Source organism: Macaca mulatta, chromosome 3, assembly GCF_049350105.2.
Source record: "Macaca mulatta isolate MMU2019108-1 chromosome 3, T2T-MMU8v2.0, whole genome shotgun sequence".
In the NCBI taxonomy this organism is placed as follows: domain Eukaryota; kingdom Metazoa; phylum Chordata; class Mammalia; order Primates; family Cercopithecidae; genus Macaca; species Macaca mulatta.
Window position 1 is genome coordinate 10,993,201 of NC_133408.1, and position 121,896 is coordinate 11,115,096.

Consider the following 121,896-nt stretch of genomic DNA (forward strand, 5'->3'; position numbering starts at 1 on the left):
ACCATGAGGCAACAGACATGAAGTAGTTTATGTTTACGTTTAAATCTTTCGACTATCTGGTATTCACATACACACACACACACACACACACAGTGGGGTGCCATTTTTAAGCCACAACTTAAAGTTTACTTGATCAATTATTATTTGTCTAGGAGACCAATATTAGCTGTCTTCACATTACTGCATTCTAGGTCTAGCTTCTGGCTCCTTCTAATTTTTTTTTTTTTTTTTTTTTTTTTTTTTTGGTGACAGAGTCTCATTCTGTTGCCTAGGCTGGAGGGCAGTGGGGTGATCTCGGCTCACTGCAATCTCCACCTCCCTGGTTGTGCCACCATACCCAGCTAATTTTTTTTGTATTTTTAGTAGAACAGGGTTTCATTGTGTTGGCCAGGCTGGTCTTGAACTCCTGACCTCAGGTGATCTGCTGGCCTTGACTTCCCAAAGTGCCGGGAAAATTAGCAGCAAACAGATTTATAGATGTCCCCAAAGCTCAGCAAGCTGTGAGATCCTCTCCTGTTCCTGTAACCTGCCTAAATTGCTGGTCTGGCAAAGAATGATTTTTTTTTTTTTTTTTTGAGACGGAGTCTTGTTCTGTTGCCCAGGCTGGAGTACAGTGGTGCCATCTTGGATCTCGGCTCGTTGCAACCTCCATCTCCCGGGTTCAGGCGATTCTTATGCCTCAGCCTCTCAAGTAGCTGGGACTACAGGTGTGCACCATCATGCCTAGATAATTTTTGTATTTTAGTAGAGATGGGGTTTCACCATGTTGGCCAGGCTGGTCTTGAACTCCTGACCTCTCATGTGATCCACCCACCTTGGCCTCCCAAAGTGTTGGGATAACAGGCGTGAGCCACCACACCTGCCAAGAATGACTTTTAAAAGAAAAATCTTTTTTTTTTTTTTTTTTTTTTTGAGATGGATTCCTGCTCTGTCACACAGGCTGGGGTGCAGTGGCACAATCTCGGCTCACTGCAACCTCTGCCTCCCAGGTTCAAGCGATTCTCGTGTCTCAGCCTCCCGAGTAGCTGGGAATACAGGCGCCTGCCACCTCGCCTAATTTTTGTATTTTTAGTAGAGACAGGGTTTTACCATGTTGGCCAGGCTGGTCTGGAACTCCTGACCTCAGGTGATCCACCCGCCTCGGCCTCCCAAAGTGCTGGGATTACAGGTACGAGCCACAGTGCCCGGCTGAAAATTCATAATTCTGAGTTGCCCTAATCCTCCAACAGTTGATACCACCTCTGATCCCCAGGCTAGAAAACGGGGGGCCAGCAGCAGATGCATGCAGAAGCCTCAGCTGCAGCTGGCCGGGAAACACAGACACACACACCCAGGCCGGGGCGTCTGCCTTCGGAAAATCATTGCAGATGGGGCTGCTTGAAAAGACACTTCTCCCTTTGAGCATTAGCACTGCGGAGAGGGGAGTCTCAGTCAATCCATTACGAGAGAACCAAAGAAGAACCCTTTCAAATAGGCATTTTATTGGCTTTTTTTTTTTTTTCTTCCTTGAGACAGAGTCTCGCTCTGTTGCCCAGGCTGGAGTGCAATGGTGTGATTTCGGCTCACTGTAACCTCTGCCTTCCAGGTTCAAGCAATTCTCCCACCTGTCTCCAGAGTAACTGGGATTACAGGCGCCCCCCACCACGCCTGGCTGATTTTTGTATTTTTAGTGGAGACCGGGTTTCACCATGTTGGCCAGGCTGGTCTTGAACTCCTGACCTCAAGTGTTCCACCTGCCTCAGCCTCCCAAAGTGCTGGGATTGCAGGCATGAGTCACTGCGCCTGGCTGCATTTTATTGACTTTTAACACATGCCAGCCACTGCCTTTTGTTTTTTTCTGTATTCCCACTGTTATTTCCTCTCTTTACCCCACCTTTTGTCTCCAAAGGTACAGTTTTTCTAAATGGACTAAATAAATAAGTCCGTCAAAAGCCGAATCCATAGCAGAATATGGGGGACTTGGCAGGGTGGTGGGGGCGGAAAATGTACTTGCAGGGCTTTGATAGAGTCATCTCTCTTTTGAGGTGTGCTTTTGAATTTGGGAAAGTCTGGATTTGTCAGGTGGGAGAAATAACATTCAGAGGCCCCAGCGCTCTGCAGGATGCTTTGGTGCAGGCACAAGTCTCAACAGGACAGCCTAGAAGGTGTGAGTGATACGCGGAGAGGCTGCAGGGAGAGCCCAGGGTTATACATCACGCTTAATTACTGAGGCTGGCCGGGCCCTTAAACCACCTGGCTGATTCTCAGCAACCTCCCTCCCTTGAACTAGGGCTCTGGCTTCCGTCTGACTGCAGACTTTTCCAGAAGGGGCTCTCCAGGGATAAGATAAGCAGTGCAGATTATAACCCCAGACAGCACTGGCGTGACTTCTTCAATAGATGTTAGCACCCTTGTGTTTAAGACACAAAGAATTCCCTAGTCTGTAGTAAGCGTTTAAAATTTAAAAGACACAAAGACAGTAACCCTGTTTACTACAGCTAAATGGCATGCAGGCATGGTGATCTCCCAAAGACTATGGAGTCAGAGAAGGGGACATCCCATAAAGCAACACAATCGCATCCTGAGGTTGTGCTTGGCCTGGCAGGTCCCCCAGAGACTCTGGCTGGACACTGGTAACAGTAGCCCCTGGCCCAGGCTTCCTCCTCTGCAAAGGAGGGATTGGCTGCAGCTGAAGGCCCTGGCAACACTCAACATTCTATGACTCCAAACACTTTCTTTTTCATCTACTGGTGGCAAGAAAGCAGCAAGGGCTGGCCGGGCATGGTGGCTCATGCCTGTAATCCCGGCACTTTGGGAGGCCGAGGCAGGCAGATCATGAGGTCAGGAGTTTGAGACCAGCCTGACCAACATGACAAAACCCCTACTAAAAATAAAAAAATTAGCCGGGCATGGTGTCGCGTGCCTATAATACCAGCTACTCAGGAGGCTGAGGCGGGAGAATCGCTTGAACACCGGAGGCGGAGGTTACAGTGAGCTAAGATCATGCCACGGCACTCCAGCCTGGGTGACAGATTGAGACTCCATCTCAAAAAAAAAAAAAAGCAGCAGTAAGGGCTGCGTGTGAGAGCAGCGGCGGCCTCGAGGCCCTTTCTGACACCCTACGACTCTCCCCTTGGGCGGGAGATTGTCAAGCACAAACCTCTGGGTCCAAGCAGATACATGCACCGGCTGATGTTTGCAATAACCAAGACTGCCTCTGTGGCTGGGACTTCCTGTGTCCCCAAATCACCAGGTCTGGACGGAAATCTCAGGTATCTTTCCTCATTGTTTTATTCACATATAACCTTCATCTTTGGACACTTTGAAAGGGAGCTCCCCTAAGTCAACCACTCCCCCCACTGGTAATACTCAGCCTCCCGTGGGGCCACGCAACCATGGCCAAGCGCCAGGGATGGGTGGGTGTGTGCTGGCTTCGTGGGTGCTGGAGGGGATGCAAGGTTAAATGGTAGGCAGATGGTGCATGGACGTTGGTTGGAATGGTGGCTGGGTGGGTGGATGCATAGGTGTTAGGTGGATTGTAGAGGTGGCAGTGAATGGTGGGGGGGAGTTGGGGAGATAAGTAACTACAAGCTCCCCCCACTGGTAATACTCAGCCTCCCGTGGGGCCACGCAACCATGGCCAAGCGCCAGGGATGGGTGGGTGTGTGCTGGCTTCGTGGGTGCTGGAGGGGATGCAAGGTTAAATGGTAGGCAGATGGTGCATGGACGTTGGTTGGAATGGTGGCTGGGTGGGTGGATGCATAGGTGTTAGGTGGATTGTAGAGGTGGCAGTGAATGGTGGGGGGGAGTTGGGGAGATAAGTAACTACAAGAAAGAAGGCAGGAGCTGCAAAAACCCATTCTCACAACAGCTTATTGACACCATTGACAATGATTCCAACCCATCCTCTGGTTGAAGTACAATTTGAGAGCCAAGCATTCCTCATTGGTTTAATATTTTCCAGCTTGCAAGTTTGCTCTTCACAGAATGTGGATCTTCAGACAAGTTTTATCAGTTCCCGGCTGTCATCTGTATAGCCACACAACAGTGCCTTTCTTACCATTATGAATAGCTCATTCCTTCAACAGCTATTGATTTGTCATCTAACTTTTGTCAGGCACTGGGCAACATGCTGGTTCCATTCCGTTTCAAACAAAAAACAAATACAGTCTAGAGTAAGCAAACAGAAAGTAGGTAAGCAATGAATTGATCATCTTGAACTCTGATCCATGTGATGAAAAAAATAGGCAAGGAGTGGTGAGAGGGTGACAGGGTAGGTCTCCCCTAGACAGGCATGTTGGCAGAGGCAGCCTGAGAAGGAGACACTGGAGGTGAAACCCGCAGGCCAGGAAAGAGCCAGAAGGGAGAAAAGCAAGAGAACAGCCATCCGGGCTCTGGGGCAGCCTGTGCAAAGGCCGCACACGGGGAAGAGCTGAGACGCTCAAGAACACACTAGGGCCAGTGTGGCTGAGAGCAATGGCCAGGCTGACCTCCCCTCCTGGTGTGCTGAAGACAGTCCCAGTGGATGTCTGTTGTCCTCGTTTATCTTTCAAAAACATCCCGTGTGCACGCTGCATCTCATGATCTCCCTTGGTCATGAGAGGGAAGAAGTGAAGTGGGTGGGGAGTCGGGGAGCCACCGTGAGGACTGTGTGAGGAATTCAGGTTTATTCTAAGCCCTCTGAGAATCGACGGGATGGGGCTGCTGTAACGTTCCTACTGAACCGGCTACACTGAATGAAAGCAGTGGGGAAGCCCAAGGCCAGGGCTTCCCACCCACTCATACATCCAAACAGAGTGACTAAGCAAACCAGACAGGGCACTGTACAATGGGGAGTTAAATACAAATGAGAGGAAGAGGGGCCGGATGCGGTGGCTCACGCCTGTAATCCCAGCACTCTGAGAGGCCGAGGCGGGCGGATCAAGACGTCGGAAGATCGAGACCATCCTGGCTAACACAGTGAACCCCCATCTCTACTAAAAATACAAAAAATTAGCCGGGTGTAGTGGCAGGTTCCTGTAGTCCCAGCTACTCGGGAGGCTGAGGCAGGAGAATCACTTGAACCCAGGAGGCGGAGGTTGCATTGAGCTGAGATCACACCACTGCACTCCAGCCTGGGTGACTGAGACTGTCTCAAAAAATAATAATAATAATAAAAAACAAGAGAAGATGTACAGATGGCCAGTGAAGATGCTGAGCACCCCACTCACGAGGGAAATGCAAGACAAGACACAGTGAGATCCTACTCCATGCCTACTAGGATGGCGATAATTTTTTTTTGTTGTTAAGGAAGGCTGGGCGCGGTGGCTTACGTCTGTAATCCCAGCACTTGGGAGGCTGAGGCAGGTGGATCACTTCAGGTCAGGAGTTTGAGATCAGCCTGGCCAACACGGCAAAATCCCAATTCTACTAAATATACAAAAATTAGCCGGGCGTGGTGGCACGTGCCTATAATCCCAGCTACTCAGGAGGATGAAGCAGGAGAATCACTTGAACCTGGGAGGCGGAGGATGCAATGAGCCAAGATCGCACCACTGCACTCCAGGCTGGGTGACAGAGCAAGACTCCGACTCAAACTATAAATGAATGAATGAATGAACGAATGAATGAATGAATGAATGGAAAATAGCAGGTTTTGACGAGGATATGGAGAAATTGGCCGCCTCTTACATTGTTGGTGGGAATGAAAGTGGTGCAGCTGTGGAGGGAAGTGATTTGGCAGTTCTTCAAAAACCTAAACAGAATTACAATATGTATTAGTTTCTTAGGACCGCCGTAACAAAGCACCACAAATTTAGTGGCTTAGACAAAGAAATATGTTGTCTCCCAGTTCTGCAGGTGGGAAGTCCAAAATCAAGGTCTTGGCAGGCACAATGGATCATGCCTGTAATCCCATCACTTTGGGAGGCCGAGGTAGGTGGATTATTTGAGGTCAGGAGTTAGAGATGAGCCTGGCCAACATAGTGAAACTGTCTCTTCTAAAATTACAAAAAACTACCCAGGTGTGCTAGCAGGTGCCTGTAATCCCAGCTACTCAGAAGGCTGAGGCAGGAGAATCGCTTGAACCTGGGAGGTGGAGGTTGCAGTGAGCCGAGATCACGCCACTGCACTCCAGCCTGGGCAACAGAGCCAGACTCTGTCTTGAGAAACAAAACAAAACTTAAATCAAGGTTTTGGCCGAGTTGGCTCCTTCCACAAAGGAAGGATCTGTTCCAGGCTCTCCCAGCTTTTGGTGTCCCTAGCTTGTTGGTGCCACCTTCTCCCTGTGTGTCCACAATGTCCTCCCTCCATACACGTCTACGTGTGTCCAAATCTCCCTGGTTTAGAAGGACACCAGTCAGATTGCTTTAGGGTGTACCATTTTCAGTTGATTACATCTGTAAAGACCCTCCTTATTTCCAAATAACATTACATGCTGAGGTACTGGTGGTTAGGACTTCAACGTATCTTTTTGGGAGTACATAATTCAACCCTTTACATCATTTGATCCAGTAACATAGCGAAACCCCGTCTCTACAAAAAATACAAAAATTAGCCGGGTGTAGTGGCACATGCCTGTAGTCCCAGCTATTTTTGGGGCTGAGGTGGGAGGATTGCTTGAGTCCGGGCTGTCGAGGCTGCAGTGAGCTGAGATCGCGCCACTGCACTCCAGCCTGGGTGACAGAGTGAGACTGTCTCAAAAAAAAAAAAAAAAAAAAAAAGAAAGTACACACCCAGAGAAACCGACTCCCCCGCAGGCTTGTGTTACATATTGTGGGCATCTCGACCCAGGCTCCATTTCCCGTTCTCTCATTTAGCACAGTATAAAAATCCCACGTTACCTTGGAAAATGAAACTCCGGCTGCACAATTCCCTGCCTCTGAGCAGGGAAGCCCGAGGGCCAGCCTGAAGGCGGAGGCGAAGGCTCCTGTGCCTGTGACTTAGGAGTGCCCAGAGGTGGTTTCTGGTCCCACCCAGCTGCGCTCGCTCGGGTAGTCACTCCGCAGGGTCATGAGCTTCACGCAGCTTCCGGGCGGCCAGATTGTGTTTCTTCCACCTGCTTCATCAGCCAGGAAACAGGAGCCCCTGACTAATCTGAAGCCCTGGCCTCAGAAGAAAAAAAACGCTAATGACTGAGAGGCCACAGCTGAGACCAGACAGACCCTGTGCAGCCCCTCGGGCCAGGCTGCTCTGTGAAGCTGTTGTTTCCTCTGCTGCCGAAGCGATTTCTTCCACCCAGGGCAGTGCGGTGATTTGGCAACTTAGAGGTTTGGAGGTCCCCCTCTTCCTGAGAGTTAACTGTCCTGAAAAAGAAAGCTGAAAACAAGAGCGGTATGATCTTAAATCCTGGGGGAGAGGACGCAGGCTGCCCAGAGGGGCCGAGGGCACACCTAGAGCTGGGGTTTTGTTTGTTGGAACCAAGGTCTCGCTCTATTGCCCAGGTTTCAGCACAGTGGTGCGATCTCGGCTCACTGCAGCCTCGATCTCCCTGGGCTCACATGATCCTCCCACCTCAGCCTCCTGAGAAGCTGGGACTACAGGCACACGCCACCACACCCAGCTAATATTTTGTAATTTGTAGAGACAGGGTTTTGCCATGTTGTCTGGTCTTGAACTCCTGGGCTCAAGCAGTCTGCCTGTCTTGGGCTCCCAAAGTGCTGGGATTACAGGCGTGAGCCACCGTGCCTGACCACAGAGCTGAGTTTTGATTCCGTATGTGGAGAAGCTGCCTGCCTAGGGCTGAGTGGGAAAAGTGTCTAGGGCTGAGCTCACAAAGTGGTGAGCTCCCCATTGCCAGAGGGCTTCCAGCTGAGGCTGAGTGAGACGAAGCACGATGGAGTGAACGGTATCCCTGTGTTGGAAAGAGGGTGGATTATGTGGATACTGTCCCTTGTGGAAAACAGCCCAGCCCTGGGCTCCACTTTCTTGAAAGCGAATTTGGCATCTGCTCCTTGGACAGACCAACACAAGCACCTACCCTTCCCGGGTCTCAGTCCCTTCTTCACCCAGAAGTGAAGTTCAGGAAAATTGGGCAGACATAGGCAATGCCACTGGGTTGGCTGCTTCTGGCTGTAAAATTCAAATCTCTAAGGCCCCCCCAGTAACAGAGTCCTAGAATTTCACATCATCAGCAAAGTCATGATTGCCAGAACACCCCTCCAGTGCACCTATTGTTCCACCCCGCAAGCCAGCATCTGGCCCAGGCCCGTCCCCGCTGCCTGGACTATTGCAGTAACTGCCTGGCTAGGATTCTGTCCACAGTTCATTGCCCGCCCAGCATCCAGACAGCTCTGTGTAAAATGCAGATAGGGAGTCCCCTGTGTGCTGTGAATATACTCAGACTCCCCTCTGTCCTCGGCACGCATCCTCCGCCTGCTGCTGCCCAAAGCTCCAGCCACACGCGTGTCTGTCTGTCTGTCCCTCAAATAGGCCAGGCCTTCCCATTTCAGGGCCTGCTGGCTATTTCCTGTGCCTGAAATGCCCACCTCCACTTCTCGTTGTATTTCAAGCCTCTACTGGCTCAGATGTCATCCCTCAAGTCAGCCTTACATAAACGTGCTTTTAAAAATACGTACAGCCGGGCACAGTGGCTCACACCTGTAACCCGAACACTTTGGAAGGCCAAGGTGGGCAGATCACCTGAAGTCAGGAGTTTAAGACCAGCCTGGCCAACATGGTGATCTCTACTAAAAATACAAAAATTAGCTGGGTGTGGTGGCACGTGCCTGTAATCCCAGGTATTTGGGGGGCTGAGGTATGAGAATCGCTTGAACCCAGGAGGCAGAGGTTGCAGTGAGCTGAGATTGTGCCATTGCACTCCAGCCTGGGCAACAGAGCAAGACTCCATCTCAAAACATTAAAAAATAAAAATAGGTCCACTCTCCTGTGATCCCCTACCCCTATTGTCCATTGCGGCCTTCTGGGACCACCTGCTGCATGGGGTGGGGACCACAGTCAAGCCCAGAAATCCTTTTCTCTTTCACTGAAGCCTCCACCTCAAAATCCCTCATCTTCCCTTTCACTCTAGGGCTCTCTCACGAGCTACCTCCATGGTCGGAGTGACCCAGTCTGACCTGTCATGGTAGAGCTGAGCTCAGAAAAGCTAAGCCAGATGCCTGCCACCTTCACTGGACCACCAGGTGGCAAGTCTTTTCATTCTTTTTTCTTTTTCTTTTTGAGATGATGTCTTTCTGTGTTGCCCAGGCTGATCTCGAACACCTGGGCCCAAGCAATCCTCCCACCTCACCCCATCAAAGTGCATCTTTTCACTCTTTTACTAGTGAAAGGAAAATCCGTCCTCGAGGAGGGATGGAGTGAGTTTGGTCCAGCTTCACTTGAGCTCTTGGAGCTTCTCCTACACCCAGGGAAACCCAGGTTCTGGCTCATTATATGCCCACATTCCCCAGGTAAAGATAGGATTCCAGTCAGGTATCAGAGTGGGTGGGACCACAGGCTTTGGAGCCAGCTAGCTCCCAGCCAGTTACTAACTGCAAGTTTCAGACTATGAGCAAGTTTCTTATGCTCCCTGTGCCTCGGTTTCCTCATACCTCCAAGAACTGTGTGAGGATCTGGGAGCTAACACCGGTGCCATGAGGCTTAACTTCAGCAGCCCCTCTGGCTACCGAAATACCATCGCCTCCTCTCCTCCAGCCGGCACCAGCCAAGGCAAAGGAACCTTCAGAAGGGCCATGCCTAGCCAGCTGAGGACAGTTCCAAGGACATGTTGCATTTCTGCAATTATGGTGGTTTCTTCCTGGCTTGGGTTTACCCGCCACGTGCTGTGAAACTGCTGTTCATCTTCCAGCCAGCCCTCCTCACAGGCCCATCTCATGGTATAGTGTAGATCCTGTCCCTCCAAATTTTGTGTCCACCCGAAACCTAAGAATGTGACCTAATTTGGAAATCACGTCTTTGCAAATATAATTAGTGTATTCATCCATTTTCATACTGCTATGAAGAAATACCTAAGACTGGGTAGTTTATAAAGAAAAAGAGGTTTAATGAACTCACAGTTCCACATGGCTGGGGAGGCCTCATAATCATGGCAGAAGGCAAAGGAGAAGCAAAGTCATGTCTTACATTGCAGCGGGTAAGAGGTCATGTGCAGGGGAACGGCCCTTTATAAAACCATCAGATCTCATGAGATCTATTCACTATCACGAGAACAGTGGGGAAAAACCTGCCCCCATGATTCAATTACCTCCCACCAGGCCCCTCCCATGAATTATCTTGAGGCCGGGTGCAGTGGCTCACGCCTGTAATCCCAGCAATTTGGGGAGGCCAGGCAGGCGGATCACCTGAGGTCAGGAGTTTGAGACCAGCCTGGCCAACATGGTGCAACCCCATCTCTACCAAAAATATAAAAAATTAGCCAGGTGTGGTGGCGAATGCCTATAATCCCAGCTACTCGGGAGGCTGAGGCAGGAGAAACACTCGAACCCAGGAGGCGGAGGTTGCAGTGAGCCCAGATCGTGCCCTGCACTCCAGGCTGGGCGACAGAGCGAGGCTCCATCTCAAAAAAAAATAAAAAAGAATCTTGAGATACCATCCTGAATTAGGGTGGACTCTAAAGCCAATGGCAGGTGTCCTTAGAAGAGAAGGGAAGGAAGAAGACGGGAAGACAGGAGAAGGCCATGTGAAGACGGAGGCAGAGGTTGGAGTGATGTGGCTGCAAGCCGGCAGGAGCTGGCGGAGGCAAGGGAGGATTCTCCCCTGCAGCCTTTGGGAGGTGTGGGGCCCTGCCGACCCCCCGACTTAGGACTTCTGGCCTCCAGAACGGACAGAATACATTTCTGTTGTTTCAAGCCACTCTTGACGAAGTATTATGGTGGCCCCAGAAACGAATACAAATGAACTCCAGTATTCTGTTTCACGCTGGCTTGGTGGATAGAATCTTGTTCTGTTTTTTGTTTGTTTTTGAGACACAGTCTCACTCTGTTGCCCAGGCTGGATTGCAGTGGCACGATCTCGGCTCACTGCAACCTCTGCCTCCCGGGTTCAAGTGATTCTCCTGCCTCAGCCTCCCAAGTAGCTGGGATTACAGGTGGGCGTCACCACACCTGGCTAACTTTTTTGTATTTTTAGTAGAGATGGGGTTTCACCAGGCTGGTCTCGAACTCCTGACCTCGAATGACCCACCCACCCGCCTCGGCCTCCCAAAGTGCTGGGATTATAGGCATGAGCCACTGTGCCCAGCCTTGCTCTGTTTTTTAAATGCTTGTTTCTCATATTGGCTGTTTTAAATTCCTTTTTGCAAACGTGTGCGTGAGAGCCTCACTCAGGATTGTCAGCTGTAGAAGCCTTGCCACACATAGGAGCCTCGTCTGCCTCACATCACCGGACGTTTCTGCAGCTGCCTCTGGTTCACGGCTCCCACCCTGCCTGAGTCAGCTCCCCTGGAGGCTGCTCTGGCCTGGGCTTCTCTGGTGGGTGTCAAAGCCAGCCGTGGAGGGCGAGAGGATGGTGTTATGACTGCAGCTTGAGAATGTGCATCTCACTCATCCCTCAGGGTGGTCCAGGGCCACCAGCCCGCCATGCGTAGCTGCTCCTTTGTTGGTGAACAGTACGAATCCCACCGTCCCCCAAAGGGAACTTTCTGCCCAACATCTGCTTCTCAATAGCAAGAAACCCAATGGTAAAGGGTTTTTGGTTTTTTTTAGAAATGGAGTCTTGCTATGTTGCCCAAGTTTGAGTACAGTGGCATGACCATAGCTCACTGCAGCCTTGAACTCCTGGGCTCAGCCTCCTGAGTAGCTGGGACTACAGGCTCTAGCCCCTGCCTCCATGTAGGGCTTTTGAGATGTTAATTTGATAGCTTTCGACAGGGCAAGGGTCCACTAGGAAGAGCAATATGAGCTGGGGCCCAAAAGCATTGGTTTGGACCGAAACCCCTGTAGCACATGTGCCCATGAGGCGGTCAGTGGCGACAGTGATGGGGTCCAGAGAGAAGCAACCCTGGCTGACGGGTTCTGAGACTCACCACAGGGGACACCAACACCAGACACTCCACACAGGGTCTCTCATTTAATCTGCACTGCAAGACCCCGAGCCCAGGGCTCTCTGTCATGTCACTTTACAGATGAAAAAAGCAAGGCTCAGAGAGGTTAAACAACACAGCCTTGGTCACACAGCAATTGGCAGAGCCAGGATCCAAGCACGGGCACACTGGCTGGGAGTCTGTAGCCTTTAAACCATGTGATGGCTGAGAACCTGTGTCATGCTGGGTTCAGCTATGTATTAACTCACAAATGCTTTGGGTTGTTCCTGCTCACAGGGAAGGAACCAGCTTAACCCTGTTTGAATAGTTCCTGAATTGTCATGAGAGGTTCTGAGAGTATGGTATTTTATTGCTATTCTCAGAGTATTCTCATTTTGTCGATGAGAAAATTCGGAGGGAGAGAGGGTATTGTACTAAATGTCTGGGAGGCCAGGTGAGCCATGGATTAAGGATCCAGACCCACGGCTGTTTGGAGTCTAGACTGTTGGTCAGCCCACCAGGCCACACACATTCTCAATTCCCAATTCCTAGTGCTGGCCTGGGTGCGGGCTGATTTTGTGTGTCAACTTGGAGGGTGTTTTGGAGAAATTAACACTTAGATTCATGAACTCTGAGGAATCGGATTGCCCTTTATAATGTGGGTGGGCCTCACTCAATCTGTTGAAGGCCTGACTAGAACAAAAGTTGACCTTCCCTGAGCAAGAGGGGACTCTCCAGCAGACGGCCTTGGCCCTCCTCTGCATTGCTGGCTCTCGGGGGTCTCTAGGCTGCCAGTCCACACTGTTGATTTGGACTTGCCAGCCCCAACAATCGCATGGGCCCGTTCCTTACAGTGAATCTCTCTACACACGTCCTGTAGAACCGTGACTGACAGTGGTTGAGTATCCCTCCAGAAGTCTACATTTCTCCTGTGAGAAAAATGGAACTCTCAACTTAAGAGGAAGCTACACGGGGCGCGGTGGCTCACGCCTGTAATCCCAGCACTTTGGGAGGCCGAGGTGGGCGGATCATGAGGTCAGGAGTTCTAGACTAGCCTGGCCAATGTGGTGAAACCCTGTCTCTACTAAAAACACAAAAATTAGCCAGGAGTGGTGACATGTGTCTGTAATCCCAGCTGCTCGGGAGGCTGAGGCAGGAGAATCGCTTGAACCTGGTAGGTGGAGGTTACAGTGAGCTACGATCGAGCCACTGCACTCCAGCCTGGGCAACAGAGTGAGACTCTGTCTCAAAAAAAAAGAGGAAGCTACCTGTCTCAGGTAATCCCTTCAAACACCGTCAGGCATATGTTGCATCCCCATTTTACAGAGAGGAAAATGGAGGCCGAGGTCGGTGAAGTGCAAAGACCCACGGCAATGTATCGCTTAAGACAGAATTAAGCCCCTCTTCTAGCTCGAAAGTGCATGGCTTTCCACTCTCACCTCCCACACCCCCTTTCGCAGCATCCCACACACTCCAGCAGCCCACCTTGGGGGAGAAGCCAACAGTCACTTGGCTCGCTGGCCTAAGGTCCCCTGCCACCATCAAGGACAACTCCCTTGTCAGCCTTCCACCCACCCGCTTGGTTTAAGGTCTAATGCTAATATTAGGTGCTGCCTGGCCTCTAAAACTGGAAGGGCCTTGAATGACTTAACTGCAAGCTCCCCTCCCCACTCCCCTCCCACGGATAAGGTCCCCACAGCCAGGCCTTATCATGGCCCCAGACACATCTCCTGTTTATCCCCGAGCAGCGGGCTTCATTCCCTGACCAGCCCAGGAGTTAGTCACATGAGCCATCGCATCTCCTGTGGGAACCAGGGGAACCCCGTCCTCTTGTTACTGCAAAGCCCGCTGCCCACCACCCCTGCTGTTCACCCTGCCCTCGAGTGCTGCCCCGTGTGGCCCTGCCTGGCCTGCAGTGCTCCTGCTCCCAAGCTGTGAGTGATGCAACTAGCACACAGCTGTGCACCTCAGGTGTCCTGTGTTGGGTGCTAGGTTTGACCATCCTGAAACCCCAGTGTGGGAATCCCTCCCTCACCAACAGGGTGGAAAGGAGGCGATCAAAATGCACCTCTGGTGCAGGGGCCGTGGAGAGAGGGCCGCTGCTAGAGGGCGGGCAGGCCACCTGGCCAGCCAGGCAATGTGGCAGAGCAGTGGCCCAGCGACATCAAGGATTAGGGGACAGGCCACGTCTAAGACGGCCTTGAATGTCGAGGATTCTGTAGAAATCAAAAGGACAAACACTCAAATGCCTCTGGTGTCGACAACCCGCAGACACGTCAGTCCTGGAGGAATGGTTGGGCTCTGGATGGGACAGTCACGGGGACAGCTGCCTGTCTGATGAGGAGCCACCAGGGAACTCACAGCAGTTTCCAACAGCAGAGCCCCACGGAGCAGGGACAACAGACCTGGGCCTGGGAAGGAGACCCGGACAGGGCTCTTCGGGGCAAGCAGGAGAGAAGGATTAACAATACCGCCCCCTAGTGGCGTCCGCAAGTGCCCGGCCTGTTAGGAACCCGAGTTCTTTGCTTTGGGGGTGGCTGCAGTCACAAGGCATTTACTCCTTCCTGTAACTGTCACGTGAAAGCAGAATGACGCCAGCGTGGGGGGTGACTTTACTCCAACACTCAGCCCCTTGGGTTGTGGAATATGGACGCTCGTCATGAAATGGCTGAGCTCAAAGTATTCCATTCCCCTTCAAATTTTCCAGACTTCGCAATTCCCCCGTGGGGGGTTCCCTACGCTGAGGGCCTGGAGTCTCCTGAGCTTTGGAAATTGCATGTGCCCGGCTCACCTGCAGAGGCCAACTCGGGATCTGAACAAAGGCCAGGCTTGAGGTGATGTTCTTTTGTTTTGTTTTTGAGCTTAGCCAGCTCCACAGACTCGGGGTGGGCGGCGGGGGCCGGAAGAGACCAGGAGGAAGTCGCGGGAAGAGAAGAGCTGGAGCAGGAGGGGCTGACGCCAGCCCTCACTTCATCCCAAACTCGCATTTCTCCACAGACCCGCCAAGGGCTCCGACCAGGAACAGAGAGACCAGTGATTTCAAAGAAATAACCTGTGATGACACTTGAAATGGCTTTTATAGATAATATTCTATGACAGAAGGAGACATCAGGTTGTTCTGGGTATTAGGAAAACAGGGGCTGGCTGGGCGCAGTGGCTCACGCCTGTAATCCCAGCACTTTGGGAGGCCAAGGCGGGTGGATCACAAGGTCAGGAGTTCAAGACCAGTCTGGCCAACATGGTGAAACCCCGTCTCTACTGAAAATACAAAAATTAGCTGGGCGCGGTGGCAGGCAACTGTAATCCCAGCTACTTGGGAGGCTGAGGCAGAAGAATCGCCTGAACTCGGAGGGCAGAGGTTGCAGTAAGCCGAGATCAAGCCACTGCACTCCAGCCTGGGTAACAGAGCAAGACTCCGTCTCAAAAAAAAAGAAAAATCCCAGCACTTGGGAGGCTGAGGTAGGTGATCACTTGAAGCCAGGAGTTCAAAACCAGCCTGGGTAACATAGTGAGACCCCAGGAGTGAGATCTACAAAAGAAAAAATTTTAAAATGAGCATGGTGGCACATGGCTATAGTCCCAGATACTCGGGAGGCTGAGGCAGGAGGATTGTTTGACCCTGGAGGCTGCAGTGAGCCGAGATGGTACCACTGCACTTCAGCCTGGGCAACAGTGAACCCCTATCTGAAAAAAAAAAAAAAAGAAAGAAAAAAAGAAAAAAGGACCAGTCTATTACCCAGTCCATATAATCATTGCTACAAATTTGTTAGACTCTTTTAAAGGGGCAACACCTGTTGCTTCACGCCATCTCTCAGAGCTGAAACTTGAGGGAAAACAGCCCTCTACAGGGGGCCCACATCAGTGGAAATATTTTCCTCTCCATGCTGACCTTGTCTGCACTAAGGCAGGACATAAGGTACAGGCCAGTGGAAGAAAGCACCCTCCACAACCACCACCTCTCGCAACTGAGAGGTTAAAACCACCACAGAATTTGCTAAAAGCAGAACATGGAAGGTAACAGCTAGATGTCACGTAGCTCTGCCTTCGATCTGGGACAGAAGATCTCTGACCAGAGACGGAGGGCCACCCAACCGCATCCCCAGAGGCTGCACACAAGCAGGCATGGGGTCGACTCCCGAGGCGAGGATAACAGGGAGGCCGGGTGATGGACAGGGCAACTCCAGCCAATCTGGGGATTCATGCCAAGTGGGGAAGCAATAGGGGACCCCAAAACACCCAGGCTGCCCAGAGAACACACCGGTTACCCTAGATGACAAGGATATCCTGCTCCTAGAAAAATCTATAACACCCCATCCAATCACTTTCCCTTCTCTCTTGTGTTGCCTCTTGACCTTCTCAATTCGGCCCTCCTCACTCCAGGCTGCAACCCAGCCTCCAACCCAGCTCTCCCAGGGCACCTCACCGTTCTGTTTTCCCTGTATTTACTTATGTTGGTCTCCCTGAGCCAGGAGGTAGGCCACATGACGGTGGTGGCTTTTGTCTGGTTTGTTCCTGAGGTGTGTACCAAAGGATATTTGATAGACATTTCTCGAATGAATGAATGAATGAATGAATGAACGAACGAACAAAGGCATGGCCATGCACATACTGCTTTCACCATCCTCTCCCACCCGTGTCTGCTCAACAATGCTCCACTCCGGGTCTGGCCAGCAGGGGCGGAAGCCGGCGTCTAAGGCCACTCTGTTCCCAAGACCGGACAGGGACACGGATCACTTAGAGGAGGTAGGGCGGAGAGATGGGGCCTTCAGGCCTAGGAGGCACAACTGCTGAGTGGATTCAGTGGGGACAGTGACCCCCAGTGGCCACTGAGAATTTGTGCACGAAAACAAGTGTCTGTTACTTCCGCATGCCAGGGAAGGGAAGTGCGATCTGGCTCAACTTCCAGTCGCGTTATTTCAGTTTCTCGTTTCTGCTTGGGTGACTCCCCTGCCTTTTCTCTTACCCCTCTCCCCGACCGAAGCAAGCAAATCCAAGGTTTTCTAGCTGTAGAGATTTTTCTGGTGAAGAAACAGGCACAGACTCATGAAGTAATTTGTTCAAGGTCTGTCTGTCCTACACATACACCCAAGGTTGAACTGTAGCCAAATAACCAGGGAAGCTGCAGGAGTCCTGGGAGACCCCAGGCCAGGGAAGAAGGGGCTGGAGCAGCTCATCCTCCACCTCCTCCCTCTCCCTACTTGATGTTTCCAGAGCCAGGGACTCAGACCTATGTTGTTTAAGTGAACGCTGACAACTATTTAGGTAACAAGGGCCAAGGGCATCGTTACACAGATGTGCTTTCAGCAAAGACGACGGAAGTGGATGTAAGGGAGGAAATTGGAGTAAACAAGGACCCCAGGAGACTTTCTCCCCTGCCCCGTGGCACATCCTCCTGCCTCTCCCTGCTGGAGGACCCTGGCCCTGCGGGCACCTGCCAAGGATGGCTGGGCCCGTTATCCACGATCACCCGAGGCCACCGTACGTGCCTCTGCATGAAATGGAGGCCTCACCCTCTGCTGCCCACACCGCGCCTCCAGCTTTCTTCCTTCAAACGCCCGACCTATCGTCACAGTCCCAGATTCCAGGGAACGCAGGTCAAATTCTCCCAAGCAGTCTCCCCAAGCCTGAGCCTGATTTTCTTCTAGGCACCCCCAGCAGCAGGAACTAATATTCAACAGTAGTGTTACTGGAGACATCTGGAAACACTGCTCAAAACAGAAACAAAGACCCCTCCAAGTACAGATCCAGAACGGTGGGAAGCATCTTCAGCACAGCACCCACTGTCAGGCGGAACCCTGCCAGCCTTCAGGCTGGGCTCCCTTTGCAAAGGCTTTCCCAGTGCACTGCCCAGATGGTCGCAGGCAGTTTTACACTATGACACTGAGGTGACTTCACTTGGTCTTTTATTGCCAATTTTGATTTATATTTAAGGATGATGGCTGAGAACAGGCGGGCCATCATTCCAATAAATGCGCACTTCAGGCTGAAGGCGCACCCTGCCCCCAACCCGAACCCCCACTATCAATGCATAAGAAACAGATTTGTAAAACCTAATATTGTTCTTTTCTTTTTTTTTTCAGACAGTCTCAAAAAAGGCTGGAGTGCACTGGTGCCATCTCAGCGCACTGCAACCTGTGCCTCCCGGGTTCAAGCGATTCTCGTGCCTCAGTCTCCCCAGTAGCTGGGATTACAAGTGCATGCCACCGCGTCTGGCTAAGTTTTGTATTTTTAGTAGAGACGGGGTTCCACCATGTTGGCCAGGCTGGTCTCGAACTCCTGACCTCAAGTGATCCGTGTACCTTGGCCTCCCAAAGTGCAAGGATTACAGGCGTGAGCCACCGCGCCCAGCAAACCTAACACTGTTCCTCCCCAGGTGTGGCCAGGAAGCGGGCTGCTCACTAAGGACAGGGGACCCATGGTCACTCATCTGTCTGCACAAGATCAACAACTGCACATCCCACCTCACAGCAGCCGCATGACACTGAAAGCTATCTCTTTTCAGAAGAGCTGACAGCACCTCCTACATACTCTCCTTCAGTCCAGCGGCCCCAGTAAAGGAGGATGTCAATCAGTGACGGGGCAGAGGTCAGGTGTGGGAGACCAGCCTGACTTAACATGATGAAACCCCGTCTCTACTAAAAATACAAAATTTAGCCGGGCGTGGTGGCGTGCACCTGTAATCCCAGCTACTCGAGAGGCTGAGGCAGGAGAATCACTTGAACCCGGGAGGTGGAGGTTGCAGTGAGCCGAGATGGCACCACTGCACTCCAGCCTGGGTGTCTCAAAAAAATAAAATAAAATGCTTTCAGTGGAAATGCATTTAACCAGAACAGACCGTATCCAGGGAAAGTTTTTTCCCTTAGATTTCTCAACCTTGGCTGTGCATCAGAATTACTCCCGGAGCTTTAAGAAATCCTAATGTTCAGACCATGCCCCAGACCAATGAGGCCAGATCCTCCGGAGCGGTAACCCAGGCACTGGTATGTCAACTCTTGGGTGGTTTCAATATGCAGCTACAGTTGAGAACCACCCGTCAAAACAGATACCATTTGACCAGGCGTGGTGTCTCACGCCTGTAATCCCAACACTTTGGGAGGCTGGGGAGGGAGGATTACTTGAGCCCCAGGAGTTTGAGACCAGCCTGGGCAACATGACAAGAGCCCCATCCCTAGAAAAAAGGTTTGAAAAATTAGCCGTGTGCAGTTGTGTGCACCTGTGGTCTCAGGAGGCTGAAGCAGGAGAATCTCTTAAGCCCAGGAAATCAAGGCTGCAGTGAGCCACGTTCAGGCCACTGCATGCCAGCCTGGGCGACAGAGCAAGACAGCATCTCCAAAAACAAACAAACAGATATCATTTGACATTTTAATACCTTTTCATCTTGAATGTGAGCCACACCTGCATCACAAGTATACATGTGTTCCCCTTTCCATTCTCTACAGTGTAAATTATCTCTAGGTTACCACCTTCCATCTAAAACGGAGGCAGACTCTCTGGTTTACTAGGCTGTGGATTAAGCAATAAAGTGATACTTCTTTCCAACTAATTTCTTTGTCGCTGGTGACCTACGTTAAAAAGGTGCCTCCTCGCCAGGCACGGTGACTCATGCCTGTAATCCCAGCACTTTGGGAGGCCAAGGCGGGCGGATCACCTGAGGTCAGGAGTTCGAGACCAGCCTGACCAATATGATGAAACCCCGTCTCTACTAAAAATACAAAAGTTAGCCAGGTGTGGTGGCATGCACCTGTAGTCTCAGCTACTCAGGTGGCTGAGGCAGGAGAATTGCTTAAACCCGGGAGGCAGAGGTTGCAGTGAGCCAAGATCGCACCACTGCGCTCCAGCCTGGGCAACAAGAGCAAAACTCTGTCTCAAAAAAAAAAAAAAAACAAAAAAACCAAAAGTGCCTCCTCAAGTCCTCAGCGCAATTTCCATCAGATTGAACTGCAGGTACTGAACTCTCTGGCCAGCTTCAGACTGTGAAGATGGCCCTGAGGTTAGTGCCTTCCTATGTCACAGCAACAGCATCGCACATTAGGAAATTCAACTGTGACAACATCTCTCAAGGGGAGGTAGCAACACTAGCTTCTAGAGGCCTCAACCCTCTCATCCAGGCAGCCAGGGGTCTCCTGAGCTAAGACAAGACTCCAATGTATGTGACTGCCACCTTCGGTCGACAGCATCACTTTGTACATTGAGCCCACAACTCTCATGCTTACTTCTAACAAAGAGAACACATGATCATCCCGGCCTAGAGAAAGCAAAGGCAGACATAAATTGCTAAGTAAAGATACTTTGGTCCGGGTACAGTGGCTCATACCTGTAATCCCAGCACTTTGTGAGGCTAAGGTGAGAGGATCGCTTGAGCCCAGGAGTTCGAGACCAGCCTGGTCAACATGACAAAACCCTGTCTCCCCTAAAAATAGGCCAGGTGCAGTAGCTCACACTTGTAATCCCAGCACTTTGGGAGACCAAGGCAGGCAGATCACCGGAGGTCAGGAGTTAAGATACCAGCCTGGCCAACATGGCAAAACCCCATCTCTACTAAAAATACAAAAATTAGCTGGATATGGTGGCGCACGCCTGTAATCCTAGCTACTTGAGAGGCAGAGGCAGGAGAAACGTTTGAACCCAGGAGGCGGAGGTTATAGCGAGCCGAGATCATGCCACTGCATTCCAGCCTGGAAGACAGAGCGAGACTGCATCTCAAAAAATGAAAAAAATATACATATATAATATGTGTATGTGTTTGTGTACATATATATATATGATATATATATATCGTGTGTGTGTGTGTGTGTGTGTGTGTGTGTGTGTGAAATTAGCACGGCATGGTGGCACATGCCTGTGGTCCCAGCTACTCAGGAAACTGAGGTTGAAGGATCGCCTGAGCCCAGGAGGTCGAGGCTACAGTGAGCCGAGACAGCGTCACTGCACTCCAGCATGGGCAACAGAGCAAGACCCTGTCTCAAAAAACAAAAAAGATACTTTTTTTGCTTTGAAAAACCAATGTAAAAAACTAACCTATTTAGATACCAAATTGTATATGAAATAAAATCTCAACTCTCTCTTTAGAATAAATAGATCCACAAAAATGCTAAGGAAATATACTACAACATTAACGAGGGTTACTTCTGGTGGGAAGATGATGGGTGATTCCCATCTTTTTCACTTCACTTCGTTACTAATAGAATAAGCACCGTTACCTTTAAAATCAGAAAACAAACACAACTACCTTCCAAAGTTTAATCAATAAACTCCTTAGAAGTGAAATCTAACAATCACTTCAAATACTCTAAAATTCAACAGAGTAAAATCTCGAATTACTTTCTCCTCTTCCTAATTCTTATTTAAAAGGAGTCCCTTGGCCGAGCGCGGTGGCTCAAAGCCTGTAATCCCAGCACTTTGGGAGGCTGAGGCGGGTGGATCATGAGGTCAGGAGATCGAGACTATCCTGGCTAACATGGTGAAACCCCGTCTCTACTAAAAATACAAAAAATTAGCCGGGCGTGGTGGCGGGCGCCTGTAGTCTCAGCTACTTGGGAGGCTGAGGCGGGAGAATGGCGTGAACCCGGGAGGCGGAGCTTGCAGTGAGCCAAGATCACACTACTGCACTCCAGCCTGGGAGACACAGCGAGACTCCGTCTCAAAAAAAAATAAAAATAAAAATAAAAAAAAAATAAAAAAAAAGGAGTCCCTCCATGAAGTGTGTGCGCTTTCACGAGGATGCCAGGGGGGACTCACTGATTTTCACACAGGATAACGGTGAACCACTCCAGTTTCAGAAACTCATCAAAAAGAGGATTTACAATGTTAAGATGTTCATGTCCCCAAGTTAAAAATGGATACTGAATACAACGGCACCCATATTTCTGGAGAAAAATCAGTACACGTGTCACTTCTGTTACAGAAATCCATTTACAGTGTCTGTCCCACTCCACGGAAGCCCTGGTCTCAGGCACCTCCAGCTTCACCGTCTCCCTGCACACACCGGGGGCCTGGTAAGTGTCAAGCAGAAGCCGGGGTCCCATCAAGGGTCCAGACTCTCCGTGCCTCCTTTGTTTTCATCGAGTCTGGGCCGCTTTAGCTCTGGGGGACTGCCCTGAGCATCTCCAGGCGTCTCTGCAACATTAACAAACATAAGGTTGGCAAGTAAATGAAGAATTCTGGAAGTCAAGGGCTGACATTTACAGAATACAGAGCCAAGACATGGAACTGAGCTGCCTGGCAAGATCCTATACTGATATAAGGGAAGGGTCTATAGAGTGGTTCTCAACCAGGGGTGATTTTGCCTCTCAAGGGACAGTGGGCAATGCCTAGTGGCATTTTAGAATGTCATGGGCAAGCCGGGCACGGTGGCTCACGCCTGTAATCCCAGCACTTTGGGAGGCTGAGGCGGGTGGATCATTTGAGGTCAGGAGTTGAAGACCAGCCTGGCCAATATGGTGAAACTCTGTCTCTACTACAAATACAAAAATTACCCGGGTGTGGTGGTGCATGCCTGTAGTCCCAGCTACTCGGGAGGCCAAGGCAGGAGAATTGCTTGAACCCGGGAGGTGGAGGTTGCAGTGAGCCGAAATCGTGTCACTGCATTCCAGCCTGGGCAACAGAGCGAGACTCCATCTCAAAAAAAAAGGAAAAAAAAAAAAAAAAAAAGAATGTCATGGCCAAGAAGTAGCACCCAGGGATGCTGCTAAACATCCTGTAATACACAGGACAGTCCCCTACAACTGAGAATTACCTGGCCCAAAAGGTCAATAGCCATCAGGTGGAGACACTTGAGCTAAACGATCTCCTACTGAACCCACTCCATGGCTCACCAGGATGCTCTCACTGGCCAGGTGCCTCCCTGCTGAGGGGTCAACACGCAGCCAGTGGGTTTAAACAATGGTTCCAATAAGGTGCATCCTTGCTGTCTCAGAACTGACTTAAAATTAAATGGCATTAATTTCCAAAAGAACAAAAGAAAAGATATTGCACCTTTAATTATATTAAACCAGTAACAATATTACGTACCTGACTGAATTTCTTCTGTAGAAGGGGTGGAAATCACACTGGTTGGTACAGAATTTGGTGGAGTGTCTGTCTTTAAGGGTGTTAAGTTTATTCTCCTTCATTTAAAAAAAAAAAAAAAGTAGAGGGGTGCATGGTTCATTAGTATCACAGGAATTATTTATGTACCATACCAACCTTCAAAACTACCAAAAGAAATACTTAGATTTTCAGCTGAACATATGGTTCAAGGCATTAAATAGTAAGATGTGACCACTTGTTTAACAACTGAGGGTTACATTCATGTATTAAGTTAAACCATCACATTTATAATAGTCAACTTAAACCATAACCAGTCATGTAAAAGTTTCAAAACCTGTGTTCTGTTCATTATCCATGGTTTTGTGACCACTCTGCTGGCTGCTGTAAAAGGCAGTCAGATATGGCTTCTACACATAGAAAGTGCCAAAACACAGATAATACTTTTTAAAAATCCACAGTGTTGGGCTGGGCGAGGTGGCTCATGCTTGTAATCCCAGCAGTTTGGGAGGCCGAGGCGGGCAGATCACTTGAGCTCAGGAGTTTTTGACCAGCCTGACCAACATGGCGAAACCCCATCTCTACTAAAAATACAAAAAGTCAGCCAGGCATGGTGGCACATACCTGTAATCCCAGCTACCTGAGAGGCTGAGGTAGGACAATCACTTGAACCCAGAAGGCGGAGGTTGCAGTGAGCAGAGAGCGTGCCATTGCACTCCAGCCTGGGCAACAGAGCGAGACCCTGTCTCACATGAATAAATAAATAAATAAAAACCCAGAGTCTTAATTTTCAACAACTATTGTTGTTTGTAGAAGATTACACCTTCAAGAAGCTTGGTAAATAATTCAGAAGAAATCAAGAGGGGGAAAATAATTTAATACCAAAAATAGTTCAAGGAATACCTTCCGTCACATAAAAACAAATAGAAAAATTGTAAAATACGTTGCTAATCTGTAGAAAGAAATGAGAGATTTTAAGAGGGCAGTAAAGCCAGCAACCCACACACATATTATGAACTTGCCAAAGAAGACCTGTGGGCACAGGAGAGGCTGAGAGGCACAGGGCGCTCTGTCCAGCTCGGCGTCCCCACCACTCCCCTCTGCATGCCACTCCCCAGCCCTCCTCCTGACTCAGTTTATGGGCAGGCTGGGAGGCAGAGGGCCTGGTGGAGAAGGAACTACACAGGATCAGAGGAGTAACTGGATATCAGCCGCAGGGAAGGATGGAAACGGGAGGCTGTGCTGCCTGACGGCGAGGGATGTGCTAAGCGGCTCTGTCCAGTAGGAGTGGCAGACACAGGCGTGCGTGCCAGACACAGACGTAAGCAGGGAAGAAATAACTCTGCACCTCCCTGGGGATTATTTATGAGATCAGGACCCCCGTTTCTCACGGACCAGACTGCTGGAGACATCAAACGGAGTCTCAGGAAGACACTCCTGGAATTGCCTACATCCTGGGCAGGACAGCATAAATAAAACACAGGCTCTGCTTCCTGTCCTTGGGGGCTCATAACCAGCAGGGAAACTGAAGCATCAAAGCACCTGCTACAGAATCTGATGTGTGGTGACAAGGGAAAGGCTGAAGGGCCACAGAGCCTGCAAACAGAGAGGCTACATTCACATGGGTCTTTCAGAAGACTCCTGGTGTCACCAAGAGGAAGAGAGGTACAGGGTTTCCCCAGAGAAGGGAAGGACAGAAGCCTCAAAGGGCAGAGTGTGCTCTGGGAAGATGACATTCAGGACTGGGCTAGAGATGAAGGCCATGGACTCAGGAGAGAGAGTGGCCACAGTCCTGGATGACAGGCTGCAGCCAAATCACAAGCCTGGGCTTTATCTGACAGGCAGGAACTGAAGGAACAAACAGGCCTATATGCAAGAAATGACACTCTCGGATTTGAAGTTAAGAATCTCTCTGGCAACCTACTGGCATGAAGTATTCGCCGCCTGGAATTTCACCTGCGGCAGGGTGGGAGCGTTCTGTTTGCATTTCACGTTTCATTTTGCAATGACAACTTGTTCCAACAAGGTCTTACCGGGGCGTTGTCTTGCTCCAGGCTTGCAGTGTGTTCAGAGTGACCCTCCGGGATGGGTGGCCTTTTGTGTTTTGACTACTGGGCTGCAGGGTCTTCTCCTCTGAAGGCCCCGGCAAGGGGCTTTTGACAGCAGGAGTGATGGAGGGAGGGTCTCTGATGGCTGTTGGGGCTGGGGCCTGTCTGGCTTGAGGAGGGGTTGTGCCGGGGCTGCTGGGGTCTTGGCTTCTGCTGGCAGGGGCTCCCTCTACTGGTCTGGGTCCTGGCGAAGACCCTCGATGTGTCTGACTCTTGGTTTTCTTTGCTGTATCAGGAGTTCTCATGCTCAAAACTGGCTTCTCTTTCAAAGGAATTCCAAGTTCATCTTTCTCAAATGTCACAAACGAGCAGTAACCGTCCGTGGAAGAAATGGCCAAGAAGGCGCCATCGCTGGACCTTCATCCCCAAAATAGGGAAAAGTTACAGACCTTACCAACACTCTCACATCTAGTTAGAAGAGGGAAGTTCAAGCAAAATCACAAGCTTGTCTGAAGGCAAAGACCAGGGAAAAGATACGACTGGAAAAGAGTGTGTGATAGCAACTCACTCATGCAGTTTCATCACGATTTGCTAAGTCACTGCAACCTATCTGTGCTACTAGCAACTTGCACTTGAATAGGCCGGGCACAGTGGCTCACACCTGTAATCCCAGCACTTTGGGAGGCCAAGGCAGGTGGATCATTTGAGGTCAGGAGTTCAAGACCAGCCTGGCCAACCTGGTGAAACCCTGTCTCTACTACAAATACAAAGAAATTAGCCAGGCATGGTGGCAGGCGCCTATAATCCCACCTACTCGGGAGGCTGAGGCAGGAGAATCGCTTGAACCCAGGAAGCAGAGGTTGTAGTGAGCTGAGACTGTGCCACTGCACTCCAGCCTGGGTGACAGACTGAGACTCCATTTCAAAAAAAAAACTCACACTGAGCCAAGCAAGCCGCGGGGGCTGAATTGGGGACCCAAAGGTGGTGGAAGGGCAGGGGTGAGTGACATTCTCTAGACAGGCCCAGCTCGGGGCACTTCCCTGTCCTGGGCAGCAGGGACATGCAGGGGAGGGCTTCTTCCCAGAGGGCCTCAGGAATCCCCAGATGGCCAGGGAGTCTACAGGGCCTCCGCTCAGTTTATCAGAGTCCAGTTAACCCCACAAGGCAATCTGAATGCCATCAAAACCCACCAGTGTGAAAATAGGAAGCAAGTATTATGGCAAACTAGAAATGGCTTTTCCTTTTAATGTTGATTCCTTTAAAAAATAAAATTGGGCCAGGTGCAGTAGCTCATGCCTGTAATCCCAGCACTTTGGGAGGCTGAGGCAGGAGGATCGCTTGAGCCCAGGAGCTTGAGACCAGCCTGGCCGACGTGGCGAAGCCCCATCTCTACTAAACCACAAGAATTAGCCAGGCGTAGTGGTGCACACCTGTAATCCCAGCTACTTGGGAAGCTGAGGCATGAAAATCACTTGAACCTGGGAGGTGGAGGTTGCAGTGAAACGAGATCACACCACTGCACTCCAGCCTGGGCGCCAAGAGTGATACTTGGTCTCAAAAAAGCAAATAAGAAACAAAATTGGTGAATATGTCCCCCAAAGCCATCTTTAGTAACGAAATGCTCCCTAACCCCAGGGTCTCTTCCAGGGTATGGCCATGGGCTCCTTCACTCACTCTCCCTCCTTAGCAGCCACTCACCATGAAATGTCACTGAGCGTGTGGTAATGTATATTAGACACGTAACCGAAAGGGAAGGACTGCTGGGTGTCATACAGAAGCACGGAGTCCTCCGAGGCCACAGCAAACACGAGGCGGTAGGGCAGAGTCATCAGCTCCACACCTGGGGGTCGGGGACAGAGACAAAGTAAAACCACAGAAACAAGGCTTCTGACCGGGCGCAATGGCTCACGCCTAGAATCCCAGCACTTTGGGAGGCCGAGCTGGGTGGATCACTTGAGCTCAGGAGTTTGAGACCAGCCTAAGCAACATGGCAAAACCCCGTCTCTATCAAAAATACAAAAGTTAGCCAGGCATGCGGGTGTGTGCCTGTAGTCCCAACTACTCAGGAGGCTGAGACAGGAGAATCGCTTGAACCCAGGAGGCGGAGGTTGCAGTGAGCTGAGATTGTGCCACTGCACTCCAGCCTTGGCGGCAGAGGAAGACTCTATCTCAAATAAAAAAAAGAGAATATTTATAGGAATAAAATACATCCAGCATCCACTAAGGTCAAATTCAGTGTCTGGTATCTAATCAAAAAGTACCAGGCAAACAAAGAAACAGGGAGATATGACCCACAAGGAGGAGAAAAAAAATCAAAACCAACCTGTATACAAGGACATTAAAGGAGCTATTATAACTGTATTCTATAGGCTTAAGAAGCAAGAGGAAACTGAGGTGGGCAGATCACCTGAGGTCAGGAGTTCGAAACCAGCCTGGCCAACATGGCAAAACCTTATCTCTACCAAAAATAAAAACATTAGCTGGGTGTGGTGGCACACACCTGTAATCCCAGCTACTCGGGAGGCTGAGGTGGGAGATTCACTTGAACCTGGGAGGTGGAGGCTGCAGTGAGCCGAGATTATACCACTGCACTCCAGCCTGGGCAACAGAGAAAGACTCCTTCTCAAAAAAAAAAAAAAAAAAAAAAAAAAAAAAAAAAAAAAGAAAGCAGCAAGAGGAAAGATGGAGCGTGGAGAGGCACAAATATATAAGGAAGACCCAAAGTGAACCTCTAGAGATGAGAACCACAACAACGAAAAACACGCCAGATGGGACCAAGGGCAGGGCATGCAGAAGAAAGTGTTAGCAAACTCAAAACACAGCTATACAGACTTCCAAAATCAAACACTGGAAGAAGAAAAAAACAAAAAAAGTAAGCAGTATCAAAGGCCAGGAATGAATTTCAAAGGACCTAATATAACACATGTGCAATGGGGAGTATTTGAATAAGAGAAGGGGATGACAGAAATAATATTTGAAGGAAAAATGGCTGAAACTCCCAAATGTAATAAAAACTATAAACTGATAGGTCTATGAAGTTCAGTGAACCCCAAGCACAAGAAAACATAACGAAAATGGCTGGGCGTGGTGGCTCACACCTATAATCCCAGTACTTTGGGAGACCGAGGTGGGTAGATCACCTGAGGTCAGGAGTTCGAGACCAGCCTGGCCAACATGGCAAAACCCCGTCTCTACTAAAAATACAAAAATTAGCTGGGTGTGGTGGCGTGTGCGTATAATCCCAGCTACTCTGGAGGACAGGTTGGGAGGCAGAGGTTGCAATGAGCTGAGATTGCACCACTGCACTCCAGCCTGGGCGACAGAGCAAGATTCCATCTCAAAAAAAAAAAAAAAGAGAAAAGAAAAGTGATAATGAGAGACATAGACAAACAAAAGGAGTACGGCTATTCCTTTTAAAGTGCCTTAAGAAAATAAATCCTGAAAAAAGAAAAAAAAAAAAAACTGACATGTATTTTGATAACCTCAGTCTTTGCTCCAGCTTTTAAGAATAACTAAACCGGGCCAGGCACGGGGGCTCACACCTGTAATCCCAGCACTTTGGGAGGCCGAGGCAGGTGGATCACTTGAGTCCAGGAGCTCAAGACCAGCCTTGGTAACATGCTGAAACTCTGTCGCTACCAAAAATACAAAAATTAACCAGTCTCATAACCTGGTCTCAAAATAAATAAATAAATAGATTTAAATGTAAAAATAAAATATTTTAAAAATAACTGAACTGAACCAAACCCACATACACACCTTTCCCTGTAAGACAGAATCCAAATCTCCACCCCACTCTGGTGACCCGTTTCGGAGAGAAAACATAATGCACCCTGAGGCACTGAGGATACCTGTTTCCACCACTGGCCTCAGTTCAAAGTAGACCGGACAGCAGCGAACAGCAAGAGTGGCTTTTCCAGGACACGGAAGATGAGCGATGGGCCTAATGGATTAATTGCAGTGTTAGGAAAAGGCACTGTGACTCAGCGAAAGCAAAAATAAAAGGTAAACATTTCGGCAGGGCACGGTGGCTCACGCCTATAATCCCAGCACTTTGGGAGGAGGAGGCAGGCAGATCACCTGAGGTCAGGAGTTTGAGACCAGCCTGACCAACATGACAAAACCCCATCTCTACTAAAAAAAAAATACAGGCCGGGTGCAGTGACTCATGCTTGTATTCCCAGCACTTTGAGAGGCTGAGGCAAGCGAATCACTTGAGGTCAGGAGTTTGAAACCAGCCTGGCCAACATGGTGAAACTTCATCTCTACTAAAAACAGAAAAATTAGCTGGGGGTGGTGGCGGGCACCTGTAGTCCCAGCTACTCGGGAGGCTGAGGCAGGAGAACCACTTGAACCCGGGAGGCAGAGGTTGCAGCGAGCAGAGATCGCACCATTGCACTCCAGCATGTGCAACAAGAGCAAAACTCCGACTAAAATAAAGGTAAATATTTCAAACATTTCCTTGACTGCATACCTTTTAAGATTCTTCCTGGAGAAAACATAAGTGGTATTCATTACATTTTCACCAGATTCCACACATCCAGCTGGGGAGCAGGGAAGGGAGGGAGAGGAAAGAAAAGTCACTGTTTCAGCAAACTGTTCTATTCTGTTCACCAACGGAAACTCAAGAGCCTTCAGTTCCGGTTTGCAAAATAGCTCCCCCTGAAGTTATATTCTCTAGACAATGTTGTGACTGAGCACAAAAACAAATATTCCAGCACTGTCTGGTCTCGGCCTTTACTCCAGTTCTACCTACTTGTCATCTCCACCTACCTGTGGGCAGTCCCTGGGGACCCGGTTCTGATCTTGGGCCGGGAGAACATAGTGAGCCTTTGCCACAGGGCACCTTTGAGCCTCCAGGCAATTCCTCGATTGATGCACCGTGACTAGATTCAGCTGCCCAGGCTCCTTTCTCCCTAAGACCCTCATCTCTATTCCCTGGATTCCAGCCTTGGATGCTATCCAAAGGCTGAGACTAGCCTTTCCCCAACTTCCCTATCCAGCCATGAGGCTGCCAGGAGACCTTGCCCTCTGCTGAAACCTCCAGCCTCCTTCAGAACCTGACTTTGCTCTGGGGAACAGTCTCCATCTGAGAGCTCTTCTCCACTCACCCCGTGCTGTACTTAAAACAGTTCAGGCCTGTCAGAGTGACCATCATACACTGCTGCTCTTACACTAACATCTCCCTGTTTTATATTATTTCTTGATACATATACACACACATAACTTTACATATGACCGTTTCATATCTACCAGGGAGGGCAGTAGACAGTATCAATAGTCTTTTTTTTTTTTTTTAATTAATACATTCTACATAGCTGCCCTCTTTTCTTTTGAGACAGAGTCTTGCTCTGTCACCCAGGCAAGACTGGGTTTTGGCTCACTGCAACCTCCACCTCCAGGGTTCAAGCAATTCTCCTGCCTCAGCCTCCTGACTAGCTGGGATTACAGGCGCCTGCCACGATGTCCGGCTAATTTTTGTATTTTTAGTAGAGATGGGGCTTCACCATGTCGGCCAGAGGGATCTCAAACTCCTGACCTCAAGTGATCTGCCCTTCTCGGCCTCCCAAAGTTCTGGGATTACAGGCATGAGCCACTGCACCCAGGCCCCTCTTTTCATCCCACTCCATTCTTCCATCCCCAAGAAATCCATTTTAACATTCAACAAACCATTATGTCATCTGTATATTTCCCCCATGCTCACAAAATCATTACAATCAGTTATAACTCAATCACATATATACCTCTATGATTTTTTTTTTTTGAGACAGAGTCTAGCTCTGTCGCCCAGGCTGGAGTGCAGTGGCACGATCTCGGCTCACTGCAAGCTCCGCCTCCCAGGTTCACGCCATTCTTCTGCCTCAGCCTCCCGAGTAGCTGGGACTACAGGCGCCCACCACCACACCTGGCGAATCTTTTTGTATTTTTAGTAGAGATGGGATTTCACCGTGTTTGCCAGGATGGTCTCGATCTCCTGAACTCATGATCCACCCACCTTGGCCTCCCAAAGTGCTGGGATTACAGGTGTGAGCCACCGCGCCTGGCGGAGGATTTTTTTTTATTTAGTCCATTTGTTTTACAAAGCAGGGTATTATTGACACTTCTCCTTATTTTGCTAGTTTCAATCCACTACTCATGAAAATTAACTTGCATAGCACTGATGCATTATTTTTTTGTAGCTGCATAATATTTACTGCAAGATTCATTCACCCAACCTCTGTTAATGAGTATTTATTTGCTTTTGGTTTTTTACCACTATAAACAATGCTTGCAATAAGCATACTTGAACATACACTTTTTTTTTTTTTTTTTTTTTTTTTTGAGACAGAGTCTCACTCTGTTGCCCAGGCTGGAGTGCATTAGCGTGATCTTGGCTCACTGCAACCTCTGCCTCCTGGGTTGGAGCAATTCTCCTGCCTCAGCCTCCTGAGTAGCTGGGACTACAGGTGTGCATCACCACGCCTGGCTAATTTTTGTATTTTTAGTAGAGACAGGGTTTTGCCATGTTGGCCAGGCTGGTCTTGAACTCCAGACCTCAGGTGATTCACCCACCTTGGCCTACCAGAGTGCTGGGATCACAGGCTTGAGCCACCACGCCCGGCCAGTTTCCAGTCTTAATTGGGTCTTCTCCATTCGTAGAATGTCCTTCTATATTTCCTTATAAGAGTTTTCTATTTTTACCTTTTGTGTTTAAGTACTGAATTCACCTGGAATTTATTTTTTATATCTAGGGAAGGGGTCCAATTTTATCTTCTTCCACATATCTAGCTACCCCAGCACTACTCATTCAATAACAGAGTCCTCCCTTTGCAAGATCCATCTCTTGTACAACATGGTGATTATGGTTCATAACAATGTACTATATTCCTGAAAAATGCTAAGAGAGTAGATATAAAGTGTTCAAACCACAGAAATCCTAATTATGTGAGATCATGCTATGCTAATTAGCTAGATTTAGTCATTCCACAACATATATATACTTCAAAACATGTCATACACAACTACATACAATTTCATCTGTCAATTAAAAAAAAAGAGAGGAGGCTGGGTGTGGTGGCTCATGCCTGTAATCCCAGCACTTTGGGAGGCTGAGGCAGGTGGATCGCCTGAGGTCAGGAGTTCGAGACCACCCTGGCCAACACGGTGAAACCTTGTCTCTACTGAAAATACACAAATTAGCTGGGCATGGTGGCAGGCGCCTGTAATCCCAGCTACTCGGGAGGCTGAGGCAGAAGAATCGCTTGAACCTGGGAGATGGAGGTTGCAGTGAGCCAAGATCACGCCAATGCACTCAAGCCTGGGCGACAAGGGTGAAACTCTGTCTCAAAAAAAAGAGGAATAGGTCTTTGTCCAATCTCAACACTTCCCAGCCTTCTTAATGACAAATTCTTGTCCTATTTGCCTTCAGTGTCTAATTCTCTTGAGAATTATTTAAGTAACATACAATTAATTACAAATAAATAACAGATTTTTTTTCCACTGGAACAGTACCTGAGGTCATATATTAAATTGCCTTATATCCTGAGATCTTCTTCTGAACTCTGTGTTCTGGTCCACTAATCTATTTGTTTGGTCCTCTAGCAACACCATACTGATTGGATAAAAGTAGTGTTATAGTATCTTCTGACATGTGGCGAGGCAAATGCCCTCCCAACCAAGTATCACTGGGTTTTTTTCATACTTCCTTGGCTATTCTTCAGCATTTATTCTACTAAACAAAGCTGAAATTTCATCCAATTAAAAAAAAAAAAAAACTTTAATGCAATTCTAATTGGAAATGAAATTGGTATGTTAATTGTTAGAACATGATATATCTTTCCATTTGTTCAGAACTTGTTTTATAACCTTCAATAAGACCTTCTAGGCTTCTCCATAAAGGTCCTGCCCCTTCCTTATTAAATTTACTTCTGCCGGGGTGTGGTGGCTCACACCTGTAATCCCAGCTCTTTGGAAGGCTGAGATGGGAAGGCTGCTTGAGCCCAGGAGTTTAAGACCAGCCTGGGCAACACAGCAAGACCCTGTCTCTACAAAAAAATAAGAAAATTAGCCGGGCATGGTGCTACATGCCCATGGTCTCAGCTACTAGGGAGGCTGAGATGGGAGGATTCCCTGAACTCAGGAGATCAGGGCTGCAGTGATGCAGTGGGCCATGATCACACCACCATACTCCAGCCTGGGTGACAGAGTGAGACCCTGTCTCAAAATAAATAAATAAATAAATACATTTACTCCATGTGTTTTGCAGGCTTTGCACTACAATGAATAAAATATTTCTCCTCCTTCCATTTCTAAGTACTCACTGCCAATATAGACGAAAGATCACAGATTTTTATATATTTTACACTATCCAGCCATCTTATCAAATTATTTTAAAAATTCTAATAGTATTTTTTTTTTTTTTTTTTGAGACGGAGTCTCGCTCTGTCACCCAGGCTGGAGTGCAGTGGCCGGATCTCAGCTCACTGCAAGCTCTGTTCTAATAGTATTTTTTAAATCTCTTGGATTTTCTAGAAACACAATCGTATTACAGATTTTTATCTCTTCTTTTCCGATCTTTGTAATTTCATTTTCCTGTTTTTCCCACACTAACACCACAAAGAACAATAATGTTGATAACAGACATCCACCCTGCTTGATTTTAATTGAAAATATTTTTAGAGTGGCCACTTAGTAAAGGATTTGAAACTGGGGCCCGGCACGGTGGCTCACACACCTGTAACCTGTAATCCCAGCACTTTGGGAAGCCAAGGTGGGCAAATCAACTGAGATAAGGAGTTTGGGACCAGTCTGGCCAACATGGCGAAACCCCGTCTCTACTAAAAACACAAAAATCATCTAGTCATGGTGGCAGGCACCTGTAATCTCAGCTACTCAGGAGGCTGAGGCAGGAGAATCGCTTGAACCCAGGAGGTGGAGGCTACAGTGAGCCAAGATGGTGTCACTGCACTCCAGCTGGGGTGACCAAGCGAGAGATTCTTTTAAAAAAAAAAAAAAAAAAGGCCGGGCGCGGTGGCTCAAGCCTGTAATCCCAGCACTTTGGGAGGCCGAGACGGGCGGATCACGAGGTCAGGAGATTGAGACCATCCTGGCTAACACGGTGAAACTCCGTCTCTACTAAAAAAATACAAAAAAACTAGCCGGGCGCGGTGGCGGGCGCCTGTAGTCCCAACTACTCGGGAGGCTGAGGCAGGAGAATGGCGTGAACCCGGGAGGCGGAGCTTGCAGTGAGCTGAGATCCGGCCACTGCACTCCAGCTTGGGCGGCAGAGCGAGACTCCGTCTCAAAAAAAAAAAAAAAAAAAAAAAAAAAAAAAAAAAAAAAGGCCAGGCGCGGTGGCTCACGCCTGTAATCCCAGCACTTTGGGAGGCTGAGGCAGGTGGATCATAAGGTCAGCAGTTTGAGACCAGCCTAAGCAACATGGTAAAACCCTGTCTCTACTAAAAACACAAAAAAATTAGTGGGGAGTGGTAGCGCACGCCTGTAATCCCAGCTACTCAGGAGGCTGAAGTAGGAGAATCGCTTGAACCCAGGAGGCGGAGGTTGCAGTGGTGAGCGGAGATCGCACCACTGCACTCCAGCCTGGGCAACAGAGCGAGATTCTGTCTCGAAAGGAAAAATGATTTATTACTGGGTTTAGTGAATAACTTCTAATAAATGTTTAGTAACTAACTTTAGTAAATATAACCTAAACAATTATTCTTGGGCCTGAGACTTCTTGAGCCACAGTGTCGTTCCCACATGTTCTGCAGTGTTCTTTAAAGCCCTACCCACACAGCTGCATGTGTGATTCACACCCTTCTCAGGCACTCCCTGGCTCAGCTGGGATGGGACTCAGTGGCAAAGCTGGCCGGTGCCCTCCCGTTTGGCCCAACCCTGGGCTCTGTTGTCATCTTTGTGCACAGGATGGTCCTGGAGCCATGGCAATGAGCAGACATTCTCCTCTGAGAACACTGTGGCCACAACACTGCCTAGCCTTACTTGCTGGGCTGAGCTCCTTTCCTTCCTAGGGACAATAAACCTATCTTGTCCTTGCTACTTGGCTGACCTTTTGATTTTGACCAGTGCTGCTTTACAAGTTTGTCCATGTGTCTAATGCTGTCACAAATGCGCTTCTTTATTGCGGAGAATAAAAACAATAAAGGAGCTTTATTTTTGGCTTTAGCACTATGACTTCCATATACATGTTAATGAATGGAAAAGCATTCATTAAAAGGTTTACATAGTAAAGTTTATTTTATTTTATTTTATTTTTTTGAGATAAGTTATCACTCTGTTTCCCAGGATGGAGTACCATGGTGCGACCTCAGCTCATTGCACTGTCCGCCTCCCGGGTTCAAGCGATTCTCCTGCCTCAGTCTCCCAAGTAGCTGGGATTACAGGTATGCGCCACCAAACCCAGTTAATTTTTGTATTTTTAGTAGAGAGGGGGTTTCACCAAGTTGGCCAGGCTGGTCATGAACTCTTGACCTCAAGTGATCCACCCACCTCAGCCTCCCAAAGTGCTGGGATTAGAGGTGTGAACCACTATGCCCGGCCAAAAGTTAAATTTATCTAAGAGAAAATGCCTATCATTTTAATCTCATAACTCCCAAAGTTTTCTGCACGTTAGAATCACTTGGAAATCTTTTTAAAATTCCAAAAGCCATGCCACCCAGACCAATTACACTATAATCTCTGGCGGTGGGACATAGGAGCCAGCGTTTTTTTTTTTTAAGCTCTCCTGGAGGTTCCAATGGGCAGGTAAGTCGGGGACCCTCATTCTAACCAGCATTCACTGAACTGATAAGCAGCAGCGTAAAACGGGAGCAGACATCCCCGCTCGGCCCTCATTCCCTTAAGTCCAAAACTACAAAACACACCTGGCGTGAGGAGCAAAGATCCATCGGGAGTGAAACTCAGTCTACGGAAGAAAGACTTCATGCTGTCGTCGTGGAACATCCGGTAGCTTCTTGCCTGTCGCACACAACATTTATTTTTATTATTTTTTTTATTATTTTGTTTTCTTTCTTTTCTACACACAAAGTTTAAACATTTTTCCAAATCTTTACACTCACAATAAAGGCTTCCCAACTGCTGTATGTGCCTATGGTTTTCTTTACATAGTGTCATTTATTGTTGACATAATCATAAATGAAACTGAAACATTACAAATCAGACAATTGTACAATACCGCAAGGGTAAACGTTCATGAAAACTGACCACACGTTTTTGTTAGGTAAAGCTATATGTATATATGTGTGTTTTATGTGTTCTAAAATTATTTTTAAAAACTCTTAAGAACACAAACCACAGGGTCAACAGTGGCACGTCTGGGGCTTGAGACTGGGAGATACTGGGAAGATGACCGGGAGGCCTCTGCTTTCTATCTGTGCGGATTCATTTAGAATTTCCAACTGAACGCACTCTTTAGAGACAGTCTCATTCTGTCACCCAGGCTCAAATGCAGTGGCGCAATCATAGGTCAATGCAACCTAGAACTTCTGGGCTCAAAGCAATCCTCCCTTCTCAGCCTCCTGAGTAGCTAGGACTATAGGCACATGTCACCACATCCAGCTATTAATAAATGCACCCTTTAAAAAAAGAAAATTGTGGATTATTAAACTGGTAACCATTAATCTTTTAAAACAACATTTCTTGAACACCTGTGTGGGACAGTTTTTACTACTATTTATTGACATTTTATAAACATCAAGCATTTGCCAGACATGGTGGCTCACACCTGTAATCCCAGCACTTTGGGAGGCCAACGCAGGCGGATCACTTGAGTCCAGGAGTTCGAGACCAGCCTGGCCTACATAGCAAAACCCCATCTCTACTAAAATACAAAAATTACCCAAGTGTGGTGGCGCACACCTGTAATCCCAGCTACTCGGGAGGCTGAAGCAGGAGAACCGCTTGAACCCAGGAATTGAAGGTTGCAGTGAGCCAAGATCGTGTCACTGCAGTCCAGCCTGGGTGACAGAGCCAGACACTGTCTCAACAAACAAGCATTTAATTCTTAAGACTACAAGGAAGCAGGCATTACTATTCATATATATTGAATTTATATATTCAAATATATGTAATATATATTTATATGTAATATAAAATATGTAAATATATGTAATATATAAATACAAAAATATAAAAAATCATATATAATATATAAAATATATAATATACAGAAATATATATTTTATATATATATTTTTTTTGAGACAGAGCTTCACTCTTGTTGCCCAGGCTGGAGTGCAATGGCGTAATCTCGGCTCACTGCAAACTCTACCTCCCAGGTTCAGGTGATTCTCCTGTCTTAGCCTCCAGAGTAGCTGGGACTACAGGCATGCGCCACTATGCCCAGCTAATTTCTGTATTTTTAGTAGAGACAGGGTTTCACCATGTCAGCCAGGCTAGTCTCGAACTCCTGACCTCAGGTGATCTGCCCACCTCTGCCTCCCAAAGTGCTGAGATTACAGGTATGAGCCACCACACCTGGCCAGCATTACTATTCTTACTTCACAGGTGTGACCTCTCAGTGCCTGTCAGCGCCCAGCCCACACTGCCTTACCCTGGTTCCTTGGGTGCATTTGCACCTTGTCCCCGTGTGGAGCCAATAACCGTGGAGCCAATAACCAGCTTGCTCGCCTGCACCTCGCTGCCTGCCTCAGTAGCCTTGATTCCTTTAGAAATAGGGTCTTATTTTCATTTGCCAATTCTTTCAAAGTCAAAATCCTTCCTATTCCTAAATACCAGTGTTTTGGCTGGGTCTCTGCTGTCTGCTAGCAAAGCTCTCTACCTACCTGCCAAGACAGTAAACTGCCTGCTGCCAGACAGATCCAACGCTCGACCTGCCTGTCTTCTGTTGCCTCGTGTAGGGATCTTCCCAGACCAGTAGTGACCAGCCCTTGCTACACCTGAGAATCACGGAGGCCCTGCTTAGCTCCAGCCAAGTGAATCACGCCACTGAGGCTGGGGCCATGGCATCCATATTTTTATTTTTATTTTATTTTTATTTATTTATTTATTTAGAGACTGAGTTTTGCTCTTGTCACCCAGGCTGGAGTGCAATGGCGCGATCTCAGCTCACTGCAACCTCTACCTCCCAGGTTCAAGCAATTATCCTGCCTCAGCCTCCTGGGTAGCTGGGATTACAGGCATGTGCCCGGCTAATTTTATATTTTTTGTAGAGATGGGGTTTCACCATGTTGGCCAGGTTGGTCCCAAACTCCTGACCTCAGGTGATCTGCCCGCCTCAGCCTCCCAAAGTGCTGGGATTATAGGCGTGAGCCATCATGCCCAGCCTTATTTCATTTTATTTTTGAAATAGAGTCTCGCTCTGTCGCCCAGGCCAGAGTGCAGTGGCATGATCTCGGCTCACTGCTGAGACCTCCACCTCCCAGGTTCAAGTGATTCTCATGCCTCGGCCTCCCTAGTAGCTGGGATTACAGGCCTGCACTACCATACCTGGCTAATTTTTGTAATTCATTGAGATGGGGTTTGGCCATGTTGGCCAGGTTGGTCTCAAACTCCTGACCTCAAGTGATCCACCCGCCTCAGTCTCCCAAAGTGCTGGGATTCCAGTCATGAGCCACCGCACCCGGCCAGCAACCATATTTGTAATTCTTCCCAGGTGATTCCATGGTGCAGCCAGGGTGGAAAATCACTGTCCTATCCTCCATCAGTGGCTCTCCCCTGGGCTCCAGATGTCCCCATTTCCATACAGACTAGCCCACCACAGTAACTGAGCCTTGACTGTCCAAAAGGAAACCTTATTGTAGTTCAGGAATCGGCTCCTTGAGACCAGTGATTTGGCCGCAAGGGTATGGGAGGAGCTCAAGACTTCTTAAGTCTCAGTTAAAGCGCTGCTGAAAAAGAATAGCAAAATATTTTATACCTCTCCTTCAGCACCTATTCCAGACAGCATCTTCGAAACATTAAAAGCCACACGCTTCTTCTGCATACTGTACACTCGCAGCACCCTGAAGAAGGAACATGTCTGATTTACCACTTGTAGTAAATGAATTATGCTTCACACAGAAACAACTTATTACCAACAGTCTATCACCACCTCAGCAACTTTCAGTCTGCAAAAGCCTTTACCCATGATATTCACAACTGGGTAATGAAGAAGGAAGCAAGCATTAACAACCTAAAGGATATCACAGGCTGGGCGCAGCGGCTCACGCCTATAATCCCTACACTTTGGGAGGCAGAGGCGGGTGGATCACTTGAGGTCAGGAGTTTGAGACCAGCCTGGCCAATATGGTGAAACCCCATCTCTACCAAAAATACAAAAAAGTAGCCGGGTGTGGTGGTGGGCGCCTGTAATCCCCGCTACTGGGGAGGCTGAGGCAGGAGAATCACTTGAACCCAGGAGGCAGAGGTTGCAGTGAGCCGAGATCATGCCACTGCACTCCAGCCTGGGCAACAGAGCGAGCCTCTGTCTCAAAAAAAAAAAAAAAAAAAAAAAAAATTTTGGTAAGTCACATTACTCCCACTAGCTAATCAGATTGTTTTACTGATGACTGTCTGAATAAAACACACTTATCAGAAAATAAATGGTATTTAGAATACAACAGGAAATTCTATGAAAAATAAACACTAACTCCTCCCTACCACTTTTATTACAAGGCCATCTTATATTCAATTTGTTTTAATTAAAAGTAGTTAGATAAATATTCAAAAGGACTATTAAGTAATATAGGAGGCACTCCTCATTTTTAAAATATTTATTCCAACAATACAATTAAATGCAATTATGCCAGTAAACACAGCAACAAGACTTCTTTTCAGAAAGGACAAAAATAGTTTATTTTTATATCGATTTAAATGGAGTCATTAAAATCACTGGGCTTGGCGAGGTGGCTCACGCCTGTAATTCCAGCACTTTGGGAGGCCGAAGCGGGCAGGTCACCCGAGGTCAGGAGTTTCAGACCATCATGGTCAATATGGTGAAACTCTGTCTCTACTAAAAATACAAAAATTAGCCAGGCATGGTGGCACATGCTTGTAATCCAGCTACTCAGGAGGCTGAGGCAGGAGAATCGCTTGAATCTCAGAGGTGGAGGTTACAGTGAGCTGAGATCGCACTCCTGCACTCCAGCCTGAGGGACAGAGTGATACTCTGTCTCAAAAAACAATTAAAAAATAAAAATAAAAATAAAAATCACTGTAGCACACCTGTAATCTTAGCACTTTGGGTGGCCAAGGCAGACAGATGGCTTGAGCTCAACAGTTCAGGAACAGCCTCGGCAACATGGCAAAATCCCATCTTTACAAAAAATACAAAAAGTAGCTGGGTGTGGTGGTGCACAACTGTAGTCCCAGTTACTTGGGGGGCTGAAGTACGAGGATTGCTTGAGCCCAGGAGGTCAAGGCTGCAATGAGCTGTGATTGCGCCACTGCACTCCAGCCTGGGTGACACAGTGAGCCTCTCTCTCAAAAAAAAAATAGTAATAATAATAAAGATTTACTAAGTTCAGGGCCAGGTGTGATGGCTCATGCCTATAATCCCAGCATATTGGCAAAGGCGGGCAGATCATTTGAGGTTAGGGGTTTGAGAACAGCCTGACCAACATGGTGAAACCCTGTCTCTACTAAAAATACAAAAATTAACTGGGCATGGTGGCATGTGCCTGTAATCCCAGCTACTAGGGAAGCTGAGACAGGAGAATCGCTTGAAACCAGGAGGCAGAGGTTGCAGTGAGCTGAGATTATGAGACTGTGCCACAACACCTGCCTGGGTGACAGAGTGGGACTCTGTCTAAAGAAAAAAAAAAAAAAAGATTTACTAAGTACAAACTTCGTGGAAGGCACTTGTCCTAATTAATTTCCAATTTCTGATTATGTTGTAAGAATGAGTATGAAAACAAGAACAAAAGAATCAAAGCTAGACTATGATAAATCTTGGTTAAGTGGCAATAAATACCTCTCTTCAGAAAATTACAAGTAAATACAAAGAAATTCCAAGTAAATGCTAAAGCTAAATTTACCTGTCACAGCTCAGAGTAGCCACATATTGACCCAAAGGGTCCCAGGTTACTCCTTGGACATAACTTTTATGTTCATTAAAAATTGATATCTTTTGTCCTACAAAAAAACACACATACCGAAACAGCATTATCAAAACCTATTTGAGCCCAAATAGTATAAACTATGACTTAAATATTATTCCCTTTACCATGCATCACTCAGCAGGCAGTAAGTGAGGGACTCCGTACTGAACCCCGTGTCAGGCTCTGGGGCCACAAAGATGACTTCATGCAGTCCCCACCCTCAGGGAGCTCACAGATCAGACAGACCCATCAACAGGCAAGCATCACACACGTGGACCCGGGGAGGGGAGCTGACAGCACAGGGCAGAGGGTCTGAGAAGATCTAAGTTCAGTTCCCCAGGTCAGGCAGGATGAAGAGGAGATGAAGGGTGGAAGAAGGTATCGTCAGGGAATCCCCGGGTTAAGACACCTTAGTGAAGAGAATATGGAGCAGTGAGAGGCAGCTGAGAACTGCTAATGGGCACACAGGAGGGCCAAGAACAGAAGATAAGGAGGAAACGAGAAGTGTTACAGAGACCTTGTGTGTAAGGAAAAGGCTGTGGGCATTCCAGCTGAGGAGTCACCTGCATTTTAAAGGTGAAACAGGTTTAGAAGATGACAAAGAGGGTTGCTAGTTAGGAGGTGACAGAGTAGACCAAGAGAGAGATGAGGGCCCTCCTCATCACAGAGCAGACAGTGTGAGCAGGGATGAACAAGGGGCTCTGGGGAAAATATTTAGCACACAGAGATTGCCTGCATAAAAAGACAAGGGAGTTACGAAAAGACAAGGGAGTTATGAAGCTTTGGCGATTCCTTTTTGTTTTTTGTTTTTTTTTTGAAACAGGGTCTGGTTCTGTTGCTCAGGCTGGAGTGCAGTGGTGCCATCAGAGTTCACTGCAGCCTCAACTTCCCAGGCTCAAGAGACTCAGCAGCCCTAGTAGCCGGGACTATAGGCATGTACTACCACATCCAGCTTATTTTTGCATTTTTTTTGGTAGAGAGAGGTTTTTGCCATGTTGCCCATGCTGGTCTTAACTCCTAGGCTTCCACAGTCCTCCCAAAGTGCTGGGATTATAGGTGTGAGCCACTGTGCCTGACAAGTCATTCTTTTTTTTTGAGGTTTTTGGTGAGGTTCAGTAACAACCCATCACACTTATGGTAAAACCTAAAATCCTGGCTCACGCCTGTAATCCCAGCACTTTGGAAGGCTGACGCAGGCAAATCACTTGAAGTCAGGAGTTCAAGACCAGCCTGGCCAACATAGGGAAACCCCATTTCTACTAAAAATACAAAAATTAGCTGGGGTGGGGGGGCGCCTGTAATCCCAGCTACTTTGAGGGCTGAGGCAGAATTGTTGAACCTGGGAGGCGGAGGTTGCAGTGAGCAGAGATCGCACCACTGCACTCCAGCCTGGGCGACTGAAGGAGACTCCATCCCAAAAAAAAAAAAAAAAAACATGAAACAAGACAGAATGGAGGATGGAGGATGGCTTGGCTGGACAGCACGGAACTAAAAAGAGCAACAATTTTTATAGGCTGAATGAGAACTGGGCTGACACAGTGCTGCAGGGGCAGCCAATAACAACTCCTTACCCAGGTACTTGAGTTGTAGAATTGGCAGGAAGAGGTTTGGGAGAAAACAAAGTTTGAGTAAAGGATGGCGGGAGATAAAAATGGTTAGGAGTTAGCCACTACTTGCTTTTGGCATTTCACAGCTATTTTTACACCACTATAACTTTTCACATGTCCACTGTCTCCCCAGCTGGAGAACAGAATGTCCCTGGCTTTCCTTGATCTTCTAAAATGGAAACCTGATCCCACCTACTCCATCAACTAGCATGCAATGCCCTATAAATTATAAGTGACTTGTTAATCTTTCCGAGATCCTAACCTCCATAAAGGCAGGGCTCAGGCCTGTCATCTTATCTGCTGGCCCCACCATGTGGGATTTGCCTGGCCTCAGTATCAGTAACTTGCAGCACCACTACTAAGCCTCTTACCCTCTGACAATCCATGGCATATGGGACTAAACCCTATCCTGTTGAGCCAACCACCTGCTCTAGTTCACTAAAACAATTTTTTGTGTTGCTTTTAAAGTTAAAGCAAGTAGGCCGGGTGTGGTGGCTCATGACTGTAATCCCAGCACTTTGGGAGGCCGAGGCAGGTAGATCACCTGAGGTCAGGAGATTGAGACCAGACTGGCCAATGGTGAAACCCCGTCTCTATTAATGATACAAAAATTAGCCGGGCCTGGGGACAGACACCTGTAGTCCCAGCTACTCGGGATGCTGAGGCAGGAGAATTGCTTGAACCCAGGAGGTGGAGGTTTCAGTGAGCCAAGATTGTGCCACTGCACTCCAGCCTGGACAACAAGAGCAAAACTCTGTTTTCAAAAAAACAAAAATAAAAAATAAAGTTAAGGCAAGTTAGGCCCAGGAGCGGTGGGTCATGCCTGTAATCCCAGCACTTTGGGAGGCCGACGTGGGCAGATCACCTGAGGTTAGGAGTTTGAGACCAGCCTGGCCAACATGATGAAACCCTGTCTCTACTAAAAATACAAAAATTAGCTGGGTGTGGTGGTACATGCCTGTAGTCCCAGCTACTTAGGAGACTGAGGCAGGAGGATCGCTTGAACCTAGTAAGTGGAGGTTGCAGTGAACCGAGATCTTACCACTGCACTCCAGCCTGGGCGGCAAAGCGAGACCCTGTCTCAAAAAAAAAAAAAAAAAGTTAAAGCAAGTTAGGCTTTTAGGCTTTTATAGATGCTTAGAATATTTCTTCCTGCTAATAACAAAAACATATAGTTTACCTTTATTGACATCCCATATGATGGCTGTGTTATCCACAGAGGCAGAAGCCATTAAATTCCCATCAGTTGCCCAGCAAATATCATACACATCTTCTAAGTGGCCCCTAGAATCCAAAAACAAAGAGGAAAAAAGCAATTACTCCCCAGGTATAGCAGCTTACAACTGTAATCCCAGCACTTTGGGAGGCCGAGGTAGGCAGACTGCCTGTGGTCAGGAGTTCAGGGCCAGCCTGGCTAACACGGTAAAACCCCATCTCTACTCCAAATACAAAAATCAGCCAGGTGCGGTGGCTCACGCCTGTAATCCCAGCACTTTGGGAGGCCAAGGCAGACAGATCACGAGGTCAGGAGATCGAGACCATCCTGGCCAACATGGTGAAACTCCATCTCTACTAAAATACAAAAAATTAGCTGGGTGCAGTGGTACACACCTGTAGACACAGCTACTCGGGAGGCTGAGGCAGGGGAATCACTTGAACCTCGGAGGCGGAGATTGCAGTGAGCTGAGATTGTGCCACTACACTCCAGCCTGGCGACAGAGTGAGACTCTGTCTCAAAAAAAAAAAAAAAAAAAATTAGCCAAAAAAAAAGCCAGGCATGGTGGCGCACACCTGTAGAAGTCCCTGCTACTTGGGGGCTAAGGCAGGAGAATCCCCTGAAACCAGGAGGTGGAAATTGCAGTGAGCTGAGATCATGCCACTGCACTCCAGCCCACACGACAGAGTGAGACTCCATCTAAAAAACAAAACAAAACAAAAAACAATTATTAACTCAAAAAAGGACAAGTTATCAAAAATATAAGGGCAAGCTCCAGAACTATGCATAAAATGAGATTCCAAAATTTCCACTGGCACTATATTAGCTATAAAAAACTACTTTCAAGGATCACTGTATCTCGCCAGGCGTGGTGGCTCACGCCTGTAATCCCAGCACTTTGGGAGGCTGAGGTGGGTGGATCACCTGAGGTCAGGAGTTTGAGACCAGCCTGAGCAACAAGAGCGAAACTCCATCTTAAAAAAAAAAAAAAAAGGATAGCTGTATCTTTAAAATTGAATCCTTTTTACTGAGAAAAATTCATAGGAGAAACTAAGAAAATCCATTTTAATTATGCTTTCATCCTTTAAAACTATTGTCTTAGGACTGTTTCACATAAATAAAACTTCTAAATTAGACCAGCCTGGGCAACACAGTCAGACCCCGTCTCTACAAAATATGTAAAAATTAGCAGGGTGTGGTGGCATGTGCCTGTAGTCCCAGCTATTTGGGAGGTGAGAGGATCACTTGAGCCCGGGAAGTCAAGGCTGCAGGGTACTGTGATCACAGTACAGCACTCCAGCCTGGGTGACAATGAGACCCTATCTCAAAAGAAACACACCCAAAAAAAGTCAAAATGTATATTCCATTTAATGCGCTCAGAGTAAAGAGAGATCACTGCCAGGGTCCCTCCCAAGTTACCGCAGAGTCTTCACAACTGTCCAGTTCTCCTTGTTCAGCTGGGCCTCGTCCTCATCCTGAAAAGCGATCTGCTCCGGCTCCTTGTTATCATTCACCTTCCACAACAGGATGACGGCATCTGCGGGGCGATTCAATTACAGTGATCCACGCCTCACCCACACTCCTTCATGTCAGGATTTTTATTTATGTATGTATTTATTTTTGAGACGGAGTCTCGCTCTGTCGCCCAGGCTGGAGTGCAGTGGCGCGATCTTGGCTCACTGCAACCTCCGCCTCCCGGGACCATCCTGGATAACTGTCTCTACTAAAAATACAAAAGAATGAGCCGCACATCAGGATTTTTAGGGCATTAAAACAACATTTATGTTGTTCAGTGGACACCATGGCCACGATGATTTACTTCCAAGCATTTCAACAGGGAAAGTAGGTTTGCCTTCTCAGCTAAAACTCCAAAATCAAATTCATAATAGATCAGAGCTATACAAAATCACCTTAAACAGAAGGGTCCTAGGCCAGCAAAATGCCACTGCAAAATGCCACTGGCTACATTAACAAAACTGAAGGCATAATCTATAAATAGCCGAACAGAAAAACAAAACAGCAAAGAACCCCTAGTGCAGGGGTTGGCAAATGTTCCTGCTGAGAAACCTTCAGCAAGTCACTGAGCATCTTGATGTCTCAGTTTCCTCACCTGTAAATGGGGACAATAGGCAGGGTGGGGTGGCTCACGCCTGTAATGCCAGCACTTTGGGAGGCTGAGACGGAAGGGTTGTTTTAGCCCAGGAGCTCAAGACCAGCCTGGGCAAGACAGCAAGACCTTGTCTCTACTAAAAACCAAAAACATTAGCCAGGTGTGGCGGCACACACCTGTGGTCCCACTACACAGGAGGCTGAGGTGGGAGGATCACTTGAGTCCGGGAGGTAGAGGCTGCAGTGAGTCCTGATCTTGCCACTGTGCTCTAGCCTGAGTGACAGAGCAAGACCCTGTCTCAAAAATGGGGAAAACAATTTATCTACCTCACAGGCTGTTGTGAGGATTAAATTGGTCAATGTGTATAACACACTTACAACACAACGGCTGGCAAATAGTAAGCCCCATGGAAGTGTCAGCTATTAATCATTATAGACATATCAGGTACTTTAGCCTGAGGTCACCCATTGTCTGAGTCCGATGACTCTCCACATTCTGACTCCACGATTACCACATAACCTTCTGACCATCCCTTGGCTTCCTTTAGAAATGTGCACAGCAGGAGAGTGAATGAATGAGGTTGTGAGGACATGCGCATTCCCATTCCTTTTTTTTTTTTTTTGAGATGGAGTTTCACACTTGTTGCCCAGGCTGGAGTGCAATGGCACAATCTCAGCTCACCGCCACCTTCGCCTCCCAGGTTCAAGCGATTCTCCTGTCTCAGCCTCCTGAATAGCTGGGACTACAGGCATGCACCACCACACCCAGCTAATTTTGTATTTTTAGTGGAGACGAGGTTCCTCCATGTTAGTCAGGCTGGTCTCGAACTTCTGACCTCAGGTGATCTGCCCACCTCAGCCTCCCAAAGTGCTGGGATTATAGGCGTGAGCCACCGCACCCAGCCTGCATTCCCATGCTAAGTTAACCGGAATCCTGGTTGCACACATTAGTCTGGGAGCTTGGTTAAGATGCCATTGGCCCTGATGGATGAACACTCTCTGTGTGCTGACAACAGCAGGTTTCTGGGCCTCCAAGGCCAAGGGACTCTGGAAAATGGGGGCTGCCATGTGCAACCTCAGGGCAAATAGCAGGCAGCCACCCCTAGGTGACGCTCCTGCTCCCCACCTTTCCCTCTACAAATCAGCATGCGTGCATGCGTGCACACACACACACACACACACACACACACACACACACACCCCCGTCATGTGCTCTGGGCATCATGGCACTGAACTCAACCAGGTCTCTTTTCCTCCTTCTGCAAAAATAAAACTTTAGATTTCTGTTTTATTTTGTAATAGTTTCTAGATTGTTTCAAAGTATGGTAAAAAGGAAGGTTTACTTTTTGTTTTTTTTTTTGAGACAGAGTCTCATTCTGTTGCCCAGGCTGGAGTGCAATAATCCTATCTTGGCTCAGTGCAAACTCCACCTCCCAGGTTCCAGCGATTCTCTGCCTCAGCCTCCCGGGTAGCTAAGATTATAGGAGTGCACCACCATGCCCAGCTAATTTTTGTATTTTTAGTACAGACAAGGTCTCACTATATTGGCCAGGCTGGTCTCCAACTCCTGACCCCAGTGATCCACCTGCCTCGGTCTCCCAAAGTGCTGGGATTATAACAAGTGTGAGCGACCGCACCCAGCCTGGTTTACTTTTTCCATATAGTTTTATCCCATTTAAGCACAGGCAGAAAACAAGAATCAATCTATTCCCACCAAACAAGTAAGCACAAATCACAAGACCATTCATTAACGACACTCCCGGTATGCTCCCTCCCCAGCACCCTCCAGCAGCCCGGCACTGCAGACACCAGGACTCCAAAGCAGCATCAGGCACAGCAGGGAATGGGAGAAAACGCATGGATGTCAGACCAGAGGAGCTGCCAAGCTGGGTACCGATGTGGGATCTTACCCCGACGGGCACTGCTGGAGCGTTTCAGAGGCTACTATGGGTATTACAACAAGTATGTCACTGTGGGGAAGGGGAGCATCGCGGGGCTTTCCACAGTGCTGGCAGCTTATGTGCTTTTCAGCTACTAGTTTTCTTACAGGGAGATCAAACACCAGCAGCTACTCAGAGCCCATTGAAGAGGGGCCAGTGGGAGGCATGCTGCGCTTCTGAGCATGGCACCCCTCCATGAGGAACTTGGCCATTGCTGAATTCTTTCATATCCCACTTTAGAATTCATGCCCAAATACCCCAGGCACGGTGGCTCATGCCTGTAATCCTAGCACTTTGGGAGGCCGAGGCAGGCAGATTGCCTGAGCTCAGGAGTTCAAGACCAGCCTGGCCGACATGGCAAAACCCCATCTCTACTAAAAATACAAAAATTAGCCCGGGGTGGTGGCAGGTGCCTGTAATCCCAGCTACTTGGGAGGCTGAGGCAGGAGAATGGCTTGAACCCGGGAGGCGGAGGTTTCAGTAAGCCAAGATCGTGGCACTGCACTCTATCCTGGGTGACAGAGTGAGACTCTCTCAAAAAAAAAAAAAAAAACCCAAATAAAAGATGACTGGTTTAAAAAAAAAAAAACTCCCAAAGCCAGTTAATTAATAATGCAGTCCTAAAGCCAATTAATTAATTATACAGAGACACTGAACTGACTCTGATCACCACAGATATTAAACTAACAATCAAACAAAACCAGAACAGCCGCCTTACTTGGGATGTGATGGAAAGGTAAGTGCCTCTCCATCTTGTCTCGGAAGAGCCCAGTGGGAGCTAGCAGGAAAGCAGCTGTTTTCAAACAGGTGTTCCCAGTGTCATCTTGCTGTCCTCCCTCTCCGATTCTACCGCACTCCCTAGAACATTATTTTACTGAACTACCTAAATGACAGATTGAGAAGGTCGGCCATATCTGAAATAAAAAGCATATCCAGGCCAGGCCCGGTGGCTCATGCCTGTAATCCCAGCAATTTGGGAGGCCGAGGCAGGTGGATCACCTGAGGTCAGGAGTTCGAGATCAGCCTGGCCAACATGATGAAACCCCATCTCTACTAAAAATACAAAAAAAAAAAAAAAAAAAAATTAGCCGGGCGTGGTGGCAGGTGCCTATAATCCCAGCTACTCGGGAGGCTGAGGCAGGAGAATCGCCCGAACCCGGGAGGCGGAGGTTGCAGTGAGTCGAGATTGCACCACTGCACTCCAGCCTGGGGAATAAGAGCAACACTCTATCCCACCCCTCCTAAAAAAGCATATTCAGCTCAAATCTCACTATCTGACACGAGACACACAGGTATCTATCTGGTTCCTAAAGAATCTCTGAAGAACAGCAATACTCACCATCTCCTCCCGATGCTAAAATTTCCCCAGTTGGAGAAAAACGCACGACATTGACAGCTTTGGTATGACGAGCAAGATTGGACAAAAATTCCACAATGGCTTTTCCATCTGGTCCCTTTTCTACCTTCCAGATCTGTCAATACCAAAACATTCATTTGAAAAACATAGAATAGGCACATATTATACTGTTTGTATTAAAACAATACTATGGGCTGGGTGTGGTGGCTCACAACTGTAATCCTAGCAGTTTAGGAGGCCAAGGTGGGTAAATCACTTGAGGCCAGGAGTTCAAGACCAGCCTGGAAACATAGTGAGACCTGGTCTCTACAGAAAATTTTAAAAATTAGCCAAGTGTGATGACACATGCCTGTAGTTCCAGTTACCCGGGAGGCTGAGGTGGGAGGATCACTTGAGCCCTGGAGGTCAGGGCTGCAGTGAGCCGAGATCAGGCCACTGCATTCCAGCCTGGGCGACACAGTAAGACCCTGTCTCAAAAAAAAAAAAAAAAAAAAAAACTATGCTTATTTTCAGAAAGAAATCCCCATCTAAAACATAAATGTCTACTGTTCCCCTCCGCCTTCTTTCTAGAGCAACTTGTTACCCAATAGGAACCAGGATCAGAATCCCAAAACAATGAACGTCCAGTTACAATAATCTAGGGAAAATGAATCAAATAAGAAAGCAGAGCCAGGGCATGGTGGCTCAGGCCTGTAATCCCAGCACTTTGGGAGGCCAAGGTGGGTGGATTACCTGAGGTCAGGAGTTCGAGCCCAGCCTGGCCAACATGGTGAAACCCCATCTCTACTTTATACAAAAATTAGCCGGGTGTGGTAATGAGTGGCTGTAGTACCAGTTACTTGGGAGGCTGAGGCAAGAGAATAGCTTGAACCTGGGAGGCAGAGGTTGCAGTAAGTCGAGATTGCACCACTGCACTCCCGCCTGGGCAACAGAGCGAGACTCCATCTCAAAAAAAAAAAAAAAGCAGCTCTCTTTTGCTTTCATTGTTCACCGCAGGCCCTGGAAATTTAGCATTCTGGGCTAGATGACAGAGTAGTTTGAATTTGTTGACATATGTTCAATTCATTCATTCATTTACTTAAGAGAAGGGTCTGGCTGTGTCACCCAGGCTAGAGTGCAGTGGAGTGATGGTTGCTCCCTTCAAACTCCAAGCCTCAAGCGATCCTCTCACCTCAACCTCCCAAGTAGCTGGGCCTACAGCTGCACACCGCCACGTCCTGCTACTTTTTCATTTCTGGCTATGTTGCCCAGGCTGGTCTCGAACTCCTGGACTTAAGTGATCCTCTTACCTCAGCCTCCCAAAGCACTGGGATTGCAGGCGTGAGCCATCGCGCCCAGCCGACATCGGTTTTAAATAAAAGAATGAAAACTATTGCTTCAAGCAGTGTTCCCAGATGGCTATCTCTGCCCCAGCTTACCCTGACAGCGGTGTCCACGCCCGCAGACGCTAGTCTGTGGATCCTCCCGGCCGCCCCATGCTGGAAGTCCAGGCTGTACACGGGCTCCTTGTTGTGCCAGGCTATTTCACAAGTGATGACTTTCATCCTCCTGAGTCTTGAAGGGGCAAAACGTTTCTCGGGCACCGTTCTACTTCAAGACGGAGGAAAGCTGCAAAATGCTGGTGATGGATTAAACAACAGTGTTAGCAGCAGCGAAGGGTTACTGAGCGCTGAATAGGGCAGGAGCCATTTAAAATGCACACTGCATTGGGAAAGGATGTTAACGTTGCCATCTGACAAGAACACCTTGCTAGCTCCACCTAAAATGCTTCGCTGGGTCCTGACATCCACAAGTTTATGATACGCCGCTACGTCCAGAAAAGCAAAACCAAACATCCAGGTAGAGGCTACCTAGGGGCCCCGGCCATCTGCACGGCCTGTCCCCGCTTAGTAGGGTCTAGGGGCGCGCCCTGAGAGCCCAGGTAGGGGCCCGCCCCGGGAGGGGCCTCCCGGAAGAGGGGGGCAAACGGGGTAGGGGACCGGGGCGGCGGGGCGAGAGCAGAACCCCGCCTTTCCCAGGGACCGGGCGCTGGGCCCGGGAAGCTGGGACAGAGGCCGCCGGGAGGAGGCCGCGCGGGGCCGGGGGTGGACGGGGCCCCGCCGCCCGAACGCGCGCCCTTCGGAGCTATCCCGGGCCCCAGGCCCTGGGCAAGGGCCTCTGGCCCCAGATCGACCCGACCAAAAGAGCCGCGGAGCCGCCCGGGCCAGCCACGGGAAGCCGTACCTGCAGGAACCCGGACGGTCAGAGGCGCCGTCACCTCCCGCGCAGCGCGCGCTGCTTCCCGCGCGCCGCAGGCCCCGCCCCCCGCATGGGTGGGACCTCATGGACGCCCCGCCCCTCAAGCGCCTCTCAGGTCCCGCCCGACGTGGGCGGCACCCCAGGGAAGCCCCGCCCCCTCCTAGGCGCCGAGGCGAGTCCCGGTCTGGCCCTGGGGTCGGAATCCGGGCCGGAATTTATTCCCGCCAGACCCACGATTGCAGGAAGAATGGATTCACTATTATTTATTATTATTATCCATTATTTATTCCTTGTTGATTCGTTCTTTTAGCAAACGTTTACAGAGCCTGGGCTGTGTGTTAGACAGACCCTATGCTGGCGCTGTGCACTTGGGAGGGCGAACACGACCGGTTCTCCTGTCCCTTCTGCAAACAAAAACTGAGATCTCTGGGTTTCTATATTGGCTTCTAGAACATTTTGGAGAGTTCAAAGCTATGAAATTCTTCAGTACCTAGCGCAAGATTGCTTACATTTTATTATTATAGTAGACGAAGTTATAAATCCTTTCTTTTTTTTTTTTTTTTTGAGACGGAGTCTGCTCTGTCGCCCAGGCTGGAGTGCAGTGGCCGGATCTCAGCTCACTGCAAGCTCCACCTCCCGGGTTTACGCCATTCTCCTGCCTCAGCCTCCCGAGTAGCTGGGACTACAGGCGCCCGCCACCTCGCCCGGCTAGTTTTTTGTATTTTTTTTAGTAGAGACGGGGTTTCACCGTGTTAGCCAGGATGGTCTCGATCTCCTGACCTCGTGATCCGCCCGTCTCGGCCTCCCAAAGTGCTGGGATTACAGGCTTGAGCCACCGCGCCCGGCCTTATAAATCCTTTTTAAGAACAGACTCACATTTTAAAGTGAGGCGGTAAATTGATCGGTAGGCACAGATACCGCAGGCCTTTTGAAATGGGACGTTTCCAGATGAGACCTAATTTATCTGTGGGCTTCGCAGAAGGCCAGAAAACAAGTACCTCTGGATGCGCTGCTTTTACTGGATAAAAGAAACACACAGGTTTATCTGAGGAACCAACTGCTCTAGGATTTTTGGAAAAAAAGAACAGACATGGATTCTTATATAAATACTGGCTGATGCTTTTAGCCAGCTTTATGAAAGGTACAGATATTGCCTAAAAATCAGTGTCTCATGTTGATAAGAATGGCTGTATGCTCCTTGAAGCCTGATTTCTACAGGAAGCTAGAATAACATAATCCGAATATGCCATTTTTAGATTTTTTTTCTCTCCATACAGAGTTTGGACTGGGAATGACTATATACTTTAGATAATTTGGCTGTTATGAAAGTACAGACTCCTGGCCCTACCAGCCCCATGATTCCGAACATCCAGCAGAAGCCCCTGCTCCAGGAGCTTGCATTTTCATTCAGTCTGTTTTGGAAAGCTCGGGATTCTTCGTGTCTCTTCAACATCAAATTTCTCCAAATTTCTCATAAATGCTGTTCATTCACAAACGAATAATCTGCCCACCTTTTGAAGTGTCACGACGCTGAACGTGGATTTAAAAGATAAAAACACATGCTTTAAGTACTGAAAGTACACGAAGGAGTTGGCTTTCTTGGTGAACATTTTAGAGATCCAACTTCAGTGCCAACTTGATAAGCCAACACGGGCAGGGGATGCGGCTCCAGAGAGAGGCCCTGGGCTATCTCAAATATTTTCTCAAAAAAAAAAAGAAAGAGGCCGGGCGCGGTGGCACAAGCCTGTAATCCCAGCACTTTGGGAGGCCGAGACGGGCGGATCACGAGGTCAGGAGATCGAGACCATCCTGGCTAACACGGTGAAACCCCGTCTCTACTAAAAATACAAGAAAATTAGCCGGGCGAGGTGGCAGGCGCCTGTAGTCCCAGCTACTCGGGAGGCTGAGGCAGGAGAATGGCGTGAACCCAGGGGGGCGGAGCTTGCAGTGAGCCGAGATCGCGCCACTGCACTCCAGCCTGGGGCACAGAGCAAGACTACGTCAAGAAAGAAAGAAAGAAAGAAAAGAAAGAAAGAAAGAAAGAAAGAAAGAAAGAAAGAAAGGAAGGAAGGAAGGAAGGAAGGAAGGAAGGAAGGAAGGAAGGAAGGAAGGAAGGAAGGAAGGAAGGAAGGAAGGAAGGAAGGAAGGAAGGAAGGAAGTTATTTGCTCAAAACCTCAAAGTTTGCACCACAAATGTTGGACTAAAGAATTCCTGCCGGGCGCGGTGGCTCACGCCTGTAATCCCAGCACTTTAGGCCAAGGCAGGTGGATCACGAGGTCAGCAGATCAAGACCATCCTGGCTAACACGGTGAAACCCTGTCTCTACTGAAAATACAAAAAATTAGCCGGGCGTGGTGGCGGGCACCTGTAGTCCCAGCTACTGGGGAGGCTGAGGCAGGAGAATGGTGTGAACCTGGGAGGCAGAGCTTGCAGTGAGCTGAGATGGTGCCCCTGCGCTCCAGCCTGGGCGACAGAGCTAGACTCCATCTCAAAAAAAAAAAAAAGAAAAAGAAAAAGAAAGGAATTCCTCTAACGCAATTCTAACTAGATTCCTCAACAACCACTGGCCTTCAGCTTGGGCCCCAAGCATCCATTTTGGGCAGAACTGCCTCAATTTAAGGGGACCAATGTTATTTGGTTCCTGAGAACTTTTTAATAATGAAAATTGATATAAAAGCACTAACTCTTTTTTTTTTTTTTTTTTTTTTTTTGAGACGGAGTCTCGCTCTGTCGCCCAGGCTGGAGTGCAGTGGCGCGATCTCGGCTCACTGCAAGCTCCACCTCCCGGGTTCACGCCATTCTCCCGCCTCAGCCTCCGAGTAGCTGGGACTACAGACGCCCGCCACGACGCCCGGCTAGTTTTTTGTATTTTTAGTAGAAACGGGGTTTCACCATGTTAGCCAGGACGATCTCGATCTCCTGACCTCGTGATCCACCTGCCTCGGCCTCCCAAAGTGCTGGGATTACAGGCTTGAGCCACCGCGCCCGGCCTTTTTTTTTTTCTTTTTTTTTTTTTTTTTTTTGAGACGGAGTCTCGCTCTGTGCCCCAGGCTGGAGTGCAGTGGGGCAATCTCGGCTCACTGCAAGCTCCGCCTCCCGGGTTCACGCCATTCTCTGGCCTCAGCCTCCCGAGTAGCTGGGACTACAGGCGCCCGCCACTGCACCCGGCTAATTTTTTCTATTTTTAGTAGAGACGGGGTTTCACCATGGTCTCGATCTCCTGACCTTGTGATCCGCCCGCCTCGGCCTTCCAAAGTGCTGGGATTACAGGCGTGAGCCACCGCACCCGGCCAAAAAGCACTAACTCTTTTTTTTTTTTTTTTTTTTTGAGGCGGAGTCTCGCTCTGTCGCCCAGGCTGGAGTGCTGTGGCGCGATCTTGGCTCACTGCAAGCTCCGCCTCCCGGGTTCCCGCCATTCTCCTGCCTCAGCCTCCCGAGTAGCTGGGACTACAGGCCCCGCCACCACGCCCGGCTAATTTTTTTGTATTTTTAGTGGAGACGGGGTTTCATTGTGTTAGCCAGGATGGTCTCGATCTCCTGACCTCGTGATCCGCCCGTCTCGGCCTCCCAAAGTGCTGGGATTACAGGCTTGAGCCACCGCGCCCGGCCTGAAAAAAAAAAAGCACTAACTCTTAACTCAGCTTCGAAAAAAACTTCTCAACACACTTTCATTTCCATTTGTAAGTGTGAACATTCTAAAATCAAAATCTGAGCCAGGCATGGTGGCTCACATCTGTAATCCCAACACTTTGGGAGGCCAAAGCAGGCAGACTGCTTGAGGCTAGCAGTTCCAGACCAACCTGGCCAACATGGCAAAACCCCTTCTCTACTAAAAATACAAAAACTATCCAGAGTGGTGGTGTGTGCCTGTAATTCCAGCTACTCGGGAGGCTGAGGCAAGAGAATCGCTGGAAGCCGGGAGGCGGAGGTTGCAGTGAGCTGAGATCGCACCACTGGGAGCCTGGGCGACAGAGTGAGACTCTATCTCAAAAAAAAAAAAATAAATAAAAATAAATTTGATAACAGAAATAAAAAGTTCAGTAAAGGGTTGGAAAAAAATGTTGAGGAAATACCAGAATAAGAAAAATAGGGAGAAGCCAAGCGTGGTGGCTCATGCCTGTAATTCCACCACTCTGGGAGGCTGAAGTGGGTGGATCACTTGACGTCAGGAATTCGAGACCAGCTTGACCAACATAGTGAAACCCCATCTCTACTAAAAATGCAAAAAATAGGTCGGGCGCAGTGGCAGGCGCCTGTAATCCCAGCTACTTAGGAGGCTGAGGCCAGAGAATCGTTTGAACCTGGGAGGCGGAGATTGCAGTGAGCCGAGATTGCGCCATTGCACTCCAGCCTGGGCGACAAGAGCAGAACTCCATCTCAAAATAATAATAATAATAATAATAATAATAATAATAGGCATGGTGGCGGCGCCTGTAATCCCAGCTACTTGGGAGGCTGAGGCACTAGAATCACTTGAACCCAGGAGGCGGAGGTTGCAGTGAGCCAAGATCATGCCACTGCACTCCAGTCTGGGTGATAGAAAGAGACTCAGTCTCAAAAAAGAAAAAAAGAAAAATAGGAGAAATGACAGAAATCAGTACAGGAGAATGGCAACAACAGGACCTCTGGCACACTACTGGTAGAAGTATAAACTGATGTAAATACTTTAGAAAACTTTTCAGCAGTGTCTAATAAAGGTAATGATATGCCTACCCCATGACTCAGCAATTCCACTCCTCGGCATATGTATCAGGAAAACAAAAGCAAACTCGTACAAGAATCATTATTCATAATAGCCCCAAACTGGAAAGACACCAAATGTCCACCCACAGGAGAAAAGGTAATCAGACTGTGCCATATTCATACCACAGCATTCTACTCAGTAATCCAAAAGAAATACTGACTGTGATAGTTAATTTTATGTGTCAGTTTGCCCGGGCTAAGACATACCCGAGAGGTGGTCAACATTATTTCTGACTATGAGGGTGTTTCTGGAAGACTTTAGCATTTGAATCAGTAGACTGAGTACAGAAGATCTGCCCTCGCCAACCTGGGCAGTATCTGGAGCATCATCTAACCTGTTGAGTCGGAAAAGAACAAAAAGTGGAGGAAGGGCGAATTCTGTCTCTTCTTGAGTTGGAGACATCCATCTTCCACCATCAGATGTCAGAGCTCCTGGTTTTCAGGCCTTTCGACTCCAGGACGTACGCCATTGGTGTCCCTGGTTCTCAGGGCTTAGGAGTGGGACTGTTATGCCACTGGCTTCCTCGGGTCTCCATCTTGCAGACAGTAGATCATGGGACCTCTCAGCCTCCATAACCACTTAAGCCACTCCTCCTGATCAATCTCTTGCATCTATCATATTGGCTCTGTTTTTCTGGAGAACTCTACACTGACTGACACAGGCAGCAACATGGATGAAGAAACATTGTGATGCACACAAGGAGTTATTTCAAGTGATTGGCAAACACAGAAATTTTATACTACCCCAAAGAAAATTTACCTCCAGTCATACTATGGCTAGAAAATACTGGTATTGTTACATATATGCATACATATGTATTTATGTATACATTGGGAAGAGCAAATAATTATGTGGTTAGGAACCAAGATTTTCAGCAAAAGAGACTATAGTCTCTTTTAGTTCGGTCCACTAAAAAGGCCTAGAAATGCCCAAACTAGGCCAGGCACAGTGGCTTATGCCTGTAATACCAACACTTTGGGAGGCTGAAGCAGCCCAGGAGTTCAAGACCAGCGTGAGCAATGTAGCAAGACCCTGTATCTAGAAAAAAAAAAAAAAAAAAATCAGCCAGGCATGGTGGGACGCACTTATAGTCCCAGGTACTTGGGAGGCTGAGGAAGGTGGAGCACTTGAGCCCAGGAGTTTGAGGCTGTAGTGAGCTATGATTATGCCATTGTACTCCAGCCTGGACAACAGAGCAAGACCTTGTCTTAAAAAAAAAAAAAAAAAAAAAAAAGCAAAAAAGAATAAAAAAAAGAAAAAGAAAAAGAAATGGCCTAACTAAAAACAATGACTATATCTGTGCCTAGATTATGGTCTTCAAATAGCATTTCCCACAAAACGAAGCAGAGCTCTTGGAGAAATGGCTGTCACCAAGTCTAGACAAGGAAATTTATTAGATGTATTGAAATACCTTACATCTGAAATACCCTGGAGCCTACAGAGTACAGAAAAACAACAACAAAAAAAACAAAACCATAAATTAGGGCTCATTCCTGTAATCCCCGCACTTTGAGAGATTAAGAGGTGGGGGAAGTGCATCGCTTGAGCCCAGGAGTTTGAGACCAGCCTGGGCAACAAGGCAACAATCTGTCTCTACAAAAAAATACAACAATTAGCTGGGCATAGTGGCGTCTGCCTGTGATCCTGGCTACTCAGGAGGCTGAGGTGGGAGGATCACCTGAGCCTGGGAGGTTACGACTGTAGTGAGCCGTGATCGTGCCACTGCTACTCCAGCCTGGATGACAAAGCAAGAGCCTGTCTCAAAAATATGTATTTTTTAAGGCCGGAAGCAGTGGTTCACACTTGTAATCCCAACACTTTGGGAGGCCACAGTGAGCAGATCCCTTGAGCCCAGAATTTCTTGAGACCAGCCTGGGGAAAAAAAAAAACCCAAAACAAAACAACTAAGCAAGGTGGGTTGGACAAGCTTGCTGGTACCTCAATTGCCTCCATGAATATCACATTTTGAGAGGGATTCCCACCAAGGGAGTCACAAAATAAGGGACAATTGCCTAGGAAAAAAAAAAATTATATACTCAAATTACCTTGAGTCTTGGTTCAGATCACAGCACAAACCAAGGGCCTCACTTCCAAAAGGAACCCCATGGGAGATTAGGAAGACTTGACTCCTTTGTGAATATAAAACACCATTACATTTTATTATGAAAATACAGCCAGCTGGGCATGGTGTCTCACGCCTGTAATCCCAGCATTTTGGGAGGCCAAGGCAGGCAGATTGCTTCAGGCTAGAAGTTGCAGCAGCCTGGGCAACATGGCAAACCGTCTCTACAAAATATTCAAAAATTAGCTGGGTGCAGTGGCATGTGCCTGTAGTTCCTGCTACTCATAAGGGCTGAGGTGGGAGGATCACTTGAGCCTGAGAGGTCGAGGCTGCAGTGAACTGTGATCATGCCACTGCACTCCAGCCTGGGCAACAGAGTGATACTTTGTCTCCAAGAAAAAAAAAAAAAATACCCCACAAAAAAAAACACAAAACTACAGCCAAATTCTAGATAGTCACATATCAAGCACATACATAACCTAAATATTGTTAGCCAGGTTGGGGTAAAAATCCTTTATATTCATATTTAAATTTATTCTGTCTTGTTACCAAGATATTGGGTCCTGATGACTCTCAAATTGTGGCTCTAAAAGGTTTCTTAACTCTTTTTTTTTTTTTTTTTTTGAGACGGAGTCTCGCGCTGTCACCCAGGCTGGAGTGCAGTGGCCGGATCTCAGCTCACTGCAAGCTCCGCCTCCCGGGTTCACGCCATTCTCCTGCCCCCGCCTCCCGAGTAGCTGGGACTACAGGCGTCCGCCACCTCGGCCGGCTAGTTTTTTGTATTTTTTAGTAGAGACGGGGTTTCACCGTGTTAACCAGGATGGTCTCGATCTCCTGACCTCGTGATCCGCCCGTCTCGGCCTCCCAAAGTGCTGGGATTACAGGCTTGAGCCACCGCGCCCGGCCGGTTTCTTAACTCTTAACCAGACTTTCTTCCTACAGGCTAGTATATGAAAATTAACTCTGTGATCAAGAAACAATTCTAAAAAGCAACACATTTATTTTTTCCTCTACACCAATCAGGTATTAATAGCATTCACTTTGTGAGCTGTGACCAACATTCAACAGACAAATATGCAAAGATAGGATTCTATTTAGATTTTCAAGCCACTTCAGTGAGTCCCTGTTTATGAGACACTGCACAAAATAGGACTTAACCAGTCAGGTGCAGTGGCTCAAATGCCTATAATCACACTTTGGGAGGCCCAGAAGGGTGGATTGCTTGAGTCCAGGAGCTTGAGACCAGTCTGGGCAACATGGTGAAACTGTTTCTACAAAAAAAACAGAAAAATTAGGTGGGCATGGTGGTGCACGCCTCTAATGCCAGCTACTCGGGAGGCTGAGGCAGGAGAAGCATTTGAGCCTCGAAGGTTGAGGCTGCAGTTAGCCATGATCACACCACTGCACTCTAGCCTGGGCAACAAAATGAAACCCTGTCTCAAAAATAATAATAATAATAATAAAAAAAAAGACAACCAACTGTGAATTTTCTGAAATAGGAAGAAATGGGTAGTGTCTGGGTAGTTTTGGGGTGATGTGTGGCCAAATTAAGGCAAGCTTTCAGCTGCTTTATAGCAAGAACAACCCAGTAGAAAAGAATAGGCAAAGAACATGTATAGAACACAGAAAGTTAAAATGGCCAATATAAGGACTGAGACAAATGTCAGCTGTCATATTTTCACATATCAAATTAAGTTTGAGAGATTTTGAGGAAAAGTCGTATTTATTACTCGTCTTAAGTATAAATTCCTGCAACCTTTTTTGGATGGCAATATTTATTTAAATGTACATGGCATACATTCTTTGACCTATTATATTCACTGTTAACAATTTACACTCTGGATGTAATCGGAAAATCATGTGTGGTATGTATTAATTTTCACAATATATTCTTTTTTGAGATGGAGTCTCGCTGTCGCCAGTCTGGAGTGCAGTGGTGCGATCTCGGCTCGCTGCAACCTCTGCCTCCTGGGTTTAAGTAATTCTCCTGCCTCAGCCTCCCAAGTAGCTGAGATTACAGGAGCCCGCCACCATGCCCGGCTAATTTTTGTATTTTTAGTAGAGACGGGGTTTCACCATGTTGGCCAGGATGGTCTCGATCTCCTGACCTCGTGATCCACTCACCTCGGCCTCCCAAAGTGTTGGGATTACAGGCGTGAGCCACCATGCCCGGCCAGTATATTCTTTCTAACGAAAAGTAAGCATTAGGAGCATATTCCTGTGACGAAATGTTACTTAAGCTTTTTGAAAGAATGGTATGGAAATGTTATCAATTATATGGTATAATCCCATTGTGTAAATTTTGATACAAATATATGCAGTTTAATGTAAATAAAATACATACACATGAATGTGTGCATGTATGCACACAAAAGCCAATAGTGGTTACCTTTAGAGGCCGTGGAGAAAGTCTTTTCACTGTTCATTTACATCTCTAACAGGGGCACTGCTCTGCTTCCCCTCCCTCTCCCTACTTGCCCCAGTGAAAAAGTGGATATGTTGATCCCGTTTGTTTCATGAACCACTCAAGTTCAACATTTATAAATACTCAACAGAAGACACAGATCAACGGTGCTCGGTTCTGATGGTACACTGGAATTAACCCGGGAGGCCCTGAAAAAGAGTTATCTGGGTCTAACCCCAAGGACACTGACTTAATTAACGTGAAGTGCAGCCTGGCTTTGGGAGTTTAAAACACTCCCCAAGTGATTCTACTATGCAGCCAGAGGTGAGAGCTTAAATTTCTCAATGACGTATGACCCAATCTTAAGAGGTCTATGTGACAGCAAGAATCAAGTGTCTGAGATCACGGGCAGCATCATCAACTGGATGCTGCCACATGAAGAATTTGAGGCCCAAAGGAAGCACACAGGGACATGCCATGCCCTCCTGTTCTGTGTGCTCACTCAGCCTTCACTGATCTTGCCACCCTAGGTCCTGTTTGAAGCCCGTGGACTGTTTTGGCTTACTTCCTCATACCTTTTGTGTTTTAAAGTAATAAACGTTAGTTGAGGCAATACTGTCCCACACACACAAGAGAAAGGCACATACATCACGAAAGCCCACATTGTTCCATTAAACAACAGTTGTTCTGTCTGAAACTGTTAGCCACATTTTGAAGTCTCATATCTTGGCAATACTTCAATATCTTCATAAAGAGCAAAAAATATCTAAGTGCTTCCAAAGAATCAATTTAGCAAGCAAGTTTCTCTTACTAATCCCATGATTAATTTTCCCATCAAGCCAGATAGCCACAGGAAATATTTTTGCAAGAATACATACAGAAGCTGGCCAAAAGGAAGGGAAAAATAGCAAATTCCAAAAAGAACCACTGCATGAATTAGATATTCACAAAACTTACACATGATTTACATAGCTGCTATTATTTAGGCAACGTTTCTCTAGAGTAAATGACTTACACAATGAAAAGTCTTTTTTTTTTTTTTTTTTTTTTTTTTTTAAGACGGAGTTTCGCTTTTGTTGCCCAGGCTGGAGTGCAATGGTGCAATCTTGGCTCACCGCAACCTCCACCTCCCGGGTTCAAGTGATTCTCCTGCCTCAGCCTCCTGAGTAGCTGGGAGTACAAGCATGTGCCACCATGCCTGGCTAATTTTTGTATTTTTAGCAGAGACGGGATTTCTCCATGTTAGTCCGGCTGGTCTCGAACTCCTGCCCTCAGGTGATCCGCCCGCCTCAGCCTCCCAAAGTCATGGGATTACAGGCGTGAGTCACCGCGCCGGGCTGAGAAAAGGCTTTTGAAAACAGAATACACATTCTCTGAGGAAAGAGCAGCTCAGCCTCAGTCTTAATAGAAACAGTCTTCAAGAAATAACCTGCAATTAAAGTAGTTAAAATGAGCTCCAGTTGAGGGTCTAATGAATACATTTTTAGTTTTAAAATAATTTAAGGTTAATATTAATTCTTTAAAAGTAGTATCTCAACAGTTAGCCATCATATATTTTTATTTTATTACAAGATATTTTAAAATTTGGGAAATTACAATTGTGACAGAAAACCAGCTTCATACCAAAAATACACTTTCAATTACTTTATCAGGCAAATAAAAACAATCTTCATTTATTTGCTCTTTCCAGAATTACTATACAGTAAAAATTCAGTATTGTATATGACAGACATGTATTAAGCATACATACAAAATGAACGGATTGAATGTTCAAAAACAAAGGTAAAAATAAATAGCAATGATAAAACTTTGGAAAAAATAATGCACATTTTAGTTGTGGAAAATATGGTTCTTATATATACATAGTTTATACTTAATAGAAAGCCATCTCTTTAAAATTGCACAAAACATGGGACCAATAAAGCATAGTATTTTATGGCATGTAATACTATAATCCTAAGGTAATTTGTTCCTTGACTCCAGGATATAAAACACTTAGGTTTGTAATATAATAAAAGGTATGTAGTATTGTTCGAGAAAGATTCTCTTCCTCAACTCACAATAACCTGTAGTAATCCTACAAAAGGCTGTACAGGAAATTTCACAAAAAGAAATATTAAAAAATTATCATGCCCACTTCATGCTGACTAAACAGCCAAAAATGGGCTTCAAAGTAAACTTGGTGGCCATTTAATATTTCAATACCTTTTTTCTGTTAAAGACTGTTTCTTTGTTCCATAAAAACACTTTGTGTTTAACCGTGATTGGCAATCTCAGCACAAGAAAATCCTGGCAAAATGGAGTTGGTTTTTGCTTACCTTATTTTCATGAATAAAATATTTCAGGATAGGAATTTATACAAAAGAAACATTAATGCTCAATTCACTTATAACCAGAGTTGTATCAGGAGTGTTACTACATTATTTAAAAATCCTATTTAATAAACTCCTTTATAAGAAAATCAAAGGTAACATTTCCATTTGTATTATGGCATAGCCCTCGACTTAGAGAAAAATACACTTTGGGGAACCAGAAAAAATTGCACAAAGCTTAGGGGCAACCTGAAAAGCTCTTGGTGAAAAACACTTCAGTACTCTAGGGCAATAAAAAAATATGTGCAGGCTTAATTACAAATATTTACATTCCAAACAGAGTCATGACTTAGCTTCAGCTGCTCAATGCCAACAATTCACAGGTATTTCAAAACATCTGATAATGTGTCCACAATATCTGTGACCACATTTGAATGCATAGAATACAGTAAAGATTATGGTTTGCAGTCTGTTGCCTATCATATCTATAAAACAAACATACTTATATTTTAAAAGCTGTACAACCAAAAGCATTGAGCAAATGTCTTCTTATCTTACATAATATATACTTTAAGTACTACTGATTTCACTCATTTGTTCAACAACTTGTCCTAAAATCTCATCAACTACATCAACATCGTAATTCACTTGCTGAAGATCAAGATCAGGCACAATCATAGCCAGCAGTTGTCCTACGTTAACTCGAAGAGATCGGAGTTTGAGGCTGCAAATATAAATATGTAACTTATTAGATGAGCATTACAAGTTAATATTCATGTAGACCTTAAAAAGTAAAATACCAAAATCAAATCTCTGTAGAATAATATACAATTAAACAAAAAGAAAAGCAAAACCTCCCCTAGAGAACTCAATTTACTTTTATCAGTCAGGTGCACTTGCTCATGCCTGTATTCCCAGCACTTTGTGAAGCCAAGGAGGGAGATCGCTGGAGCCCAGGAGTTTGAGGCCAGCCTGGCCAACACTGTGAAACCCTGACTCTACTAAAAACACAAAATATTAGCCGGGCTTGGTGGTGGCACCTATAGTCCCAGCTTCTCAAGAGGGTAAGGTGGGGGATCACCTGAGCCCAGGAGGTCAAGGCTGCAGTGAGCTGCGATGGCACCACTGCTCTCCAGGGTTCATGCAATTATCCCACCTCAGCCTCCCGAGTAGCGGGAAGCACAGGCCCACACCACCATGCCCGGCTAATTTTTTTTAATTATTATTTGTAGTAATGGGGTTTCACTATATTGCCCAGGCTGGTCTCAAACTCCTGGGCTCAATCAAGCATTCTGCCCACCTCAGAGTGCTGGGATTACAGGCATGAACCACCATGCTAAGCCGCAATTATCTAAAACATGTTCTATAAGATATTCATAGTTGTATAAGAGGTAATAAAAGGTTCTGTGGTCAAACAAGCTTGCAAAACGTTGTGTTACACAATGTGAAAGAAGTTTTTTTTAGGCTGAGCACAGTGGCTCACGTCTGTAATCCCAGCACTTTGGGAGGCTGAGGCAGGCAGATCACCTGAGGTCAGGAGTTCAAGACCAGCCTGATCAAAATGGTGAAACCCCATCTCCCACTAAAAATACAAAATGTAGCTGGGCGTGGTGGCGCACACCTGTAGTCCCAGCTACTGGTGAGGCTGAGGCAGGAGAATTTGCTTGAACCTGGGAGGCAGAGGTTGCAGTAAGCCGAGATTATGCAACTGCATTCCAGCCTGGGCGACAGATCAGGACTCTGTCTCCAAAAAAATAATAATAATAATAATTGCAGGACTGCTCTGATCCTATTACATTAAGTTACTATGCATTTACAGAGAACAATGGTTTTCTGAAAACAGTCGGAAGCCCTAGATTAAGATAATTATGCCTTCCAAGTTTATGAATATCAGCATTCTAGGCTTTTATTAAAATGCCCAAAAGTATTTAAGCAATAAACACCTAAACTGTAAGGCAGCTTTTGTTTCAAATATTATGGCAAACACATAAAATGAGTGTTACAGTTGTTCTTGTTCCCCATCCCACTACAATATAGTAAGTCCATATTTAATTTAGATACTGATTTTTCTCAAGTGGAAATCTATGAAGGGATCAAGATGTTCTTCCTTAGGCTGACAATGCAGAAAATGCGATTTTGAGCATGTCCGTTTTGTGAGCTTTTGCGGTAAGAGTCCACTAGACCTTTGAAAATACTTTAATCATTCCCATGCCAGCTTTTCTTTTCTTTTTTTTTTTTTGAGATGGAGTTTTGCTCTTGTTGCCAAGGCCAGAGTGTGGTGGCGCAATCTTGGCTCACTGCAACCTCCTTCTCCCAGGTTCAAGTGATTCTCCTGCCTCAGTCTCCCAAGTAGCTGGGATTACAGGTGCGCGCCACCATGCCAAGCTAATTTTTTTAGTAAAGACAGGGTTTCACCATGTTGGTCAGGCTGGTCTCCAACTCCTGACCTCAAGCGACCCACCCACCTTGGCCTCCTGCCTGAGCCTCCCAAGTAGCTGGGACTACAGGCACCTGCCACCACGCCCAGCTAATTTTTGTACTTTTAGTAGAGACAGAGTTTCACCATGTTGGCCAGGCTGGTCTTGAACTCCTGACCTCAGGTAATCCACCCAACTCAGCCTCCCAAAGTGCTGAGTTTATAGGTGTGAGCCACCACACCTGGCCTACTTGTTTTAATAGGACTTCTTCCTAATATCATCTGTACTATGGCAATTTTTAGTAATTTTGTGATTTCCTAAAAGATTACAGAGAGCATATCGTGAAATAAGGACAGCAAGCCATAAAGAAATGGTACCAAGTACGACAACAAAAGAAAAACAGGTTGAAGGAGTGAATTTCAGTAACAGTCTCGTGTCTTCTACTCATGGCCAAATTCCCCCTATTCTTCAATATCGTGCCCATTTTTATTTTCCTTCAAAAAACATTCTAAAACCACTCTGAACAATCAAATGCTTTATTCCTTCTAAATTCCTATTCCACTTAAATAGAACCTAAACGGTCAGAAACTGGGAAGGAAAGATAATGAAGTGTCACTTCTTTCGTATCTATCATGTAACACCAGGGTCACAGCAGACAATCAATAATTTCTTCTGACAGAACAGTATCTATCTGATGGGTGCTAGCAGATAAAAATAAATAGTATCCTAACCATAATTGCAGCCCCACAAAAACGCCTCATTTAATATTACCTTTCCCCATCCATATAATTTACAGACTCCTCAATGTTACTTGATGTTGAAACATCTGTTGCTGTCTGTTGATTTGTAGATTTTAACTGTTCAACTTCAGTTTTGAGTTCTTCACACTGTGAACGGATTTGTGATTTTTCCATTTCCAGCAATTCAACCTAACAAAAAATATAAATGAACTTTATAACTGCAAAACTTAAAAATGCTAATGGCAAAGTGAAATTTCAAGCTAAGAAATATAAAGAACCTGCTTGATAACATTATCAACTATCAAAAAACAAATACACAAAGAAAAACCAATAGTTTTCTATAAACAAAGCTTCATTCGTTTACAGCTTCACTTCTCCATCTTTTTACATGGAGAGAATACAACATATTACCACTTGATTTAAAAAAAAGTGATACCTAGAAAATGAAAAACCAAGGCCGGGTGCGGTGGCTCACGCCTGTAATCCCAGCACTTTGGGAGGCCGAGGCGGGCGGATCACAAGGTCAGGAGATCGAGACCACGGTGAAACCCCGTCTCTACTAAAAATACAAAAAATGAGCCGGGCGCGGTGGCGGGCGCCTGTAGTCCCAGCTACTCGGGAGGCTGAGGCAGGAGAATGGCGTGAACCCAGGAGGCGGAGCTTGCAGTGAGCCAGGATCGCGCCACTGTACTCCAGCTTGGGCGACAGAGCGAGACTCCGTCTCAAAAAAAAAAAAAAAAAAAAAAAGAAAGAAAATGAAAAACCAGCCAGCACGGTGGCTCACACCTGTAATCCCAGCACTTTGGGAGGCTGAGGTGGGTGGATCACCTGAGGTCAGGAGTTTAAGACCAGCCTGACCAACAAGGAGAAACTCCATCTCTACAAAAAATACAAAATTAGCCAGGTGTGGTGGCAGGCACCTGTAATCCCAGCTACTCGGGAGGCTGAGACAGGAAAATTGCTTGAACCCAGGAGGTAGAGGTTGCAGTGAGCTGAGATCACGCCACTGCACTTCAGCCTGGGCAACAAGAGCAAAGCTCCGCCTCAAAAAAAACCAAAAAACAAAAAACAGAAAAACCAAGATACTAATGCCTAAATTATGTTAATGTCACAGTGGCTTTTATTTCTTGCATACTCATCAACTTATAATTAAGTTACAATAGTGAGTTTATGCTTTTTATAAACAGATGGTCCCTGACTTACATCGGTTTGACTTTATGATTTTCCAACTTTATGATGGTGTGAAAGTTACATGCATTCTATAGAAACCGCACTTTGCATACCAATACAACCATTCTGTTTCTCGTTTTCAGACAGATTCAATACATTACATGAAATACTCAGTATGTTGTGATAAATCAGACTTTGTGTTAGATGATTTTGCCCAAATGTAGGCTAATACAAGTGTTCTGAGCACTTTAAAGGTAGGTTAGACTAGGCTAAGATTTTGGGAGGTTGGCTGTAATGAAATGAATTTTGGAGTTAATGCTACTTCCAACCTATGATGGGTTTTCCAGGACTGATACCATAAGTTGAGGAGCATCTGCATTTTGTCATTCAGCTCCTGAGCCAAGGCATCAAGATTAGTGTTTGCATGAGCAGCGCTAGTCCCAAGGAAGAGACAGCACAGCACCGTATCATGGTTCCCAAACTCTTTAGCAGGAAAATCCTTTCTTTTCTTTTTTTGAGGCAGAGTTTCGTTCTTGTTGCCCAGGCTGGAGTGCAATGGCACGATTTCGGCTCACCGCAACCTCCGCCTCCCGAGTTCCAGCGATTCTCCTGCCTCAGCCTCTTGAGTAGCTGGGATTACAGGCATGCGCCACCATATCCGGCTAATTTTGTATTTTTAGTACAGACAGGGTTTCTCCATGTTGGTCAGGCTGGTCTCGAACTCCTGACCTCAGGTGATCTGCCCGCCTCAGCCTCCTAAAGTGCTGGGATTACAGGTGTGAGCCAGTGCGCCTGGCCGGAAAATCCTTTCAAAAGCCTCACACACGGCCGGGCGTGGTAGCTCACGCCTGTAATCCCAGCACTTTGGGAGGCCAAGGCGGGCAGATCACGAAGTCAGATAGAGACCATCCCAGTTAACACGGTGAAACCCCGTCTCTACTAAAAAATACAAAACAAAATTAGCTGGGCATGGTGGTGGGCGCCTATAGTCCCGGCTACTTGGGAGTCTGAGGCAGGAGAATGGCATGAACCCGGGAGGCGGAGCTTGCAGTGAGCCGAGATCACGCCACTGCATTCCAGCCTGGGCGACAAAGCAAGACTCTGTCTCAAAAAAAAAAAGCCTCACACACAAAAATGTATAAAATAGATTAAAAGGAGCTACCTGAATTTGAAGTGGGGGCATACGAAGAGGCTACTGATATTTATCATTTGTCTACCGGTATTGATCGTTTTTCTCCTCCTTTCTTCAGTAAAAGAACCCACACATAAAGACTGCATTTCCCAGGCACCCTTTAGCCAGATGACTCAGCACTGATAGTCAGAACATAAGCAATTCAGGCCAGACACGGGGGCTCACGCCTGTAATCCCAACACTTTGGGAGGCCAACGTGGGTGGATCACTTGACATCAGGAGTTCGAGATTAGCCTGGCCAGCATGGTGAAACCCTGTCTCTACTAAAAATACAAAAACTAGCCAGGCGTGGTTGCATGTGCTGTAATCTCAGCTACTGGGGACGCTGAGGCAGGAGAATTGCCTGAACTCGGGAGGTGGAGGCTGCAGTGACTCGAGATCGGGCCACTGCACTCCAGCCTGGGCAACAGAGTGAAACCTTGTCTCAAAAAATAAAAAAATAAAAAAAAAAAAATATATATATATATACACATACACACACACACACACACACACACGTATATATCAATCAAGATTTTAAAAGGGATAAGTCAATTTCTCTCAGGAATCTTGAAAGACATAATCTAGAAAAATGAATGACTCCATAACTAAAATATTAACTATACTTAAAAGTAGAATTGATGCCCAAAAAAGAAAGAACATAATTAACTGTATTAATGAGGTATTAAGTTAATATTGGTATTCTGAACAGGGTATTTACCATACCTGGCTACCCCCATTATTTTTCAGGAATGCACATCTCAAGACATTGAAAGAACCAAAAATGCCCCTAACACATTTCCATATGCCTCCAGGAAGCCCTCTCCTCAGGTGAGAACCAGTAGAATAATAGACACTCAATAAAAACATAATTATTTTTAAGTGAAAGTATTCCAATCTAACAATTGGTAGTTGTTTTTTTTTTTTTTTTTCTTTTTTTCTTTTTGGAGACAGAGTCTTGCTCTGTTGCCCAGGCTGGAGTATGGTGGTGCAATCCTGGCTCACGGCAGCCTCTGCCTCCCAGGTTCAAGTGATTCTCCTGCCTCGGCTTCCCAAGCAGTTGGGACTATAGGCGCCTGCCACCACGCCCGGCTAATTTTTGTATTTTAGTAGAGATAGGGTTTCACCACGTTGTCTAGGCTGGTCTCGAACTCCTGATAGCAAGTGACCCACCCGCCTTGGCCTCCCCAAGTGGTGGGATTACAGGCATGAGCCACCGCTCCCAGCCAACTGGCAGCTTCTTAAGGTTTAAATGGCCCTGGACTCCACGACTACGTGTTGGATGATATAACTCACCTCATTTTTATACTGGTCCCTCTCAATACTGCATTTGTCCAGTTGTCTAAACACATCGTCAAGCTGCACGGCCATCTCATCCATTTCACTTTTACTCTCATTATTGGAACACTGGCTGCATTCAGCCTTTACATGTTGCAAAGCACTACATTGTTTTTTCAGCCTTTCTATTTCTTCCAAAGCTTGCTGATACTGAGATACCATATGGTCTGGACTTTCAGATTTGCCATTAATACTTTCAAGTAAAAATACAGCATCGGTTTCAGTGGACTGATGGCAAGTTTCTTTCTTAACATACTTGTCATTCATTTCTAATATCCTCTGTTGTAACACTTTGACTTGATCAGTAAACATATGACACTGTCTTTTATAATTCTCTTTCTCCTCGGTGACAAGGAGTAGCTGGTTTCTCAGTTCTTGTAATTGGCAGCCTGCATCATCTGCAGATTTATCAGTGGTTTCCTGGGTTTCATGTATCTTTGCTTCAGCTTCTACACAGGAGGGCTGAATCACTGCATCATTTCTTACGTCTATCTCGTCTTCAACAGTTTCTTCTTTTTTAACAACTAAACTCGGTACTTCAGTCTGGGTAGCTGCAGTATTTCCCTGGTCGCATCGGGATGATGAGGTGCTGGTTGAACCAGTCTGGCCACAAGGTTCACTGTCACCCACAAGCTCGACCTGAACACCACCTTGCTCAACATGACTCTGTTCTGATTTCATATCAATATCATGATCTACTGCAGGTTTGGGGGTACTGTTTTCTTCTAAGATGATGACATCTTCGTCATCGTCATCACCTTTATAAACTGAATTTTCAAACTGACTACTCAATTTCCGATTCTTTGCATTCAAAATTGAGGAACGAGTAGAAAGTCTCCGTTTCAGGCTGAAAAAAATTTTATATATAAAATATAAGATTATAAAATACGGACAAAATAGATGACCTTGAAGTAATCATTCTAATAAATGCAGTATTATAACAATTTTTTTGTTTGTTTTTTGAGATGGAGTTTCACTCTGTCGCCCAGGCTAGAGTGCAATGGCATAGTCTCGGCTCACTGCAACCTCTGCCTCCCAGGTTCAAGTGACTCTCCTGCCTCAATCTCCTAAGGAGCTGGGATTACAGGCACCCGCCACCATGTCCAGCTAATTTTTATATTTTTAGTAGAGACGGGGTTTCCCCATGTTGGCCAGGCTGATCTCAAGTCAAGCAATCAGTCCACCTTAGCCTCCCAAAGTGCTGGGATTAGACGCATGAGCCACTGCGCCCAGCTTGTAAGTTTTGAAATACTAAGAAATACCCAGGCTCATTTTCTAAAGTGACACATTGTATAGTAGCAACCACTGATTTAATGAAGTAGAGATTATCTTCTCTTTTTACAGATGAAGACAAGGGACTATTGAGATCTTTTTGAAGTACCAGATCTATTTACTGCCAAACATCTCTGCATTTGACGACCTCCAGGCATTTCAATGTATACATTTTCAGAACAGAATGCTACCCACCCCACAGCCCCTTCTTTGTATTCTTCAGCTCGGGGAATGGCATCACCATTTTCATTTGCCCATAATAATTTTTATCGGTAATCAGTGATCCAAGGTTAAGCCATAAAACAAACCAGTATTTATCCTTCCATATGAAACAATTTTATCTGAATTAAAAATTGTCCCAGTTTCTTCATTTGCATCATTTCCTGTTCATTCATGTTAATATGTACACAGTTCACATTTATTTATCACCATTTGATTGCCTTTTTCCACACTTGGAAGAATATTTGTACTGGTTTGCTATTTGGGCCTTGTGTTAGACCTCCTACATCTCAGGAAGGATTTCCTCCTTTTTAGACTGTCTCACAAGGAGCACAGCCTGCAACAGCATCTTAATAAAGGTACACAGAACATAACAAATGCCAAGTTTTGCATGATGAAAACATCTTTATTTCCCTCTCAAGTCTATTGCTAGCTTAACTGTTATACAGGCTTCCAAGTTGAAAAATTATTTTCTCAGAAATTTAAAAGCAGGCCGGGCGCGGTGGCTCAAGCCTGTAATCCCAGCACTTTGGGAGGCCGAGATGGGCGGATCACGAGGTCAGGAGATCGAGACCATCCTGGCTAACACGGTGAAACCCCGTCTCTACTAAAAAAAATACAAAAAACTAGCCAGGCGAGGTGGCGAGCGCCTGTAGTCCCAGTTACTCGGGAGGCTGAGGCAGGAGAATGGCGTGAACCCAGGAGGCGGAGCTTGCAGTGAGCTGAGATCCGGCCACTGCACTCCAGCCTGGGCGACAGAGCGAGACTCCGTCTCAAAAAAAACAAAAAAAAAAAAAAAAAAAAAATTTAAAAGCATCATTCCATTTTCATCTGCCATTCAAGTGTTTCTGCCTAATTCCTCATCTCTTGCACGTATATCATCTGTTTCTTTCTGAAAAAATCTTTTATTCCCTGTGTTAAAAAAATGTCATGATCCTATGTCTCTGAGTGGCTCTCTTTCTAGACATTATGCTCTGTAGCTAGTGGAAATGCAGTTTTTCTGGTATGATTTCCCATTCTGGAAGGCAGCTATGTTTACTATACCATACCACCACCACCAGTGCCTACTTCCCATTCTGAAACTCCCTTATTCAGATGGTGGCTTTCTAGTACAGATACTGTATCTTTACTTCTTTCTCTGTCTTCCAACTGTTAAGCTTTTCGTTCTAAATGATTTATTTATTCAAGTCCACACCACTTTCTGCCAATACATTTCACAATGTTTTCTTCTGTTCCCTTTGTTTCCGTTTGCTGTCCCATGTGAGAGATAACACATGTGGCTATCCATGGCTATCTGTGTATACCTAAGAGTGAAACTGACTAGCAGCAGTGAGGGCTGAGCTTGTGATTCAAAGGGTGCTCAAACTGCCATCATCATTTAGGGCTTCTCTCTTGGAGCACAGTGAGGAGTGGGGGTGGATTTCTCACCATTCAGTATCCAAACTTTCCCTTACTTATACTGTTTTAAAACAATGGCTCATCTACATCTTCAGCAGTAAAAAACGCTCCTCCGTAAAGTAAATCCCCTATCTTCTGACAGAGGCAGAAAAAGAGCAATCGCCAGACTTCGCAGGTTGGGAAGAAGTCTGGACTTTAAATTTCCAACCAAGCCTCTGGTTCTCGCCCCTATCTATCTTCCACCTTCAGCAGTCCCCAGTGCTTCCAAGTTAGGAGACTTTCTAGAGACCTGTGGAGTAAACTGGTTTCTACCATCCTCCAGTAGCCTTAGGTTTCAGCTTCCGTTGGTTTGCTGTATCAACTACTTTTTGCTTACTCTGCCCTGTTTAATTTGGAGTTACTCTATTATTTTTCTTACCAAGCTAATTCCTATTTGTATTTCCTAAGACTTAGTTTAGATACACCCTTTCCACAAACTTTGGTTTCTAAATTTGAGAATAAATATGGCTTTGAAAACTGTTTAATAGGCCGGGCACAGTGGCTCACGCCTGTAATCCCAGCTCTTTGGGAGGCCAAGGCGGGCAGACTGCCTGAGCTCAGGAGTTTGAGACCAGCCTGGGCAATACGGTGAAACCCCATCTCTACTAAAATACAAAAAATTAGCAGGGCGTGGCGGTGTACATTTGTAGTCCCAGCTACTCGGGAGGCTGAGGCAGGAGAATTGCTTGAACCCAAGAGGCAGAGGTTGCAGTAAACTGAGATTATGCCACTGCACTCCAGGCTGGGCAACAGAGCAAGACTCTGCTTCAAAAAAAAAAAAAATTGTTTAATCAAAATTTCCCTCTTTACTCTTGTCTTCCATTTTGATGACAGCCAACTTTTAAAAAATTTTCTTTGCAGCCATAAAAAAGAATGAAATAATGTCCTTTGCCACAACATGGATACAGCTGGAGGCCTTTATCCTAAGCGAATTAATGCAGGAACAGAAAAGCAAATACTGCATGTTCTCACTTGCAAGTGGGTGCTAAGTGCTAGGTACACATGGACATAAAGATGGGAACCACAGACACTGGGAACTACTAGAGTTGGGAGAGAGGAAGGGAAGTGGGCAGGGCTGAAAAACTACACATTGGGTACTATGCTTAATAGTGGGGTGATGGTATCATTCATACCCCAAACCTCAGGATCACGCCATACACCCATGTAACAAACCTGCATGTGCCCTGAATCTAAAAGTTAAAATCATTAAAAATACTTTTAATCTCTTATCTGTAAACTATAAAACCATCCTTACAAAGAAAAGCCAAAAATATTAAGGAGACCTGTAAAATATGAGTTCTTAATAAAGTAGCAATCCAGCTCCAAAATGAGTGTCCAATACACAGGTAAAGAGCAAACTGGCCAGGTGCTGTGGTTCATGCCTGTAATCCTAGCACTTTGGGAGGCCAAGGCGGGCGGATCTCCTGAGGTCAGGAGTTCGAGACTATCCTGGCTAACATGGTGAGACCGCGTCTCTACTAAAAATACAAAAAATTAGCTGGGCATGGTGGCATGTGCCTGTAATGCCAGCTACTCGGGAGGCTGAGGCAGAAGAATCGCTTGAACCAGGAGTCAGAGGTTGCAGTGAGTTGAGATGGATGGCACCACTGCACTCCAGCTTGGGCAACAAAAGCGAAACTCTGACTCAAAAAAATAAATAAAGAGCAAACTATTCTAGAATATGCCCTTTTTGATTTATATATGCATAAAGGCAGTTAGTTATTTATAATCTTCCTTGGGGTCAAAAATTCCTTTGAGAATTTGATAAAAGCTACAAAACATCTCAAAAAAATCTGCCCCCATTATCTTAGAGAAGCTTGTTTCAATGTTCCTCTTTGAATAACAAACATCAGTATAGTCAGTCTGATCCACTAGTTTGTAGACATCATGTTCATTCTTCTTCACTTTTCTTCATTCTATTAACTTGGAAGAGGCCATCTACAAGACTACTGTTTTCAGAACTTCAGGAACCAACCCAAGTACCACCTCATCACAAAGCCTTCGCTAATCAATCCAGTCAAGATGGCTGACTATTCAATTCATGTATCACTTCCTTTTTGTCCTTTCCTTCTCCTTCCACTCCTCCAATAAATTAAGTGCCTACAGTGTGCCACAAGTGTTGCAAAGGACTTCCGGGTCACTATAGTGTCGTACTATTAATTGCTTCACTTTTTTTCTTTTTTTTTTTTGAGACAGACTCTCGCTCTGTCACCCAGGCTGGAGTGCACTGGCGTGATCTTGGCTCACTACAACCTCCGCCTCCCAGGTTCAAGCGATTCTCCTGCCTCAGCCTCTCAAGTAACTAGAATTACAGGCATGTACCATCATGCCCATCTAATTTTTGTATTTTTAGCAGAGACGGGGTTTCACCATGTTGGCCAGGCTGGTCTCGAACTCCTGACCTCAAATGATCCACCTGCCTCGGCCTCCCAAAGTGCTGGGATTACAGGCGTGAACCACTGCGCCTGGCCTGCTTCACTTTTTTTTTTAAGTCCTGATCATCTTAAAAGCAGGAATTGTCATACTATATAGAAGTTCAAAGAGGTGACAATGTGATCAAACTCTACAATCAATACAATTAATGCTTTTTTTTTTTTGAGGCGGAGTTTCCCTCTTGTTGCCCAGGCTGGAGTGCAGCCTCAGCCTCCGCCTCAGCCTCTGGAGTAGCTGGGATTACAGGAGCCCGCCACCATGCCTGGTTAATTTTTTTGTATTTTTAGTAGAGACAGGGTTTCACCATGTTGGCCAGGCTGGTCAATTAATACTTTTTAACTCATTTAACAGGTGGCAGAAGTAGGGTTTAGCTTAAGTTTAGACAATAAAAGCAAGACAATTTGTCCTTAAGATTTTCACATTCATGGAACCTACAATTCACAATGTAACCTACAATGATCCTGAATTGCATCACTGTCATATAAGTGTCAAGTAAAGGTTCTGTTTAATATTCCCCAAATGGAAAACCAATCTTAGCCACTGACCTGTTGCTCTCAGGTTCAGACTGGGGTGAAACTTGATGATTATTTAGAAGTCTTGTCGCATAAGAATTTGTTCCTTCTGAAAGATGTCTTCTTGGAACACTTTCCTTAGGAGAAGAAAAGCTTGGAGTTGAAAGAGCAGTTGGCCGAAACAACAGTTCAGCATTAATCTGTTGGAGGGAAAAATCATCATTTCAAAGGAACTATTTCTAGTGTGACATGCCCAAAACACAAGATATAATCTTCCTTTTCCCCTTTATCCCAGAAGACAGAAAAACAATTCTAAACATGTAAATCCCTTGTGCTATTAACAGGACTCAACAAGTCAACCCATGAACTAAATCCAGCCTGCAAGTAGGCTAAGAATGGCTTTGTATTTTTAAAAGATGTGAAGAAACAAAGCAACAAAACAAAGAAGATGCAACAGAGACTTTATGTGGCCCGCAAAGCCAAAAAGATTTACCATGTGGTGACCTCTTTGCTGCTGGACTTATCAAGACCCAAACTTCTCAAGCAAGAAGCACAACCGCCTACTTGTATTCAGATGGCCCGATTTACAATGGCATCAACTTTATGATGGTGCAAAAGCAATACCCATTCAGCAGAAACTGTACTTTGAGTACTCAAGCAATCATTTTGGCTTTGTTTTTCACTTTCAGTATTCAATAAAATTCATGAGATACTCAACACTTTATGATAAAACAGACTGTTAGATGACGGTCCAATGTAAGCTAATATAAGAGTTCTGAGCACAATTAAGGTAGGCTAGGCGAAGCTATGATGTTCAATAGGTTAAGTGTATTAAATACATTTTTGATAACAATATTTTCTGTGTTTTTGGGGTGTATTTTTTGTTTTTTTGAGGCAGAGTCTCAGTCTGTTCCCCAGGATGGAGTGCAGTGGTGCAATCTTGGCTCACTGAAACCTCCACCTCCCGGGTTTAAGCAATTCTTATGCTTCAGCCTCCTGAGCAGCTGGGATTACAAGCGCCTGCCACCATGCTGAGTTACTTTTTATATTTTTAGTAGAGACAGGGTATTGCCATACTGCCCAGGCTGGTCTCTAACTTCTGGCCTCAAGTGATCCGCCCACCTCGCCCTCCAAAAGTGCTGGGAACACAGGCATGAGCCACCACAGCTGGCCAAAAACATTTTCAACTTATAAGAAGCTTATTAGGATATAACTCTACGGTAAGCCTAGGAGCATCTATACTCAACCAAAGCTCTTTAACACAGTAAGTATTAAGACAGAAGAGAGAAGCCAGGCACAGCAGTCGACACTGGGAAAAACACTATGGTTTTTGTCCAGGTTAGGACTAGAATATGGCTTCCTGGGTATTCCTGGGACGTTTTCCTTAACTGCTTATCTAACAGTACAATTTTTAAACGTTTGTTTCCCTTTCCTCAGAAGATACCCAACTAAACAATAAAACTAACGGTTTGAATGATGTTGGATTAGAAAGAGTTGGAAAGGTGGGCAATGAGAAGTACAAGAGAAGAGAAGAAAATGAACTAAATAAACCAAATCCCTTTGATATGTATTAAACTTTAACATTCACTACTGATTAAACTAAGCATCACACAGTATAAGACACAGCTACAAAATGGAAAGTTTGGACAAGTGTGGTGGCTCACACCTGTAATCCCAGCACTCTGGGAGGCTGAGATGGGAGGATTACTTGAGGCCAGGAGTTCAAGACCAGGCTGGTCAACATAGTGAGACTCCATCTCTATTTTATGTATTTTATTTTTTGAGATGGAGTCTCGCTCTGTGGCCCAGGCTAGAATGCAATGGCACCAATCTCTCTCACTGCAACCTCCGCCTCCCAGGTTCAAGCAATTCTCCTGTGTCAGCCTCCCAAGTAGCTGGAACTACAGGCATGTGCCACCACATCCAGCTAATTTTTGTATTTTTAGTAGAGACAGGGTTTCACCATGTTGGCCAGGCTGGTCTTGAATCCTGACCTCAGGTGATCCACCCGCCTCAGCCTCCCAAAATGCTGGGATTACAGGTGTCAGCCACGACACCCAGTCCCAATCACTATTAAAAAAAAAAAAAAAAAAAATGAAGGCTTAATTACCCGAGGGATCATTTCCGGTTGTCTGATCCTGAATTTTTCCTTGTTGCTTTAAAATAAAGATGAAAAACATGTTGTTATTTCTTAATCCCATTTCCCAACGATATACCTGCCATTTATGCAGTTACTAAGGTACTCTGAACTCTGCATCTATTTCAATATAATCAGCAGTAAGCCCTTTGGGAAATATTTTCTACCTTTTATCTCGGTAGCATCCTAATTTCAGCCTGAATTTTTCCATCCTCACGGGTATAAACTGCAGATCTTTGGTGTTTTTTTCTCCACTAAGACCAGATAACTCAGTCCAGAATCACAGACTTTTGAACTAGAATATCACATAGGTTTTTTTGTTTTTTTTTTTTTTTTTTTTTTTTTTTTGAGAGGGAGTCTTCCCCAGGCTGGTGTGCAGTGGTGCAATCTCAGCTCACTGCAACCTCTGCCTCCCAGGTTCAAGCGATTCTCCTGCCTCAGCCTCCCAAGTAGCTGGGATTACAGCACATGCCACCACACCCAGCTAATTTTTGTATTTTTACTAGAGACGGGTGTCGCCATGTTGGCCAGACTGGTCTCAAATCCTGACCTCAAGTGATCCACCCACCTCAGTCTCCCAAAGTGTTGGGATTACAGGTGTGAGCCACCGCACCGGGCCCACATGGGTTTCTATACTTCTAATACTATTGCTGGATTTCATTAAAGAATAGTACACTACAAATCAAAGCCATCTGAAAGGCTTAGTAACTTGGCCTTCTGTGTGTGGTAGATTAGCATGAAGTCTCCACTGGCTGACTATCCTTATTCAGCATCTGTCCCGCCTCCATTTTCTTTCTTTTTTTTTTTTTTTTTAAGATGGAGTCTCACTCTTGTTGCCCAAACTGGAGTGCAGTGGCGTGATCTTGGCTCACTGCAACCTCTGCCCCCCAGGGTTCAAACGATTCTCCTGCCTCAGCCTCCCAAGTAGCTAGGATTACAGGCACCCGCCACCACACTCGGCTTGTATTTTTGGTAGAGACGGGGTTTTGGTAGAGATTTGTATTTTTGGTAGAGACGGGGTTTCACCATGTTGGCCAGGCTGGTCTCAAACTCCTGACCTCAGGTGATCCACCCGCCTCAACCTCCCAAAGTACCACATTCATTTTCCATTATTCCCATTCACATACTGTAGCTAAACTGAGCAAATGTTTGTTCCCTGTACATTCTCATCGTTCCCATTCTTCAAGGCCTATTACAAAAATGACCTCCTTCGTGAAGTTTCCTGATCTATTTCTGCTCTCCCACCCACCAGACAGAACCACTCTCCCTATGAGCTTCCTTACAGGACTGGACCAGAGCTTCTATGGCACTCACCAACACCTAACTGGTAAAATTCACATCTCACCTCTTCTGTTAAACCTTCTCTATAAGCTTGAATGGGGCAGTATTCACTAATGATTCCTCTGTGTACAGCTCAAAACAGCAGACTGCTCTTACACAAAACATCTGGCACATATGGCAGCAATAAGCATGAAAGAAACAGCAGATATTCAGAGCATTAAGTTTTTGTTTTTGTTTTTGTTTTTTGTTTTTTGAGACTGAGTCTGGCTCTGTCGCCCAGGCTGGAGTGCAGTGGCCGGATCTCAGCTCACTGCAAGCTCCGCCTCCCGGTTTTACGCCATTCTCCTGCCTCAGCCTCCGGAGTAGCTGGGACCACAGGCGCCCGCCACCTCGCCCGGCTAGTTTTTTGTATTTTTTAGTAGAGATGGGGTTTCACCGTGTTAGCCAGGATGGTCTCGATCTCCTGACCTTGTGATCCGCCCGTCTCAGCCTCCCAAAGTGCTGGGATTACAGGCTTGAGCCACCGCGCCCAGCATAAGTTTTTGTTTTTAAAGCCCTTGATATTACACACTCCACATTATAAACTTTTTCAGTTACACGAGCTTTACCTTGGAGAAGCATCAACTAATGTGGCCAAGGCATCAATGTTCATGATCTGGGCATTATTACCCACCATACACCACTACAACACTCACGTCTTTTTGTAGGTTTTTTCATAAGTGGGATGTACCAAATCCTCATCTTCAGGTTCTTCTGGAACCTCACAATTTCTATTCAGAAAAATCACACAGGAATAACATGTCACCAGTGCCTATCCATACATTGTGAACAATACTTTCCATCTTTCCAAAAAGGGTACTACCAACTCTATGGTACCTGAACTGTGGGTCAGGGTTATTGGAGCAATACCATTTTTCAGGAAGTTGATCCATGCCATCAGGTAATTTCCGCCACTTTAAACAGGCATCACACTGAACCCATGTCTGATCAGGACGCTTCCTGTCCCAAAACAAGAACAAAATATTAACACAGAAATATGGACTTTAAATACTGCATCAGATGTTCCATGTCATTTCTACCACAAGATGCCGTTATTGAATTCCTTTCCTAAAAATTATGACATTAACTCTTTCAAAATTACGCTGGGTGCAATGGCTCATTCCTGTAATCCCAGGAGTTAGAGACCAGCCTGGACAACATGGTAAAACCCTGTCTCTACAAAAAACACAAAAATTAACTGGGCGTGGTAACGTGCACCTACTACTCAAGAGGCTGAGGTTGGAGGACTGCTTGAGCCCAGGAGGCAGAGTTTGCAATCACACTACTGTGCTCCAGCCTAGGCTACAGGGTGATCAAAAAAAAAAAAAAAAAAAAAAAAAGGCAAGGCACGGTGGCTCATGCCTGTAATTTGTATTTTGGGAGGCCAAAGCAGGAGGGCTGCTTGGGCCCAAGAGTTTGGGACCAGCCTGGGCAACACAGTGAGACCCTGTCTCTACAAGACTTTTTTTAGAAATAAATTTTAAAAACAACTATTTTGAGTCAGGTGTGGTGGCATACACCTTAGTCTCAGATACTCAGGAGGCTGAGGTTGGAGGAATGCTTGAGCACAGGAGTATGAGGCCAGCCTGGGCAACATAGTAAGACCCTATCTCTCAAAAAATAAAACACAACGATTTTGGTTACCTTCAAAAGATTAAAAGTCACAAGCCAATTTGAACAATGTGACTTAAATGTATTAATAGCATTAAATTTTTTCCATAATAACTTAATATTCCAAATGCCTTGCCCTGAACTTTGTTGTTTAGTGTCTACAATGTCTGTATACATTATACTGTATTTATTAGCATAATAAATCACTGAAGTCCAGAAAACAGAATTCTGTGGTTATAATTTAAGTAACTTTCAATCAGACACTTTTGACCTCTATATTTCTAAATAACTAAAATTAGTATACTTCTAGTTTACAAAATGCTTTCATATTTTTCTCATTTAAAAGTCACAGCTGGGCGCGGTGGCTCACGCCTGTAATCCCAACACCTTGGGAGGCCAAGGCGGGTGGATCACAAGGTCAGAAGATCGAGACTATCCTAGCTAACACGGTGAAACTCTGTCTCTCCTAAAAATACAAAAAATTAGCCAGGCGTGGTGGCGGGTGCCTGTAGTCCCAGCTACTCGGAGAGACTGAGGCAGGAGAATGGCATGAACCCAGGAGGTGGAGCTTGCAGTGAGCTAGATCGCGCCACTGCACTCCAGCCTGGGCACAAGAGAGAGATTCCGTCTCAAAAAAAAAAAAAAAAAATTAAAATAATTCCTGTAAAGAACTTGTATATATTCTTCTTCTTTATTATTATTATTTTTTTTAAGAAATAGGTCTTACCACATTGCCCAGGCTGGCCTCCAATTCCTGGGTTCAAGCAATCATTCTGCCTTAGGATTACAGGCATGACCCACTGGATCCAGCCTATGTAGACTTATTTTACATATGAAAACTTCACCTTAATGTCAATAGCTTTTTAAATCTAGTTTTATTTCATTTTATTTATTTATTTTTTTTGAGACAGAGTTTCACTCTTTTTGCCCAGGCTGGAGTGCAATGGTGCAATCTCGCCTCATTGCAAGCTCTGCCTCCCGGGTTCAAGCTATTCTCCTGCCTCAGCCTCCCAAGTAGCTGGGACTAGTGGTGTGTGCCACTACGCCCGGCTAATTTTTGTATTTTTAGTAGAGGCGGGGTTTTACCATGTTGGTCAGGATGGTCTCAAACTCCAGACCTCAAGTGATCTGCCCACCTCAGCCTCCCAAAGTGCTGGGATTACAGGTGTGAGCCACCGCACCTGGCCTGCTTTTTAAAATCTAGCTTTGAAAAAAGTATTTAGATATTTATAAAAAACTTCAAAACCGGCTGAGTGCAGTGGCTCACACCTGTAATCCCAGCACTTTGGGAGGCCGAGGCGGGCAGATCACCTGAGGTCAGGTGTTCTAGACCAGCCTGGACAACATGGTGAAACCCCATCTCTACTAAAAATACAAAAATTAGCCGGGCGTGGTGTTGCACGCCTGTAGTCCTAGCTCCTCAGGAAGCTGAAGCAGAATTGCTTGAACCCAGGAGGTGCAGGTTGCAGTGAGCTGAGATTACACCACTGCACTTCAGCCTGGGTGACAGAGTGAGGCTCCATTTCAAAAAACAAAAAACAAAAAACCAAAAAAAAAAATCCAACCAACCAACCAACCAACCCAACCCAAAACTTCAAAACAATCCAGAGATTTATAAAGCATAACTTTACACTTTATATAAACTCCTTGTCTCAGGAGATTACCACTGTTAATTTTTAAAATACTGGCAGAATTTTTCTATGCTTATAAAGTATGCATGTGTATACTGACACATTAAAAAAATACAAGCTGGGCACGGCGGCTCATGCCTATAATCCCAGTACTTTGGGTGTGAGGCACCTGAACCCAGGACATTGAGACCAGCTTGGGCAACATAGTGAGACCCCATCTGTATAAAACTTTTTTAAATATAAAAAAATTGAAAAGTACAATGGGAAGCCTATAAACTGAGCTGCATCTTTTCTTGTTTTTCATTATATATCTTGGTTATCTTTGTAATAATGTATAAATTATGAGTAATACACATAATGTATAAATTATGTATAACAATGTATAAAGAATACACAGATAAAGAATACATATTGTTCATTCATTCATTTATAGGACTATTATCACATGATGTGTTACTAAGTGCCTGTCAGGCATATTATTTAATTCACATAATTCAAGGAGGCAAATGCTCTTAATGTTCCCATTTTATACACAAGAAAATGGAGGCTTACAAGAGGCCAAGTAATATGTTGAATGTCACATGGCTACTTAAGTGGAATGAGAATATGAATTCAAGATGGGTTTCAGTCCCCTCATTCTAATGATACACTACACCAGTGTTTTTCAAACTATTATATAATCCATTCATAGCATCTTAAAATAACATTAACATGCATCACATATGGGTAAACATTGTTTTATGAATGTTTTGTGTACATGTATACATGTTTACATTCTATTCACTGATTTTGCAGTGTGCTAATTCATGTTGCAGAATTTATTCCTTACTATGAGTTACAGTCCTAAGTTTGTGAAACATTGTACAATCCCTTTACTCTCTCATACCGCATCTTGATATCTAAGTGAGTTGACTGATATTTTTTTAAAATGTACTTACTGTATATCTTCAACTGGCAAATTTAGAGGATATTCTGTATTTTTCTTCACTTTCATTTCATTCCAGTAATCATTCAGCTTTTCTCCTAGTGCTGTTATTGTAAGTCTTAAAAAATCATAAAATCAATTTAAGAAAAATACTTTTCAAACATAAATCATAAATAATCTAGTAATGAGTAAAAAAACTCCAAAATATATAGTTAATAAAGAACATTCAAGGTACAGGTGACCCTTGAACAACACAGGTTTGAACTGCACTTATATAAAATTTTCTTTCAATAAATCAGAAAATTTTTTAGAAAGTTATAACAATTTGAAAAAAACTTGCACGAACTGCATTGCCCAGAAATATCCAAAAACTTAAGAATAAGTTAGATATGTCATGAATGCATAAAACATGCAAATATTAGTCTATTTTATAATTTACTACCATAAAATATACACAAAGCTATTTAAAAAGTTAAAATTTATCAAGACTTAAGCATATACAGACTGTAGGTGGTTTCATCTGCAGTCAGAAATGTAAACAAAGATGCAGTCTTAAAATTATAACTGCATAAGATTAATTATAGTACATACAGTACTATTATAATAATTTCATAGCCACCTCCTGTTGCTATTTTGGTGAGCTCAAGTGTTTTATTTGCTTCAAGTGTCTTATGACATGCTTATCTCCATGTAAGCATCTCCAAGAAATTTTGTATTGCAGTAAAAATCGTTTAGTGCAATCCTGTAAACCTTGAATAACACCACAGGACCCACACAAACTGCCACTAGTGATGCTAGCTGTTTTCCAAGAAGCAAAGTCATAATATAAGAAAAAGTCTAAATTGCTTGATATGTAGGTTGAGCCTCCTGAATAGCTGGGGCTACAGGCACTTGCCACCTCACCTAATTTTTTTATTTCTTATTTTTTTGTAGAGACAGGGTCTCACTTTTTTGCCCAGGCTGCTCTCGAATTCCTGGCCTCAAGCTATTCTTTTGTCTCAGCCTCCCAAAGTGCTGGGATTACAGGGATGAGCCACCATGCCCAGCCTGTTTGAACAGGTGTTTAATGCAGACAAAAGTACTCTATTCTGGGAAAAAATGCCACAAAGAATACTTATTAGCAAAAAAGAGGAGCATAAACCAGGATTTAAGTCCAAGAAGGGACAGGCTAACCCTACTGCTTTGTGCAAATGTAGTCAGGTTTATGATCAGGACTGCCGTTATCTATAAAGATGCTAACCCTCAAGCCTTGAAGAGAAAAGACAAACACCAGCTGCCAGTCTTTTGGTTGCACAAACAGAAGGCCTACATGAGAAACCCTTTTTCTGACTGCTTCCATTGATGCTTTGTTCCCGAAGTCAGGAATTAACTTGCCAGTAAAGGACTGCCTTTTACAGTTCTTTTGATATTGGACAAGGTACCCTGGCCACCCATAACCCCATGAGTTCAACACCAAAGGCATCCAAGTGGTCTACTTGTCCCGAAACACATCTCTAATTCTGCCTCTAGATCATTAAGAGCGGGTAAGGGGGGTCATAAGACCTTTAAGGCTCACTACACACAGCAAGTCTATGGAAAAGGTTGTTAACGCTGTGAAAGACAACTCCGACAGAGAAAACATCATGAAAGTCTAGAGTAACGACACCACTGAAGATGCCATTATTAGTACAGAAAAAGCTGTGAAAGAAATCAAGCTCAAAACAAATTCCTGCTGTCCACATGTTGTGCATGACTTCACAGCATTTACAAGAGAGCCAACTGAGGAAATCATCAGAGAGATTGTGGATATACAGGGAAAAAAAGGTAGAGGGCAAAAAGTTTCAAGATATGGATATTGCAGGAATTCAAGAGCGAACAGACACCACACCTGAGGAAATCAACTGAAGCCGACTTGATGGAGATGAGTGTTTCTGAACCAGTGTTAGACAGTGAGGAAGAAGACAGAAGAAGCAGTGCCCAGACAACAAATTGACATTAGACAATCCAGCAGTTGGGTTCCAATTATTCAAGACTGCTTTTGACTTCTTTTACAATATGGACACTTCTATGATACAGGCACTGAAACTGAAGCAGACAGTGGAAGGAGGATTGGTACTGTACAGAGATATTTTTAGGAAAATAAAAATGCACTGGGCATGGTGGCTCACGCCTGTAATCCCAGCACTTTGGGAGGCCGAGGCAGGCAGATCTCAAGGTCAGGAGTTCAAGACCAGCCTGGCCAATATGGGGGAACGCCATCTCTACTAAAAATACAAAAATTAGCCGGGTGTGGTGGCACGGGCCTGTAGTCCTAGCTACTCAGGAGGCTGAGGCAGAAGAATTGCTTGAACTCGGGAGGCGGAGGTTGCAGCAAGCCGAGATCTGGACAACAGAGCAAGGCTCCGTCTCAAAAAAAAAAAAAAAAAAAAGAAAGAAAATAAAACTGTTAAAAAGTCAGACAGAAATTACAATGTGTAAAAATTAAACTGAGTGTGCCTGCCTTGCCTTCCACCTCTTCCCGTGCCATGGCAAAACCAATCCCCCTTCTTCCTCAGCCTACTCAACATGAAGACTACGAGGATGAAGACATATGAACCACTTCCACTTAATAAACAGTAAATATATTTTCTCTTCCTTATGATTTTCTTTGTTTTTGGTTTTCTTTTCTTTTTTCTTTGGAGACAGGGTCTCGCTCTGTCACCCAGTCCAGGGCGCAATGACGTTATTTAGGCTCACTGCCGCCTCCACCTTCCAAGTTCAAGCGATTCTCCCAAGGAGCTGGGATTACAGGTGCCCACCCCCATGCCTGGATAATTTTTGTATTTTCAGTAGAGATGGGACCGGGAGTGGTGGCTCATACCTGTAATTCCAGCACTTTGGGAGGCCAAGGTGACCAGATCACCTAAGGTCATGAGTTAGAGACCACCCTGGCCAACATGGCAAAACTCTATCTTTACTAAAAAAAAAAAAATATATATATATATATACATACACAAAATTTAGCCAGGCTTGGTGGCAAGCGCCTATAATCTCAGCTACTTGGGAGGCTGAGATAGGGAGAACTGCTTGAACCCGGGAGGCGGAGGTTGCATTGAGCCGAGATTGTGCCACTGCACTCCAGACTAGATGACAGAGTGAGACTTCATCTCAGAAAAAAATAAAATAGTAGAGATGGGGTTTCACCATGTTAGCCAGTCTGGTCTCGAACCCCTGATCTCAAGTGATCTACCCGCCTCAGCCTCCCAAAGTGCTGGGATTGTGGTTCCCTGGTGGTCTAGTGGCTAGGATTCAGTGCTTTCCAAAGTGCTAGGATTACAGGTGTGAGCCACCGCACCAGCCTGAGCCACAGCACCTGGTCATGGTTTTCTTAATAACGTTTTTTTTCATTAGCTTATTTTAAGAATACAGTATATATTTAACATATGAAATACATGTTAATAGATCGTTTTCCTTTTTTTTTTAGAGACAAGGTCTTGCTCTGTCACCCTGGCTGGAAAGCAGTGGCACTATCGCAGCTCACTGCAGCTTCAAACTCCTAGGCTCCCATGAGCATTCTGCCTCGAGCATCCTGAGTAGCTGGGACTATAGATGGGTGCCACCATCCCCAGCTCAATCAACTATTTATGCTATCAGTAAGGCTTCCATTCAACAGCAGGTTCTTAAGGTTCTGGGAAGTTATGTGTAGATCTTTGACTGAGGGGTAGTCAGTCCCCCTAACCACTGTGCTGTTCAAGGGTCAATGGTACTTAACGTTGTCAGCTACGGGTACAAGTTGAACATCCCAAATCCAAAAATCCAAATTGCTCCAAATCTGAAACTTTTTGAGTACCAACCTGATACTCAAAGGAAATGCTCATCAAAGCACCTTGGATTTCACATTTTCAGATCTGCGATGCTCAACCAGTAGTTATAATGCAAACATTCCAAAATACAAAAAATCCAAACCAAAATACTTCCGGTCTCAAAGATTTCAGATAAGGATACTCAACCTGTAACAGAGCTTTATGTCTTCCTTTTCAACACCCCCTTTTTTTTCTGGCCTTATTACATTAGTTATTTCCTCAAGAGCATTAGTGAATAGCTGATATCCTTAACTCTTTGCCACCCTTCCAGGGAAAGCTATCAATTGTTCCCCATTAGTAATGTTGCTTGCTGTGTGTGTGTAAATACTCTGTTGTTATGCCCTTTGATTCAGTTTTTGTAAGTGTTCCTTTTAAAAATAATCGCAAGTGCTTTTTCTCTACGTAGATGACTATAAGAGCTTTCTCTTATTTAACATCAATATGATGACTATACTCATTTCTTACATTAAAACCACCCATGTTGTCTTAGAACACAGCCCACTTGGTTTTAATGGTATTATTCTTTTAGCGTGTACTGGATGGTATTTACCAATATTTTAATTAAGACTTTTAATTCTATGATAAGAGATTGACATAAATTTCCTTTCCTGTACTCTTGAGCTTATTATCAAGGTTATGTGGCTTAATAAAACCTTTGACTATTGTGAACAGTGCTGCAATAAACATGAGTGCAGGTATCTCTTCGAATATACTGATTTCCTTTCTTTGGGGATATTTATCCAGCCATGTGATTACTCAATCATATGGTAAGTCTATTATTAGTTTTCTTGAGGAACCTCCATCCTATTCTCCAAAGCAACTATACTAATTTACTTTCCCACTAATAGTGTATAAGGGTTCCCCTTTCTCCACATCCTTGTCAGCATCCATTAACGAATAAATGAATAAACTATGGTACATACACACAATAGAGTATTATTCAACCACAAAAATGCTTCATTTGTAATGACATGGATGTAAATGGATATACCTGAAGGACATTCCGTTAAGTGAAGTAAGTCAGGTATAGAAAGCCAAATATCTCATGTTCTCATTCATATATGAGAGCTAAAAAATACTGACCTCAGGACATAGAGAGTAGAATGAGGGTTACCAGAGGCTGGGACAGGTAGTGAGGAGAGGGAAATAAAGGGTTGGCTAATGAGTATAAAAATACATTTAATAGAAGGAATAAGATCCAGTATTTGGTAGCACAATAGGACAACTGGGACAGGCACGGTGGCTCACACCTGTAATCCCAGCATTTTGGGAGACCAAGGAAGGAGGATCATGAGGTCAAGAAATCGAGACCATTCTGATCAACATGGTAAACCCGGTCTTTACTAAAAATACAGGAAATTAGCTGGGCATGGTGGTGCGTGCCTATAGTCTCAGCTACTCGGGAGGATGAGGAAGGAGAATCACTTGAATCCAAGAGGCGGAGGTTGCAATGAGCTGAGAGGCCACTGCACTCCAGCCTGGTGACAGAGTAAGACTCAGTCTCCAAAAAACAAAAAACAAAAAAACAAAAAAAGACAACTGTAGTTAACAACATCTTATACATATATTTCAAAGTAACTAGAAAAGTAAAATTGGAATGTTCCTAACACAAAACATGGCAACTGCCTGAAGTGATGGATATCCCAGTAACCCTGACTTGATCATTACATGTTGTAAGCTTGTATCAAAATATCACATGTATTCCATACAAATGAACTATTATGTATTGTTTTAAATAGTTTTTTTTTTTTAATAAAAAGACTGATGCCACTTCTTCCTTAAATGTTTGAATTTAATATGTGGGACGTTTTCTAAAAACTGATTCAACTTCAAAGGAATGTCTCCACGTCATCTAAAATGGAGAAAATGTATTTGTGCTATCTGCTTAATGTTTCATGTCTGGAGGCTCTGTAGTAATTTCTTCTTTTTCATTCCTAATATTGATGATTTGTATCTTCTACTCTTTTTCCTTAATCAGTCTTGCCAAATGCTTATAGACTTTATCAGTCCTACCAAAGAACAACTTTTTGGATTTTTTTTTTTTAGGCAGGGTGTGCAGATTTTTTTTTTCACCCAGGCGGGAATGCAGTGACACAATCACAGCTCACTGCAGCCTCAATCTCCCAAGCTCAAGTGATCCTCCCACCTCATTTTTTTATTTTCTGTAGAGATAAGCTCTCACTATGTTGCCCAGGCTGGTCTCAAACTCCTCAGCTCAAGCGATCCTCCTGCGCTGGCCTACTAAAGTGCTGGGATTACAGATGTGAGTCACTGTACCTGGCCTTTCTTTTCCTAAGATGGGATCGATCTCTGTCATCCGCGTTGGAGTACAGTGGCGCCATCTCGGCTCACTGCACACTCCACCTCCCCAGGCTCAAACAATCCTCCCACCTCAGCCTCCTGAGTAGCTGGGACCATAGGCACATGCCACCACACCTGGCTTATTTTTTGGTAGAGACAGGGTTTTGCCATGTTGCTCATGCTGGTCTCAAACTTCTGAGCTCAAGCAATTTGCCCACCTTTGGACCCCCTTGGTGCTAGGATTACAGGCATGAGCCACCACACCTGGCTGACTTTTTTGATTGAGTCAGTTACCAATGTATTATCTCTACGCTCCAAATCTAGCCCAAGTTCTGGTACTTTGTTACTATTTTGCTAGGGCCTAGTGACCTCCCAGAGGAGCTTCAGCTGTGCCCACCAGGCCATGCTCTGCCCACCAGCAGTCTTCTGCTAGCTCCAACAACATAAGGCACCCTCTACAGACCAGCTCCAGCCTATCCACACACCCTATGTCAACCAGAGACCATGTCAATAGGCCAGCATTGGCCAGGCCCTCTATTTACCTATTTAAATTATTGACTTCTTTTTAAAGTTTATTTTCAAAACACCTGCATAACTTCTCTTAAATGTTTTGCCACCTTGTGGATTTTTTATTTTAATTACAAAATTATAATTACATTATCAAACTTTAAGAAAATGGGTAGGTAAGGGACTTACATAGAAAACTAATATAACCATCTTCCATTCTAGGAATTGTAACCTACACCATCACAAGTAGCATATGCATATTCAAACCTTTCTTTACTAATAAGGTATTTCTGAGATTCGCAGAAAATAGAGTAGTTCCTGCTTTCTTGGTAATCCATTTCCTAGGAACCTCAGTCAATAATTTAAATAGGTAACATACCTGTACTCATTAGTATAGTCGAAATCTTGTTTATTATGAGTTGGCTTAAGGAAATTACACTCTATAATTCCAACCACTCCAACACCCATGTTGTTTGCCTGAAAAAATAAAATGAAATCAGCATTTTAAGCATAAGACATGATGTTCAAAGTAATTACCCTTAAAGAATTATAATTTGAGTATTTTCCTATATTTTATCTTGCATGATTCTCATCACATTTATGCATTTTTATTTTTATTTCTATTTTTATTTTTTGAGACAGAGTCTCATTCAGCCACGCAGGCTGGAGTGCAGTGGCATGATCTTGGGTCACTGAAAAAGCCAAGAGGCCTCCCAAGCTCGGGTGACTCTCGTTGCCTCAGCCTCCCGAGTAGCTGGAAGTACAGGCACGCACCACCAAACCCAGCCAATTTTTCTATTTTTCGTAGAGACAGGGTTTCACCATGGCTAGTCTCAAACTCCTGACCTCAAGCAATCCACCAGCCTCGGCCTCCCAAAGTGCTGGCATTACAGGAATGAGCCACCGTGCCCAGCCAATTCTCATCAAATTTAGACTGAAAAAAAACACTGGTAGGTGATTTATTTTCCTGGGAGTTAATCTCTAAATACGCTAGAGCCTTCCTCAAAAACCCTTTGATTATTGACAAGTATCCATTTAGACAAGTATTATCATCCCCAATTTTATACAAGAGAAAAAGGACCACCTGCCGGGCATGATGGTTCACGCCTGTAATCCCAGCACTTTGGGAGGCCGAGGTGGGCGGATCACCTGAGGTCAGGAGTTCGAGAACAACCTGGCCAACATGGTGAAATCCCATCTCTACTAAAAACACAAAAAATTAGCCAGGCATGGTGGCACGCACCTGTAATCCCAGCTACTGAGGAGGCTGAGGCAGGAGAATCGCTTCAACCCGGGAGGTGGAGGTTGCAGTGAGCCGAGATCGTGCCACTGCACTCCAGCCTGGGCAACAAGAGCAAAACTCCATCTCTCAAAAAGAAAAAAAAGAAAAGAGAACTACTTTTACTAGGGTACAATTTCTTAGAGAACAGAAACCACAAATAATTCATCTTGATCTTGTAGTGACTAGCTAAGACTCTGAAAGGCAATATTCCATAAGTTTGTGAGATAAAAGTTCAAAGTAAGGTATCCAGTTGCTAACGATGAAATAAAAACCTAGGTTGGTTAAATTAGTTATTTTTTAAAATCTGCTAGCTAAAATGTTGAACTCAAAGTATACGAGTCATCTTCTGATTATCTACATGTGACTAACCAGTATATTTTGTTCATGATTGTCGCTATACTTCTTACCCTATGAAGAAAAAAGTAAAATGATGTGTAACTCATGAAATGAACATTTTTATAAACACAACTATAAGCCAAACCATACAACTAATCCTAATTCTGCTCTATTAAAAACCATCAGGTTCACCATTTCAGACTATTTGTAAACTACAGTAATAACAAGATCCTTCTATCTGTGGTTTTTATCCATCTTCCTTCCAGCCTTATCCTGTCTCTCTCATTCCTCTGTTCTCCCCTTAACATATGGTCCAGCCACAGCAAATTACCCCCTTTATGATGTCATACTCTCAGACGCCTCTTTCTCTGCCTTTGCACATGTTGTCTCTCCCTGGAAAGCCCTTCCAGACTTTGTAGCACACTGAAGTCAACTGAGACTCATCTCAATCAACACTTTCTCTAAGCAGCCTTTTCTGATGCTTCCAAGGATGTTCCACAGTCCCCTCACAAAACTGAGCTTTGAGGGCATGCTCTGTATTTTATCAACTTTTTATGCTGAGCACCCAGCACAGCAAATCACGATGGATATCTGATACTTATTTAATGCTTACTGAATCCACAGAATGCAAATACCAGGCCCAGTCCATCATCTGGTAAAGACAAACATTGTAATTTAGCTGTAACAGCCTATTTTTACAAGGTAAGCTTAACTAGGAAATACACACAGTGCAAATTTAACTCGGTTGGGAAAATGGACTATGTATCTTGGTTAAGTCAGATTCATAAGTGATAAAAGAAAAAAATTTACATTCTGTGGTAGATATAAAGTTCATTTACTTCTGCAAATATGCTATATTTGGGCTCATGCCATATAAAGTAGGTGAAGCAGAGTCAGAACCCGTTAAGTGATATTCAAGGTGAATCCACATTGTTATACTGTGTAGAGCTCACATCATTCTACAAAAAACTCAGAATAAAGTAAGATAAAGAATTATCACCAAAATCTTAAAAATATACACTGGATCCATATCCAAACGCAGTTAAATGATGTGTTTCTGTCTGAGATCCAGGCTGTTATGTCTTAGACAAGTTGCTTCATCTATTTATTATTAGCCCCAATTTCTTTTCTTTTTTTTTTTTAATTTTTTTTTTATTTAAGAGACAGAGTCTCACTCTGCTGCCCAGGCTGAAGTACAGGGGCAAAATCATAGCTCAGTGCAGCCTCAAACTCCAGGGCTCAAGCACTCTCCCACCTCAGCCTCCCAAATAACCGGGACTACAAGGACGTACAACCACACATGGCTAATTTGTTTTTGTTGTTTTGTAGAGACAGTGTTTTTGTGTGTGTTTGTTTGTGATAGGGTCTCACCCTGTTGCCTAGACTGAAAAGCAGAGGCACAATTTTGGCTCACTACAGCCTCAACTTCTTGGGCTCAAGCAATCCTCCCACCTCAGCCTCCTGAGTAGCTGGGACCCACCAGGCCCAGCTAATTTTTGTATTTTTTTGTACAGACAGGGTTTTGCCCCATTGCCCAGGCTGGTCTTGAACTCCTGGGCTCAAGCAATCCCCTTGCCTTGATCTCTCAAATGTGCTAGGATTACAGGTGTGAGGCACCATACTCAGCTGAGATAAAGACTTGGTATGTTGCCCAAGCTGGTCTTGAAGTACTGACCTCAAGCAATCCTCCTACCTCAGCCACACGAAGTGCTAGGATTACAGGAAAGAGTCACTGTGTCTGGTCCTCAACTTTCTTATGCATCAAATAGGGATAAAAGAAATATTCTGTCCCCACCTCAGGGCTGTTCAGTATCAAATACGAAATTAATGTAATAGGCCAGGCACAAGGGCTCAGGCCTGTAATCTGAGCACACTGAAAGGCCGAGGTGGGTGGATCACTTGAGGTCAGGAGTTTGAGGCCAGCCTGGGCAACAATCTGTCTCTACTAAAAATACAAAATTTGGCCAGGAGTGGTGGCACACGCTGGTAGTCCCAGCTACTTGGGAGGCTGAGGCCCGAGAATAGCTTGAACCAGGGAGGCAGAGGTTGCAGTGAGCTGACATCACACCACTGCACTCCAGCCTGGGTGACAGAGTAAGACTCCATCTCAAAAAACAAATAAATAAATAAACAAAAGAAATTAAGGTGCTGGCATGAACCTGTAGTCACAGCTACTCAGGAGGCTAAGGTGAAAGGATCACTTGAACCTGGGAGTCGGAGGTTGCAGTGAGCCAAAATTGTGCCACTGCACTCCAGCCAGGCACAGAGTCTCTCAAAAAATAAAAATAAAGCCGGGCGTGGGGGCTCACGCCTATAATCTCAGCACTTTAGGAGGCCGAGAGGGGTGGATCATCTGAAGTCAGGAGTTTGGGACACGCCTGGCCAACATGGTGAAATCCCGTCTCTACTAAAAACACAAAACAATTGGCTGAGTGCAGTGGCTCACACTTGTAATCCCAGAACTTTGGTAGGCCAAGATGGGCGGATCACCAGGTCAGGAGATCAAGACCATGTTGGCTGACATAGTGAAACCCCGTCTCTACTAAAAATACAAAAATTAGCCAGGCGTGGAGGTACCTGCCTGTAGTCCCAGCTACTCGGGAGGCTGAGGCAGGAGAATTCCTTGAACCTGGAAGACGGAGGCTGCAGTGAGTCAAGATCTCACCACTGCACTCCAGCCTGGGCGACAGAGCGAGACTCTGTCTAAATGAAAAAACAAAACAAAACAAAACAAAAAACAGGCATGGTGGCATGCGCCTGTAGTCCCAGCTACTTGGGAGGCTGAGGCAGCAGAATCGCTTTAACCCAGACGGTGAACGTGGCAGTGAGTTGAGCCAAGATTGCGCCACTGCACTGAAGCCTGGGCAAGAGTGAGACCCTGTCTCAAAAAAAAAAAAAAAAAGAAAAGAAAGTTCAAATACCATACTAATGTTATTTTTTACAAATTTACATTAAAAAGCCATAGGCAAAAAGGTACAATAAAATTATTTAACATTTGACCCAAGAGTGTATATTATCCTAACTTTTATGGAAAATAAACATTTTCTTTTCAAATAAAAAATAAAGCTTACCCTTAACTGACATCCAACTTTTTCATAAGCTTTGATGAGTCTATTTCTGTGATACATCATTATCCCATAATGATCTTTATTTCTGCAGTTGAATCCAAAGGTAATTCTCACTGTTTTAGACTTAAGATATTAAGGTAAATTTTGAACACAATACCTCACTCAGTTCAAATCATCCTTTCTATTTCATTATTTAATAAGTCCAAAAGCACAAAAGGAGGGCAGAGCTAGAGCAGACTAGAATCCCTATCAGCATATAAGGCGAAAGGGGCAAAAGAGAATACACCTGACTAACATATCTCTATAAGGAATCATAAAAAGAAAAAGGATACTAAAAATTTGGGTCGATAAACATCACGTTCGATGTAGGCAAGACTCTTCGAAACCAGCTGCGTCTTCACTTTCTGTCCACGTAGGATGATCTGCATTCTTGGCTTTAGATATAATATACTGCAATAAGCCTGTAAAATAACATAACAAGAAGTTAGTATCTACAGATTTGCTCACCATTACTTAGACACGGATTTACACAGAAGCTCTCCTATTAACTTGATAAAAGACCAATTGACTCTTCAATAAAATAGGCTATAAGGCTGTATGTTATTCTGATTTGGTTGTTTTTCATTAAAAATAAGCTCAATATACCGCAGCCAGTAAAAATGACTTGCAGAATACAATCAACTGATCTACATAGACACTGATATAGTTAATATTACTGAGTGAAAAAGATTACAAAACAGCACATATGGTATGACATTTTAATTTTTAAAAATGTATATATGTACAAAAAAGTACATTTTCTGATTTTTCTGTCAAGTACGGAGGTGGAGGCTGCAGTGAGCCGAGATCACACCACTGCACTCCAGTGTGGGCGACAGAGAGAGACTCACACCTCAAAAAAAAAAAAAAAAGATTCAACACAAAACTAAAACTTAAACATTTCTCTTACTTTTCCTGACCCTTGATTTCAAAAGAAGTAGTGCTTTGTGTCATTTAAAAAACATTGTATTTTGTAGTGTACTAAAACCATACCATCTTCTCTGGCTGCCTCTGAACTTGTTTTGTACTTGAGTAAGACTTTTTCAACACTAGGAACACATTAGGATACATCAATGAATAGTAAATATCTGCTATTTACTATTACTATTACTAATACTGTAATTGCTAAGACCTTAGCAAAAATTACATGGAAAATCTGTAAATATCAAATACATCCACAACTTGGGATTAGAGAATTATATTAACACAAGAAATAAAGCAAAAAGTGGCCAGGCTAGGTGGCTCAAGCCTGTAATCCCAGAACTTTGGGAGGCCGAGGCAGGCGGATAACGAGGTCAGGAGTTCAAGACAAGCCTGGCTAACATAGTGAAACCCCATCTCTACTAAAAATACAAAAATTGGCCAGGCAGGGTGGCGCATGCTTGTAGTCCTGGCTACACAGGGAGCTGTGCCAGAAGCAGCGCTTGAACCCAGGAGCTGGACGCCATGGTGAGCCAAGATGACGCCATTGCACTCCAGCCTGGGCAACAGAGTGAGACTCTGTCTCAAAAAAAAAAAAAAAAAAAAGAAAGAAATCAAGCATAAAGTTAGTATCACGTCTTATCAAAACGACTAAAAAACTTTAGGGTGCAGTGGTTCATGCCTGTAATCCCAACACTTAGTGAGGCCGAGGCAGGCAGATCACCTGAGGTCGGGAGTTCGAGACCAGCCTGGCCAACATGGTGAAACCTCATCTCAACTAAAAATACAAAATCAGCTAGGCATGGTGGTACATGCTTGTAATCCCAGCTACTAGGGAGGCTGAGGCAGGAGAATCGCTTGAACTCGGGAGGCAGAGGTTGTGGTAAGCCAAGATAATGCCATTGTACTCCAGCCCGGGCAACAAGAACAAAACTCTGTCTCAAACAAACAAAAAACCTTGATATTAATTTATCGATATTGTTATATCAAGATATTAATTTCTTCAATCTTTTTTTTTTTTTTTTGAGATGGAGTTTCGCTCTTGTTGCCCAGGCTGGAATGCAATGGTGCGGTCTTGGCTCACCACAACCTCTGCCTCCTAGGTTCAAGGCAGTCTCCTGCCTCAGCCTCCCGAGCAGCTGGGATTACAGGCTCCGGCCACCACGCCCAGCTAATTTTTCTATTTTTAGTAGAGACAGGGTTTCACCATGTTGGCCAGGCTGGTCTCCAACTCCTGACCTCAGGTGATCCACCCGTTTCTGCCTCCCAAAGTGCTGGGATTATAGGTGTGAGCCACTGTGCTGAGCCAATTTCTTCAATCTTACACAGACACTCATTTTGACCAGGCGCGGTAGCTCATACCTGTAATCCCAGCACTTTGGGAGGCTGAAGCAGATGGATCGCTTGAGACCAGGAATTTGAGACCAGCCTGGACAACATGGTGAAACACTGTCTCTACCAAAAATAAAAAAAAATAGCCGGGTGTGGTGGCACACGCTTGTAGTCCCAGCTACTCGGGAGGCTGAGGTGGAAGGATTGCTTGGGGCCAGGAGGCAGAGGCTACAATGAGCCAAGATCGCACTGCTGCCCTCCAGCCTGGCTGAGAGAGTGACACCCAAAGACCTAATCTCCAAAAAGAAAAACAACAAAAACCTCATTTCTAAAGGGAAAATCCTAGAGGCATTTATCACAAAATTATATTAATGTGCCTTATCTATCTATAGTCTATAATTTATTGCTTTAGGAGGACAATTAAGGTACGTATTCTAGAACATATTAAATTTTTTTGTGTGAGTGACGGAGTCTCACTCTGTCACCCAGGCTGGAGTCCAGTGGCGCAATCTCGGCTCACTGCAACCTCCGCTCCCTCTTGCCCCACCTCCAGGTTCAAGTGATTCTCCTGCCGAGTAGCTGGGATTACAAGTGTCTGCCACCGCGCCCGATTAATTTTTGTATTTTTAGTAGAGACGGGGTTTCAGAATCTTGGCCAGGCTGGTCTTGAACTCCTGACCTTGTGATCCACCCATCTTGGCCTCCCAAAGTGGTGGGATTACAGGTGTGAACCACCACGCACAGGCAAATACGTCAAATTTAATAAGACTTTGAATTTGTTGTCTGTTGAATTAATTAGTCTGGCCACCATACACTGATTAATATAATAATATACTGATTCTAATATGATAATAATGTCAGCATATAGTAAAAACTACAAGCATTGTTAGGCCTGACGACTTTACAATTTAAAAAGGGTTTCTAAGCAAATAAATCAACCAGTGTGCTAATGAAAAGTTTAACTAAGCTGGTTCATGTCTGAGATACTTTCATTCAGAGAGCACTGGCAGCCTTTATATCACAAGTAGGTAACATGAGCTCTCCTAATACTACCATGATTCAATGATTTTCTCACTTCTACAAAGAGAGTTGAATACATACCCTCAGGGAATAGTCACTCTCAGGGGCAATCTGGTCCATCCTTTCCTGCTTCTTATACCCCTTCTTCCCTGTTATCTCATCTAAATCCTCAGGAATTCTGATATCATATTTATCCTTTTCAAAATCGAACTCCGTTGCATTTTTGTAACTGCAAAAAAAATTTTTTAGAAAGAACCAAAAATTAACTTCACAGCAAGATAAGAAAGCAAACACTGTAAGCCATTAAAAAGGTAAGCAAATAAATAAACCTACACATGGTGCATGTCAGTGGGGCACTGGGGGTGCAAAGGCAAGAGAAAAAAAAAGAAAACGGATCCTGGAAGATGTGGAGAAACTGTATCACTCGTACATTGATAGTAGGAAAACACTCGGTAAAACAGTCTGGCATTTCTTAGAAAATAAAACTCAAGTACTATATGATACAGCAATTACATGCCGGATATTTATTTCAGAAAAATGAAGACTATATTCCCACAAAACCATGTACACAAATGTTTACAGCTTTATTTGTAATATCCCAAAACTATAAACCCAGATGTCTTGAATAGGTAAACACACTGGGTTCCACACATACAATGAAATACTACTCAACAAGAAAAAGGTGCAAACTGGCTGGGTGCGGTGGCTCACACCTGTAATCCCAAGCACTTTGGGAGGCTGAGGCGCGTGGATCACCTGAGGTCAGAAGTTCAAGACCAGCCTGGCCAATATGGCAAAACCCTGTCTCTACTAAAAATATAAAAATCAGCTGGGCATGATGGCAGGTGCCTATAATCCCAGCTACTCGAGAGGCTGAGGCAGCACAATCACTTGAACCCAGTGGGCGGAGGCTGCAGTGAGCCGAGATGGTGCTACTTCACTCCACCCTGGGGGAAGAGCAAAACTCCACCTCAAAAAAAAGAAAGAAAAGAAAGAAAAGAAAAAGGTCTATACATACAAGAACCTGGAAAACATCAAAAAGTTATGCTAAGTGAAAAAAGTCAATCCCAAAAGGTTTCCATGTTGTTTACGTAATATTCTTAAAATGGCAAAATTATAGAAATAGAGAACAGATTAGAGGTTGCCAGGGATTAAGGAGGGAGTGGGGTTATGAGGGAAGTGGGTATGGCTATAAAAGGGCAACATGAGGGATTCCTGTGATGACTAAAGTGTCCTGCATTCTGACTGTATCAATGTCAAAATCCTGTCAATATCAATAGCACTACTGTACTACAGTTTTGTTAGATGTTACTACCAGGGGAAACTGGATAAAGCGTACATGAGATCTCTTTATTACTTCTTACAACTACACGTGAATCTACAATTATCTCAGAAAGTATAACTGAAAAAATCCTCCAGGAGAAGGAGGGGTAGGGAAGTGAAAGCATGAAAAATGAATTCAGGTATCAGAATAGCACAAGTTTTTTCAGTTCTTTAGTCTTATCACTACCCTGTGCTTTATTCCTGTGATTCAGTATGTCTTAGATCTTTCAATATTAGACATTAGTCTTAAATTTTAAAATTTATTTGTGAAGGATTTTATCCTCACAAAGATAAAGGATTATAAATTTTAGCAACGCAAAAATCTCACCTATATTACTTTTCTCATCAGGTGTTACATCACTTTTAGCTTTAAGTAATGGACACAATGAAGAAAGATTTATCCTCCTAAATTTGTCTTCTCATTGCTTTTTTTCTCTTTTCTTTTTTTGAGAAGACGGGGTGGAATAAATGAGACATAATGGAGTGCTAACGGAGACTGAATGGCAGGGATAGAAAATTTTATTTTTTTTGGCTGGGTGCAGTGGCTCATGCCTGTGATCCCAGCATTTTGGGAGGCCGAGGCAGGTGGATCACCTGAAGTCAGGAGTTCTAGATCAGCCTGGCCAACATGGAGAAACCCCGTCTCAACTAAAAATACAAAAATTAGCCGGACGTGGTGGCAGGCGCCTGTAATCCCAGCTGCTTGGGGGGGCTGAGGCAGGAAAATCGCTTGAACCTGGGAAGCAGACGTTGCAGTGAGCTGAGATCGTGCCATCACACTCCAGCCTGGGGGACAAGGGCGAGACTTCATCTCAAAAAAAATAAATAAAAAAAGAAAGAAAAGAAAATTTTTTTTAACAATATGAAAATATCCTGGGCAAAGACAAATCAGTAACTACACCAAAAAATGAGTACCTTTCCATGTATTTCTACTATGTGTAACAAGAGATGAATGTAGGGACACCACCCTGCACAAGCACTTTACTCCCAAACGGTCAACATCTATGTCTACATTTACCTTCTGAGATTCCAAATGATGATCCTTGTCCCCTTCTTGCCCATAATAGCATCAAGTTCTGCCAGTAACTTCTGTTCCGTAGAAAACAGAGAATGTTCCAGAATTGCAGCAAGGCTGGCTTTTGATTCTGCTAAATTAATCATCTGTCGTATATCGTAAGTTAAAGACTCAGATTGCCAACATATTTTTCATAATTACAATATGAAAACCAACTCTGTAAACTTAAATAACAGAAAAACTATTTATACATAGTTTTCCAAGGTTTTTTTTTTTGAGATAGGGTCTCACTATTGCTCAGGCTAGAGTGCAGTAACATGATCAGGGCTAACTGCAGCCTAGCTGGGACCACAGGCACCCACCACCATGACCGAGTAATTTTTAAATTTTTGGTAGAGACAGGGTCTCCCTATGTTGCTTGAGCTGGTCTCGAAATTCTGGACTCAAGCAATCCTTCTGCGTTGGCCTCCCAAAGTGATGGAATTTCACGCATCAGCCACCGAGCTCGGCCTATTTTCTTTTTTTTTTTTTTTTTTTTGAGACGGAGTCTCGCTGTGTCGCCCAGGCTGGAGTGCAGGGGCCGGATCTCAGCTCACTGCAAGCTCTGCCTCCCGGGTTCACGCCATTCTCCTGCCTCAGCCTCCCGAGTAGCTGGGACTACAGGCGCCCGCCACCTCGCCTGGCTAGTTTTTTGGTATTTTTTAGTAGAGACGGGGTTTCACCATGTCAGCCAGGATGGTCTCGATCTCCTGACCTTGTGATCCGCCCGTCTCGGCCTCCCAAAGTGCTGGAATTACAGGCTTGAGCCACCGCGCCCGGCCTCTCAGCCTATTTTCTAAGTTTTACCATGGCAGTTTGATTTCAAACAAACATCAAGAAGAATAAAAAATGAGCAGGTTATTATTCCTAACTAACTTAATACTTTCCAATATTTCAATGTGTTCATACAAAAGGCATTTTCCTAAAGTTATCCTGCCTTTCGTGGTCACTAGTCAAATTTTCAAGCCAGACCATAAAGTCTTACTAGTCTACAATAACCCTGAACTAAACAGAAGAGGTATAGGAAGTTTAACATAAAATGTTGAGTATTTCCATAGTAGGAGTCCAACAGAGAAGAGAAAGGAACAAACCCTTAGCCTCAGGTGTATGGTAAATGCAGAGGACAGAGGTAAGAAATGGAATAGGTGTTATTCAAAGGAAATAATTTGGAAGAAGGTAAAAATATGCAATGTTTCCGAATTATTTCTTCAGTTTCTCCACAGCTTTTGCACAACCAAAAGGATATGGTGCTTGTTGAATGCCACTATTGGAACAACAACATGCTCCGCTTTTATGACTTCCAAGTAGGTCTGAGACAAAAGGCCCACACTCATGCTTTCTCCATTTTTGGTAAAAACAATTGCATCTTTACCCAGACGCATAGAACCTGACTTGAAGCCATTCCCATATAATCCAACTGGCACATGACCATTCATGGTGACTTTGTCACTGAAGCCAAAGCTAAGAAGAAAAGAAAGATTAAAAAAAATAAATACCTATCATCAAAAATAAATAAATAAATACCTACAATTTTTTTTTTAATTCATTAATTGTAATACCAAGTAAAAAGCCTGGGTTCAAATGCTGGCCTCACCCTTCCTAGCTGTATAATCTTGGGCAGATTACTTTTTTGTTGTTGTTGTTGATTTTTTATGTATTGGGCAGATTACTTTTAATGTATCTTGATGTGTTTTCCCAGCTCTGAAATGAAGGAAACCAAATCTACGTCACAGGGGAGAGAAAGGATCACAAGTACTAACATGGAAACTCATTGCTGGCACACCCTGACTAAATAGCTGAGTATAACCCATGCTCCTGGGACTGTGAGATTTCACCCCATGAATCTCTTCCTCTGAAAGTTACTCCCAACAAAGTGGTAAGTTTTATTACAAATACTGGTTAAACCTAATTTACACTAAAGTTATCAGTAATTGATACAAATATACTACAACTCTAAAGGAATGGTGGACTTTTAGGGAGCTGGAGGTAGGGTGGAGTAGGTGATGAGAATGGTGAGGACTGACTAATCAACTACCAGGAGTAGAAAATCATGGGAAGACTCTTAGAGAACAGCCCACACTGTACAAACAGCATTTCATTTCAAAAAACAAAAACCAAGAATAGTCAGTATGGCATGGGAAACCCTTTAGGCAAAAGCAACAATTTTAAGAAGTGTGGCACATTTTTACCTACCTTAGCATTTTATGTAATTTATCAGAAGTCATACCATTCCCATTGTCAGTGAATGTCAAGCATATATGGTCATTTATTACTGTTTTGTCAATCCATATTTGTTTAGCGTTCACATCAGGATCGTAAGCATTATCTGGGAAACACAAGTTTGAAGAAATTCTGATTTTCCACTTTAAAAAAGAGCAATTAGTTCAGAACAATCCTATAAGAAGCAATAGAAGACTATGTTTTAAGACAACTTTAAAAGCTGCAATTTTTAGCAACTCCTAAGATTTAAGAACATGAAAATAAACTGCATCCTGGTATATATTAATTGACTATTACAGAATTAACACCTTCCATGTTAAAGAGACAGCAAAGACTGGTACCCAGCACACCAAAGAAGTACAAAGAAGAAAAATCACTACACTGCAGAGATGATTAAAAGAGGGACTAAGGCTGTGTGCGGTGGCTTACGCCTATAATCCGAGCACTTTGGGAGGCTGAGGCTGGCAGATCACCTGAAGTTAGTTAGAGACCAGCCTGGCCAACATGGTGAAACCCCACCTCTACTAAAAATACAAAAATCCGCCAGGCATGGTGGCGCATGCCTGTAGTCCCAGCTAATCCAGAGGCTGAGACAGGAGAATTGCTCGAGCCTGGGAGGCAGAGGTTGCAGTGAGCAGAGATCATGCCACTGCACTCTAGCCTGGGCAACACAGCAAGACTCTGTCTCAAATATATATTAAAAAAAAAAAAAAAAGGATGACCATGGTGGCTCACGCCTGTAACCCCAGCACTCTGGGAGGCTGAGGTGGGCGGATCACCTGAGGTCAGGAATTTGAGACCAGCCTGGCCGACAGGGTGAAATCCCATCTGTATTTAAAAAAAAAAAAAAAAAAATTAGCCGGGCATGGTAGCTGGCGTCTGTAATCCCAGCTACTCGGGACGCTGAGGCAGGAGAATTTTTTGAACTCAGGAGGCGAGGCTGCAGTGAGCCGAGATAGCGCCATTGCACTCCAGCCTGGGCGACAACAGTGAAATTCCGTCTTAAAAAAGGAAAAAGAAAAAAAAGAGAAAAAAAAAAAAAGAGAAAAAAAAAAAAGAGAAAAAAAAAAAAAGAGGGACTAACCTGGCTATCATAGGGGAAAGAGATCTGATTGTCAATGGAAGGTACACAATAATCGATGAATAAATGAGAAGGCAGCAACATTTTCTGCTAAGCTACATATAAGGATGGCAGATTCACTTTCTACTATTTCTTTAAATTGTGGCACTTCTCAGTTTCACCAAGTTAAATCAAGTTTCTGGCAGCTTTTACATTATTTCTGTATACCTCTCCATTTAACATCCTTGTTTAACATACTCATTTCTCTCAGAATAGGTGTACAAAGAAATATATTAAAAAATGAAAACTAGGGCTGGGCGCAGTGGCTCATGCCTATAATCCCAGCACTTTGGGAGGAGGAGGTAGGTGGATCACCTGAGGTCAGGAGTTTGAGACCAGTCTGACCAAGAGGGTGAAACCCTCTCTCTACTAAAAATACAAAAATTAGCCGGGAGTGATGGTGGGCGCCTGTAGTCCCAGTTACTCGGGAGGGTGAGGGACAAGTGCTTGAACCCAGGAGGTAGAGGAGGTTCCAGTGAGCCGAGACTGAGCCACTGCACTCCAGGCTGGGTGACACAGCAAGACTCTGTCTCAAAAACAAACAAAAAAAAAGTTTCTTCTTTTTATTTTTTCTTCCATCTAAGATAGAACTCTTCCTTGATAAAAATTCTAAAATATATCTAAGAATTCCTAAGAATACAATTTCCCTTTATTATCTGTTTCTTAAACATATGCCTAAATTTTTCAACTAGGCATATGTTTGTGTGCATGACTTTTTCTTTTCTTTTTCTTTTCCTTTTTGTTGGAGACAGGGTCTTATGTAGCCCAGGCTGGAGCAAGACTTACTCCACTGCAGCCTTGACTTCCTTGGCTCAAGTGATCCTCCTACCTCAGATTCCCGAGGAAGTAGGACTACATGCATGCACCACCACCCTGGCGAATCTCTGTATTTTTTGTAGAGATGGGGTCCCCACTATGTTTCTCAGGGTGGTCCCCAACTCCTGGGCTCATGTGATCCTCCTGCCTTGGCCTCCCAAAGTGTTGGGATTACAGGTGTGAACAACTGTGAGCCCAGCCTATGCATGAATTTCTCCCAAGAAAAAAATCATGACCCATAAATGCAAATCTGACTGCAACCTTGCCGCTTTCTCATGTTCATTGAAATGCTGTTAAAATACAATCCTAAACCTTAAACTTCCCATTTATTGAAAGAAGCAAGAATTTATCACAAATCTAACACAATACTAATCCTCCTCCTGATACCAGAAAAATGAATCCATGCTGTATGTTACACATACTTTTGTGCTACTAATAAACATAATTCTGCCGGACACTGTGGTGCACACTTGTAATCCCAGATACTCCTGAGGCAGAGGTGGGAGGATCGCCTGAGCCCAGGAGTTTTAGACCAGCCTGGACAACATGGTGAGATCTCATCTCAAAATAAACTCCTTATAATTCTGTTTACTTTTATAACAAAAATAAAAATATTTTCAATATAAACACTTGAGGAACTTAGCAAAGTAAATCCTAAAAACTATGAAATCCTTGGGTAGTATTAAAGAGAAAGCTGAACAGTGACTAACCTGACATCCATGTGAATAGCTGTTATGCTATGTAATTTTTATCATTAATGTTATCATTCAAGGTATTTGCTTTTGTTTTTTTTCTTGCTCTGTCGCCTGCCCAGGTTGGAATGCAATAGCACAATCACGGCTCATTGCAGCCTCAACTTCCCGGGCTCACGTGATCCTCCCACCTCAGCCTCCTGAGTAGCTGGGACCACAGGCATGCACCATCATACCCAGCTGAGTTTTAAATATTTTTGTAATGACTGGATCTCACTATGTTGCCCAGATTGGTCTTGAACTCCTAGCCTCAAGTGCCTGGCCAACACACTTTTTTTTTTTTTAAAGGACACTTGTACTTAAGTTTTCAATAAAAGGTTTTTAAAATTACAATTGTAGGCCATGAGCGGTGGCTCATGCCTACAATCCCAGCACTTTGGGAGGCTGATGTGGGTGGATCACGGTCAGGAAATCGAGACCATCCTGGCTAACACGGTGAAACCCCATCTCTACTAAAAAAATACAAAAAAATTAGCCAGGCATGGTGGCAGGCGCCTGCAGTCCCAGTTACTCAGGAGGCTGAGGCAGGAAAATGGAGTGAACCCGGGAGGCGGAGCTTGCAATGAGCCAAGATCGCGGCACTGCACTCCAGCCTGGGCGACAAAGCAAGACTCCGTCTAAAAAAAAAAAAACAAAAAATACTACAATTGTAAGCAACAAATGGTATATAAAATGTCAAACTACGTACCTATTAATTCAGCAACTGCACTGAATGGCCAGGTGTGACTAGTAGAATTTGTATGTAAAAACTTCGGGCAAAGCTGAAACAAACAAAAGGTTCATGTAAATTAATTCAGGTCTTACTTTTGAAAATAAAAACCAGTATTTTTATCCCCATGTTAAACAACATTGAGACCAAACAAAAGGGACTTAGCTGCTTGTTCCAGGATACATCTGGAAGATACAATCTAGAATATTCGATTCTTAGGAGATAACATTGGGAACCAACTAAACAGCTTACTCACCAAGACTTGGTACAAAACACTGCCCTCTTTAAGTCTACAATGTCATAACTGTCCAATCCCAAATAGGGACCTACCTTGCCAAGACCTACCTTAAAATGATCCAGCCAAGGCCCTAAAATCCTATAAACACCATTTCCTAATTTCTCTATTTTGAGACACAACTAAGACTTTGTCAAGGAGGCATTTTCTCCTACGTGTCAGGCCTAATAAACTTAACTTGGCTTGATCAATAAGCTTTTCTGGCACTGTGACTTGATTATTTACTCCAACTTCATTATAGCTGAACTTGTAGCAGTGGAGTAGTATACAACTACAAACTCTTCAAAGAATTCAGAGTTCCAATTGTTGGCCGGGCACGGTGGCTCACACCTGTAATCCCAGCACTTTGGGAGGCTGAGGTGGGCGGATCACGAGGTCAGGAAATCGAGATCATCCTGGCTAACGTGGTGAAACCTGTCTCTACTAAAAATACAAAAAAAATTAGCCGGGCTTGGTGGCAGGCGCCTATAATCCCAGTTACTCAGGAGGCTGAGGCAGGAGAATGGCGTGAACCCAAGAGGCGGAGCTTGCAGTGAGCTGAGATCGCGCCACTGCACTCCAGCCTGGGTGACAGAGCGAGACTCCATCTCAAAAAAAAAAAAAAAAAAAAAGGGGGTTCCAATTGTTAAACTAAACTTGGCCCGAGAATGCCTCCATACTCCAGTCAGTATATAAGGAATTACAACCTAACAGTATGAAAACTAACTGAATGCCTAACAGGAGAATTTGTACTCCAGTAACAAACATCTGAGTCTCAGTCAATTACAAAAGCCCATCTTCAGACAATCACAGGTCACCAGGTGATTTAAATAAGGCAAAATGCCAAGCTGCAACCAATTAAACTATTTCTGTACTTTACTTTTGTTTTGTCCATAAATATTGCCTGATCACGTTGCAGGTCAGAGTGCTTAGAACCTGTTCTGGTTCTGAAGCCTGTCCTATTTTTTTCTGAGACAGAATTGTGCTCTGTCACTCAGGCTGTAGTGCAGTGGCACAATCTCGGCGGACTGCAACCTCCGCCTCCTGGGTTCAAGTGATTCTCTTGCCTCAGACTCCCAAGTAGCTGGGATTACAGATGCGCACAACCACACATGGCTAATTCTTTGTATTTTTAGTAGAGATGGGGTTTCGCCATGTTGACCAGGCTGGTCTCGAACTCCTGGCCTCAAGTGATTCACCCACTTCGGTTTCCCAAAGTGCTGGGATTACAGGTGTAAGCCACCGCACCCAGCCTCTTAGTTTTTTAGAGACAGAGTCAGTCTCTGCTGCCCAGGCTGCAGTGCAGTAGTGTAATCATAGCTCACTGCAGCCTTGAACTTCTGAGTTCAAGTGATTCTCCTCCCTCAGCCTCCCGAGTAGCTGGGACCACAGGCATGCACCTCTACGCCTGGCTAACTTTACACTATTTTATAGAGACAGGAGTCTCACTACATTGCCCGGGCTGGTCTCCAACTCCTGGCCTCAAGTGATCCTCCCACATCAGCCTCCCAAAGTACTGGGATTGCAGTAGTGGGCCACTATGCCCAATATTGAATCATTCTTAGCTCAATAAAACTTTAACTTGTGTAAGGTTTTTCGTTTGAACACAATGCAACAAATTTGCATTGAGTCTTAATTCCCAAAGCTTTATGTCAGATTTTACTCACAATTCATTATGGAAGAATATGCCAGTCAACCTCATGCTATTGGGAATTCTCTAAATTCCTGAATAGTGCTATGTACAAGTGTATAAAAACACACATGTAGTTTTTTGGTTTTTTTTTTTTTTTTTTTTTTTTTCTGAGACAGATTCTCACTGTCGCCCAGGCTGGAGTGCAGTGTTATGATCTAGGCTCACTGCAAGCTCCGTCTCCCAGATTTACTTACACCATTATCCTGCCTCAGCCTCCTGAGCTGAGGACTACAGGCGCCCGCCACCACGCCCGGCTAATTCTTGTATTTTCAGTAGAGACAGGGTTTCACCGTGTTAGCCAGGATGATCTCGATCTCCTGACCACGTGATCCACCCGCCTCGGCCTCCCAAAGTGCCAGGATTACAGGCGTGAGCCACTGTACCTGGCCAAAAACACACAAGTAGTTTTAAAAGGCAGAGCCTTAAAAATTTCAGTATCCAGAGAATTTTCATGCAATTTTTTTGTTCATTCTGAACAGATTCTCTCCTAATTAGGGGAAAAAAGGTGGAAAGCACTTTGCAGTGTGAAGAGCCCTAAAAAGATGATTAGACTGCCGGGCGCGGTGGCTCACACCTGTAATCCCAGCACTTTGGGAGGCCGAGGCGGGCGGATCACAAGGTCAGGAGATCGAGACCACGGTGAAACCCCGTCTCTACTAAAAATACAAAAAATTAGCCGGGCACGGTTGTGGGCGCCTGTAGTCCCAGCTACTCGGGAGGCTGAGGCAGGAGAATGGCGTGAACCCGGGAGGCGGAGCTTGCAGTGAGCCGAGATCGCGCCACTGCACTCCAGCCTGGGGGACAGAGCAAGACTCCGTCTCAAAAAAAAAAAAAAAAAAAAAAAGATGATTAGACTGTAGATCAAGCCAACTACATCTGTAGTTTTCAGGTGCTGCCACAAGGTGTCAGAAAGGTCTACTTTTCCTCTGTCCACACTTGCTTCTGGACAATTCCCAAACCTTATTTACCATTAAGCTGAAGCACACAAGTGAGAAACAGTATCCTGAAGAAGACTGTTCAAACTAGTATACATGCAATTCAGACTTTCTCTGGCAGACATCATATAATACAGCATACATCCATGAAATATGGAGTATAGGTAACTCAGACTTTCTAAAGCACACATCACAAACAGTTCTTAATGAAACTAAATTTCCAGCTCTTCATCTTGCACAAGAAGTCTTTTCTCAAAACTGAGGCATCAGGAAAACCTTCCTGTCCCACCTCCTCCCCTGTACAAATATCATTCTACCATTGATAAAAGAATGATACACTCTTCCCCCAATCTACATCTTAACCATGGGGTATGGCCCTGGGGTGTAAAACCTCTGGCTACTGTCGACGAAAAAGAGTCAAACTTTGTAAAATATTTGAAGACATTTATTCTGAGCCAAATATGAGTGACCATGGCCCATGACACAGCCCTCAGGTGGTCCTGAGAACATGTGCCCAAGGTGGTCGGGGTACAGCCTGGTTTTACATATTTTAGGGTGGTATGGGATATCAATGAAACACGTTTAAGATGTATATTGGTTTGGTTCAGAAAGGCAAGACAAGTCAAAGTGGGGACTTCCAGGCTCTAGGTAAATTTAAACATTTTCTGGTTGATGATTGGTTGAGTTTGTCTAAGGACCTGGGATCAACAGACAGGAAATGTTTGGGTTAAGACAAAGGATTGTGGAGACCAAAGTTTCACTATGCAGAAGAAGCTCTTAGCTAGCAGGCTTAAGACAGAAGAGGCTGTAAAATGTTTTCTTATGAGACTGAAAAGGGTGCCTGACTCTTAGTTGATTATCTCCCGGATCTGGAAACAAAAAAAAAAAAACGGAATGGCCAGGTGCGGTGGCTCAGGACGGGTCTGGCGGCTCACACCTGTAATCCTAGCACTTTGGGAGGCCGAGGCTGGTGGATCACATAAGGTCAGCAGTTCAACACCAGCCTAACCAACACGATGAAACCCCACCTTTACTAAAAATACAAAATTAGCCGGGCCTGGTGGCTCATGCCTGTAATCTCACCTACTTGGGAGACTAAGGCAGAAGAATTGCTTGAACCCAGAAGGAGGAGGTTACAGTGAGCTGAGATTGGGTCACTGCACTCCAGCATGGGCAACAAGAGCGAAACTACATCTCAAAAACAACAACAAAAAAAAAGAAAGAAAAAGAAAAAAAGAGGGAAAAGGGGATTCTCTACACAACATACATTTTTTTCCATAAGAGACAAACTTTGTAGGGCAACTTCAAGATATGACAAAGAAATCCATTTAGAATTATTTTGATTTCTTTCCTTGTTATGTGATGTTACTTACACCAGAGAGTAATGAAGCAGGTCTGACCCCAACTTTCTCTCATGGCCTGAACTAGTCTTTCAGATTAAATGTTTAGAGTGCTCTGGCTGAGAAGGAAGTCCACTCAGATGGCTGGAAGAGCCTTAGAATTTTATTTTTGGTTTATACTGCCAAACAAGAAGAAAATTATTAGTCAACTACCATAAACCCTTAGAGCTTCCTGTAATTCATAAATTGGGTGTTCATATGATTCCCTCTTTATGTTTGATAATGTGCTATAATGCTCACAAAACTCAAAAAAACACTGATTCATTGTAAACCAAGCCTGTCTAGCCCTCAGCCCGCGGGATGCATGTGGCCCAGGACAGCTTTGAATGCAGCCCAACACAAACTTGTAAACTTTCTTTTTTTTTTTTGAGATGGAGTCTCGCGCTCTGTTGCCCAGGCTGGAGTGCAATGGCACGATCTCGGCTCACTGCAACCTCTGCCTCCCGGGTTCAAGCGATTCTCCTGCCACAGCTTCCCAAGTAGCTGGGATTACAGACACCTGCCACCACGCCCAGCTAATTTTTTTGTATTTTTGGTAGAGACGGGATTTCACCATGCTGGCCGGGCTGGCCTCAAACTCCCAACCTCAGGCGATCCACCCACCTCGACCTCCCAAAGTGCTGGGATTACAGGCATGAGCCACCGTGCCCGGCCTGTAAACTTTCTTAAAACATTATGAAGTTTCTTTAGTGATTTTTTTTTTTTTGTAGCTCATCAGCTATCATTACAATTTTTTTTTAACCTCATCAGCTATTGTTAGTGTATTTTATGTGCGTGGCCCAAGACAATTCTTCTTCCAATGTGGCCCAGGGAGGCTAAAAGTTACAATGTAAAGGATATTACAGGCTGGGCCCAGTGGTTCATGCCTGTAATCCCAGCACTTTGGGAGGTTGAGGCAAGTGGATCACCTGAGGTCAGGAGTATGAGACCAGCCTTGTCAACATGGTGAAACCCTATCTCTATTAAAAATACAAAAAATTGGCCAGGTGCGGTGGCTCATGCCTGTAATCCCAACACTTTGGGAGACCGAGGTGAGTAGATCACCTAAAGTCAGGAGTTCGAGACCAGCCTGGCCAACATGGCGAAACTTCATCTCTACTAAAAATACAAAAAATAGCCAGGTGTGATGGTGTGCACCTTTGTCCCAGCTACTGGGGAGGGTGAGGCGGAAGAATCACTTGAACCCAGTAGGTGGAGGCTGCAGTGAACTGAGATCGCATCACTGCACTCCAGCCTGCGCAACAGAGGTGGGGGACTCCATCTCCAAAAAAAAAAGAAGTCAGCTAATTAGCATAAACTCAGATGTGCTTAAAAAAAAAGGGCGGGGGCTTATTACTATAAATAACAAAAGATGTTCTTCTCATGGTTATCAGGAAATACCAAAGATTTCAAGAGCTCCAGTGCCAAGAACCAGGACAAAAACAAATATACTTTTTGATCGTATCAACTTTATATAAATGTGAAATTAAAAATAGAGGAAGGCAGCTGGGTGTAGTGGCTCACACCTATAATCCCAGGACTTTGGGAGGCCGAGGCAGGTGGATCACTTGACATCAGGTGTTCAAGACCAGCCTGGCCAACATGGTGAAACCCCGCCTCTACTAAAAATACAAAAATTAGCTAGGCACAGTGGCACACACCTGTAATCCCAGCTACTTGGGAGGCTGAGGCACAAGAATCGCTTAAACCCGGGAAGCAGAGGTAGGAGTGAGCTGAGATCGTGCCACTGCACTCCAGCCTGGGCGACAGAGTGAGACTCATCTCAACAACAACAACAAAAATTTAAATTTATAATGTTGTCTTCTGACATACAATAAAATATTAACCTTAAGCAAGGAAGGAAATCCTAAGGCACACTACAACATGGATGAACCGTGAAGACATTAATGAAATAAGGCAGTCGGCCGGGTGCGGTGGCTCAAGCCTGTAATCCCAGCACTTTGGGAGGCCGAGACGGGCGGATCACGAGGTCAGGAGATCGAGACCATCCTGGCTAATACGGTTAAACCCCGTCTCTACTTAAAAAAAAAAAAAAAAAAAAAAAAACACACAAAAATTAGCCGGGCGCGGTGGCGGGCGCCTGTAGTCCCAGCTACACGGGAGGCTGAGGCAGGAGAATGGCGTGAACCCGGGAGGCGGAGCTTGCAGTGAGCTGAGATCTGGCCACTGCACTCCAGCCTGGGCGACAGAGCGAGACTCTGTCTCAAAAAAAAAAAAAGAAATAAGGCAGTCACAAGTCAAATACTGTATAATTCCACTGATATGAGTACAGCAGTCTGCCTTTATCCTCTGACTCAGAGAATGCATTCTAAGACCCTCAGTGGATTCCTAAAACTGCAGATGGTACCAAACCATATATACGATTTGTCCCTGTACATACTTATGATAGAGTTCAATTTATAAATAAGGCACAGTAAGAATTTAACATTGTATTATTTATTTATATAGAGATGGAGTCTTGCTCTGTTGTCCAGGCTGGAGTCCAGTGGCGTGGCTCACTGCAACCTTCGTCTTCAGGTTCAAGCAATTTTCCTGCCTCAGTCTCCTGAGTAGCTGGGACCACAGGTGTGTGCCACCATGCCCAGCTAATTTTTTCGGATTTTTGGTAAAGTTGGGGTTTCACCATTTGTCCAGGCTGGTCTCAAACTCCTGATCTCAAGTGATGTGCCCGCCTCAGTCTCCCAAAGCTGGGATTACAGGCATGAGCCACCGAGCCTGGCCAAATTAACAATAATTTATTCTATTTTATTTTTTTGAGAAGAAGTTTTGCTCTCGTCACCCAGGCTAGGATGCAATGGCAAGATCTCAGCTCACTACAACTTCCACCTCTCGGGTTCAAGCGATTCTCCCGCCTCAGCCTCCCCAGTAGCTGGGATTACAGGCACCCGCCACCACGCCCAGGTAATTTTTGTATTTTCAGTAGAGACAGGGTTTTACCACATTGGCCAGGCTGGTCTCAAACTCCTGACCTCAAGTGATCCCCCTGCCTTGGTTTCCCAAAGTGCTGAGGTGTGCGTCACTGCACCCAGCCAAATTAACAACAATTTCATAATAAAATAAAATGACACAACGACAGCGAATCTGATAACTCACAGCTACTAAGTGACTAATAGGTTGGCAGCACATATCCACAGTGCAGATATAATGGACAAAGGGATGATTCACATGCCAGGCACGACTCAGATGGGGGCACAGTTTAGAATTTATGAACTGTTTCTACAATTTTCCATTTAATACTTTCAGACCATGGTTGACTTTGGGTAACTGAAACTGAAGAAAGCAAAACTGCAGATAAGTGGGGACTACTGTAGTCAAATTCCTAGACAGAAAGTAGAATGGTGTTTGTCAGGTGCTGGAGAAGTGACTATTTAATGGGTACAGGGTTTTAGTTTCACAACAAGAAGAGCTCTGGAGAGACTGATCATTACAAAACAACGTGAATGTACTTAGTAGTACTGAACTGAAACTTTAAAATGGTTAGCATGATAAATTGTATGCTACATGTGTTTTATTACAATAATAAACAAATAAACAGCAAGTTAGCAAACTGAACAATGTGATATGCCTTTCTTCCTTTCATGCCAATTTCCAAGAGCTAGCAGCCAGGATTATGCCATGGCAGGAGACTACATACAGTAGAATTCCTCCTTGGGAAGCTGATTTCTAAAAGTTCTATTTGGTTCCTTAACAATTGCGCCTGGCCTTTCTGGATAGCATCTTGTTTTTTTTTGTTCTCGTTTTTTAAAATTACTTTTTAAGATTTTCAGTTTTTAAAAATATACTTATCTTATTGTCCAACAGTTCCCATTTTTTACAGTCTACAGACACCAACGTAAAGCACCCCCAACAAAATGACTCCTTCCTATGTGATCACCCAACAGTGAAACCCACCAAACTAGCTCTATTCACATATGAAAATCTTGCAGTCAGTTTTTAGTGTCTCACTTAAAAATGTGAGAAGGCTGCCAGGTGCGGTGGCTCACGCCTGTAATCCCAGCACTTTGGGAGGCCGAGGCGGGTGGATCACTTGAGGTCAGGAGTTCAAGACCAGCCGGGCCAACACGGTAAAACCCCGTCTCTATTAAAAATACAAAAAATTAGCCAGGCGTGGTGGCACATGTCTGTAATCCCAGCTACTTGGGAGGCTGAGGCAAGAGAACTGCTTGAACATGGGAGGCGGAGGCTGCAGTGAGCTGAGATCGTGCCACCACACTCCAGCCTGGGCAACAAGAGTGAAACTCTGTCTTAAAAAAAAAAAAAAGTGAGAAGGCTGTTTCCAGACATTTGAGAGTGTTTAAAATTAGAAACCAAAAACAATACACAGTAAAAGAAACATGAAGAAAATAGAGATAATGCAGTGAGCAAAAGAAAACTTCAAAAATACTACGGTTAGGCCAGGCACGGTGGCTCATGCCTATAATCCCAGCACTTTGGGAGGCCGAGGCAGGTGGATCACGAGGTCAGGAGATCGAGACCATCCTGGCTAACACGGTGAAATCCCCGTCTCTACTAAAAATACAAAAAATTAGCCGGGCGTGGTGGCAGGCGCCTGTGGTCCCAGCTACTCGGGAGGCTGAGGCAGGAGAATGGCGTGAACCTAGGAGGCGGAGCTTGCAGTGAGACGAGATTGTGTCACTACACTCCAGCCTGGGGGACAGATAGAGACTCGTCTCAGAAAAAAAAATAATAATAATAATACAGTTAATGTATCTAGCAATAAGAATGAACATTTTGTCCAGGGAGAATTCAAAAAGACATTAAAAAACTAAGACATTATTTGTAACAATTAAAAGCGTTGTGGCTGGGAGTGGGCTCAGGCTTGTCATCCCAGCACTTTGGGAGGTTGGGGTGGGCAGATCACCTGAGGTTGGGAGTTCAAGACCAGCCTGACCAACATTGGAGAAACCCCGTCTCTACTAAAAACACAAAATCAGCCGGACGTGGTGGTATATGCCTGCAATCCCAGCTACTTGGGAGGCTAAGGCGGGAGAATCGCTTGGACCCGGTAGGCAGAGGTTGGGTAGGCAGAGGTTGCAGTGAGCCTTGTACTTCAGTCTGGACAACAAGAGAGAAACTCCATCTCAAAAACAAACAAACAACAAACAAGAAAAACACTACAATAGCACGGGAGGAGATAAGTGGAGGAAATCCCGCAAGAGGAAAAACAATGAGAAGACAGTAAACAAAAAAGAGGAAGAAAATTGGTGGGAAGAAAATTGTCAAAATAAATAAGAACATTTTCCAGATGTTAAGGACTTGAGCTTCCAGGCTAAGTGCCCAATAAAATGCACAGCCTCTATTAAACAATCAAGCACATTTTTAAAATTCGGAAAGAATTTCCAATCCAGAATGCAAATCTAGCCAAATTATAATTCAAGAAAGAGCAAGGGTAGCATGAATGTATTTTCCAGAAATGACAAAATTTTTTTCTTCCCATGAACCCTTTTTTCAGGAAGCTACACCTGTTTCTGGAAATGGTTTTATTGTTAGTGGTGGATATTGTCCACCACTAACAGTAACAAAAATAGCAAACATTATTGTGCACCTACAGCACGTACAGCCCTTTTATTTATCTATTTGCTCATGTAATTTTTAAAACAACACTTTGAGGTGGGTAAGATTATTACTGCCATCATTCAGATTGGAAACTCTGGCACAAAGAGGTTAAATGACTTGGCCAAGGACACACATCTGGTTATGAGTCAGGATTTGAACTGGAGAGAGTAGGCTTCAGAATGTCAGTCACTAAGCTACATATCAGACAGAAGGATATGTGAGATGGAGACACATGAAAAGAGGAAGGAAATTTCCAGACAGATGTTAAAGGGAAGTCCCCAAATTACGACTGAGCCGATGACTCCCAACTGACTTCCAAATGACAAAACACTGGGTGTGTCTGAATCCATCTGGAAAAGAGCTCCCAGTTCTCTGGATGTCTGGATGATCAGTATAGAGAAAAACTAAACAAACAAAATATAAATCAACTAACTTCAGGGAAAACAAAAGGTTTGTATAAGAAAGAAAATGCAATCATACTATACACTGGTTAGCTCATTTGCAAGAGTAATAACAAACCATATAGTAATTCAACCAAAAAAAGTGATAAAAGCATTGAAGTATGGGAGGTGGTGACGAGTGTGCATCAGCTAAATCCACAGTAGGATTTCTGAAAAAAATCAACAACAAAAACCAAAGTATATGCATCTCACTTCACTAGAATTACAGGCGTAAAAAGCAAAAAATTTAAAAACTTTTTGTCACTCTGCATTTCATCCTGGTATCTCTGACCTCCTAAATGACTGTTTAAAACGTGTATACATTGGGCCGGGCACAATTTGAGACCAGCCTGGCCAACATGGTGAAACCCTATATATACTAAAAATACCAAAATTAGCGGGTGTGGTGGCCCACGTGTGTAAACGCAGCTACTCAGGAGGCTGAGGCAGGAGAAGTGCTTGAATCCAGGAGGTGGAGGTTGCAGTGAACCGAGATCGAGATCGTGTCACTGCACTGCAGCCTGGAGACAGAGTGAAACTCTAGCCCACCCCCCCCCCAAAAAAAGTGTATACACTAAGGGTTCACCCTTTGTGCCTTTAAAATATAGGACTTTTGACAAATGCATAAGCTCATTAACTTGTATCTCTATTAAGGCACGCATTTGAGAACTATAAGCAAATAATGTTTATGGCTATATTCCAATAAAATTTTATGGGAACTGAAATTTGTATTTCGCATTATTTTTTACCTCACTAAACATTCTTCTTTCTTTCCTCAACCGTTTACAAATGTATAAATCACTCTTAGCCTTCAGGCCATATAAAAACAGGTGCTGGGCTGGATTTGGCCCATGAGCTGTAGTTTGCCAACTCCTGACCTAAAGCAAAAGCGAAGAGGCTGCAGATGGGAGATTTCTGTCAGTAAGGTTCCCAACAGCCCATATTACCCACAAAACAAAGACCCAGCACATGGACAGCAGCAACACCCAGAGGGCCCGCTAACAATGCTGGTGTCTAAACGCTGTTTGACCATTATCTCTGCTTCCTTTCTCCCCTCAATCTTGAAGAGCCAGAGTCTACAAGAGTCCGGGGGCCGGGAAGGGAGAAGAGAATCAAAGGACAGAAACAGGAAATCAACTCACTGCATTTCTCCCCTACAGGTTTCTGGGCCTGAACAAGACTCAACCTCGAGAGGGGAAGGAGAGAGAAGCCGGGAAAGAAGAGAGGGGGAAAAGGGAGGGAGAGAGAATAGAGATTTTGAACTAGATAAGGCCAGACTTTACAATACCTTAAGCTAACGGGAAAGCGTTAGTCAACCCAGATTCACACAAGTGGGGAATAATTAATGTTTACAGCCAATGGTTAAAAAAAAAAAAAAAAAAGAATAAAATTGTCCTCTATTTTCAAACTACCAAAGCCTAGCTGGCTCAATAAGCCAGTTACATAACGAAAGGATGGACCTTTATCTAGAATACGTAAAGAACTCTTACAAATCAATAAAGATCCTCCCAAAAGAAAAATAGAAAATGGGCAAAGGATATGAATAGGCAATTCAAAAAAAAAACCAAAACAAAAAACCACAAAGACATGCGAAGAGCTCAACCACACAACATAGTCAAGGAAATGCAAGTAAAAGCAGATATCATTTCACAAAGATCGGACTAGAAAAAATTTAAAGTCCGTCAAAACCAGGCGTTAGAATCTGCCTAAACGAATGAAAGAAGTCGCAGAGCAATGCACCAATTATTCTCTACGTGTTCGTACCCCAGCAGTCACTACCCATTCGAATGTTAAAATTAGTGGCACTAGGGCAGTCATTCTTCGGCAAGAGTCAACAACCTCCAAAAAAGAGGAACGTTTCAGCATAACAACAATTGCGCTCACAAGGAAGTAAAGTTTTTTAGGATAATCAGGTGGGGAAGCCACGCCCACATTTCCTGGACGTGAGATTCAAGTTACCTTGTGTGACCGCTCCCTACGATTTAAGATACATGAAATGTTCGCAGGGTTTCCAAGAACTCGAAACGCCCCAAAACAGACGCAACGTGGGATAGAGGAGAGCTCGAGCTCGGCGATCTAGGGTCTGGGCCCCAGGGCTTCCACTGCCAAGGAAGCTGCGGGCACTGACAGGTATCAGGCACACTCATCCCGACTCCACCCGCCCGCGGGCAGGCCCGGAGCCCAGTCCCCGCCCCCGGGAGGTCGAGGCCGCCGGCGTTTCTGGACGCGGAACCCGCTCCTTTCCCACCACGGCGCCCAGCGGACAGAAAAGTCAGGGGCGCCGCGGCCCCGGGAGCAGTCCGGTCTCCCGCCGAGGCCTCGCCCGCGGACGACAGCTGCGGGTAGACTAGAAGGGAGCTGGGAGGAGGGCCGCGACCCTGGCCCTCCCCGAAGCAAAACAGAAACACAATGCAGAGGCGACGGAACGCAGCCCGTCCCGCGCCGCCCCAGCCCGACCCGCAGCCGAGCCGCTCCGCCGACGGGAGCGAGATGGCCGCCCCCTCCCCTGGCCCCGCCGCAGCCCCCGCCGCCTCGCCGGCCCCACAAGCCGCCACCGCCCACTGCCGGCCCACCCTCGCTTGCCCGCCTGCCCGCCCTCCTGGGATACGGCCCGCTCCACCCCTCGCGGCTGCTCACCGCGCTGAGGCGTATCCCGCGGGGTGGCTGCGCCGCCATCTTGAGCTAGCTACAAAGCCAGGACCGGCCTCCGCCGCAACCCGACTGGGCGGCGGCGGAACGACTGTGGAGCCCTTGGGGCCCGCCCACTTCCGGGGAGGGGCTCACATCTGGCCCCTCCCACCCACTTCCGCCTCCAGGCAATGCCGAATTGGGAGCTTCGGGAAGGAAGGTGAATTGGCTGGCTAGTTAGAGCAGGGTACACTGGGAGCTGAGCTTCGAGCGCGGGGCCCTGCGGGCCTAGGGCGCATGCGCGAGGCGCGGCGGGCACGTACCCGTCTCCACGCCCAGCTGGACCTCGAGACTCGGGGATCTAGCTTCTGAAGCCTGGCGCAAGGTGCGGTACACCCGAGACAGGTGAACTCCAGTCACTTGACCTGGTAGGATGTGAATTTTTGCGCTGAAAAAAGCCATTGCATATCCTCCAGTGTTCATGTGAAAATAAAGACAGACATTAATGGAGACTCTTTGGATTTGCCCTGAAAATTATCAGCCTAACTCATGATTAAAAAAAAAAAAGAGTTCTAGGGCCGGGCGCGGTGGCTCACGCCTGTAATCCCAGCACTTTGGGAGGGCAAGGCGGGCGGATCACCCGAGGTCAGAAGTTGGAGACCAGCCTGACCAACATGAAGAAACCCCATCTCTATTAAAAATATAAAATTAGCCGGGCGTGGTGGCGCATGCCTGTGATCCCAGCTACTCGGGAGGCAGAGGCAGGAGAATGTTTGAACCCAGGAGGCGGAGGTTACAATGAGCCGAGATTGCACCATTGCACTCCAGCCTGGGCAACAAGAGTGAAACTCCGTCTCAAAATAAATAGAGTCCTAAAGGCATAAGGCCAGTCGCAGTGGCTCACGCCTATAATCCCAACACATTGGGAGGTCAAGGCTGGGGGTTCACTTGATAGGGTTCAAAACCAGCCTGGCCAACATGGTGAAACCCCATCTCTACTAAAAATACAAAAATTAGCTGGGCATGGTGGTGGGCGCCTGTAATCCCAGCTACTAGGGAGGCTGAGGCAGGAGAATTGTGTGAACCCAGGACAGAGAGGTTGCAGTGAGCCCAGGTCGCGCCACTGTACTCCAGCCTGGGCGACAGAGCGAGACTGTCTCAAAAAAATTATTTATTTTTAAAAAGAGAAATTGGCTGGGTGCAGTGGCTCATGCCTGTAATCTCAGCACTTTGAGAGGCTAAATTGCGAGGATCTCTTGAACCCAGGAGTTCGAGACGAGCCTGGGCAACACGAGGAGACCTCATCTTTACAAAAAAAAAAAAAATTGAATTAGCTGGCAGGGTGTGGTGGCTCACACATGTAATCCCAGCACTTTGGGAGGCTAAGATGGGCAGATCACTTGAGGTCAGGAGTTTGAGACCAGCCTGACCAACATAGAGAAACCCCGTCTCTACTAAAAATACAAAATTAGCCAGGCATGGTGGCACATGCGTATAGTCCCGGCTACTGGGGAGGCTGAGGCAGGAGAATCTCTTGAACCCAGGAGGCGGAGGTTGCGGTGAGCTGAGATCACGCCACTGCACTCCAGCCTGGGCAACAAGAGCGGAACTCCATCTCAAAAAAAAAATAAATTAATTAACTGTGCTTGGTGGTGTACGCCTGTGGTCCCAGTTACTTGGGAGGCTGAGGTCAGGACGACTACTTGACCCGGGGAGGCTGAGACTGTAATGAGCCATGATCTCACCACTGAGATCATGTGAGCAGTGATCAGTCTAAGCAGCAAAGTGAGACTCTGTCTCAAAAAGCAAACAGAAACAAAAGAGAAAGGAATTTTTTTTCTTTCTAGAGACCTGTTGCTCACGCTGTAGTATAGTGGCACAATCATAGCTCGCTGCAACCTTGAACTCTTGGGTTCAAGCAATCCTCCCGCCTTAGTCTCCCAAGTAATTGAGACGACAGGTGTGTGCCACCACACTTGGCTGATTTTTAAAATATTTTCTATAGAGAAAGGGGTCTTGCTGTGTTGCCCATGCTGGCCTTAAACTCCTGGGTTCAAGCAATCCACCTTCTTTGGCCTCCCAAAGTGCTGGAATTACAGCCGTGAGCCACCGTGCCTGACCAAGGAAGTAAGTAACCAGGATAGAGAGGAATTTCCAAAGAATTCAGAGGGACAGCATTCCAGGGAGACACCACTCTGCAATTCCAGAGAAACAGCAGCAGAGGACTAGAGATTTGGAAAGGGCTGCTCATGTTTGAGGAACTGAAATGGGACAAGTGTAATTAGAGCCTGGCATTGGAGGCAGAGAGTGCAGTAGGATAGTGATGAATTGATGACATAACCTATTGTACAACAGACTGGTCTGCACAACCTGTTGTACAATAGAATATGTCTTCAAATTTTCCTAAGGTTGAGAGGATTCTGGAAAGATACTGTGGGGGCATGGTTTTTGAGCCACCCCAAAAATACCACTACATAAATCCCTCCATAAACACACATAGAGGGCTGGGCGTCATGTCTCAAGCCTGTAACCCCAGCACTTTGGGAGGCTGAGATGGGCAGATCACTCAAGCCCAAGAGACCAGCCTGGGCAACAAGGCGAGACCCCATCTCTACAAAAAAATATATAAAAATGTTCCTGGCATGCTTGTGCACCCCTGTAGTCCTAGCTCCTCAGGAGGCTGAGGTGGGAGGATCCCTTGAGCCTAGGAGGTTGAGGCTGCAGTGAACTGAGAACACATCATTGCACTCCAGGCAGGATGACAGAGGGAGACCCCTGTCTCAAACAAACAAACAAACAATAGCAACAACAAAACACATGGAACAATTAGAATAGCAAAACCAAATTTCATGGATGGTGTCTAAAAAACATGGTGAAACGCTATCTCTACCAAAAATGCAAAAAACAATTAGCCAGGCGAGGAGGCAGGCATCTGTAATCCCAACTACTTGGGAGGCTGAGGCAGGAGAATCACTTGAACCTGG

The 121,896-nt window shown here is 45.2% G+C and overlaps 2 protein-coding genes across 5 annotated transcripts; both read right to left on the minus strand.

Annotated features, from left to right (window-relative positions):
• Positions 1-21,163: 21,163 nt before the first annotated feature.
• On the minus strand, positions 21,164-51,596 carry CHAF1B (chromatin assembly factor 1 subunit B). 3 transcript variants are annotated; one of them, XR_013414917.1, is made up of 14 exons: positions 51,495-51,596; positions 50,690-50,889; positions 49,254-49,386; positions 45,285-45,402; positions 43,830-43,933; positions 40,980-41,076; positions 38,882-38,966; positions 35,868-35,961; positions 29,483-29,552; positions 28,860-28,951; positions 26,707-26,848; positions 24,994-25,425; positions 22,411-23,040; positions 21,164-22,051 (listed from the first exon to the last, which is right to left on the minus strand). XR_013414917.1 is itself a non-coding variant. In XM_015132915.3 (14 exons), the coding sequence occupies exons 2-14, from the start codon at positions 50,813-50,815 to the stop codon at positions 21,960-21,962; spliced, it is 1,680 nt and encodes a 559-aa protein (XP_014988401.1). In that variant the 5' UTR covers positions 50,816-50,889; positions 51,495-51,596; the 3' UTR covers positions 21,164-21,959. The 3 variants fall into 3 exon arrangements, 2 of the variants coding, with proteins under 2 accessions (XP_014988401.1, XP_028701162.1); XM_015132915.3 differs by having other exon boundaries at positions 22,946-23,040; XM_028845329.2 differs by lacking the exons at positions 28,860-28,951; positions 29,483-29,552 and having other exon boundaries at positions 22,946-23,040.
• Positions 51,597-62,260: 10,664 nt separating this feature from the next.
• On the minus strand, positions 62,261-118,974 carry MORC3 (MORC family CW-type zinc finger 3). 2 transcript variants are annotated; one of them, XM_015132916.3, is made up of 17 exons: positions 118,922-118,974; positions 105,966-106,038; positions 102,563-102,695; positions 101,616-101,830; positions 100,334-100,481; positions 98,074-98,221; positions 95,013-95,141; positions 94,684-94,803; positions 90,374-90,471; positions 83,379-83,483; positions 80,036-80,158; positions 79,855-79,929; positions 77,852-77,897; positions 75,775-75,941; positions 69,827-70,715; positions 66,221-66,378; positions 62,261-63,756 (listed from the first exon to the last, which is right to left on the minus strand). In XM_015132916.3, exons 1-17 carry the CDS (start codon positions 118,958-118,960, stop codon positions 63,603-63,605), a joined length of 2,820 nt encoding a protein of 939 aa, XP_014988402.1. In that variant the 5' UTR covers positions 118,961-118,974; the 3' UTR covers positions 62,261-63,602. The 2 variants fall into 2 exon arrangements, with proteins under 2 accessions (XP_014988402.1, XP_077851911.1); XM_077995785.1 differs by lacking the exon at positions 118,922-118,974 and adding an exon at positions 118,244-118,506.
• Between the last annotated feature and the right edge of the window lie 2,922 nt (positions 118,975-121,896).

What these genes read in the sequence shown, in the direction of transcription:
- CHAF1B (XM_015132915.3), bottom strand. Translation starts at nt 50,815, where the DNA reads ATGAAAGTCATCACTTGTGAAATAGCCTGGCACAACAAGGAGCCCGTG. An exon ending in GCTACTCTGAGCTGTGACAG is followed by an intron (nt 38,967 to 40,979) that starts GTAAATTTAGCT and finishes TTCCTTCTTCAG; the next exon opens with GGTGCTGCGAGTGTACAGTA. An exon ending in TACAGAAGAAATTCAGTCAG is followed by an intron (nt 22,052 to 22,945) that starts GTACGTAATATT and finishes TTAATGTTGCAG; the next exon opens with AGACGCCTGGAGATGCTCAG.
- MORC3 (XM_015132916.3), bottom strand. Translation starts at nt 118,960, where the DNA reads ATGGCGGCGCAGCCACCCCGCGGGATACGCCTCAGCGCG. An exon ending in AAATTACATAAAATGCTAAG is followed by an intron (nt 101,831 to 102,562) that starts GTAGGTAAAAAT and finishes TTTTCTTCTTAG; the next exon opens with CTTTGGCTTCAGTGACAAAG. An exon ending in AGTGGCATTCAACAAGCACC is followed by an intron (nt 100,482 to 101,615) that starts ATATCCTTTTGG and finishes CTTACGATATAC; the next exon opens with GACAGATGATTAATTTAGCA.